General features: G+C 42.3%; 6 protein-coding genes across 6 annotated transcripts; 4 read left to right on the forward strand and 2 right to left on the reverse strand.

Moving 5' to 3' along the window:
* The first annotated feature begins 7,809 nt into the window (after positions 1 to 7,809).
* fabp4b (fatty acid binding protein 4b) lies at positions 7,810 to 8,644 on the forward strand. The gene is made up of 4 exons (XM_070834799.1): positions 7,810 to 7,895; positions 8,032 to 8,207; positions 8,290 to 8,391; positions 8,526 to 8,644. The coding sequence occupies exons 1-4, from the start codon at positions 7,823 to 7,825 to the stop codon at positions 8,577 to 8,579; spliced, it is 405 nt and encodes a 134-aa protein (XP_070690900.1). The 5' UTR covers positions 7,810 to 7,822; the 3' UTR covers positions 8,580 to 8,644.
* A 1,820-nt stretch (positions 8,645 to 10,464) lies between these two features.
* On the forward strand, positions 10,465 to 13,515 carry LOC139205312 (protein FAM8A1-like). Its single transcript, XM_070835481.1, has 5 exons — positions 10,465 to 10,942; positions 11,293 to 11,413; positions 11,549 to 11,672; positions 11,831 to 11,970; positions 12,085 to 13,515. Exons 1-5 carry the CDS (start codon positions 10,465 to 10,467, stop codon positions 12,227 to 12,229), a joined length of 1,008 nt encoding a protein of 335 aa, XP_070691582.1. The 3' UTR covers positions 12,230 to 13,515.
* A 9,803-nt stretch (positions 13,516 to 23,318) lies between these two features.
* LOC139205201 (ataxin-1-like) lies at positions 23,319 to 32,377 on the forward strand. The gene is made up of 3 exons (XM_070835349.1): positions 23,319 to 23,664; positions 27,299 to 29,352; positions 30,451 to 32,377. Exons 2-3 carry the CDS (start codon positions 27,544 to 27,546, stop codon positions 31,135 to 31,137), a joined length of 2,496 nt encoding a protein of 831 aa, XP_070691450.1. The 5' UTR covers positions 23,319 to 23,664; positions 27,299 to 27,543; the 3' UTR covers positions 31,138 to 32,377.
* A 5,746-nt stretch (positions 32,378 to 38,123) lies between these two features.
* Positions 38,124 to 77,928, reverse strand: itga8 (integrin, alpha 8). Its single transcript, XM_070834776.1, has 30 exons — positions 77,735 to 77,928; positions 77,212 to 77,342; positions 74,299 to 74,399; positions 72,545 to 72,668; positions 71,251 to 71,312; positions 70,715 to 70,760; positions 68,639 to 68,764; positions 66,902 to 66,946; positions 65,418 to 65,461; positions 63,894 to 63,950; positions 63,688 to 63,740; positions 63,397 to 63,602; positions 60,715 to 60,912; positions 56,179 to 56,224; positions 55,953 to 56,060; positions 51,650 to 51,705; positions 51,039 to 51,196; positions 50,689 to 50,820; positions 50,098 to 50,165; positions 49,351 to 49,498; positions 48,476 to 48,568; positions 45,805 to 45,884; positions 45,266 to 45,346; positions 44,208 to 44,313; positions 43,032 to 43,190; positions 40,744 to 40,860; positions 40,521 to 40,634; positions 39,896 to 39,997; positions 39,660 to 39,782; positions 38,124 to 39,558 (listed from the first exon to the last, which is right to left on the reverse strand). The coding sequence occupies exons 1-30, from the start codon at positions 77,926 to 77,928 to the stop codon at positions 39,469 to 39,471; spliced, it is 3,168 nt and encodes a 1,055-aa protein (XP_070690877.1). The 3' UTR covers positions 38,124 to 39,468.
* Positions 77,929 to 80,418: 2,490 nt separating this feature from the next.
* mindy3 (MINDY lysine 48 deubiquitinase 3) lies at positions 80,419 to 101,341 on the reverse strand. Its single transcript, XM_070835175.1, has 16 exons — positions 101,251 to 101,341; positions 100,481 to 100,795; positions 99,989 to 100,068; positions 99,223 to 99,283; positions 98,905 to 99,129; positions 98,312 to 98,363; positions 97,482 to 97,596; positions 97,157 to 97,230; positions 96,919 to 96,998; positions 96,618 to 96,688; positions 95,582 to 95,662; positions 87,487 to 87,559; positions 85,336 to 85,408; positions 83,214 to 83,301; positions 82,266 to 82,337; positions 80,419 to 81,397 (listed from the first exon to the last, which is right to left on the reverse strand). Exons 2-16 carry the CDS (start codon positions 100,572 to 100,574, stop codon positions 81,248 to 81,250), a joined length of 1,389 nt encoding a protein of 462 aa, XP_070691276.1. The 5' UTR covers positions 100,575 to 100,795; positions 101,251 to 101,341; the 3' UTR covers positions 80,419 to 81,247.
* Positions 101,342 to 101,753: 412 nt separating this feature from the next.
* On the forward strand, positions 101,754 to 123,956 carry LOC139205166 (uncharacterized). Its single transcript, XM_070835305.1, has 11 exons — positions 101,754 to 101,909; positions 102,054 to 102,166; positions 102,264 to 102,408; positions 102,530 to 102,684; positions 104,153 to 104,265; positions 104,371 to 104,494; positions 105,695 to 105,787; positions 106,508 to 106,576; positions 112,820 to 112,873; positions 116,112 to 116,264; positions 122,301 to 123,956. Exons 1-11 carry the CDS (start codon positions 101,843 to 101,845, stop codon positions 122,472 to 122,474), a joined length of 1,260 nt encoding a protein of 419 aa, XP_070691406.1. The 5' UTR covers positions 101,754 to 101,842; the 3' UTR covers positions 122,475 to 123,956.
* The last annotated feature ends 9,307 nt before the right edge of the window (positions 123,957 to 133,263 follow it).

A 133,263-nucleotide genomic window follows, 5' to 3' on the forward strand; every position in this document is an offset into this window, starting at 1 on the left:
CTCCATGACTCTCTGCTGATGGGCAGCTTGAGTATATTTGGGATCACTTCAGTATTGTTTGTGATGCTATTATGGTAATAGGCCTCTACAGTGCCACCAGCTCCACAGGACAGGCAGGTTCATGTGGTCTCCATTAAGCAGACACAAACCACTCTCCTTATACTGGACTGTCAAGGTCCTTCACATTAGCGCTGACATTCCTGTCGCCCATTAAACATAATTAGGATTTTTCCTCCAAAAACCTTGACTTTTCACCTGTGACATCACAACATTTTCATCAGCCTCTACTGTGGCTGACTTTGATAATTTTTGGTTGTAAAATTTCCCACCCTTTTTGAGTGTGTTTGCTCATTTATCTGTGACTGCCATGTTTCTCTAAATGATCCTTACATTTAATAACTTGAGGAACATGCCAGTCTGTCTGTTGACCATGAGGCTAACTCTGCACCAATTTGAAGAAACTACTCTCAAACCAGTGCCAGGAGGCTAAGAGGTATAAGCAAGCATTTGTTTGAAACTGGCGTGTGCCCAGCTGCCTTCCTCAATCTTCCCTTAGGTTTCCCTTGGTGACTCTTTGTGTGCAAGAGTGCGGCCTGAGTGTGTGCTGGTGTGTCTGCATGTGTTTATGTGTGTGTGACAGAGAGTGTGCAAGTGTGTTTAGGAGGTGCTGTTTCCCACAGCCCTGATCTAATTCCGTGGTAACTCAATCTCCGTGTGAGCGCTTCCCGGCGAGTGTTCTCCCACCCGTCGACAGTCTCTCTCTGGCTGGCTGAGTGGCTGAGTGTGTCTGACAGAGGCCGGCTCAGTCCCATTGGACCCCCCCACCTCCTCCCCGCCTCCGTCCTACCCTCCCTCCCATCAGGATTGATTTACTATGTCAACCGTTGGGGCTGTCGGCAGCAGCGACGTTCGCAGCCGTGCCTGCATCCTGTGTGCACACCATCCTGACATCTTATACCTGTCATTCAACAACTGCTGCAGTGAAGTTTGCATTTGTGTGTGTGTGTTCAGGGGGGTGCATGCGGGGGATGTGTGTGTGAGATCATGCCTGGTCCATGATTTCTTCAAATAGAGTAGAGGTGCATGTAAAAAGGTAATTAGCTACATATATGCATGAGCTATGACACATTATGTAAGGCAGAGAAAATGCCACCCATGCTGGTCCTAAATAGCTTGTCTGACGGAGGGAAATGTCTCCCAGACAACTTCCATACAACAATGTTATCCTATGGGCCACAGTTTCCTGCTTGTCCCCCCTGGTTCCAGTCAGCACCCAGGCGCTATATTGGGCAGGAGCCAGACCAGGCCTGAGACCCATTCCCACTGTTTGACCATAATGCACCCGCCTTCTCATTCTTTACTTTCCTGCCTTTGTTGGCATCCATTCTCCTTGTGCTTTTTGGACAGGTAAAACCAGGGAGGATATGCTGACTTCCTTGTTTCTTTGTTTAGCAGGAGCCTTTTTTAAAATCTTTTTTTACTGGGAACAGCTCCTCAGGTCATAACACTGACACCATGATCTCAGCACTGGCTGCCAATTACAGGGCTCAGAGTCAATTACAGGGCATGAACAGCATTTAGGAGAGATTTGAACAATACTTTGAACTCTGATATGGATAACCTGGCTTGAAAAAAAATGTGGATGAGTCACTCTTGAATGAATGAAAAAATGGCGCACACTCCTTTACAATGGCTCTCAACAATTATATTGTTCATATGGTTTGCTGCCCATTACCAGCTAGCTTGTGCAAGTCCACAATAGAGGGAAGGCAGATCACAAGACCGGGTCCCAAATAAGCGCAACAGGAGACAGCACGTGATTTCCACACAGAGCGCAAGCTACTTTTAAGGCCACACATTGTGTTGCCACAGGAAAAACATTGTTTGCATATCAATGGAGTGTGTGTGTGTGTGTGTGTGTGTGTGTGTGTGTGTGTGTGTGAAGGTGGGGGGGTGCTCTAATTGAAATGTATCTCCCGGTTTACATCACGTAAAAGGAACCTCTCAGGCACAAGCCATATGAATTATTTGTTGAATCAAACAGTAGAAAGTCTGTGAGTGTGTGTGTGTGCACATGCCAAAGGAAGTCTATGTTGTGAGTAGGTCTGTTTCTGAAGGTCAGCTATCATGTTATGAGTCACATACCTCAAACACCCACACCAAGTTTTTTCTGAGGGGGGGGTTCTTGTGCAGTTTTACATTTGCCTGATGCAATGTGGAGTAAAATCTCATTAGCAGTGATTATAAAAACTGATACTTTTAGACAGAACATAGAAACAGAGAAAAGAGTCAATTTATGGTGTGTCACAAGTTCATCAAAAAAAAAAGCTGTTTTTTTTTTTTTTGCGAGCCGGCTCCTTTCCCAGTGGATGCTCTGTGCCAGCTGTCTGCGCTGCAGTAAAGTACTGCTTTCCCAAGCTCCGACCTGTGGGAAAATCTGTTGTGGCCAGTAATTGATTCCGCCCTGCCAGCCCCATTACTCTCCACTGCAGTCAAACTGCCAGTGATCTGCAGAAAGCCAGTTAGCACAGCCCTTTACTCTTTCTTTCTCTCTCTCTTCCACTTACACAAACATGCACCAGAATCCCACCAAGTCCCACTGTTAATTCTACCGTTACTTCTGTCTGTCTTTATATTATTTTTACTCTATAATCCACATGCTTTGTCCAAGTTTTCAGTTTTTTCTCCTTTATTTCCCATCTATCATATGTCCATATAAGTTATAGTGTCCTGGTGATTATGTAGAATGTGACCTTTAATGTGCTCGCTAGATTAAAATCTTTGACATGCTGACAACAATGAAAGTAAGTTCTTTTTATATCAATCGATCTTTCCTTTGCGGTATCTAATTGTACAAAAACCATCTAGTCCACTCCACAGTCATGGAGACAGTGTGAGGTAATGATGATTTGACTGGTTAGGAAAGAGAGCACTTGCCAGTTTGCCAAGAAAACGCTACAGATGTTTATGATCTGTGTTATCAACTCGAAAGAGGTGAATGTGTTGGTTATTTGGCTGCAGAGCTGCACAGCAGAACCCCCCCAGAAAACCCCCCTCCGTCAAAATTTGTCATGAAATATTAAATGCAGTCATCTGCTGAGATGGTTGAGTTAATTGTCACAGCCTAACACTTACCACATGTCTAAATAAAGGTAAGTGCTCCCCCCTTCCAATTAATCTTCAATTAGGGGTTCTGCTGTGTGCCTGTGCTTTTGTGTCTCCTGGCCTCGGCTCAGCAGGTGGGGTATGATGGGACTGTGTGTGTGTTTGTGTGTGTGAGGAGTTATATGAGGATTATCAGACTCTGGGTGGACACAGGACAGGGATAAGAGGATGTTTTCCGACACATATTCACATGATGACTGTCATGGTGTCTCACAACTATCACTTCTTGTCACAATGATTACATGGTAGCACTTTGAACACAGCTTTAGCAGAAAGGCACACATTATACTGACCCGTAGAAAATAATTGTTCCATGTGAGATGCAAAGGGACATGAGAGGCCTCAAGTGATTTATCAGGGATTCTCATGACTCTGGCAGGCTTTATATAACTACCAGCTGAAGGGGGGCACTTTCCCATGTTGTAAGGGGTCAGGAGGCCACCCTGTAAGAGCTGCGGCAGTTGTTTTTCACACAAGAATTCCAGCCCACTGTTGGGGGGATCTAAGAGAGCATAAAAGAGGGCCAGAGAACTGTACAGTATGTATCACTTTAGCTCCTGGTCAACCCTCCGCCCACTGTCCTCTGCGCCCGGTGGCTGTGCCCCATGGGTAGCTCTCCCCACACCTCTCCCTGTATTGACAGAACAAGCAGTGTCTCTGTGAGAGGCAGTCACCCCCCCACCCCCGTCATCCCTCTCCAGCCCCACCGTCGGTGTGCGGCAAACCAGAAGCCTGAGGCGCAGGGAGCGTGTGGGATGAAGGGATGAGAGAGAAGATCAAAGCAGGAAGCATGAAAAAGCTCAAAGCACACAAGCAAGAGGCACCTCTCTGACCCACACACACACACACAAACACACACACACTCTTCATCCTGGCTGAGCAGAACGATGGGCGCCCGCACTAGCCTCTGGTTCCCCTTCATCCAGCAGTCGTGTAAAAAGGCAAAGAGGGGAGGGCACGTCGTTCAGGTCGTGTGAGCCTCTCAGCAGATGGCTGGGACCTGCTGGGAACCAGACCTGAAGTGACGCCGATGGCGTGCACCCAATTCTGGTTGGTCCCTCTCATGAATCAAAAATGCACATTTCTTCCTAGCATTAATTTTTTTATTTTAGATTCAGAGCTATTTTATTTTTCATTAAGTGCAACAGGCTTCTAAAGGTCATTTGTTTACTCCTGGATTGTTCTGGATTTACTGCATGGCTTTTTGTTGGCATTCTGAAGGCAATTTGTGGGTTCCTGGAGAGACCAGCTTCCTGAAAATGATTAAATTATCTTTGGGGTTTGGTTCAAAAAGTAAACAGATCACGGATATGTCTAAACTACACTACATGACAGGCTATGCTAAAAACCTTTCACAGATCTCTGCATGGAGGAAAAGTGTCCCCTTCCTCGGGCAAAGGCTCACTCAGCATAGAAAAAACTGTTTATGCTTAGAAGGAGGGAATACAATAAAATATCCTTGAACAAGATGGGGAAGTGAGACGGACTCACAGGATCTAGAAATAGGTGTTATTTAAATGCATTGTGTCCTCTCTGTGTATTGTTCTTCATGAAGCAGCACTCCTCTACCAGATTCTCACTGGCTGCAAAGAGCTGCAGCAAAGTTCACCGTCAACATGATCAGCTGTGACCGCAGTTTTACCTGCCGGCATATAAAGCTGTATTTCAGGTTTATAACAAGCCCAGTCAGTCTTGCTAACTCCCCCTTGGCCTTGTGGATCCTCTCTCCATTATTCATGAGTCCTCAGGTTGGACCCTGGGAACAAGCTGAGCGAGGCCCTGTGTCAATACGAAACACTGGCCGCCACAATGGGCTCTGCCTCCAACTACACTGTTGACAGACACCAACACAAAGGAGCTGAAAGGGGTCCCCCTCCGTTCTCACACACACTGAAGAATGAGTCAGTGTGCTGCCGCTCAGAGCTGTGTTTGTACAGTATATACAGCTTTTGTCCACGGCCACTGTTCTCCCATCAATGGGGGCTGAAGTGTTGATGAAAACCAGGAGGAAAGGCCTTCTCTGCGGCTGCCAGCGAGAGTTCATGTTCATTAGATGGGCTCTGCGCCTGCTGGATGGCACCTGTATGTGCGCAGAAAACCCCGGGTGACAGAACAACAAGTAATCGGCTTATTGGATTGATAAACAGCACTGTGATATATCACAATCCAGCCTCTTTGACTATCACATCGTTACTGGCTGTCATTGAAGTGAAGGAATAATTCATGCATTTAGACCATGAGATCAAATATTGCAGCCATGTAAGAGTCTTATTAAGCTAATTTCTGTGTGACATGCATTGATCCCAGGTTCTCTGGTATCACACTGACAGCTCATTTTGCATAATGCATCAAGCACACATCTGCTGTGATGAAAGGGTAAATCCACCTCAAAAGGGTTGTCATGTATGTTACATCCACACTCTGAGCCGGTTAAGTTTATAGTAATAAAAATGAAAATCTCTCTATCTTTAAAACTGGGTCCAAATTCGGGTGGCGCACAGAACCTGCATTTCAGACAAAATGCTTTCTTGTGTGATGTCATTGCAGAGGGAAGAAAAATGTGCTCTCAGCCAGGGGACATTTCACAGCATCCATATTCACTGTTAGCAGCTCCATTATTTGCTTGTCATATAACAAAAATAGCCATTCCTGTTTGAACTATTTTCGGTTTATGATAGAATAAAACAGCTCTTAAAGACGTTAGATGCCATCATCTCCCACCCAAAGGCTTTTTTATTGCAGTTGTCAGTAAAAAGAACTGCATGCTCATTTAAGGTTCACATCCTGCTTACAGGACACTGCATTGAGGCTGGTAACACACAGTGAGAAGATATTTGTACCATTTCATCCTCAAACCTCACTACTTCCTTTTGTTTGTAGGTTATTCAACCATTTTATAACTTGCAGCAGTGACTAATCAGTTTCGAGGAATTTCTTGAAGCACCAAATGCTGTCTGAAAGACTTTTTAGACTAAAATGTGAAAGTGTTGCATGCTGGGAGGCAGTTAGAGGAGGATGTAACAACTCAATCCATTTTGATCCACTGAGGGGATATGTCACAGGGTGCTCATCTGATCCGAGTCTGATTTGCTCTGAGCATCTCCAATCGCTTCTGTCTGTGATGAGCTCTTACACCAACTCAGCAAACAACCCAAATGGAAAAAAAAAAGATGTCTAGCCTTTTAATCCTTCATTTTATTGTTTGATGAACATCACTTTCTGCATTTTGCACTGCACTGGCTTTCACAGAGAGAGTGTAGATTAAATACATAAATGAATGAGATCTCATTTATGTTTAAGCTTTGTTAATCTTTGAGCCTGAATGAGAAAATAAACGTGATCAGTTTTTATTTGTGTTTTTGGATTTCTTTTTATTTCAAAGTAACTTTAGGTTGTGTGTGCTTTAGAGGCCCTACTGTAATTAATTACTGCAACCACTGGGGGGCAGCACAGGGCAGTCTGACATTTGGGCACAAATCCACTGACATACACACATATAGTTTTATGCACTGCCAATCAAAAGACTAGTGAACACTTTCAATTTTGCAAATCTTCTTAAATATCAAGCAATTCAACTGTAAGTGCATTGTACATGCTCCAATAAAGTTGTAAAATACAGGCTGTATAAGGAATGAACATTAATTTTTTATTATTTTTTTTTTTTTTAAAAAAAGCATGTTTTACTTAAATTTGGACATCCACTTCAACACTTATATATTATACAGTCAGAGTACTAAAAATACTTAAGTTATAAACACAATCCCTGGGAGGTATTTCATTTGCTCTTCACAGTCGCCATCTACTGGTCAAAATCAGCACCACCGCTCACTCAGAGAGGGAGGGATGCTGTTTGGAGGCACCTGGAGATGTGATGTGAGAAGTTTGAAGTTTTACACAGATAAGCAGGAATTTATTTTCAATAAAGACTGGCATGAAGTTGCAACTGTGGGGAAATGGGCTGTAACTGCATTTGAATGAAACTAACTCATAATAGGTACATTTCACTAACAAAAAGAAAAAGTCTTCCTGCAATATAAATGTCTTTTTAATAGGATTTAATTTATATTTGCATCTATTTACAATATAGAGGAGTGGATTGCAATGTGCATTAGGCTATGGGTTGTCTGGTAAATCCATTTCATATTTTAATTTCTTATTGTTTTTTTTATTATTATTTGTGGAGTTCAGTGTTACTTGTGCAATTTTGTTTGAAATAAAACGTGATTATTAAAGAGATTATGTTTACTTGTACAATAAAGCGTAATGTAGCCGATTTGGCTGCTGAAGATTAATTATTAAGGGGGGGGGGGGAAATGTGGACTTTGTCAGCATCTTTCCTGCTGCAGGAGCGACCTGCAGCCCCACGCCAAATCCTATCAGGTGAGATCACGGCGGCACTCTTAGTGTCTGAACTCCCCGTTTCACCAAACTCACCATCGGCGTCTGATTTATGGACACGCCCCCTAATCCGCCCGTTGCCGTGGTAACGTCAGCTCCCGCGCCCTGATTGGTCGGCCTAAATCAGGCACATGTTTGACCAGGCTTCAAATATGTAGTTTTTCCAGAGAGTCAGTCTCTCTGCGCTTCACCGCTGCAACAGGAGACCCTGAAATTTATCTCGTGTTCGTGCAGCAGCCTGAGCTTCACCTCCGCCACCATGGTTGAGCAGTTTGTTGGAAACTGGACTCTGATTGCCAGCGAGAACTTTGATGAGTACATGAAGGCAATCGGTAAGTTTATATCTGACTGAATGCGTTGGTTTTATGGTTGAGAGCTTCAGCAAAACGGTAAACTGCAACCAAGCAGCTCTGCAGCGTCCTGTAACATAACTAACACCCTGTTCGTTTAATCCTCCTCATGCTGAAGGTGTGGGCTTCGCCACCCGGCAAATGGGCAACATGGCGAAGCCTAACCTGGTGATCAGCGTAGAAGATGGAGGGGTCGTGTCCATGAAGTCTGAGAGCACTTTCAAGACCACAGAGATCAAGTTCAAGCTCAATGAGGAATTCGAGGAGGCCACTGCAGACGGCCGAAAGACAAAGGTGGGTCATCTTTTGTTGTTGCCACAAACTGAGCACACGCAGCGTTTTGCGGCGCCTCTGACAACCTGACGTGACTTTTCAGACCACCATCACACTGGAGAATGGCAAGCTTGTGCAGCAACAGACGTGGGAGGGAAAGACCACGACACTAGAGCGGGAGCTCCAAGATGGAAAACTAACAGCTGTGAGTAATTGAAGTGTGGCTGGTGCTTCACATGCAATCTTGTATATGCATATATTGACTGTGTGCATTATAAAGGGGCTTCTCCTTGGACTCTGTGATAAAATACTTCTAACTTTTGATCATTGTCTCGACAGAAATGCATCATGGATGACGTTGTGGCACTGAGGACTTATGAGAAAGCAGCTTAATCCCATGAACCTGGACTGCTGTTCCATTTCAAAGACACCAAATGCACTGAGCTATTGCCAATAAAGTCTGAACTGTGATACTTCAGTTTGTTATCATTGTGCATGAATATAACAAGGGGTTCTCTGTTGGATACATACTGTGGGTTGAAATGCCTTTTACTCCTGAAATATTCCATAAAGTGAAATTTTTCGTAATGGCAGGAAAATTTAAACTTTCACACCTGTTTAGGCAGCTGATCAACTTTTCCCTAAATGACTCAACTTTCAAAGTAAAGCACCTGAGGTCATAAAGTAGACAACTTTGCAGCCTTTTCTCAGCAAAAAGTACACTGGTTCTTGGTTTCTTACTAGTTGCATGCTCACAATTCTGTATTGAATTAAACCACGATGCCTAAAACCACCTGTAGCAAGTAATGCTTCCAATCTTTAAGATATTAGACTTGGCTGGGGATTTTACAGGGGCCTTTTGTTTAAAGAAAAGCAAGTCCTAATATCAGAGCAGCCCTCTTGTGACAAGGATGTGGGTGACTGGGAGGTGGGCAGGCCAAATCCCTGCTTGGGGTTGAAGCAGTGACCTCATTTGTGCCAGGCCTCTGGTTTTGGACATGGTGTTCAAGCAAGTGCACATAATTTGTTTTAATTAGGGTTCTTTGGGGCAGTAGGTTGAAGCCCAAATTCTACAAAAGATTTTCCAGCTTTAGTGAGTGATTGTGACCACGGGTGGTGCTCGGCCAACAAGGACTAATGAAAAGCTGATTCGATGTCTTGAGTACTACATGCACACAAAGACATTGTTTTAGACATTTTCCATATGTCCTGGCAACATGGTGTCTGAGGTTTTTTTTGTCAAAATGTCTAAAGAAAATTTCTTTTAATTTGAAATTGTTTAATGAAAAATTAGTCCTTTAAAAAAAAAAAAAAAAAAAAGATTACAAATGCACATAACAGGGAGGTTGTGGAGGGCAGTCAGTTCCCTAAACTCTCTTTAGATTACTGAATACCCCATTGTTAAGGCTTAAACTTACTTGAGGTTGTGTGTCAGTACAGGCTTTAAGAGCCAGACTTCCTTTGAAATGGTTTTATCCCTTTAACCACAACCACATCATGAGCTGGCGAGTTCTTAGAAACTGTTAGTTCAACTTAGCCGCTTTGTTGAAAGGACTTGGGCTGTGGTGTGTACAAACATGCTGTCTTAACTCTTTCATTGTTGTCATATTAAGAATGTATTGATTATAACTAATTACTCATCTGATCTACAATACATAATGATAATAATAATGAGAACAAGAATAGTAATAATGATAATAGTAATAGAAAATAATAAATTGCCTCACCAGGACCTCAGTTGATGTCAGCCAACCATGAAAAGCTGTCACCAGTATATGCAATAAATTATCAAAATGTTCAAAACTAGGCTACAATATTCTTAAAGGCACTAATTAATGATGTTATGATCGCAGCAGGAGGTGGCCTTATCCAAACAAATCCAGGAAATCCGAAAGTTACAGTTCAGTTTTACTGCATTACTTGCTCATATGAATTATTACATAATGTGAACTTGAAGACCCCATATGTCATAATCTCACTGCAGCCTCTATCTGGTAGAAATGCTGCCCCCCTGCGGCCGATTCTGGTAATAGCAGGTAATGATTGGACAGTACCATTGTACCCTAATGAGGGGGGGGGTCTCAGTTTTAAATTGACAACAGTTTCCAGTGAGAGTTTTTAGTCTTTAGTAAATAACTGTTTAAGTGGTATTAAGTCAATATGCTTCTCAACAATGATGTGTTAGATTATAATGCTATTTTTTAAAGTTATCTTGTCTTCGCCCCCAGATGAAATGATCCGGAATGATGTCATACGTGACGCGCCGTCATCATCAAACATGGCCGACAAAGAAAACACAAACATGGAAGTCGATAAGAAAAAGAACAAACCTTATGCTAACAAAGTTGAGCCACTCGTTGACGAGGTTGCCCAAAGACTTGGCAACCAGAACAATGTCGACGGGAAGAAGAACGCCGGTGACAGCCGCGCCACAGCGGAGTACTGCGAGCAGCTGCAGGCGTGGATGTGGCAGTACTACACTGGATATGTGAACTGGCAGAGCTGGCTGGCCGCGTCAGCCATGTCCTATCCTTGTTATTTACAGTCAGTCAGCGGGACGTCGACGGCATCTCTTGATATCACCTCCCAGAGCTGGTATAACAGCCCGTTTGGTCTTCCGTTGTCGCCTTATCCACCTGCGACCGCCTCCGCAAGCAGCCGGGCAGGTGAGGCAGCTGGCGGGGCTGCAGTGTCCGGACAGCCGCAGCAGCAGCAACAGCAGCAGCAGCAGGAGAATGGAAATGCACAGAGACCAGGTAAAATAGGCGCCAGGTTGTCAAAATGTAACGTTACAGACAGCATTAACATTAAGTTAACTTGTGAGATGCAGTAACTGGTTGTGCAAGAGGTTGAGAGTGGCAGCAGTGGCTGTCTCACGAGATGCCAGCTGAGATGCGATTGGATCAGTAGTGGCAGATCCAGAGGCGGTTTTCTGTAACACATTTAACATCTCCAAATGCTCTTGTGGCTTAAAGAGAGCAGCTCCAAGCCTCCCAGAAGAGCAGGGACTGTTGACAATGCATTTGAAATAACATGCTCAGTGATCACATGTGGGTGTAATGTTTGGCCATGTGCTGCACTGAACTTGTGTGCCACTTTTCACCAGGTCGGGAGTACAGCATTCCTTCACCTCTTCAGAGACTCCTGGCTGAGATGGTGGATTTCTTCATACTGTTTTTCATCAAAGCAACCATCATCATTAGTATTATGCACCTGAGTGGAATCAAGTGAGTGTTTTGATTGATTTCTGTATGCAGTTGTGGTGAAATGATGGCTAGGGTGGCCAGGGTGTTTTCATCCTGTAAGAAAACAAAAAACACAAACTTGCTTTAATCATAAAAATATTTTCCTTTGTATTTCAGGGATGTCTCCAAGTTCGCCATGCATTTTATAGTGGAGGAAATAGATGAGGACACGTCGATGGAGGAGCTGCAGAAAATGATGCTTGTTGCACTTGTGTACCGGATATTAGTGTGTTTTTACGAGGTGAGCAATTGCAGAAAAAATTTCTGCACACTCTTATTACCGAAGTAGTGTGAGACAAAACAAGTGGTCTCAACCTAGGCTGCTTATTGTTTCTCTGCAAATTTTGGGCAACCTCCCATGCAGTTTATGTGACTGCTCCTGCTCCATTCTCCCTACAGATTGTGTGCATTTGGGGAGCAGGAGGCGCCACTCCAGGGAAGTTTCTAATTGGACTCAGAGTTGTTACGTGTGACTCATCAGTTCTGGTTCAGCCTAACAGGGTGCTTGTAGTGCCAGCAACTAATGTCTCTCTGTCTGCGTAAGTAGTTGATTTTTAAGGTTTTCTCTTAGCGGTTTCATATCGAAAGCAATCCAGTTTATCTCTCCTGTTTGTATTGTAACCCACCATGTCTGTCTCTCTCTCTCTCTATAGATCAACTGTCCGAGCCTTGAACAAGAACTTTTCAATTGCCTTCTTTTTCCCGGCCTTCATCACACTTCTGTTCTTCCAGCACAACAGGACTGTGTATGATATGGTAGCTGGTACAATTGTTGTCAAGCGCTCCAGGGTGAGATGACGCAGAAGAGCACAGAAGAGAGTCTTAAGCAAATCCTGAGCAGGCACTGTGGGATGTTTTTGTAAAAAAAAAAAAAAAAAAAAAAAAAAAATGCCTGCAGAACTCAGACATCGTCCTTTTGAAGGTATCGCCCGAACACGCAGAAGCATTAACACGGTTAAAGAGAGAGTTTGATACACATCAGTATGAACTTTTAACTTGGGTTTGGTTTGTCTCAGACACTTACTGTATTTCTGCATGTATGTCTACATGCTGCTTTCAGAGTCTATTCCTGTGCCAAATCAATGCCTCCCTTGACAACAGGAAAAATGATGGTATATGCTACCTTTTCATTAACACAAGTTATGCCTCTTTTTAAAAAACTCTTCCAGATTAAGGGCGAATGTCTTGTATCATTCAGTATTTAAGTCACTAGTCATGCATTCATGAGATTATACCTTCAGTGTCTCTTTGTATTGAAAAACTGTCTTAAGAGTTGCTCAGGCTTTTAATGTTTGAGCTGTTGACCTTCATCACTGCAGGTTTGATGCATCATCCTCAGCTTGGTCACCTGCTTAAATACTTTGGTTCTAAGGCACATTTAAATATATTCAAGGGAAACGTAAACCTGACCACAGTTGCTCTTCCTTTACTCCGACAGCATGTGTGTGACTGAAAAGTTAACATATGACATATTTGATGTGATTGACTGTTTTTTGCATTTCAGAAGATTAAATGAAACCACTAATTCCCTGCATGTTTGAGATGCCCGTCTTTTAGCAGTTTGTCTGCTATATGATAATTCCTACAATGTTTTGATGCAAAGTGGCCACATTGTGTTTGTTCACTTAAGCTTCATTAACTCATCAACATGCCATTATATTTTCCTCATGTAATGGGTGCATATATCAGTTTATGTTGTGATTATTTATAATTTTATTTTATAAATCTCCATCAGTGTTTTTGTAGAATCAATGCAAAGGACCATTGAAGCTCCTCAGAAAGCTCGTAGTGGCGACTGTGATGGTATTTTCATTTCTTCATCACACATTTGTATTTTTTCTGATGTTTAATATGCCCTATTATCTAGCAATTTAAGATTCTGTCCAAATTGCTCTAGTTTTTTTTGTAACACTGCGTTTTTATTTATATGGAGTATTCACTGAATTGATGTTTCAAATATTTACCACTCTAAATATGAGATATCATAGATTAAACGGATTATAGGATAAAGGTACTGTAGTTCCACAGTAAAAACTTGTGAATATATTCCACACTAATTTCTTTTAAACGAGATGATGGCTAGGTGTTTTCCACAATAAATTATCCATGTAACATGATTGTTATACCTAAATATAGCATTTTTTAAACATGTTTTGGTCTGTTGTGAGAAAGAGGTTGTGGTCGTGAATTACTGAACACTGTGATCATATTCTTCTTAGTTACAGGAGTTTGGCACCACCTAGTGTATATTTATTGGTCGTACAGATGTCACTGCTCGTGTTGATGCATCATAGAGAATAAGCCCACCGCACTGATACCTGCATATAACATTTTGAACAAATATCTATCTGTCTCTGTGTGTGTGATCCTCATTTATCACCACAGATAGTCAATCACTCCATCTGAAAGTGAAATCACTCTGCTAAATCGAGGGACAGCCTGAATCTGCTTGTTTTATGACATTTCTGCCATTCTTTGAGTTTGCTGGCATGTCCCGAATACTTGGAGGGGTCTGTTGAAGCTCCAATTGTTGGCAAGTGTTGATGTGGTGATTGTGTTAGGCCTCCTAAGTGGCAGCTTCAGCTGACAGCCACAGATGGTACTCCCAGATTATAGAGCGACCCCCCCCCCACCCCCCACCCCCCATGCTGCTGCCATGCACCATGCCATTACTGTAGGCAGCAGAATAATACCACTCTTGGTCGTGAAGGGCTGCACAGAGGACCTGAGAAGTGTGGGCAGACACTACCCACCATCATTACTGCACTGTACGCTGATGAGTGAGTGGAGCTCTATTTTGAGTTGAGGCATGTTTATAATCTATTTTTGTATCGACATGCTCTGGCTCATATCCACAGAGAATGTGCAGGAGGAAGATTTCATAAAAAGCTCAAGGGAACACTTATTACTACAATTTATGGCTGACATCTGTGAGAAACTACCCAAATGTTGCAATAAACCTCACAGCCCCTGCAGTGAATTAACAAATAGCAATCAGTTATTATTAACAGCACTAATAATTTATGTAAATCACATTAAAGATCATCCTTGTGTCTATAAATAGGACTCCTAATAAGGCACTAATGATAGCAGTGGTAGAAGTGATTCCTGCCACGGCACCTGACTGTAAAAATAAATGTAAGGTACATTTTTTTTTTAATGAGCTGTCCATCAGGTGGCTTACTTTGTTCTCATTTATATATCATGTTAAACCACGACAGCAAACTCAGACATTAAAGGAGTGAGGAGAGGTGAAAGAATCCTCTAAAAAACATTACTCTAATTCACATTTTTCCCCCCATTTTCTGTATCTGTTTGATGCCATGCTTGACAAATTTAGTTCCTGTCTGCCACATGGCATGCCATACGGTCTCGAGTTGGTGAAGTGTCCAGCCTGAGTTCCTGCCACCCTTTCTGGCTCCTTTAACAAGGGAGTCATCTACAGGCAGCATGGAGGCCTCACAGCTTTCTCTGACAGCCATGTGTCTGTTTCTGAACAGAGCCGTGTACAGGCCACATGGATGAGGTAAACAGTCTGGGCTCAACTGGACCAAAATACTTTTTATGAATGATACAGTTGTTAAAGCCGTTATCGGTTCATTAGAAGTTTCAAAATGGCAGCAGGCTCCAGGTGTTGTTGCTGGTTTCGTGGAAAGGTGCTGTGGACTGATGTGCTGCTGACTGTTGTTGTTTCCACTGTGTTTGTGCCTGTTGGTATTCGTCTCAAGTGGAGGCAGTAATTACTGGATGGCTGGGCTCTGCCTGAGTGGAGAGTGCTGCTGATGAAGAGGAGACCTGTTGACGACGGAGGGACATGTGCGCCTGAGATACAACGCATCCAGGATGAGGGTAACACACATTCACATGTCAACATAAACATTGTGCATTTTTATTATTCCTCATTTTCTTCCCATTTACATGCATGGACCACTGAACATTGACTTTCGTGGCAAAGGAACTGAACAAAAATTATTAACCTCATGTTCACATGAGACAGTGGTGATCAGATCTGTTCAGCTGGAGTGTTTGGGACCCACTATTCTATTCTTATTGTGAAATCTGGTGGATACTGTGAAAACTATTGTTCCAATTACATGTTAAAGTAAAATATTGCACAATTATTTTATTTTATTTTTTTTACGCACCTTAAGATTTTTTCATCAAACCAGTTGCACCAATTCAATACTGTTATATTACTTTTGGGGAAGGGGCTGTCACAGTGTTCATTGGCAATTTTAATATTTCTATTGTTTTATTAAAAAGAAGTGAATAAATAAGTTCCGCTGCTCTCCTCACCGAAAAAACCTTCATATAGTCCCTAAACCAAATTAAACAGACTTGACGTGAGCATCATGTCAGCACTGTATGATTTGGATGTACTGCTGTTTACAACGGCAATAAATTATGAATGAACTCATTTCTAGGAAAGTGAACAAACAAGAGTGAGTATGATATGAATAAACCCGTTTTCCAGAATAGTACACTGCCTGTCCTGGAGTTCATTTTCCTGGTTTAAAAATAGATGCGAGTACAAACTCAGAATGAGTGATGTAGATGCATGAAGAGACACTGTGAGTGTGTATGTGTGTTGAGGGGGAGCAGTACAGCGTTCATACCATCATTTTCTATTACATAACATTAGGTTCCTGGGTGTTTGTGTTTTTGAATACAGTACATTTCTGCTTAAGGCTGCAAAAAGCTTGAGTTGTCAAGACAACCATGGAGGCTGCACTGACTGCTGCAGAGAAATTCAGATTTTTTTGTCTGTTTCTTAGATAATGTTGCTTTAAGGTGACACCGTGTCTGATTTACACATGCTCTACACATATATTTAAAGAGAAACTGAGGGGCAGAAATTGGCCCAAAATAAGTTTGTGCCATGGTATTATCAGCTCGACCACATTAGACTTGAGTCACTTCAGTCTCCATCATGTCAAGAGACACTGTGCCATGTTTCCACTTTACTAATTTGGACTGAGGAGGTGCCGAATGCATTTGCTTGACAGCCGCTGCATTATTTACAAAATAATCAACACAACACACTCAATACCCTCACAGAAGACAGAGAACCAAACAAAGAGACAGTAAGACAGGAGTGTAAGCAATATATATTCGCCTGATATAATGATATACGTATAATGATATAAATATGTAAAAAGATATTTATTTTCATCATCATTGCTGAAACGTAGTCGCACATATGTAGTCAGCAGCAGCACATACATGGTCAAACTTGGTGACATTTGTTGTATTATATTTAAAAAACATTATGTCATAGAAATGTGTTCAAAATCAGCATGTAGAATCTGCCAGAACAAGAAAAGCTTAATGTAAAGCTAATTTACCAGCTTTTTCCCATTTCTTGTGATGTGTAAGTTATTGAGTTTGTTATAGCTAAATGTGATCATAATGGAGAGAAAGAACATCAGCTGAGTCCAACTAAAAGCTAACTTGACTAGTTTAGCAGAGTAGCAGCGGTTGCAGTTTCTGACTAAAGGAATTAACGTGATTTCACATTCAATCACATACTGAACTGTAACTGTTTCCTCAATGAAAGATCAATTTATTAAATTAACTCATTAGTTCAAAAGGATTATTGGAGTTGAAAAGGACATACCATAATTAGATTGTCCAGTCATGGGTGCAGTATCTAAATATTTTTTTAATGTGAAGTCTGTGACAGTAATTAATCATTAGCCTAAAATGGCATAAAATTAAGGTTTTACAACTTACACAGTTGGCTAAAAGCCTTCACACTCTCACTTCTCTCCGCCACTAAGATATAATGGTTGTCTGTCAGCGGCAATTTATTTTATAAAATGTACGAAATACTATATTAAATACTAACAAAACGTGTAATAACAAGTAACAAAATAATTATTTTCCAAACAGCTGGTGAAATATGACCTATGCTTGTATGAAATTTGTAAATCTTTCACATTGGCGTCTGAAGGAAATGTTTGAATATTGTAAGATTACACAGAATCTCAGCTTTATGAGCTTCAATATTAATCTTCTCATTCATTATTATTGAACTCTGTATATTGTTACTTTATGATTTCTAAAACTGCAAAGACAATATCCATGCATGGATTGATGAAAGATAGAAAAAAATTACACGCTGTCTTCAGGGAGAAGCCACATTGAGATAAACATTTTTGCATTAGATCAGTGAGCAGCATCCATCCCTCACTGACCTGCAGCCAAAGAAATTCATTTACTGCCCTCTGTTGTGTGAATTAGGAACTGAACCAACACCTCAATGGGAGGAGCGGACAGCCTCCGTCTGAGGTCACTGAGGTCACTTCACTGATGGTTGTAGTTCCTCGCCTGAATATCCTGATCAGGAATTTAGAAACACGGAGCCCTGATACTTGTAACAAGCTCTCTATAATGACAAATATGATATGAAATGTAACAGATATTATCATTAAGAAAGTTTTCTTTGCACATTTGTCTTGCCTGTTGAACCACCCACCAAATCTCTGTTGGACATCTTTAGAGACTGATTAATAAGGAACAACAGCTTTCTGACTGTAAATTGTGCTCAATCTATTTCTATTTATTTTTGTACACGATTTGGCGTCTTTCTGATTCATTTGGTTCGTGTGTTTTAACAAACTCTACTGAGTTCCCTCGGTGGCTGTGTTCCTCCTCCACAAATCACCCCCACCCAATCCTTTAGTTGCCTAAACTATGTTCTGGAGATGTGCGTAAGCAGTGGCTTGCTATTTTCGGCTGAATGAAAAGAGTCTTGGCACTTGGGCTCAGGATGAAATCTGTTTTGTTCAGCTGAATTTGGCTTTCACCACATGCACAGTATCTACATGTAACACAGTTAATGGGTTCAGTTTGATGGAGTCTTACAGTAAAACCACAACCATCTGACTGAAGAGTGATTTGTTTCCTGTTTTTCACATGATGTCCTTAGTAACATAAACACAAACTGTAGCACACATATAAAGAGTCCATTTGTACATAAGCTACCCGTGGAAAATGTTAATAGTAATAGGAATAATTTTTGATGTAACAGGTTGGTGAAATGGTTGATGGACTCCCTCACATCAAGCAGACACTGCGTCAACCATGAATCACATTGTATTTGTTTTGTAAACGGGAAACATTCAGACACTTATGAATGAAGATCCCTTGACCTTGTAATAACCTTAAGATTAAATGGGACACTAATTTCTTGAGCATATCTTAAAAAGAAAAGGGGCAGCATATGTTGGTTTCCAGAGCTTCAAGTTGTTGCTTACACGTCATTCATTTCATCTTTACACATTTAATCCAAGGACTCTGTTCAAGGTCACTTTGAACTCTCAGCCAGCGCTCAACAATTGCTCTATTGTAATTGAAGCTGGAATTCAATAACTCTCACAGATTTGAAGTCCAAAGTGTGCTATACCTGCTGATTAAAATAAAGTGAAACTCCACAGACGTAATATTCACACGCCTCTCACAACTGCATGCATCCAAATAGAGGGATGAGGTGGGTCACTATCACCTGCCTGGTGGATTTGCTGTCCCTTTGCTCTTTTCATTAACTGCTGAATTCACTGACTTTCAATAGGCTCTTTCAGCGTGTCATGCTACACCACCATTGAGCTACAGCCACGTTGCCACCCATCTTTCTTAATGGGGACTGGAGACTGTGGAGCTGCCCTGTTGCCATGGCAGCAAGCGCTTTCACATTCTCCCCACATAGCGTGCAGCGTGCATGTTGTTCCTTCCAAACTGGAGCGCGCCACAGCAGAGACAGGTCTGCTCTCAGACAGGACCGAGCCAGGGTTATTTACCTCCTGCTCTGATACCAGATGCCCTCTTAATCCAACCACCCACACTCCACTTTCCATTCTCTTTATTACTAATGCATAGTGTTTCCCATTGGCTGCTCTCACATGTTGAACTTTGCTCCAATACTTACTACTTATTCTAACACTTACATGTGCGTGTGTGTGTGTGTGTGTGTGTGTGTGTGTAAATATATATACGTACATATATGTATATTCGCAGGGGTTTATTACTAGAGAGGGCCCTCAAAAATAATGAAATTATAAATTCATCATCATCTGCAATTTTGAAATGTTATGTCATTGGCATTATATTGCTGCTGGTTAACTAAATAGTTTGACAGACTTTTTCTAAATTTGTATTTAAGTCCACTCTTCAAACATGCCTATTTTGCTGATGCTAATTAACACTAAGGACGTCAAATGAACTTAAAGACAATTAAGTCAATCTTCCTTCAGAGAAAAGAAAGACAGGGTGAGGGAAAACAAGGGGAAACACACAGTTGGTGTGTAGCATGGCTAGCAGGCTAATATTGTAATTGTTAGCTTGCAGATAAATTGATAGATTGATCCTTGATAATCGTTTGGTGTATAAAATGTAAAAATATTATGAAAAAACACTGCACTATCCAAGCTGACGTCACGCTGAATAATAGCAGTAGCAGTTTGCTTTCTAAAAATACATTTTTGACAAAACATATAGATTTATTATTCATGTGCATATACATTTGCAGCAATTTATACTTTTAATTTTTATATTTTAAGTCTACTTAGCAATACTATTGGTGAATCTTTTCTCACGTATAAGCAGGTTCAGTAAAGAATCAGCGCTTCCTCCACCGCTATTTTAATGTAGCTTACGTGACCCTCAGCAGCCCTCAGCTGAGGTGTGGCCCCAGCCGTGCACTACATTTGCTAATTGTTCAGAACATTAACGCAATGCGAGTTCATTGATACAAAGCAATAGCGCACCATTGGGAAATGGTTTGCATCATCCGTGCTTTCTTGTCCTGTGAGTATGAGGATCAGTGTTACATGTCTGGACATGTCTGCTGCATTAGAAGAGCTTCACTTTGCCCCGGTGAGTGTGCGGTGAGGATGCACAGCAGAGTGTAGTAAATGATGCCTGGATAATTATTTGCGGGACGCCGGAGTGTTTCAAGGTAATTTGATTCATCACTTCAGATCTGTGAGGACGCTGTGGTGGTGGTGTTTTGCTTGGCAGTAAAGGTCACGCAGTTCTACAACTTGCAGCAACTGGAGCCCACTTGAGTTTTGACCGTGTTTTCTGCTGAAGGCTACAGTGTGCGAGTGTGTGAGTGAGTGAGGGAGAGCGAGAGGAGAGGAAGTGTGTGGACACATCTGTGTGTTTAGAAAGGGAGGGTTGTAAGCATGGTGCAGTGTTGAGATGGTGAGTGACAGTGCTACTGCAGCAAGTACTATTTCCACGACTTTTAGTACTTTACTAATATCATTCCCTTTTACATTGCTACTACTCTTAGTCAGAAGCTCATCAGCATTCAGTAGTTAATGTTTGTAAGATGACATAGATCTTATGGTTTGGGGCACACCCTGTCATTATGTGTGCACCACATAGAGGAATGTGACACTTGTAGCGTGGCCTAAAGTGGAGTGTGCTCTGAGTGAAACAGCACAAGCAACTAGGCCAGCAAAACCCCTCTGTCAGGTTGGACCACAACAATCAGCATCCAGTAGTATTCAATAGAATGTAAAACACTCTTAATCTGTGTCAAGGACTGTCTGCTAATGACGTAGATGACTGGCCACAAAGTACGACATCATTTATTTCTGATTTACAGTGTAAGTTTTTGTCCTGTGTACCAGTACAGTGTGTACTGATACACACATGGGGTGGGACAGGTGAATGAGGATGTGGCTTTACACGGAGTGCAGATCATTGTTGATATGTGCAGTAATGGTGATGCTTTCTTAATAAATACAGTGGAATTGAAAGCCAGAAGTGTGCATCTACCATGTGTAGAACTGCTGTAGAGAAAGATTTTATGTCTTGTCACAGTGTAACTGTCATTAGCATTTAAGGACTCAAACGTAAGACTTAATTTAGAGCCACTGCTCAATGTCAAAATTGAAAACATGACAAGATGAGCTGTGGGTCATTTCATAACATGGAACTCAGCAGATTTCTTCTGAAAGTAAACCAACTTTAAACAACTTACTCTGAGTAGATCAAATCACAAAACCACATGCAAACATCTTTCTATAAAAAGCTTTACACTCATTTTTGACATTTGTGCAGCTCTCAAGGATGGTCATGCTCAATTTAGAATACCTGTTACAGTATAAAGTTCCCAGATTGTTGCCCTCTTATTCCCTAAATTCATCTTGTTCCCTTGTACCTACATTTGTATAACAGTATGTGCTCTACTGGTTCACAGTTGATACAAATCATCACTGTGGAAATTGGAAAGCGTTATGCTGTACGTTACAGGGTGTAATCTAGACTTTTCCTGTGCAGAAATGCAGGGAAAGTCTTTGATCGAGCTACAAACAGCAGGGCAGATTCGACGGTTCTGTCTCCATGCAGTCTCACTCTTGATCTACTCTACAGTGAACACTTGGCTCAGTGCGATTCCAGCTGCATTTCTGAATTCTCACAGGAAAGCTTATTTCAGCTCACTTGGCTGACATTAATTCTGACCTTCAGTTTACAGTGAGCCATTTCATGGCAAGGAAACCACAACCTCTTGTAGATACCCTAAATGTTGCACAATGGGGTCTTGTCATGTTTCTCTCCATCCGTTGCTATGGGGACTGTGTGGTTCCTGAGGTTTACATTGGCTTTGAAGGAATTTGAGTCACAGTAGGACGATGAGGCTGCAACATCTTGGCATGGATGATATACAGTTTGTATGATTTTTTTTAATCTCAGGTTCAACAGCTGGGGAAACATCTTAACTTCAGTAATTCAGTGTGTGTGTGTGTGTGTGTGTGTGTGTGAGAGTGTGAGTCAAATAGTTGAGTACTTTGATAAGGTGATCTGATTGGTTATGATTCAAGGAACAATAAAGTACAAATCCTCTATATGCAATTCAGTCGCTACTACACAGAATTCCCTTTAGCTATAGGCCTACACATTACACCTCTTGCTGTAGCATGCAGCCGTGAGAAAGTTTAGGAACCCTCCACCCAAGAGCTTTCGTTGGTGTAATACTATTCACTGGGCTTGTTGCACTGGCAGCATTGTGTGGTTTGTTGCATCCCCTGTGTTTTCCCCAGTCTGCAGTCTAGGTGGAGGGGATACCCCGCTTGTCCCGCCTGCAGAGGAGCAGATAGCTGGCTGGCCTGGTGGTGAAGTGCCTGTCTGCAGTCTGGCTCTCTCTGCCGTGTGCTGTACTGGATAAGAAGGAGGCCTTCGGGTGAGGAGGGCCCCGGTGCCAAGTGGCTGGGCGGCGGTGTGTTTATCAGCACTGCCTGCCTGCACCACGGGAAATATCTCTGGGGAAGAGATGGGGAGGCCAGGGGAGGCCGGGGGGGGGGGGGGTAGGTCAGTCAGAGTGACTTTGCAGCTGAATAGAGGCTGAGACTCTAATTGTAAGGCAGCTCACAGGACAGATTAGGAAGAGATTTGTGTCTACAGGGAAAATACATATGAAAATGAACACAAATGAAGCAGTGCATTAAAACGGCTTTGACGTGCTGACACACTGAACAATTTAATCCTCTGCTGGTTTGTGTTTGTGCATATGTGTTGGTGTCTTTGCATGTACATGCCAATATGAATATGCCACAGTTATTCACATTCATGCAGTATATCTGTCTGAGCAAAGCCTTCTGAATCTCCAACTCTCTCTCTCACTCTCTCTCCCTCCCTCACCCTCCGTCTGTTGCGCCCTCCCCCTCCTTCCCTCTCTGTGCGAGCGTAGTCTGGGCGCTAAGCCAAGTAGAGTGTGTTTTTTTGAATGAATACCTGATGCGGCTGATGAGGCTGGCTGGGGGAGGAGCTGTGTCAGTGGAGTACTGAGAGAGAGAAAGAAAGAGGAGGGAGGTGGAGAGGGAAAGGGAGAGAGGCAGAAACAGAGAGCGAGAGAGAAGCAGCCAGGCAGAGAGGGAGCTGGCGGTCTGGTGGCCTTGCATAACACACGTTGGAGCAGCCTTGAACGCAGGACTTGGTGTTTGCTTCTGCCGTGGGGAACTTCCTTTACCGTCAGCCCGTTGCAGGGGCGGTGTAGCCTGCAAACCGGAGAGCCCGGAGAGGAAGGCAGAGCTGGAGCAGCTACAGCACAGACTCCAGGAGAGGAGAGCAGCACAAAGGAGAGATTCAGGAAGAGGAGTCCTAGGAAACACGTCTCCAACACACATACGCACGGCGACACACACACACACACACATACGCACACACACTGAGAGGCAGGAAGAATCCTTGGATATGCTCTGCAAGCAGTGGCTGTGGAGAGACTGGTGAGCTATTCTTAGTACTCTAACCAGAGGAGGGGAGGAGGAGGGGTAAGGTGTGTGTGTGTGTATGTGTGTGTGTGTGTGTGTGTGTGTGTGGGGGGGGGGGGGTTGTCTCTTTTTTTCTTGATTTGTGGCACAGTAGTATTTCTGCCCTGCTACTACACTCATGCGCTCTCACTGTCATTCTAAAGCCCCCAGAGGCTATAGTCAGAGCATTTGTCCAGAGCCACAGCATTGACCCTGTTTGGTTGCAGAGGTGCTTGCTGAGGGGGACGCCGGCGTACACATCTCTGCTTCTGTGCTGTGTGATCGGTGTGTGTCGAGCAGTGATGCAGAACTCTGGAATCATTGTGAAGACAAACAGCCTGAACCCACTGCCTGCTCTTACTGTCTGCTTTAGTCTGCCACACGGTCGGTCCGCCTCTTAAAGGCACAGGCACCACTGTTGTGCAGAGAAGGGGCAGTAAAATGGCTCTTTTGGGTATTAGAGAAAGCAGTACACTATATTGATCAGCTATGTGGGTAGACGCAGCTATGTTTGTATGGGTCCTGAGAGGAGGTCCTATTTATGTGCAGCGAATCACACATACATGCACGTACATATTGTCTTCCACAGTACCTCCCCCTCTGTTTCATGTCTGAGCTCAGATTGATAATGATGTTTTTGTTTTCTATATATAGCCATTTGCTTTACAGGGTATTCACTTTGTATTTATGATTGGTCTAGCAGGTGAAACATGTATAGCAATATTGCCAACAGGTTTATCACCCCAGGATCATTGCATTTAGCTTTTTGTATGAATCTCTTGCATCTCTCTCTGCTGGGGGGCCTCTCACCTGGAGACAACAGAGTGGAGGTTGAATGAAAACATCTCGTCTGAGCTCCTGTGCGTGCAGTGACGGCCGCCACACACCGCCACACAAACCAATTTCTCTGGTTGGTGCAGCTTTTTACGTGGGAGCATGAAAGAGGATCACATGCAAGACTGGCTCTATCACTCTGTCTGAGCTGAAAAGCATCAGTGTGATGAGCAGAACAGAGAGTGGCCTGTGCCCCCCTCTCTGTCTATTATCATCCCTCCATACATGTCTCAAAGGTGACAGTCCCGGGCCAGGGGACTGACTCAGAACTTCTGTGCTGTCTGGCTCGGCGTGAGAGTCATGTCTTGTAAGCTCGCCTTTGTTCTCCATAGTATCACATAGGCAGTATGTTTGTCGGTGTCACTGTAATTATAGGCTGATGCTGGAAAATCTAGAGAGGCTTGTGGCTGCAGAGCTGTGTGTGTGTGAGACCATGTGCAGAAATTACTGTGTACAGGTCATATGAGGAAAGGAAAGACACCTTTAAGAGCATCCCGTTGTATCTGTCGTCTGTTGACAGTCATGGTGTGTTTTTGTGGCATTTGGAAATCAGTGCATCGTGGCTTTGTCTTCCACTACTGCTGTAGTCGTAGGAGCCACTTGTGCTTCAGATGTGATGTCATTACAGTGTTGACACGGTGTTGCTGAGGTGGGGTTGTTGCCACTGAGCGATGCTGCACAGTGTAGCTCAGGCTGTAGCGGCGGCTGTGTTGCTGATTGGGGATCTCTCAGCGAGGCGGGGGCTATGGCGCTCTGATGCTGCAGGCGCTGCTCAATGTGGGTCAGGAGAGGCACCACTCTGTCTTCTCCCCATTCCCCATTCTCTCTTCCTCTTTCTCATCCCTAATCTTCTTTCTTCTCTCATTCTCCCCTCTTGCTCCTTTTCCTCCTTCTATACAGTCCTATCTGTCATCTTACATTGCCTCTCAGTCTCTCCTCCCCCTCACTCTCCTTTTTCTGTTTCTGTTTCTCTCCAGCTCTGCTGCTTTCCTCCTTTGTTACGTCTGGTGGATCTACCAGGCTGCATGGTTAGATGAATTGTACCGAGGTTTTGCTGCTTTTGGATGCAGTGACCTTGTCAGAGCCAGCATTAGAGGTAGATGCATCTAAATAGGAACTGACCAAGGTCGCCTTCCGTGTTTTTCCCCCCTCTGTCTTTATGTAACATGTCTGTGGCCGCCTGCTGTAGCGAACCTCCCCTGTCATATGAAAATACAATTTAGCACTGTCAAATAACCCGGCTCCTCTGAATGGAATGTAGGGGATGTGTGAGTGTGTGTCATACACTCCATCTCTGTGGTGTCTCTGGCTAATGAACAACCCGGAGTACTGTGCATTGACCCACAGATAAGCCTGCAGGAAAGAACAGTCAATCTGAAAAAAAAAAAAAAAAAACAACTGTGAAAAAAATGAGCACATGCGAAGCAAAAGGCTGCATATTGTTGAATTAATAGATGCACTGCATTCTGTCTGTTTTTGTGTGTGTGCATGTAATAGATCTACAGTATGGGGGACTGCATGTTGGGGTCGCCCTGCAGCCAAAACATTCATAATAGTTAGCTGCTGCTGTGGCTTGTTGACATAGTTAGGCACATTTCACTAACCCACCTTCCACCATGAGCTCCAGTAACCTCCCATTTCTAGTGTGTTTCAGTTCTCATTTAACCCAGCTCTCAGTCTGCCTCTCATTAAACAAACTTAAGAGGCTGCTCATTTATTGTTTGCCGTCCACTTTGTATTTCCTTGAACTTTTGAAACACCACTCAAACGAGGTGAAGCGGAAACCATTGTTAAAATATTCTGAAGCACTTCAGTGAAAGCAACAAAGGCCCATTTGTGCTTCTACCTGAATGTTCCATAATCAAATTTCAAGTCATATTGTTTTCGCTTCATTTTTCTGATGTGCCCACTGACCCAGAGTTCCTGTCTGGAGGTGGATGTTATATTTACAGTAGCCCCACTGACTCAACAAAAGGCCGGAGAGTGTTAAAACAAAGACAAAAGCACAAGCTCCTCTGAGGCTGTTGCTCTTTGCTGTTATCCTCTCACTCTGCTCTGCTTTCTTACCCTAGAGCCTGGAGCAAGATAACAGCCAACAGCAACACACGTACAGGACACATGAGCACGCACACACACACACACACACCCAGACACACTGACACAACAGTACAGGAAACTCCTGCACGGTGCTGAAAACATGAAAGAGCCTTTTCTACGTTATGTAAATGGTGACACACAACATTGTACTGTTCTTTTCTGTATGCCATACATCATTAGTCATGGAAAGGCTGGTTGTGTTTTGACAAACTACTACATGTAGATTCCAGAGGGGCATCCTTAGAGGTTGATCATGGAAACATGTACACAGAATGGACTACATGTTGTGTTCAAGTGCATGAGACAAATATGAATCAGATGCAGTGGTTATACCAGGTACCACCTTGTGGCCAAACAAAGAACAACACCCTCACAAACATGAAAGCAGGGACATTTTTAAGAGTGAAGTATTTTGGTGTTTGCTGTTTTGCATTTACAGCCCTGCAGGAACATTTTGTGAATATAGATCATAAACACAGGCTGTGCCTATTGAGCTGCTTCTGCAATGCAATTAGACTAATGAGACTGAATAGAATTTAAAGTCAAGTCAAGTAAAGTCAAATTTATTTATATAGCCCAAATTCAGAAGTTATCCTAGAGGGCTTTGAAATCTGTACAGCATATGGTTTGGACTTTTGTATTACCTAAATATCTGATTTGTGCTTCTCTCTGCCAACAGATTTCTGCCGACATTGTGGAGGAGGTGGGTCGGTCAGAGATGATTCCTCATGAAGTCTATGGAGCTCATTGTGTGAGCTGGAGTGACTGCATCTTTTCTGGTCTGAGACCTGGAGCTGTCTACCAGTGAACACAAAGAGACCCAGAGCCACATCTCGGCACATAACCATCGAGCGGAGGAGAGAAAGAAAGACAGACCCAGAACTTTGAGGTTCTACCTGGGAATATTAAAAACACGTTGACACAATGAAATCCAACCAGGAGCGCAGTAATGGATGTTTGCCTCCTAAGAAGCGTGAGATCTTGGCTCTGGAACATAGACCATTGGCAGTAGCCACAGCAACACCTCCAGCTGCAGTGGTTACTGACAGTCCCCACACAGAGAACCTAGCATGGCTGGCAAGTGTGGCCAGTGAACGCTGCAAATCCAGGGACGCAGAGAGCCCGAGGTGTCCCACCTCCTCTACTTCCTCCTCTTCTCCTTCCACCTCTATCCCTTCTTCAGCCACTCCTCTGTCTGCGGTGCCACTGGCCTCTCTGCCTGCAGTATACCCTACAGCCATTCCCCAGCAGGCTGGCACCATCCAGTTTGCTCAGCTGGGACCCAACGTTCAGTTCATCAGCTCTGGGCCATATGCCGGCTACATCTCCTCTCACATCATCAATGCAAGCTCTACACCTAACAGCTCTGCCATAGGACAACGTCACCAGCTGGATGGTTACACCACTGCCCTCATCTCCCCCAGCACCAAAGGGGAGCAGCAGTTTCAAATAGGCCTCTCTCCCACAGAACTGGCTCCTGTGTCACTTCCAAGCTCTCCCCAAGTCACCAGCCAGTACATTCATCTGGACAGCAGAACACCTCTGACTGTCAGCGGAAACGCTGTCACTTCACCCACAACCCACCTCCAGCTTCACCCTCACACAGCCGTCCTCCCTCAAACGCTTACCTTGGCCCCCTCCCAGCTGGTGGTTCAGTATGCCGATGGTTCAGTGGGAAAGAAATCAGAGGGGCATGTTAAGGGTGTGCTGAATGGGGAATTGGAGGTGGTCAAACACACAAAAACTCCCAGTCAGGCAGCGAACCATCATCAGGTCCAAAGCTATGAGGCCAGACATATCCTCCTGCCTGCAGACTATGGCCAAAACCCTGCAGGACTCCAGACCTCCCTGGTGCTGGTGACTCAGCCTAACCATGGAGCTGAACGTGAAGCTGGCTCAAGTAAGATCTCCTTAGTCCAGACTGAGAAAGGAGGCATCTGTTTGGGTAAACCTGTGTCCAGATCTTCCTCTTTCTCTTCTGTCTCTTCCTCCGAGGTAGTTAAGTCTGTTACTCCTCATACAGTCATCCAGACCACTCTAGGGTCAGAGGAGCTGCCAGCTAGTCTCTATTCCTCCACACAGCCACCCATCATTGGCTATATCACCAGTGCAAATCAGCATGCTGTCAGCTACCATGCGACGCTGCCTCAGCACCTGGTCATCCCCGGCGGCCAGTCCCTCCTCATCCCAGTCAGTGGCACCAATAATGGCACAGAAATTGAGGTTAGTCGTACTGTCAGTGCCCTGACTGCTACCACTACACCTCAAATATCCACCGCCATGCCACATGCCTATCTGGCTACAGCTCTCTCCAAGTGTGAGGCACTTGGACCAGATGGAAATCAACCACCCCCTGCCGTTGCACAGGCGCCAGCGCTGCCGGTCCTGCCCCCAAACCCGGCTCCTGCAGTGGTGGCCGCTCCCTCCCCGACTCCTGCTCCTGTCCCCGCTCATGTCCCCGCCCCTGCCCCTGTTTCCATCCAAGCCTCCCCCTCCATCTCCTCTTCCTCTTCCCCTGTGGCGCTTCCTCCATTCTTCATGCGAGGATCCATCATCCAGCTGGCTGATGGAGAGCTGAAGCGCGTGGAGGACCTCAAGACAGAGGACTTCATCCAGAGTGCTGAGATTAGCAGTGAGCTTAAGATAGACTCCAGCACTGTGGAGCGTATTGACAGTGGGCAAAGTCCTAATGCTGTGGTCATACAGTTTTCTGTGGGAGAGCTCAAAGCCCAGGTAAGTTATAGAAATGCACACATAAATAGTCACCAGAAGTTTATATTCTATCTGAAATTAATGAAATTGTTGGGAAGATATATTAAAGGATCCAGAAGTGATTAGCACAGTTGAGCTCCCTTCGTGCTCACTATGGTCAACAATTAAGCCCTCAGCTGCAAAGTAAGCCATGACATCCATCTCTGACGCAGAACTGAGATAATTGAGAACACTCGTCTTCCTTTGTGCCATTATTTTCCAATCTACCATTGTTCTCCAGCTGCATTAACACAGCTCCCTTTAGTGTATCAGATGCAAAAATAACATTTGATTCTGCAGACCTTCGTTTTTGAAAAACCAAAAGCCATTAGCTAGAAACGACACCAGCAATGTTACAGACCATATGTCTGTAAAGAGTTGCAGAGCTCAACTGATACTGGATTTTTAAGGCCGATAACAATATTGATATTTTTGAGTTTAAACATTTTTTCTTTTACATTAATACATTTTTGATAAAGATCTGTTTGATTTGGTTATTAAAGAATTGCACTGAGTGGGATGATTGACTGTCAGGTTTATTATTTATTTAAAAAAATGTCAGTGTTCTCTGATGGACAAATTATCGTAAACATAACTTTGGCATTTCTGTTTTTCAGTATTTATTGAGAGACTGGTAGTGATATATCTGTGATAAGCAAAAAAGTGTAGTAGCCATGCCATATATTGACCAGGCTCTAAACTTAAGTGCACCAGCAGACATTTTGACTTGTCAAAGCAGGAAAAACACAGATGTACATAATAGCATTAACAATGGGTCCATTCCATCACGTTTCCCACTGAGTTATGTGACAATGTGACAGTGAGCAAACATGCATAACAGTAGGACTCTGAAACTGCAGCAGCTAAATGGAATTCAACCATCATTCATTTTATTATTTATACCTGTGCTTTCTTACTGTGAAACTGAGACTTGTCACGCATGAGATGATGCATAATCCCATACAGTTTTGCATATGGTGGCTTTTAACACTTGCGTGTCTTTTAAAAATCCTCTGCAAAATATTAGTTTGTATCTAGATAAAAGCTAACTGTGTCTGTTTTGCATGTGCTCATCTCCAGGTGTGTGTGGAGGTGCTGGTGGAGTATCCCTTCTTTGTATTTGGCCAGGGCTGGTCATCCTGCTGCCCAGACCGGACCACCCAGCTGTTTGAGCTGTCCTGTGCTAAGCTGTGTGTGGGTGATGTATGCGTGTCGCTGACCCTGCGCAGCTTGAGGAACTGTTCAGTAACAGACAGCCAGGCTTTGGGGACCAAGATGAAGACTGGCCACCTCTCTGACTCCTGTCACAATGCGGATGCCGCTGTAAGAAACAGTATGAGTCCAAACTCTGCAGGCAGTAACAGTGGCCTCCTCATGAAGGCTTCCAATGCAGACAGGCTGGAGAGGGAGCAGGTCACTGGACCAGGACCAGGACCAGGACTAGAGCTACCACCAGGATTGGGACTGGTTCCAGGACAAGGGGAGGGGATGTACGGAGCCGGACCAATGCTGGCGGACGTTAGACAGGAATCAGTGAAAACAGACATGCCTGCTCTTACCAAAATACAATGTGGTGAAACAGAGAGACCCACAGTCCGCAAGAGGCGCTGGTCAGCTCCAGAGCGAGACCAGACTGAGAGAGTGGAGGAGGAGCCTCCTCTGACTCTGCCCAAGCCCTCCTTCATCCCTCAGGAGGTTAAAATCAGCATAGAGGGCCACTCCAGTACCGGAAGTGAAAGGTGCTTGAATAAAAGAGTAGACTGTTGAGAGAACTTTTGAAGAATTTTAATTACCTGTGGTTTGCTTTGTGTTTACCCCTTTCTCTTTTCGCTCTATCCAGACTACTGTAATATAGGAGTTTACTATGTATTTACATGCTTTCTTTTCTTTCACACAAGTCTGATATCTACGATGAAGTACAGTAGAGCACCTTCATAAGTGGTATCACTCACACGAGATCAGTGCAATCAATGCTGAAAGCAAAAATGAATGCAGTGTGAATGTTGAGTATGAATGGCAGTCAGACACCTGAGAGACATTTGACTTGCGTGTCACATATCATAAGCTGGATCTCCTTTGTCATGTGGCTTAAACCTGTTGGATTCAGACCAGGCAGACCATTCCTCTTATTACATGAACAAGCACAGACCCAGATGTCAGCGTGTACATAGTTATTTTGACTCTCATCCTGTTTGTTTCGTTGTTTATTTAGTTTGTGGTGACATTTATGAGCGATTGGAGTCAAGGAGAGACCCTTTGGTGTGACAATGCTCAATCATCATGGCTGTGAACTCTGCTGCCTTGTGTGTCTGATGAGGTTTTACTATATTACTATTTTTTAAAATGTTCATACCATTACAGTTGTGTGCGCTGCCGCAGGTGGCCTTGTGCCACTTGTCTCCATGTGTCTCTATGTGCCTGTGTGTTTTTCTGTGTGACTGTCAGACGGAGCACTTAGACATTAAGGTGTGTTTGGGTGGCTGTTGCTGTGAGCTCAGTTGTCAGTACAACCTGCAAATATCAAGACTGAAAAGGTCTGAATGTAAATCACTGAATTCGTCCTCAGTTCCATCTCACAAAGTCACTCATGTGTTGTTTGCTACACCGTTGATGAATATGCAGAGATTTTGATACCATTGCCTTTGCAATATGTGGGTGACAGCAGCTGCACATGGGTGCATTCCCCTGAAGTTCCCCAGTCAAACTTACCTTGCAAAGTGTCACTGTCTTTACCCTGTTTGCTATAAGCAGCATTTTCAAATCTGACAAAAATCATATATGGATTTATGTATGGACATAGTTGGCTAGCTTGGCTAACTGCAGTAACTATTATAGTTTTTGGCCACTAGGGGGTATGCAGCAAATTGTAAACACAACATATCATTGACTTTAAGATTCGATATTAGCAAACAATTGTGTGTTTACACATCCACTTAACACAGAGCTTCATTAACATTCATTTGGGGTCATGTTTCATGCCCACTTTAGCTCTGTTTTGGTCTCAACCAACTCCTGAGGGAAACAGTTTGCCCTTTAGTTGCAAAATTCTCCGTCATATTCACCAGCTACTTGCTTGTCTACCATTTGGTGCTGGGCAGATAGTTTTTAATGAGATAATCAGAACTTTTTCACGGAAAGCAACTTCCTTCTGTGGTTGAAATCGACCCTGATGTGAGCGGTGAGAGAAAGTCGCAGGCCATAAAAACAAAACAATGAGTTGAGTGAAAAACTAAATAGCTCTGTAGAGCTGAGAGGAACTGCACAGTTGGATAAAAATTCTCTCCCATTCACATTACACATAACCATCTGACCCATTGTCAGTATAAAATATTGATTAAAGCAACTTTAAATACAAACACATCATAAGATCAAAGATAAAAAAAAAACATGGCATAATTTTACACATTGATGGAACAATGGTACCATCCCATTCTATTGACCAATCCTATTGCTTTCTATAAGAAACTATGGCCTTAGATATATGTATCTAGTTCACAGCAGCACATGGTTTTTAGGGTTTTACCATTAAAACCTATTTTCCTCAATGACGGTATGCCTTTCTTACGTCCATACCCGTCACATCAGAGTACAGCTGTTTTGAGTAAAACAGCTTCCTTTCTCTTAGATTAGTGTACTTGTCACTTATTTATTAGAGTAGAGCCAAAATAAATACCCTACAGTTCATACTCAGGAACAGTGTGTATCTATGTGTGTGAGTGTAAACCGTGTGTGTGTGTGAGTGTAAACCGTGTGTGTGTGTGTGTGTCAGCCTGAGACAGTATGTGCATGTCCACAGTCACGTGTATGTGTGCGTTCTGAGAAGCAGCACTTTGATGAAGCATCAAGCGGCAGTGTGGTGGTGTCCCTGTCCCTCAGCTGTTAGATACAATGAGAATAATCAACTGACTGTTTTTCATAGCTTCATGTGCTACAGGTTTAACATTGAGAGAAAACATTATATACCGGGGCAGGGAATGTAAACACACATCGGGCAGACTTTCTCAACTTTATTTTTGATGACAGATAGAGCTACTATACAGAGAAAGAAAGAGAGAGTTGTAGAGTTAACTAGCCAGCTAGTGTTGATCATGTACAGTAAATTGTATCCTAGAGAGTGTACAGTGTGTGTATAGATATTCTAACCCTTATGTAGCCTACGTACTGTATGTGCCACAGCGCCTCCTTCTTCAATCATTCCATTAACTCACCAATAACAAGTGGTCCTGCTATCGTTTTCATCAGTTCAGGTATTGATCTAATGTCCATGAATGTGCTACAGTTCTTTAGGAGCATTCACATAATTTGGCCTCCTCAGAATTTAATTTGACTTGCACACTGTATGTGTGAATATGAACTGCAGTTTATCATTACAGCCATTAACCTTTTATTAACTCCTGAGAGGTGTTATGTGTGAATCCAGTAACCAGACTGTTCTCTTCTGTTTGTGTTTGACTGCTCAGGCTAAACACTGCCCAGTGACTGTTCTCCTCCAAAATGATGTGGTCTTAGATTCTTTACTGTTACAAAGTAGAAGTACTGTCTCATCAGTTTGTCTTTGTAGCCATTTTCTCTCCCTGAGCCTGGCCCGTGTTTGTATTTTTTCTTTAAGGTATTATTTTTGAAATGCCTACCTGAAATGACGTCATGACACAGACAAGGTGTAGGACTGATTAAAGGATTAAAGATTAAGATTAAAGGTTAAAGGAATCATCTAACATTTTTGGGAAAGACAGTTTAATTCTGAGAGTTAAGTGAGAAGATTGGTACCACTTTTATGGTAAATATGAGGCCACAGCCAGCCAGAGCACTATTGATCTTCTCACCCAAAGCTCAGCAAGAAAGTGAATAAGCACATTTCCCCAAATGTTGAAATATTCCTTTAAATGCCCTGTCCACCCACACACACAGGCTAATTATTCTGGCAAGTTAGATCTCAGCTCAGTTTGAAGCTTGGAGGAGCTATGCTGCCCCAACGGGTGTAACAAGTACTTATCGATCAATTGCAGTCTGTACAAGCTTCCACAATCCTGAGAAGAGGTCTAATTTGGCAAAATAAGTGCACGGGTGTGTCAGGGCTTTAAATTCAAAGGTTCAGTAAAAATAAGATACCAATAACCAATTTTTGCCAACAAATGCGCTTAAGCAGGGCCCCTTAAAGTATGTAATTTTCAGAGCCTTTCTAAATAGGGTTGAATACGGTGTATAAGCGCTGCCTTGTGGTGATTTATGGAATTGCACTTTGTCATAATGGGTGGGGGGTGTTTTAGTCTAATACACAGAAGTAATGTACAGCATGTCTGAGAGAAATTGTACACTAACAGTACAGCATCTCAGCGATTTGTAAATAGCCAAAGTCTTCCATTATAATATTGGTAGGACCTTGTTGCCGGTGGTGAGGATGAACACTGATCCCCATGTACAGACCTTTGAGGTGAAGTTTAATTTCAAAAATACATCATCATTTATTTGACAGAGATACAGAAATACGGGATATTGCTTCACCTAAGACATTTTTGTTTTGCACCAGCTCAGAAAACCAGGAAATTATGGGAGTAAAAGACTTTAAAAAAGGATTTTGTAATTCGGGTCTGTTTGTTGAATAAATCTCAGCTAAGATCCAGTATGTCCTACGTACAGTATGTAGTAAGTATCAATAATGTTCCCTTATTTTGATGGTGTTGAGGTTTGCTAGTCAGAAACTGTTAAATCTTTACTTCAAATGTTTGATTTTACATTTGATCAAATATATTCAAAGAAATAAAGAGTCTAAAGAAAAAAGCAGCACGTCTCCTTTTGTGAGAATGACGAAGGCAGAGAAAGTGTGTTTTGGCAGTACTTTGTATGTGAATATGTGGTTTGTCAGCTGTGCGACTGTGATAAATGTTTCCACTTGAGATATGCCTGATAATATCTTCACTTCTGCTCTCCTGCTTTGACATTTCCCACAAGAAACTTTCATATTCTGAATGCCAGCCACGAGAAGACTGATCCAAGGACTATTTAAAAGTAACCAATGCTGTTTTTTCTTTTGTACTTTTGCAAGATAATGTGTGTATATTTCATATATATCATTTAAATCAGTTACGAAAAGAACACCATAGGCACTACTAGGCACTAAGTAATGTAAGATGAAACTGAGCATTTGAATTATAATGAGAGGTCTAACAGAAGCAGTGTGTCCAAATCTGAAATATCAAAAGCCACATCCAGGTGTGTATCAATTTATCCTGCATCAGCAAAAATCTCCACACTTCAGGCTTCAGGTTAGACAGCATATCCCTTATCCAGTGGGAGACTGAGGGCGAGGCAGCCTCCTTCAACCTCAAAAGTATCAGGCAGTGTGCCAAGAAGGTAGTAAAAGCAACAACTTTACGGCCCCCTGCAGGTAACAGCATCCCTTTAGGAATAATTCCAAACAATGACATAAGAGAGTTTGGATGAGTTTTAAATGATTATAGAGAGAGCTAAGAAACTAGCCTTCCAAGTTAGGACAAATGCAGAACATGTGAATCTGCAGACTTGCATCTATCACATATAGTTTTGTGGAAATGTCTTAGCTAGTTTAGATTTGGAAAGATGCACCTGATGTATTGTGTTTACACTCATACTCTTTCCACAATCTTAGCCCAAATTCCCTCATCAATTGTTGTTTGAAGGGCTTGTTCCCATGCTAATTCTAGCCAAGGAAGGGCAATCTAATTTGGAGATTAGCCCAAGAATTACTGAAAGTGCAGCCTCATCTGATGGATAAATTAACAATATTATGTCAATCTTTTTTTATCAGAAAGTTTATCGTAAAAATGTGGGATAGCACCTAACATAATGCCTGATCTGTAAATAAATAAAAAACCGAAAGTGAGAATATAAAATTTCTTTGACAATTGTTCAAAAGGGGCAAATTTATTTTCTACAAATCGATCTTTGAAGCATTTCAGGCCCCTCTCGTACCACACATTGAATGCTGTGTCCTGTGGTGAGGGTAGAAGGTAACAGTTGAATGCCACGGGCCTAGAAAGTCACATATCTTATGTAGCCTAAAAAATTGTGAGTGATGACAGGTTTAGTATTAGACACATTTAATAATAAAGGTACTGAGGTGCTGATTAGAACTGATAGAGGAACAGAGCCACAGAAATCTGTCTCCATCTTTATAGCCTGTTCCCTTTCATCCAAAATTTATAATTTTATAAAAATGTTGTGACTATCGAGTTCAGTAAGTATCAGAAAGATGGTTCTGATTAGCAGCATATTGTTTACATAATGTTGAACTGCATTAGTCACACAGTATTTATGAAGTACATGATAAAAGGTCATGGCCTGATTGTGTTCAGTGCGTCTGCCCGTTGTGCCTTGCATTATATTGAGAACATGCACACAGGCCTCCAGCTGAAGAGTAGATTACATGTAAATCACTTGCTTTGTGTTTCAAAATGACCTCTAGCTTCACTGCTAATGAAGAGAAACACAATTTGCAGTTTAATAACTCATACATGACAAATGGTGTTTGGATTCTTGCAATTATGCAAATTATCAGCAACAGCCTGATCTACATGGACTCATGCACATTTCACGCCCCCCCCAAAAAAAGCTCCATGTCGCTGTGTACTACACCACTTTCTCCTCTGCTGACCGTTTACACCCTGTTGGAATAGAAGTCTTATATTTATATTCTTTAGTTATGGCCACATCAGCTCCACAAACAAGACACACAGGTTTACCTCAGGTAAAACTCTGTCCCCCACCTGCTTTGAAAGTCTCTGTTTTCAAAGTCCACTTTTCGTTTAGCCATTTATTTTTTTTTTGGGGGGGGGTAGCTTAATGGCGCGTTTCCACTAGTACCTCCTCCGAGTAGAGCTGAGCAGGTTCTAGTGGAAACGCGCCATAAGTGTCGCTATAACAGCGCTGAAGATGCATTGATCTGCTGATCGGTGTGTCAGTATACCTGCGGGAGGAGGGGCTGCTGCACGGGTCCTGACTAGCGCGGCAGCTGTTCAGTGCATTGTGGGATCTGTAGTATTAGAGGTGGGAGTGCTGTTTACCGACGGGCCATTCTTAATAGTCACATGAAATTAGCTCGCGGGCCGGATGTGGCCAGCGGGCCTTGAGTTTGACATATGTGCTTTGGGTCATATGTGCAGTGTGGGTTATTCTGTCTCTCTCAGGCCAACTTCTCTGGATTATCTGTATGTTTTGTTCCAGTCACATCATTCCATGATCACATAATCTTGTAGCAGGAGCACACTGAAGTAATTTAGACTTGTGCTTTCTTGTAAAGGGCAGTGACATCACAGCAGAGTTTTGCTCAAGTTGTCACCACAAGAGGTCCTTGTCCAACCTCAAACATCCTCTTTGGGTTTCACTGTGCTGCTTCTCGAGAGACCAGTCAGCCAGGTTTATTTCTATAATGCACCACCTGGGGGAGCAAGAGTCCTTCCTCTAAGGCACGAAGATGTTACTAAATAGGACTGATGAGAAGAGATGTTGGAGGAAGAGGATGATTACAATTAAATCATGTACATATAAGTCAGTCTATATTTGAGTTCAAGTACATCAAAAATGTTAAATTAGATCAAACTAAACTTAATAAAAACAAAAGTGTAGCACTAAAGAAATATATATGTTGATATTTCAAATAATTCACATTAGTGTGGACACAAAGCTACTGGAAGTAAGTTCTGCAGCACACAAGAAAATACGATCATTACAACTTTGAAATATTTTATTTTTTAAATCTTTTATGTTTCTGTGCCGTCTTTGCAGCAAACGCATCGATGGGTTCAGTTACCTAATATACAGAAAAGGATGAGAATGAATAAACAAACAACACTTTATTGTGAAAAAATGTCACACTTGGTAAAAAACACCCAAATACGACTCAAAAATGACACTTAAAAGTTAGTTTTAAACTCAGGGTGCTATTGGTGCCCTGACTGCTTTGTTCTGCCTGCCTGTGCATGATACACTAATATCAGATAAACTAATGACAACATTAAACACACGGTTAAATGCCGTACAGCACGTGCAGTAATGTTCACAGTCCCAGACTGTCTACAACGTGTTTGTGATATGGACTGTTTATCTTTGCAGCTAGGTTTTGAAGTCTTATCAATTGCCACGCTAGAAGAAAATTTAACATAACAGACACACGCAAACCTTGAACTAGCAGGGCAGGGCTTTGGCTGTCGAGATCGAGTCTGTTTCCTCAAAGTTAAAACTCTAAAGTCATTCTGTCAAGACAGTAATAAGTTAGTCATTTGTCTACTCACTTTCTCCATTTTCAAAACTCGTGTTGTGGGGCTTTACTGTAAATCAGTCCAGACAGATGCTTCTGTTGTTCAGCAATACTAATATCTAATATACCAATCAATTATTTACATACATAAACAATGGAAACATTAAGCTCTAATAAAATAATGCCAGTGTAAACAAGCTTCAGTATCACGCAACGCTCAAATATTGCACATACATTCATAAATATACATATCAAGTTTGTGCCTTTGTGTTAACGTGTGTGGCTGCATCTGCACGTGTGTGTGATAGAAAACCAGGATAAATTAAATCAGCTGGGGACAGATGAATGAAAGGATGACATGAGAGGCACCTAATAAACACACACACATATAGGTGCAGTACTTACATACACACACACACACACACACACACACACACACGCACTCACTGTCACTCTTACAAAAGCACTTGTGCATAGATCTCATGTCTCTTTGTGCCTCACGTACACAGACACACAAAAATGTTCCATTCAGACGCATTTAAAGCATTGTCATCAAAGTCCCTCCTGTTTTGTTCTGGTGCTTCATCACAATTGATAAATAATGGACATGTGTGTGTCATTGAGCTATTAAGTGTGTTTTGGTCCCACTCTGTCTGGTTTGAACCTTGTTCTTTGGTCCCAGTCTGTGTGGCGCTGCAGTCTTCAGGCTGTCCCTTCAGTCAGTTTCATTAGCAGAGCAGCAGAAGACCTCCAGCCAAGGAATGTTGGGTCCAACTACTACAGATCTCAGATCTGATTTAAGTTACTCAGAAGGTGCACATCCCTCCCAAATCACAGACTCCAATCAGGAGCTGTCACGCATCATCTTAGGCGTCCCCTGTTTGATCAGAAGTCAGCTGCTCTTGGTCGGAGACATTGTCGTCAGCTGGTGGCCGCGCCCGGTCGAAGAAACCACACTGAGGGAATATCGTTAACCCATTAGTGTAATACTGGATTATTAAACTACCAGAAAGAGTACAGGGGATGGTGGATGATCTGTGTATGTGCTTGTGTGTACCTTCCACATAGCTAACGTTAGCATGGCCAGCACCAGCAGCCCCAGCAGTATGGCCAGGATGATGACCCAGAGTGGGACAGCAAACAAGACATCGGGAGTCCCCCATAACACCAGGGTCCCCATCTGCAGGACACAGACAGATATAGTTAAGTGTTTGTAAGTGCTGACACACGCTCAATTTTCTCCTATAGCCCCTGACACACAGTCACACACTTCTATTACTGCCTGCATCTTACCGAGGTGGTGTGTTGAGGCAGGATGGAGGGTTGAATGCGGTAAGGCATGGATATGACCATGAAGGACACAGTTGAATTGAGAATGTAGGGGTCATTACGCCGCTGCAAGACAAATAAATTACATAATTATCTGAAAGGTGCCATTTGACCAATCACATGTTAATGTTGGTTATTATGTTGGTTTCTCGCTTTTAAGCTGGCAAAGATGAAAAGTCCCTAAAGTTCTCAGAAAAAAGGATAATTTTAACATCAAGCAAAATCAATCCACAACTGCTGTTTCAAAGGTCAGGAATGAACTTCAAACCTTAGTTAGTTCAATTTAGTTGTGCAATGATAAGGAACGGAATAAACATCGGGACAAACCCTAAAAGAGTGATAAACTTATAATAATGTGAGTTAACAGAGTATCTCTCTACTGCCAGAGATAGTAAGCAGAGACAGATCCAAAGCAAGCATAGGCTTAGTGACCACAAACAGAGCATCTAAATAGGACGACACAAAAAATCACGACAACGAGGAGACGACAGAATATGTGGTCAGGTGAGTTGGGATTGGCTCCAGCCCCCGGCGACCCCTGAGGATAAGCGGTATAGATAATGGATGGATGGGAGGTCAACACACTGACCTGCAGGAAAGTGTGCGCCCAGAGTCTCGAACGGATCTTGACCACTGCGCTTTGCCCACGATCCAACCGACCAACTATGCACATGATCTTCAGACAGGAGATATTGGTGCAGTTCTGCAGAAAAACAGAGAAGAAGCAGAGAGCGGAGATTGAAGACCTGTGAATCACTTCTGTACATTTGGTTTAGTTTGTTTTCTTGAGAGAGTGTTTATGTGAGGCTCACCAAGGTTTTGCCGCTATAACTCTGAGCTGCAGTGACGGCTCGTTTGTGGCGGTGAGGAGGAGCACTGGTGTTCCTCAAGAAACCCAACAACTCAGGTGTGTCCTGGACAGAGGAAATCTGAGACAGACAATGAGAGAGAGGTGAATAAGAATTTGATCATTAAAGTATGCACGTCATTAGACTTGTCTCATGCATTTCAGCCAGTTTAACTTCTATATTTCCAATAATATTTACAATCAGACCATAGATTTGACCTTCAAAAATAAAATATATCTTTTTGCAAATGAAAGATGATGAAGAACAAAACAGGAAAGTTGCTTGATCTTTCACAGTCCAGAGTTTTGATGGCATAGTTGCACATCAGCCACTACAATGATCATCTCATACACTGCGACCCAGTGCACGATGAAACCAAGATGGTCGACAGACAGCCAGAAACACCAAGTTGCTCATTTTCTTCTGTTCAAACCTTCTATAAAAAGAAACCCTTGTAGGTAAGAAAAATATGGTGACATCAAGTAAAATCTAAGGAGTCATGCAATTGCTAATTTTTTTATTGATTTTATATTGGGAGGAAATTATGATTAATCATATGTCCACTGAATTGTACATCATGCATCACTAGCTATATTTCAACTACTGGACATGTAAATATATCTTTATAAAATAAGGGTAGAAAGGTTTAGGTAGGCCTAAAAATGAATAAAACACACAAAACACACAAAAATCCTGACTGAGGTTATCATAATTCATGCATGAAAGGGTTAAAAATTCCCTCCACAGCATGTGTTTAGGTCTTTTGAGGACAGTTATTAGTAAGAACATGCTGATTATTGTCTGTATTGCACATGGACTCTGATGCATCCCAGACAGCCAGTGAGAAATGGGCATGAAGACAGGCAAAGAATGCTTGCAATGTAAGATTGTAAAGCCAGTTTAGGAGATGTACTGAAATAACACAAAATAACCAGCTGTGGAAGCAAGTGTGACATTCAGCGATCATATCAAAATGTGTTTTGTTGAAAGGAGGATTTGAAGAGATTTTATTTCCTGATTGCAGCTAACACATTCAAGCTGACAGCAGCACAATACGAACTGAGATACACAGGACATGACTTGCTTATTCCTCTTAGCTGCTTTTCTTCCTGCAGCTCAATAGATAGCAGCTTTGTCACTTCAGACTCACTGGCTGAAAAAGGTCACAGATGACATAAACAGGATTTTGGACGGAGGTTTGAGCTGTTTAAATGTGTTACTGTAAGATAAATGTAACCATTCTCATATTCTCTGATCCAACAAGAAACCTGAGTGGCAGAGAGGCAAAAGGTTTTTTAACTATACAAATGGCAGCGATGGTGGGTGGGAAGCTGGTGGGGGATCACATCCTTGTTTCAGCAGTAGTGGCTTCAGCTGGGCAGAAGCTATTGATTCTTTTTCAGCTTGTTTCAGATTTATTGAGTAACAATTCACAGTAGCTATGACATGGTGAAACATAACAACTAATGTCTGTCACACGTTACCCGTTTCCCGAACTGTATTTATTTACTATGGTAAATATAGGGGGGGGGCACCTAATATGTGGGACATCTAGTCAGTGGAAGAAATCTGAAGATAGCACGAAGCTCCAAGCATGTATGCTGTTGAAATAACACTCCTCACTGTCAGGTCTGCTGAACCAGTGTGTCAGTCTAGTCTACACAGAGGGACTGAAAGTGACAGGGACACTGGTACCCATTAGGACATCCAGTCAGGAACAAAATGGGAGAAAAAGAAATCTGACCTCTAGCTACAGGCCTGTATCTGACTCATTTTGTTTTCCTATATGATTACAGCTTGTTGCGTTTCTGACATAATTATGTACTTTTTGAAATTACTGCATGTTTTCTTTTTGAATTACTCTACAGATGATATCATAGATATTGGAAACTATTCCAACTCTTATTTCTGCTAATAAGCATAATACTCCATCCGCATTGTTTTGAGCCAACTGGCAAAGACCATGGAAAGCAGCCAATACAACGGGTACAATTATCTTTTAAATAAGTACAAACGGTGGAGAAATGGATGGTTAATAACCCTCTAGCAATACAATAAAAAGTCTGAAATTGCAGCCTGTCTGTTGGTTTGATAGAATGCAAGACAGTTAAATTGGTGGTTAGGGATACTATGAAGCATATTCAATCCCACTATAGACAATATGCCCATAATCATATATTTGGGTTTTAAAATGAGTTTTTGAATGTGTCTGGATGCATAAGTGCGTATATGTTCATCTATTGCTGCATTACCACAAGGCCAAGTGGGTTGAGGGTGGTGTTCGTCCGGCAGCTAATTGGTCCGTCAGTCTGGAGCTCCATGGCATACAGCAGGTTCTCGTCTCGGAAACGGGACGGCCAGCCAACCTGGAGCTCGGCCTCCTGAATACTGCTGGGACCAGAGTTATGAAGCTGGAAACAGAAAGAGGGAAAAACTTGTCAGTATTGCACTCTCTTCTTTCTTATTAAAAGGTCCCAAGTGACTGAGGCTATAATTAGGTTATCATAACTGTGGGATGATGACACAAGCCACCTGTGTTTTAGCGAAGATAATATGAGTCAATCACTGGGGATTGAAATACAAGCCAAGTAAAACCTACAGCATCACCTGGCTCATCATTCCAACATCAAAATTAGGATAAATGAATTATGAGCTTAAATGAACCATCAATTCAACAAATCCTCATTTTTTGTGCCCCGACGGGTATTCTCTCTCTCTCACACACACACACACACCCGTGGTCATTAACACTGAAGCCAAACAGGACATGATCCTGGCGCTGCAGGGCAGGAATTCTGTAAGAGCAAAAACTCTGTCCTCTCTAACTAGAAGCAGCTGCCAACTGGGAAAAGTACTGCAAATGAAAATCATTATCAGCTGTAGGACAGGCCAGACACTGCTGCACTCCGGTTCAATGAAAGAGCTGTCCCTTTAAAACAAAAAGAAATCACATGTACACCGCATGGACACACACATGCACATACCCCTATTGTAAACTGTCACCAGTCTGTCTGCCATCCTTGCTCCTTCTATCTATCTGCCTGTACCTCTGTTTGACCTTGTTTTTCCTCTTAATGATTGTTACTCATTACACTGAGTCTTAGGAGCAATCCTTCCTCCCTCCCTCTGTCCTCCCTCCTTTCCTTGACAACTATTCCCTTTTCTGCACCAGCCAGAGCTCAATTCTTTATAGAGCTTCTGTTTTTAATGTGCGTGTTACTGTTTACTCCACCTTACAAAGCCCTCCCCCTTCTAATCTACAACTTTTCACACCCATTTTTCTGCTGATTTCATCAAAACAACCTGCGCAGAGACATGTTTTGGGACCTGCAGCAACAAAAACCAAACAACCCAGCCTCCTGCTTCTTCACCTTCACCTTCCTCTTCACATGAGATTCAGCTGTCCGAGTGTATTTTGATGCATTTACCTCATAGATGTGTGTTACTTGTGGTCCCACGTCGTCCTCTTTGGAAGGCTTCTCTTTGGGTTCCCAGCGTGGGAATGGCAGCACCACCTGAGAGGGATGAGACACCCTGAGGAGAGGAGAAACAGCTCGGTGACACTGATGCATGTACACATTAATGGGTTTGGAAGTCCACCTAAATGTAATACTCACTGACCACATGAACGTTTTTTGGTGCTTTATTTGAGAGTCGACAGAAAACAGATTAGGGATGACGTGCAGCAAAGAGGCCAGGCCAGATCAAAACCCGGGCTGCTGCGGTAAGAACTCATCAGTGTGGTATGTGTACCGGGTGCGCTACCAGGGCTCCCCCCAACCCATGAATGTTGACTATTGGTCAGTGTGATTATTCACCAAAGTGACAACTGAGGCCTCGTATTAGCTTCAGTTGAACTTAAGAATATATTTTTTTGCAAGAGACAAACAAGCACTGTGAATTTTAGCCCCCAATTTTTACAGTGAGACAGGAACTTTTAGTAGGGTGAAGAGGAATGACCAATACATTTATCAGCTTACTGTGCGTAACAACAAGACATACTTCAAAAATATGAAACTGTCCTTTATAAGCTATGCTGTCATACAGAAAGCAGGACAGTTTCACAGAAGAACACAGGACCTTGTATGTCCTCATCCCAGTCAGGTCCTCGTCTGTTTATATGTACAACTGACCACACCCAAACAATGCCATGCGAGGCTCCAAGCTTTCGTGTGTGTGTGTGCTTGTATGTTTATCAGTGGGCAAATGTGCATCCATGAACATGTCAAAGCATCCCATGTGCACATGATTAGTTCAAATTTATTTCTAGAAATGTGTTTTCATGCTCTTTTCCATCCAGATATAAACAGGCTCCACAAATTTAAACAACACAAAAGGGGCAAAAATATTCTGCAAACACCCAAACATTTAGGCAGAAACCAGATCAACTGAGTCTCTGCAAACCAGACACGACAACAACAAAGAATTTTGTTGCTGTTTCTCAAAGAGGAGGGCACATTCTCACATGCAATGATGCTTTACTCACCCACGTAAGTCGAGTTGAGCTTTGGCAACGATGGACAGATTCAAACCGACTAAGTTGCTGTCTGAGTTATCTTTGTTGGAGCTGTGGAGAGAACATTGACTTTGCTCGTCATTCTATACCTAGTTGGAGACATTTCACAGGAGAATGATACGAATGAAAGCAAGGGCCCAGAAAAGCTCACAATAAAATTATACTTTTATGTTCAGCTGACTGAGAAGATTTTCTCTGTGGCTTTCTCAGCAGGCTTGGCCAACATTTAACCGTCTGTGTCTCATGATGTGATGTATGGAAATTAATACAATGAAGCAAACAGTGAGCATGTTGTGTAGAGCTTGTCTCGTCTCTGGAATTACTCTGGGCCATCTGTCTTCTTCTGTCTCTGCGGTTGGTTTCATCAAACCACAAACAGTGATGGGATCAGGATAGACACAGGGCTTATTTACATGGCTCAGAAGAAAGACAAACAGCTCTTTGTATGTGTGTACATCTCTGTGTGTGGGAGGTTGAGGGGTATGCGTGAGAGTTGGTGGGTGTGTCACCTGTGGATCTGTAGCTCAAAGCTGATCTTAGGTCCAGCATCTTCCAGCCTTTGGACAGAAAACCTCAAACCAACAGACAGCTGGGCAAGAGTGTGGAGATGGGCAAAAAAGAGAGAGGATGCATAAAAACATGTGACAGTTGAGAGGGAAGAAAGACAGGAATAAGCTGCGTCTGTACATCAAAGGTCACATGATGTTTAAAGTGACAGTAAAATCCCTGCTAACTACATCATCCACATACTGTAAGCAGAAGATCAGCTGTGTGTGTGTGTGTGTGTGTGTGTTTGCTGACAACAGAAGAAATCTAAAATCTGAGAAAATCCAGACTACACCCACAGACACACACTTAAAAGCTACAGTTAAGGTTCTTGTCTGTCCCCAGTTTAAAGCCCCTGCCCTCTAGGCTAACTCAAAACACGTGCAGGATTTAGTTTATCATCAACTGTACGATGACAGTGTGTGTGTATGCATGAGTGTGTGAGCTCAACTGAACAACAGGTCAAACACATGGTCCAGAGAGAAAAATGACAGCATGCAGACCCTGGGGGGAGTTAGGGCGGGGTGCAGGACTACAAAGTCAGACGGGCCATTTTTATAGGACACATTAAAGAGACTGGAGGAGAAGAGCCAGACAGGAAAGATCTAAAGAGACAGACACCAATTGAGTACGAGTTGCTCAGAGAGAAGACGTCACTATCAGCTATGATGCTCCCTATCACAGACAGGAGGAGGAGGAGGAGGAGGAGGAGGAGATCATCCTAACAAAAGCCTTAAGAGGTCAACTGTGTCTCTTAAAATCTAAAAAGATCTGCTGCTTAAGTGTCTCACTCCAGCTTAAAAGGTGGCTGTTAAATGTTTGTAGTTTCATCCTTTGGTGAGACCAACAGCTGTGGTCAGCCTAAATTTATGTCGGTTAGAATAGATTATACATTTTCACGGTGGAGAAAAATAATCAAAACACCAACTGAAACATTTTCAAAGCACTTTTGCAATGTTGTCACATTCTCTGCTGTCCATCTGTAGCTCAGTGTACTCCAAATTATCATTTTGCCACAATATGGCTAAATAGACTGCTTCTGTGTTGGGTTATTGCCCTCCTTGATGCAACAAAGTTTTGCCACAAGCCATTTAGCCACACTTTGGCAAAACGACGCTCCCTTGGAACAATGCTGAGAGCAGTGGTTTATGCTGAAGCAGTGGTTAGAGAGGTTTCTAACAGCATTATAATACCGTTTGTCAGCCATATGAAGTTGTCACCACCGATATCCATTAGAGCAAATAAGAATTCAACTGACCACTGAGGCTGTGCTTAAAGAGAGATGAGACTACAAACTTTTAACAGTTAACTACAGGGCTTCGAGCCTCCAGGGGCTGTTTGATACTCAAAACAGTTTTGATAAAGCACAGTTAAATGTCGGGCTGTTTTATATGACTGAAATTATTCACAGTATTAACAAGAATATTTTTTCCAATATCTAAATAAATTCGGTCATTTTGACTTGACAAAGATGCAACAGAGATCAAAATGTGCCAATTCAGAGAAATGTGTGGTTTGGAGTCAATGTGCAGACATTACTCTTTGCATTGATGCTGATTCCCAGTAGCCTTTCACCTGCATTTGATGCACATGTAACTGTGCTCTTCATAAACGTTAACAACTCATTTTGTGCTTTCAGTTATATTTTTGCTTGGACTCAGGAATTCTTTGGCAAAATATGCTGAATTCTGCTCAATGCCACCATAACTCATTGAACTAAAATAAAGATAAAAAGACAAAGGACATGTTTAAGAGATGCAGGCAGGCAGATGGACACAAATACTGAAGCCAAAACCAGCTTTCCTTCAGGCATGTACCTCCTACTCTGATGACCCTGTTCACTGAGGCCCCACAGCTGTGTCATGTGACACAAGGAATGAACTCCAATGACGAGAACTGTTTAGTTGCACAATATAACCAGAGTTTGTATGGGGTATATGGAGGTATGTTCTGCATAAGCTCATGGATTCCTGAGCATCCAACGGGGCAAGGGGAGAGTTAAATATGGGAAACATCTGGACTGTTGGGGAGCACACACACGCACGCAGACACACACACACACACACGCACCTCGTCCCCTCCACATGCCTTGATTTGCTCTCCTCCCCCAACAGTGAAACATGACCACATAATTGATTTATCAGTATGCCGTTCGTCACCCTCAGAGCTCAAACACACCTCTGCGCCGGCCTTGACACCTTTAGAAAAACCCTGAATTCACAAAAATACACACAGCTGAACGCATGCACACACTGAAGCACATGTTACATGTTTTGTGGCACATAGACATACACCATCGTGGTAGGATTTCATGTAGGAAGGGACCACTCTTTACTTTACAAAGCCTTGGCTTCCTGCATGTGTCAGCCATCCAAGAGCTAAATGGATTATTATTACACACTGCACACACACTTAAGCACACACACTTGCACACTGAGTGTGAAGCATAGTCAAGAGAGTCAAAGTGTGCGGAATGAGGGTCAAGGTGATGATCAGCAATCATCGGAAACCATCGATCAGTGTGAATTAAGCCCGAGGAGAAACAGATATAAGGCTTCCAGCGTGGATATTTGAAAAGGATGTTTTATTGGAACGTGTGAGTGTGTGTTTGTGCTTTCGAGTGTAAAAACTCACCTCTGTCCCAGCCACCATTGGATTCCCGAGGTCGCATGCCACCATTCTGGACTCGTTGACCATCTTGTACTCGCAGTTTAGCTGAGACAGGGACTAGAGAGAAGAGAAAAAAGAAAAAGAGAGAGAGGACAGTGAGAGAGATGATAAGGCAAAAGTGGTTGGAAGTGACAAATAGGGAGCTTTTCTTTTCTTTCCTCTCATGAGAGTTATCAGAGGAAAGAAAAGAACAACGGAGGGAAGTATAACACCATCAAACAGGGAAGGGAGTGAGGGAAGGAGGGAGTGAGGGAGGGAGGGAGGGATGGAAGGGGGAAGGCAGGAGAGGAGAAGTGATGAATGCTCTGACAGTAACAACCTCATCAATCAAACAGCCCCATTACACACTCATTAGCGCCCATGAGCCTGCAAACACACACACACACACACACACACACTCACTCACACACACACACACACACACACACACACACACACACACACACACACACACACACACACTCACACACACACACACACACACACACACAGCAGTTGACCCAATCCATTTCCGTGGTCACTAATGCAGCTTGTAAATCATAATTGGGGCTTTTGGACTGTTGCCAGTAAAGCATAGCCTGCTGATAGCCTCGCCTTGATCATGTCAAACAAGCACACCACAAAGACACAACAGGATGTGATGTCGCACTGTAACTGCAGCCTCTAATCGCTCACTTCCTTGTTTCATTTGATCACTTGGCACATGCTGCAGTCACGATGAGACAACTGCCTCAATCCTACATGTCTATTTTTAGTATGCATCCTAGTGAACCTGAAAATCAAGATAACTGATTTTAGTCGAATTTGTGTGCAGTGTGTGTAAGTGTCTGTTTATTTACCCCCACGTCGCGCTTTACACCAATATAGTCAGCTTCTGGTGGTATCAGTGTGTGGAGCTCCGTCTCATAGGCTCCCTCTCCTCGGTTCACCGCAGTGATGGTCAGCGTGACCAGATTGTCATCTCCAATCACCAGCTCTGAGCGGTCCCTGTGAGTGATTCGAAAAAGAGAACGATGTACAGAGAAAAGAAAGCTTTTCAGTCATGTAGAACACACGGGAAAGGAAGCACTTTGCAGCAATTACACACACAAAAAACTCCTGTCCTGTGTTTTTTGTGAAATTTAGTTTCTAATTTTATGGAGAGAAATCTTGGTTCATGTGCAAAATGCTCTGCTGTGTGGAATGCAATACCCCTGACCCCAACAATTACCACAACAATGTGTGTGTGTGTGTGTGTGTGTGTGTGTGTGTGCACGTGTGTGTGTGTGTTTGTGTCAGTCAGTAGAGGGTGACAGGATGTTTGTATAGCGCTGCCATGGAGATATCATGCAGCTGGAAACACTACAGAGAGTAGGCAAATTCACATATACACACGCACACACACCCTCTCACACACACCCACACACCACATGGTAAATGGAACTATAATGTGAGCAGCTTCAGTGTAAACTTTGCTCTTTGTGTGAGGAATAACAGACATACTTTCTTTGGTTTAGCAGTGTGTGTGCATGTGTGTCAGTGTTTGGCCGTGTGAAGTGTGAGTGTTTACAGGTTGAGGTCAGAGGGCGTGGCCATGTCAGTCTTACATGCTGGCAGAGAGCTGGAGGTCCGGGATACAAATATTGTCGTCGCCGCAGTCCAGGAGAATGTAGGCCTGAGAGGAAGAGGGGCACAGAGGGGTGGTCATGAGGAAGGTTTTAAGGTGGACATCAACACGAAACCAAAAATAGAAATAAATGGGGCAAACCAGGATGCAGGTGCTGCACACACACAGACACATAACATGCAAACTAGAGTTGTTCTATCCAGCTCTTGGGCAGCAGAACATGTTTTGGGTTTGGTTTGGGCTGTTTTGTTGCACCCAGCTTCAGACTGAGGTTGGGTTTAACAGGAGAAAAGAAACCTCAGGAAGAGCAACAGAGGTGGGATCCCTTGTCCAGTACAGACAAATGATGCAATATATGCACAATATTATGCTTATACTGTACATACAGTGTATGTATAATCAGAATCAGAATCAGAATCAGAATTACTTTAATAATCCCCAGGGGGAAATTGCTTTTCGTTACACACAGCTCCAAAAGAATAAGAATAAACTTCAAACACAAAGTAAAATATAAATATATAAAAGTATGAATAAAAAAAAAAAAAAAAAAAGATGTATTAAGCATACTAACATGCTCTTGAAGGAAGGTGCTGCTGTAATGGTTGAGGACAGGTGGGAGGTTTTGGCCATGAGCGGGTGGAGCCAAGCTGTAGTTCAGAGCCAGTGAGATAGGGGTCAGTTTGTCCCTGAACTCATCGTCCTCCTAAAAGAGAAAACAGAATGAGGTGAGAAAAAAGCAGTAAGTCAACTGTATTCGGTTAAAAATAGTGGATGGATCCGTTGTACAACTGAATCCTCTGTAAGATAGACAGTGTATATACACACACACACACACACACACACACACACACACACACATATATATATACACACATATAAGGCAATGACAGATTTGCTTTTGGATGTGTGTGATTTGCTCACTTTAAGGTAAATGGTGTAGCTCAGACATGCACGAGGGCGGTTGTGACCCAGTGTTAGGAGCCCTGTGCGCTGAGGCTGCTGGGTGTCCAGGAACAAAACTCTCTTAGCTCCGCCTCTGGTGCCTTTCAACCAATCCAGCTGCAGCTCTGCTCTCAGGTCTGCACAGAAGATAATGACGCAGAGGTGTAGGCGGATGGAGAAGTGAACAAAGCAATCCAGACACTCCACAAATGTTTGAATCAACACGGCCCAATCCCTCTCTGCGTGCGTGTGTGCTTGCGTGCGTGTGTGCCTGCACATTTATACACAACTTTCCATTAGTTATAGAAGTAAGAAGCCATTTGTAGGCGTTTTACTCTACAGAGCATCATTAGACAGTGGGAACAATGTACTTTACACCTCCACTGTCTGTGTCTGTCTACCCTATTCTTGTTTCCACCCTCCCTCCTGTGTTTGTTCTCTGCTCTGATCAGTGTGGCAGAGCAGCAGTTTCACAGCAGGAAACTCTAATGAGATGTACAAAGAAGCTGGCTCTGACTACTGTCCCACCCTCTGTGCTTCCCCCTTTTGCCTCCCGTTCTCATTTCACCACAGAGTGCACAGCTGCTTACCTACAGAGCTGGGGATCCCCACTCCGCTCACTGCTGCACACACATCCACCTTCAGACTGGAGGAAGAGAATATTAGGAAGATAAAGAGATAGACAGAGTAAGAAGATAGGCACTGTTAACTCACAGTACATGATCAACACATTATTAAGGCGCCCTAGATGTCTGTTCACCCACATCCACACTGACAAAGTGAACAAAATGCACGTGTTTGAAACATTTACCCATTCATGATAGCATGATAGGTTACTCTGACTAAATGTTGCTAATAAATACAATAAGATGATCAGTTTGTCATAAAATGGTTTATTAAATTAAACTTAAGAAAAATTTGAATTATTCCTAAATGAAATTTATAGATGTTTGTCTCAAAAGCTTGGAAAAGAAGGCAAAATGAGTATTCAATTATTCTTCACTGTGATTTCTTTTACAGGTTTGATTACGTCATGCTGTTTATTTGTAACTTTATTAGCAACTTAGTGACTTATTAGTAATACAGAGTTGTGAAAATGTGATTATGTAAATTGTGCGAATTGGTATTATTTATCTTTAGTCTTTCTGTATCATTATTTAAAAATGTGTGCAGTGCTTTCTGAATGTGGGTTATATTATTTCATGGGTCCTCAAAGCCAATGCAGGCAGTCATTATTTGTATGCAATATCAGCATGAGTTGTGTGGTAAATACGAACCATTAAATTAAGGGCTTTTCACAGCAGTGACTTATTTGGATGAAATCGTGACCGCACACTAAGCTCCACTGATATTATTCACTCATAGAATACATCTTCCTTCATATTTGTGCCATGCCAAATCATGAAATAACCAACTTTATCACTAACTCAGCAAGGCATTTATTCCTTCCTGCACTCCAGGGGGCAGTGGGAAACACCGCTGAGGGCCCTGTGGGCCCCTCTATTAGACACACAGACATGGGAGACTGGGAAACACTTTTGCATTTCCTCTATTTATGTGTGTTTGAATGTATGTGTAACTATTTGTGCATGCGCCTGTTATCACTTCCTTAATCAAGAACAGGAAAACGACTCCCACACAGGATGCTCTGCACTGTTAATATCCACTAATCTGAGGAAGCTTACAGATGTAATGCTCCAGATTATACACTTGAAGACTCAGCAATATGAGGCATGAGGTAAATGACTTCATGTGATTATTGTTTGTTTGGTTTCAGTCCATAAACTCTGACATCCAAAACGCAGATGTTGTAGTTGCTTGTGTGCTTGTTAATAATTAGGAACCCCATTAGATGACACAATGATGATGAGCTAGTTTTCCCGTGTTCTAAATGTGTGTGATGCAGATGTTTATGTGTGTGTGTGATATAAATTACAGGTTTCTGTTTTAAAAATTGCTCCCCTAAGTCATTTGACCTCTCCAGGTGGTTTCATGTATGTTTAATATGTGTTGCATATGTGTGTGTTTTGTGTTTTTGGTAGGGTGTGCTCAAGTGTGACCTTAATAAGTACCGTGTGTCAAACTAAAGTGCATATAGCGCGGAAATGACCCCCCATTTTACTGACAACAGTTCTGGCGCTTGGTTAGTCATTACTGTATGTAATTTTCCCCAAAATGCATCTGTGCACCACCACCCTACATACTGCTAGCCGACCCTCCCTGCTAACGTGCACACATATGTCTCTTTGCCCACTACCGGGAGTCCGCTTAATGAGTAAGAACGTACAATTTAAGAGTGGTCATTAAGCAGGTGACCCAATCTTTGTTCCTCCCATGTTGCTCCAGTTTGCGCGTCTCATTTATCACTTTTACATTTGAGTCACAAAGCTACAAAGTTCTTCACAAACTGTACAAGTGATCCATTGTTAATATAAGAAAATATTTTCAAGCCATTTCTCAAGTTGCGACTGTATTTCCTAATTCATGTAGCCCCATGCCCTAAAATAGCATAGTTAAGATGAAAATAGTTGTGCAGAAGACAGAATATTTTTTTATCCTGATGGTTAAAAGAGTCTTTGCAAATTATTCAGGACAGCGATCATTGTTGTTAAACAACCCTCTGGCTTTTTCAAACATCTCTGGGTAATGATTTTTCCAAAAATTTGATGCTTAACCCTGTGACACAAATGTAATGATAACACATGAGACGCACAAACTGCGGCTACCTCTTGTCTCTCCAGCTCTCGCTGCAGGGAAACAACTAAAAATGTCCAAACATGTTCATCCCTGTAAAACACAAGAGCCTCAGACATCCCTTAATTCTATGACCTGCTGTTTGACTCTCTGCGTGTGTGCGTGTCCCATATGATTCCATACCTCCGACCAAAATTTTATGGCGGTTTATTTAAATAAGCTGCGTTTTGTTTTGACAGAATTCCACAGTTTAGTGCTCTCTGTCAATCCGACCCAAAGCCTGTTCCTTTTTCACTCACTGCCAATAATCACACACCACTGCACACACACAGACAACCATCATGGCAACTAGCCGAGCTCACTTCTCCCGTCCAAATAGTCCTGCAGTGGTTCCAGCCCCAATAAGTCAGGATCAACAGTAGACTGTGGCGAAGCAGCTGGAGCCCTTAGACCCCCTTCCCCTCGACTTACCTCACCCCCAGTCTGTTCAAAGCCAGTCTGCTACCCACAGGAACAATAACATAATCAAAATAGAATTATGCTGTATCAAATTAATTGGATAGTCCCATAAATCTGACTTTCCAGGTTACATGAGTACACTTTTTTTCAGTGCACTTCTAAAGCACTACATTAGACATACAGAAAAACAGGCCGTGGCTGATGGCAGACATCTATAGCACAGGGGTGAAATATTTGTCACATCTGTCAGTGTGTGTGATTTGTGAATGTGTATACTTTGTACTGCATACCATTTTATGATACAGTATAAGCAGTGTGATTTCTGGTAGAGCTCTGAGTTTCAGAGAAGCAGTGAGCCTCATTAGTCTTGTTAGTTTAAGACTTTGATCCCTTCTGCTGTAATTCATCTGCGTGCACGCATACACACACACACACACACACGCACACACACACACGCACACACACACACGCGCACACACACAAACACACACACACACACACACACGCATACACACTGTCTCCCAATTCCAAACTACAAATGAATTATAACTAAGTATCTGGAGTGTTAACACTGGAAAAGTTTCTAAATTAAGGGTACTCAAAGATTTCACTTTTCATTTAACTTGAGTGTGATGTGGATGGTTGCTATTGTCCCACAATGCAATGCCTAACAGAAGTGGAGGAGATCACACAGCTGGAAAAAATTACAACAAGTTGTGGACTGTGGTGAAGAGCTAGAGGAACATTTTAAAAAACAAGAAGAACTAGCATTAATTCTTTGAGGAAACATTGTGTTGTTTAATTGTCAGTGGTGCTCCAAAGTCAGCATTTGTTAGTCGGTTCATGTTTTGTATCGTGGAGTGCATTTATTCATCTTACACTAAGTTTATAATGTTTGATATTAGTATTTTAGTTTTTCTTTTAAATTTCCTTTATCTAACCCTAAGTCTCACTGCGTTTAAAATCTATTATTCAATACACATTTAAGAATTGGTAAGAATAGTAAAGTTAAAATGGGTATTTAGAGTTTCCAAAACTTGAAAAATAAGGGAAAAACTAAAAAGGACTATTCTGCGCTCTTTGTGTGGCCTGTTCCAGGTCTCCACAGCGGAGAGGTAAAGTGGCCCTGGCCCTATCTGTTTGGTGACACCAAAGTTACTCAATATCTGCCTGGACCATTTTTTTCACATTTATTTTACAATTTACATGTTGGAATATTGTCATCATAACCTGTAATAAACTATGATGGCATGTACTGTGATTGATCTGTTCTGTACGAGCGACACCTTTAGTATATTTGTCCGTCCTGGGAGAGAGATCTCTCCTCTGTTGCCTTTTCTGAGGTTTCTTCCATTTTTCCCATTACAGGGGGTTTTTGTGGGAGTTTTTCCTGCTCTGAATCAAGGGTCTATGGATGCTGTGCAGATTGTAAATCCCCAAATTGCGGCAAATTGTGATTTTAGACTATCTAAACAAAATTGACGTGACTTGACTATTTTATATATCCTTTAAAATTGATTTGAATTTGTTGTAAAATTTAAACTTTCTTTGACCAACTCCGTTTCAACTCTGAAAACGCACATCTGTAGCACTTTGTGAGAACACAGGCCATTATTTATTTCTCACATATGTAGACACAGATAAGGATGAACCAGCCCAAGAAGAGTTTTTTTTTAGAGTTTTCTGTAAAGGGTTAGCATTAAGTATGGAATTAGGACTATTTAAGCATGTTCTTCTTACCAGGTAGCCATAATATCTGTGTGAGGCAGGTGACACTGTCGGTCATCAGGGTTCAGGATTCTGGGAGTCAAGATCATTGCAGCGTCCACAGACACTACAGCTCGAGACCTACACACACACACACACACACAATTGATATAAGACATAATAAAACTTGAAGGTCTCAGGGAGTTTCATAAATTCAAAAGCATTTCAAAGTGAGACAAAATGCATTGTTCATCTTTACCTGTAGACTGACACCTCGCCTACGCCAAACGCCCCCACAATCAGATCTACACAGAGAGAGAGAGAAAGAGAGAGAGACGGGAAATAGAGAGCTTCAAAGAATGCCACAGATGGGACTGATTTCAAGGTCTCCAGCAAGCTTCATCAAACACAGACCTCTCACATTTAATACACACACACACACACACACACACACACACACACACACACATTGTGACATTGCATTGATATCACCATGCTTTTCCTTTCTTATCCCTTCACACATGACCCGGTTCAGACTAAATTCATAAACACATGTGCTAATGTGCTTGTGCATGAATGTGTGTTCATATGTGTGTGCGTGTGTGTGTGTGTGTGTGTGTGTGTGTGTGTGTGTGTGTACCATGAGACAGGGACCCCATGCTGCATTCCAATGCCATTAGAAACTTCACATCGCTCCAATCACATTTCGCTAAACAACAACATTTCCCAACAGAGCCTGTGTAGTAACAGCTCCTAATCGTAAGCAGCAACAGATCTCATCTATATGTGATTTTTATTTGTTTTCATGGGTTTTGTGATGAACACACACTTTTAATTGGCTCTCAGAGTTTAAAATAGAGCTGGTATTTAATGGCTGCGGTTAGGGGACACATACCAATGAAAGCCGCACACACACACACACACACACACAGACGCAGACACATGCACACATACAAGTGCTGATTAAAACAATGTGAAACTGCAGAGAGGCACTTAATGGATACAAACCACGACTGCCAGATGCAGCAAAACTAAGTTGTGTGATCCTGAGAAAGACAGAATAACCTCACGCTGCTCTCATTGAGCAGCTGGGTCTACAACTAATGAATATTTTCATTATCAATTAATCTTTTATCATTTTTTTATGACTAACTGTTAACTTGTTTGGACCATAAAATGGCCAAAAACAGTACAAAGAATTCTATTATAATTTCTCAAACTCAAGATTTCAAAAACTAGAATTTATCCATTTATTTGAGTTATGTACTCTCGTGTAATAAGCAGGAGCCACTGAATGTTTGACATTTTTACTTGATTATCAACTATTTTTAATAACATTCAGGTTAAATTGTGGTAAGCTGGTGGAAGTGTAGTCTTATAGTCTTTACTTGTCATTTGCTGTGTCTTTCCTCTCCTGCATATTTAAGAAGAAAGGAACTAATTGAATCTGAGAGAGGAACATCTGTTTCTGCCTTTGGCTGCAGTCACTGAGTCCCCCTGAAACCACAACATTAAACATTTAGGCCCTGTCCCTCTTCCCCTGGGGTGTGCTATGTTGCTATGCGAGTGTGTGACTCTGTGTGTGTGTGTCGACACAGCCTGCAACGAGAAAGGACCTCAAGATGTGGGTTTTGTGGGGCAGCTGGAGAGGTACGGAAAAGGGGAAAAATGGTGCAGGAGGAGGAATGATAGAAAGAAAGGGAGAGAAGAGGATAGTGCACTTGGCCTTTAAACTGTGATCTGTTAAAGCCATCAGAGGTAAGGTGTGTTTTCAGCAGAGGGACTGCCTTACTCCCAGTCCAAATTCCTCTGTCCATCCCGCAGTTGGAGTTGTGTAACTCAGAAATCCAACTCCACTCCTGCCATAGGTGTGCGTTTTCACCACAGTGGTTGTCTGTATTCTTTAGTTTGCTCTCAAAAACCGCTGCATGACATGAGACTGATTTGAGGATAGGGCACCTTTGGGGTTAAGTGTGTGTGAGAGTGTGAGTGCGTGCATGGCTGCACCGAGGGCTAAATCAAATAACGGGCTACTTTCCTTTTCATGTCAATCCCATTTCCTTACACACAGGAAAGCTTGCTTGCCACTGTTGATTTGAGGTTAGTCTATGTGTGTGTGTGTGTGTGTGTGTGTGTGTGTGTGTGTGTGTGTGTGTGTGTGTGTGTGTGTGTGTCTAGACCTTCCAAACCACACCCACACACAAATGGACTGACACAACAGTGTGTACACTCCACTCACTGATGGCAGGTCTAGGTGCAGGTATAGTCTTGGTAACTGAGCTGCTTTAGCTGATGGTGTCTGTCCTGGGCTGTGAAAACACCACCACCAGCCAGAGTTTAGACAGACTGTCAAGCTGTCACTGGCTGTCTGCCCTGACTGCCTGTTTAGCTGCAGGGAATCGGCCTTGATGACGAAATGCCAAAGGTCAATGGCACTCAGTAGGAAAGGAGGCGGTTTTGAGAGAGAGAAATGGAGGATTTCTTCATTCTTGGATACACGTGTGGGAATTTAAGGCTGTTCAGTAACTTGCCAGCTATGATACATATTTCCAATATTACACTAACACTACATTCCTGTTGTAGAAAGTACATGTTTCACAGAGACAGCTGGAATTGACTGTCTCCAATTGAGGAGGATTTTCTAGGGATTGACTAATGTCGCAGGCTTTGTTTAAATGTACATATGGGGTATATAATCATAATGCTAAGGGGACAAGAAAAAAAAACACTCAAAGGTACAAAGGTACAAATTTGATCTACTTTTACTGATTGATTTCAAGCTGAAAGGAAGACAAGGTACATCCTGTATGAGCTGAGAACAGGGATGGTCACTAAATCTACGAGTAGACACGGAGCGCAGTAATAAATTTAACACCCACTTACCAACCAAATGGCCAGCCTAATGACCCCTCTGCACCACACACATCCAAATCATCGACCCTGACACATCTCTGTGTCTGTAACTCTCTAAGCAAGTTGGTGTGATTGACAAGTATAACACTGGCAGTTTTTGACCCTTGACCCTTTGGTTGAACCTGAAATACACCCTGAGGCAATTTGACCCCCGTCTTCTACACAGCTGACCCTAACCTTAACTCCAGCCTTAGCCTGAGCCATACTCTACTACTTGGCCTCCACTGCATCAGTGAAAAATCAGCTTGACGCTGCTTCTGTGTGTCATGCTCAAAACTAAAGATGTCCCTGAGCTTAATTTTGAGCAATAGACCTTAAGTGTGGGTGTCTTTTTTTACTGCTGTACTTCCTTCTTAGTCATCTTTTGCCTCTTTCTTTCATTAACCCTCCCACCGTAAGCTATCAAGTTAAAACACAAACATATGACATAATCTTTTTGGAAAAAAAAAAAAAGAAAGTCCATTAAAGCTAGAAGTGGACCTTAATCATTATCCTTTTTTCTCTCTGTGTTCCTGCAGTAGACTAATGACATTTAATGTCAATGGCAGCATATGGCGGCTGGAGCAGGCCTCCCAGACGCCTGTGCAGTCCTCTCATAACGCTGATCAAACATCTCTGGTTCCTTTGAAGAGTGTGACTTTACTACCGTGCTAACGACACTCCGTGTGTGTGTGTATTTCACTTCCGCCAGCCAGCTCTCTAATGACAGACGACGCAAGCACTGCAACGTTTGTGTGAGTGTGTTTATACGGTGTGTGTGTGTTGGCTGAAAGCTCTGCCACCCATGAGTTTCTAGTACACTTCTTCCTCCCAAAGGGCCTCCACCAGCCTAAGTTTCAACCTGTAACCCATGTGTGTATTTACTGTACTTTTCTTAATTCAGATTTGCAGTGGGTCTGTGTAGGGTCTAGCTTTGACCTGGAGCCTGGCATACGCTGAACACAAACTCTCTAGCCGCCAGTGAAACTGATCACAAGCCACACATGTGAACTTGTGTGCACTCATTTGTGTGTATTTCCCTTGATATCCTGTTTGTGGAATGAAGAAATCTGTTATTATAGCAGAATGAAAAGGAAAAAGGGGAAAGGGAGTGGAGGCAAAGAAAAGAAAAGGTAAAACTAAACAAATTCTCCTTTTCAGCCTAATCTGTGGAAACACAAAGCCAGAGTAACGCTGAGCGTAGAGCAGCTCTTAATTAGGGAGAAAATGAGGTAGTAAAACAGTGGTTTTACAGACCTGCTTTGTTTCAAACTGATTCTTTTCTGAAGAAAAAGTATATAAACAGCTTCACACACACATAAAAAATCCTCTACTTTTCAGGTCTCGTATGATTGCAGTGAGGTATCTAATGTATTTTGTAAAGTCAGAAGGTGGAGGTGTCTGGTAAACTAAGTAGGTGGCACATAAAGTAGGGAGCTGCCTGCATGTAAGTTGATTAAATGCTGCTTTGTCTGCTCACAGTTTTAGGGATTTGGGTTGAGGCTTGAATGTCTGGCAGGCTGAACATGCGGATAATGTATTATTATACTTCTTTCTTTCCCTCAATCTTATGTTTTCTCTCCTTCTTGAGTACTCTAAATCCCAAAAGAATGGATGCAGCAGCAGTTCATTGGCACTTATCCCTATACCCCCTTCCTCTGACTGATGACTTTACCAGAGAAGAGGAGGAAAGCGATGCAGGAGAACATGGGGATGGTAGTGGAGGAGTGCTTGGGGGGGAACCATGAAATGTGGAGGTCAAGAATCGAGGGAAAGGGAGAATGCAATGAGAGGAGCTAGATGGATGGAAAAGTGAAGGAATGTGAGTCTCAGAAAGAATTTTGATTATAACATGGGGAGCTGAGTAGAGGACTGACTTGACTTGTTGAGTGTAAGTATTTACCGGGATACTGATTGTTGTCCAGGTCTTGGCCTCCTCGCAGGGTGAATCCGTATCCAGGCAAGCTGCCGCTGGGGGTCCAGGCTGCTCTCAGCTCTTGGCTCAGCGTCAGGCCTTGCATGGTCACATCTCTGTTACCGTTAAAGATCAATACTCTGCCTCCACGTTCCTCGCCACCGAACGGACAGCCCACCGCCACGTCTGAGGGATGACACACACGCATGGTTTAGACATCAGGAGGGTTAAGGTCCCTCTGAGGCAGAAGCAGAAGAAAACATACAGGTAGAAGAAAGGGGGGAAGGAAAAAAACTTGACCTTCCTTTACCTGCACTGGGGACCATGACAGCATCATCATCTACTTGTTTTTGTGTCCATTTGTTTTACTCATATTCTTTCTGTCTTTCTTCTTCTGCCTGGACATTGTTTAGGTCAGTTCAACCTCCACTAATAAGTCTTGTGGGTGCGGTTTGCCTGTATTTGATTGACAGTGGTCTGGAGAAACAAACAAACTACCCAATAATTCTCGTCAGATTTTGATTCAAATATGTTGCCTTAATTGGTGCACAGAAGTATGCAACATCCCTTTTTTCCTACTAAACCCTGCCTTTTGGTGGTCTAACTTTGCCCTCATAAATTAATTTTATTTGGGACCCCACGGCTCATTGTCCATCAAAGATGATGGAGGAAGGAGGTTTTCAGGGCCTTTAAGAATTCCTTTACATTACATGCAGGCATGCAGCTTTATGAACAACGGGGCACCCACATACACAGACTTATATGAAAACAGAGATATAACAAGCACCTGTCCCAATATCAAAAGCCATACATTTACATTACCATTTGACATTAGCATACTGTTGATTGGTGTTCTTTTTAACCTCTTAATGTCCACACATTACACTGTCCTGCATTGAACAGTGTCCCTCAGTACTGTAACTGTCCAAACACCTCTAGACATCCTGTTTGTCTCCGGACCCCCCCCCCCTCTCTCAGCCTAAACAACTAGTTCCACATGAAGCAGATTGTGGGGTAGAGAGGATAAATGCAACCATGTGTGTACGCAAGTGTATATACGAGCCTGTGTGTGCGCATGTGTGTCTGCAAGTCTGTATGTCTATGTGTGGGCATGTGTAGATAAAGAAATAACTGTAAAAAAAAAAAGAAAAAAAATACCCAAAACATCTTACTTAAAAAAACCTTCAAATAATGTTAAAGTCACTCATGGACATTGCTCAACAGCATCCCACACAATGCAGACACTCACAGCAAAATGTGGAACACCCACTGTGATGACTGAGACCAAAACTATAGGAGATTGTTATTCACAGAAAGAAAGATGCTGACAGTCTGTGAGCGATGGTGACATAAAACCAGTGTTGGCTGATAAAAATTAAAAACAAAAAGAGCCACATGGCAAATTGAATTAGCTAAATTGTAGGGTTTCTACAGCTGACACTCAACAAAGCCATGAAGATGAGAGGATATGGGTATGGTTCTGCTTTATGAAGAATTTTGGAGAATGAGTGATGAGGTCTCTGCTATGTGAGGAAGAAGAGACTCGATGTCATGACAGACAGAAAAGGGATCTGTCAGTGATTATGCACGCATGATCACACAGGGGCACAGGTATATTTGAAGACAGATGTTTGACATTAGCAAAAAGAAGCTGCTGAAAACCCTGATCACAATGTTTCCATGGTGACTCCATAATGTAATGCTGAATAATGAAATCATGCACAGACACGGACTTGTACTCATTAGATTAAGCCCCTACAAATCTTCTCTCTGCAAGTCAGCTGGCAGAGAGGCTCCATGTCTGCTCAGACCACATCCCCACCCCTCAGAGACTATCACATCCACATCACAGCCTCAGTATTGATCCAATGATTATTGATCAGATTGTTAGAGTGTTTAAAGGGGTGGGACACACATTAACGCACTCTGTCCATGAATAAATAAAACATAAATCAGTGGGATCGATGTAACACGAGGGCCAAATAGGAATTAGTTCATTCATTTTTAAGGCAGCAATCAACAGGCCTTCAGGGCATTTGGGCTGCAGGCTGCATGGAGCATGTGTGCGTGTGTGTGTGTGTGTGTGTGTGTCTTTGTCCAATCAATGTGAGGATAAAACAAACACATTGAAGAGGAATGAACTCTGGGCTGCAGGACAGAGACTCCCAGATGATCTTATCTCAGTGCACATCTGGTGAGTTAAAAATAACTCCAACACACACATGCACACACGGCCTTAACCCTTATCATCACAGGAGGAAACAAGTTCACACAGACAACCTTTCATCGCCGCACTTCCTGATTGGCTAAAGAGCTTTAAGTTTTCTTAAGAAGCGGCATCTGATAGGATTTCCTCAGTCAGAGACAAAACAACCCAAGAGGCATGGGATGAACAGAAAAAGATTTGCCTGTCATCAGGTTTACCTGAAAACACTGGCCACAAATAGACAGACAAATCCCAGGGAAAGAGGTTCATGCAGACAAAGTATACAAAAGGATTTTGTGAAATTTTCTCATCTCCATATCTTTCTCCTTCTCTTTTCTCTTTGTTGTCTCTCTCAACTTGCATATTTTTGTTTCTCAGATGAATTTCATCTGGCTTAATTTCCTTTTTATTGTTCCTTTCCCTCTCCTCTGCCCTCATTTCTGTCTTTCATGCTCTCAGCATACCATTGTATCCATCCTGGTTGATGTCTCCCAGGGGTGCTATAGCTGTGCCGAAGCGCCCGAAGGTGTGCGTGCCAGTGAGGGCAACAGGTTGGGAGAAAGTGAGCGGGGCTATCTGTAGGTACAGATACACCCTCCCCACCTCTCTGGGTTTGCTCTCCAACTCTCTCTCCATGTAGAGGGGCGCCCCAACCAGCACATCGTCAGTCCTGGAACATAGGTTGTAGTTTCAGTGCTGAGAGAGAGACAGAGTGAGTGTATGTGTCTAGAGTGATAAGGAAATGTTGTACTTACCCATCTCCATTCAGGTCAGTGACTGCCACCGAATAGCCATAATAGGAGGCCATCTGAGGACCACAAACCCGATATGGTTACATGATTTTCATCTAATTTCATTTTCATCCATCTCCATCCAAACTGAATTCATTCAAAAATGGAGGAGGTTCATATGCAGCTCTGCAATATGACATACTGTGACTGGGGTGTGCTGATCCTCCTACCTGTTCCCCAGTAAAGTTCTGGATGAAGGTCAGATTTGTGGAGTTGATCATCACCACCTAAAACAAACAGAGGTATTGTCAGATATAATACAGCATGACTAATAAAGCACCAGACGTTGTCCTTGTAGCACTCCAGCATCAAATATGACCATGCAGTCTGACAAACAGGCACATGAAGAATGTAGGCAAAAAGTCAGAAACCGCATAAAAAAGCTTTTATTCTACTAAAACCCTTTTCTTTTCCCTGCCCTCCCCCACCACCATCCTCTTTGTGCCTTTACCATTTCCCCCATCATCTTTCTCTCCTTCCCCCCATCCTAACCCCGGTCGTGGGGAGAGACGGAGGGGGGAGGCTGAGAATTCCTTCATAAGACCTAAAATAACAACCACATGGAGACAGCCGGGGGCTACACACACACATGCACACACACATGCAGGAGGATACACGTTGACCCAATCACAGATGTCTCAAAGACGTACTAAACAGGGATAGACTTACGAACACAGACAGATGAGGATGTGTAAACACAAATATTGAATCTGAGCGCTCTGAGTTGTCAGATTGGTCACAGGAGAAACCTGACCGGGGTTGACAGCTACTCTAGAGCCTGACCTCTAACATGTCCTACCTGCATCCCTCATAACACTACTACCACTGTGAGCTACAAGCCCCCTCCTCTATGGTAGTCACAGTGCGCTGTTTGTACAGGAAGGAGCATTTTCAACACCAGCTACAATGTCAAGACATAAAACACACACTGTTGCAGTGTACACCGAGCATGCTGAACCCTGTGGTTGCACTGCAACTTAGGGCTAGGGGTCAGTTGTGTGTTGAGGAGGGTTAGTGGGGCTAGTTGGGGTCCCTGCCCTTCACATGCAGCGGAAGCTGTGTGTCATTAGGGAGGATTGACACAGTCAGCCCTGGGGACATGTTCCCATAAGAGAGCACAAGGCAAACCACACATTTTACGCACTGATGCACAAACAGTATTGCTTGTTGATATGTAGACACTTATGTTCGTGTATACAGTAAAAGTTGTAAACCTGTAAGAACCACTAAAAGCAGACAAATCTAAAAGCCTCTTGCACCTCTAGTCTCACACACAACATGGACTGCAAAACAACAAGAAAAGTCAAGTTTATACACACTTTACAGATGGGTGAAGGAAAAAACAATATAAGTTTCCGCATAAGCCACCAAAACAGCATTAAAGGTTCTTGGCACAGATTGTTTTGAAATCTACTAGAGACCATCCTACCAAAATAATATTCCCTAATGTGTTGTTTTGATAGTGGTGGTGGGGAGTGCTGTTAAACATGTCAGTCCAAAAGCTCTCTGGTCTCCCTGATCTGGAAATTCTGAAGGCCATAGCTTATGATTCTCTCATATGATTTTGAGACTCATCGAACTATTCACTGACCATTTGTGACTTGTAATGACACATCTAAATTCATTATGCTTCAAAATGAATTCATCCTAGTTTCTTTAATTTGTCACCTGTCTGCCAGTCAGTTCATACTTACATATCCAAAGTTCTGTGCTCCTCTCGGGACTCCAGCAATCAGCTCTAACAAAGAAACAGTTAAATTAGCATGTGTGTATGTATGAGAAAGACGTATAGAGAAAGAAATAGCTCAGCAGAGGTTTAATCTAAAGGCCTGAACCCTAAAATCCCCTACCCAGCCCACCCTGTCAGGAGGGCCAAGTGTTGCTGAGAACACACTGAGTGATTGGGCGCTCGGGCCCTGCTTGTGTATTGATTGATGAGTGTGGTGTCGTGGACTTATAGAGACAATCTGAAGGACCTACCCAGGGAGAAAAGACAGAGTCACCCCTTCCTGCCCTCCAGCTCTATCCAAAAGGCTCAACCACGAGCCTATAAACCAGGACTTCCCAGCTTCATCCTCACTCAGAACTTCCATTTACAACCAGTTCCTCACTCTGAAGACAGTTTGGGTAACAAGACCACAACAAGCTTCGAACCACAACACAACACATCAGCAGGCATGTGTAACCTCTTATGGCTCACTTTAAGACTCTTTGACATGTGTTGTGCCGAAGGGGGTTCAGGGCCTCTGCGGGGTTGGTATGAGGTTTGTAAAGGCAGGATTGTCCCATGAAGATCCCGCTAAATTGCGATTAGCAAACAGGGTCCAATAGACAGGAAATTAGGAACGGGAAGCTGAAGTGGCATTGGATGAGGAAGGTCTCATGTTAGTGACAGAGCAGCACAACAAGAGTGTGGTTTGAAAAATTATGTAGTATGACTGTGGTTGGACACATTTTGTTTTCTCCATATTTTCTTTAATAGCAGAGCCGCCCTTTTTGTTGAAATTGCTTGTTTGTCTCATTTGTGCCACTGACAATCTGATGACATGGGAATGAACATCAGCGGGAGCTGAAGCTCGCAGAGAAATGTGAATCAAAATGCTACAATTCTGGCAAGTCGTCAGAGCGTGCACATTAAGTGAAACCAAGATAAATAAAGTGATTTATACACTTTTATTCATTTTAATTGGCCTCTCAAACAAAAATGAACTCAAAGGCACTTTCACCCACCTGCATGTCCCTAATGAAATGATGCTGTGTGGCATGCCTGTCTCCATTTCCACCTAATATTTCAAGTCCACAAGAGATTCTGGGCCCTCTCTAAATCTGAAGTGGTCTGTGGAGTCTGCCGCTAATCATTCTAATCAGTCAAAATGGAGCAAAGGAAATCCCTTTATCAGTGCTTCCTGAAGTCCTGTCCCCTTAGGGTCGCGACCCAGACATACAGAGACAGTTCTCATTACTGCCTCTGAGTTCAAACCAAGACACTGTCACCCAGCTGTCCACTCCCTATCGCTCACCCTGTAACACCCCTCACAGTGGTCCTGCTATGCGGTCGTACAGCATAAAGAGCGTTGAGTGTTTCAGATGGTGTTGCAGGATGCCTGCTGATGTTGTTAGTGAGGGACTCATCTGGTTCTGAATGTGGTTAGCTGTAATGAATTGTTGGCTTTCTCACCTTGTACAGAGTCTCCAGTAAACTCTCCCACTGCCACAGAGTAACCTAGAGAGAAATCACATGGGAGAAACTAACTCTGTATGCCATGCTCTGTGTAAAGCGTATGTGATGTACAGTGGGGCAAAAAAGTATTTAGTCAGCCACCAATTGTGCAAGTTCTCCCACTTAAAAAGATGACAGAGGCCTGTAATTTTCATCATAGATACACTTCAACTATGAGAGACAGAATGGGGGGAAAGAATCCAGGAAATCACATTGTAGGATTTTTAATGAATTAATTGGTAAATTCCTCGGTAAAATAAGTATTTGGTCACCTACAAACAAGCAAGATTTCTGGCTCTCACAGACCTGTAACTTCTTCTTTAAGAGGCTCCTCTGTCCTCCACTCCTTACCTGTATTAATGGCACTTGTTTGAACTCGTTATCAGTATAAAAGACACCGGTCCACAACCTCAAACAGTCACACTCCAAACTCCACTATGGCCAAGACCAAAGAGCTGTCAAAGGACACCAGAAACAAAACTGTAGACCTGCACCAGGCTGGGAAGACTGAATCTGCAATAGGTAAGCAGCTTGGTGTGAAGAAATCAACTGTGGGAGCAATTATTAGAAAATGGAAGACATACAAAACCACTGATAATCTCCCTCGATCTGGGGCTCCACGCAAGATCTCACCCCGTGGGGTCAAAATGATCACAAGAACGGTGAGCAAGACCAAAGTAACAAAGGCTACCATCAGTAACACACTACGCCGCCAGGGACTCAAATCCTGCAATGCCAGACGTGTCCCCCTGCTTATGCCAGTACATGTCCAGGCCCGTCTGAAGTTTGCTAGAGAGCATTTGGATGATCCAGAGGAGGATTGGGAGAATGTCATATGGTCAGATGAAACCAAAATAGAACTTTTTGGTAAAAACTCAACTTGTCGTGTTTGGAGGAGAAAGAATGCTGAGTTGCATCCAAAGAACACCATACCTACTGTGAAGCATGGGGGTGGAAACATCATGCTTTGGGGCTGTTTTTCTGCAAAGGGACCAGGACGACTGATCCGTGTAAAGGAAAGAATGAATGGGGCCATGTATCGTGAGATTTTGAGTGAAAACCTCCTTCCATCAGCAAGGGCATTGAAGATGAAACGTGGCTGGGTCTTTCAGCATGACAATGATCCCAAACACACCGCCCGGGCAACGAAGGAGTGGCTTCGTAAGTAGCATTTCAAGGTCCTGGAGTGGCCTAGCCAGTCTCCAGATCTCAACCCCATAGAAAATCTTTGGAGGGAGTTGAAAGTCTGTGTTGCCCAGCGACCGCCCCAAAACATCACTGCTCTAGAGGAGATCTGCATGGAGGAATGGGCCAAAATACCAGCAACAGTGTGTGAAAACCTTGTGAAGACTTACAGAAAACATTTGACCTCTGTCATTGCCAACAAAGGGTATATAACAAAGTATTGAGATGAACTTTTGTTATTGACCAAATACTTATTTTCCACCATAATTTGCAAATAAATTCTTTAAAAATCAGACAATGTGATTTTCTGGATTTTTTTTTCTCATTCTGTCTCTCACAGTTGAAGTGTACCTATGATGAAAATTACAGGCCTCTCTCATCTTTTTAAGTGGGAGAACTTGCACAATTGGTGGCTGACTAAATACTTTTTTGCCCCACTGTATGTAATGTAACTTATTTTTACAATTCTAAAAAAACAGTGTGTGTGTTTGTCCTGTAAATGCGTGTTACCAAGGTAGCTGTCGTCGTGTGTGTCCTCAGCAGCTCTAGTGTGTTTCTCCCCTTGAACCCGTCTCAGCACTGCTTTCAAAGAGTAGCCGTTCAGTATCTCAGCTATCCCCGCTGTCATTACCTGACCTGCGCACACACACACACACACACACACACATGCAGACATGCATAGGATAAATGGATGGAGAAAAATAAAAACTCAGAATGAGGGAGTCACATCTGTTCATGGACAGCGGTTTTAGATCGGACCTCATGAAGGCCCTCTCCTATAGAAACCTACTGGAGCTGAACCGCCTGGTCCACATGAATGAAGCACCGAGCTAGCGACACATTGTAGTCTTCCCTAAGGAAAGCTAAAACACATCGTTGGCAAAGAGAAACCCCTTAAGAAAACGCCTGTCCTCTACGCAGCAAGGATTCTGAATTATAGGTGAGCAGACACAAACACACCCTTCCTCTGCTGTTGAACAAGAGGTCAAACAAACAAATGATTTTATCTATGGCTGCGCTCAACCTTCCATAAATCCTCCTTAATGTGTGTGTGTGTGTGTGTGAACTGACAGGGAGGAAAATGTGCCCTCTTAACCCTCCCTCCAACTCCTCTTCCACCCCCCCCTGCTTCTCTCTCACACTGCGCCATGAGTTTATCTCCCAGAATAACATATCACTATATCAACTCATTATTAAACCTCCATCTGATTAATGAGACACTGCATTACAAACTGTTAACACGCTGCATAAGTCACTGCTGCTAATTTGAAGTGTCCTTTACACCCTGAGATAACAAGATTGTATATAAAAGAGGTTTTTTATGACAACTCAGGCAGAAGGCTGAAGATAATCGTTGTATATTAAAGGCCATAAAATCCAGGCTGAGTGCTTTTATAAACATTCGGAGGAAGTGTTTTAACTGGAGGCAGCCAGCCTTGCCACGCTGAGGGCACAGAGAGAGTCCATTAGGCTGTCTGTAATGCTGTCTAGTGCGGTCTTGTATGCTGGAGCATTTATTATTTAACCATATGTAATAACAGCCACTATGCCAAACAATAACCCAAAATCATAAAGCCTTGTGTAGCAGTTTTCAAATATCCATCACTGGGCCACTTTCCTCTTTTTTTCTGTCCTCTCTCTAAAGACACATATTCTCTTGCTGGATCTTTCTTTTCTAGAGAAATGAAGTGTTGTGGAGTGACAGATAAGGTGTTACAAAGAAAGGAAAGAGAAATTAGTTTATACAAATGATCAATAACTGTCTTCTTGCTCTTACAAACAGCTGCAGAACACCTCTAAATTTGGATAACACATGCACACTCTCACACACCTGGAGATGGGGGAGTAGTGTCACACTTCAACAGTTGAACTCTGACACACTTTGGCTGTGTCTACACCCATTAAGACACTTCATCCCTCTGCTTAGACTAGCTCTGCATATTCAGCAAGCTAGCTGACCTCAGCGTCGCATTTATCAAGCAGAAGATCCATCTTTCCTCTTCTTCCTCTCTGTCTGATTCACTTCTCATGTTTCTCTCCCCCCTCCGCTGCAACATGTTTCTATCATCTCCTCAACAATCCTCTGTCACTTTTGCTATCCTCCCTGCTCTCTTTCTCTCTCAGTTTTTGAATTCTTCCCACTTTTCCTCTGTCCCTCTCAACCCTGTAGCCTGCCCTTGAGCCTCTTCCTTTCTCCACCAGGCTTTTCCAAGCCCCCTCTGTGCTTTATCACGGTGCAGAGGGGCTGTTCCTCCACACTTCATTACCCTCCGATCTGCTCATTACAGAGCCCAAACACCCACTTCCTGTTACACTGTTACAGACAGAAAGGCATAAAGTGAGGGAGAGAAAAAGTTAAGGAGAGTGGCTAAGAAAGAGAAAGAGACACACGTCCTTCCCTCTTCTCCTACACAAGGCTCCTGTTATGAAACTGCAGATTTGGCAAGTGTGCCCGTGTGCATCGGTGTGTGTGTGTGTGTGTATGTGAGCTGTTCTGACTGCTAAAGTCATCTTCATTCTCTTTTCACAATTGAACACCTTCCCGTCTATGAAATCACTGCAGATATATACTGTTGTTGCAGTTACCTTGCCAGTAATAGCTACCAGGTCCTCCCACCACCAGCGTTCCTTCCTGGAATAAACACAATTAGTTAGGGTTAGTCATGTGACAGAAATTTGTCAGTTGATTTGTGTGTGTGTGTGTGTGAGCGTGTGTGTTGTGTGAGACTAGAGAGGTATATGATGTGTGTAGCCATGTGTGAGCGCACATATGATTCCTGCTGCCATGCCTGTTGACATCCTGTGGAGAATGACAGCTTCCTGTACAGGAGGGTAGAGTTGGACTATGAGACAGAGGCTAAAGTTCAAATTGACTATACAGTGAAAGAATGTATGTGTGTGTGTGTGTTTGGTCTATTGTGTTCAGAGGCGATGGGTCACATTAAGACTGGAGGCTCCTCTGGGGACAAACATGCTCTCATCTTCCCAGTGTCCATAAATCTCTGAGGGGAGTCTCATGTTTGAAGAAACCTCTCTGCTTGCACTTTGAGAGGGGGCAAGATGTGTGTAGGGGGTTGTTATGGCGGTAGTGTGTGATTGTTGCTGCACGCAGCAATTTTTACCTTGGTAAAATCCACACTGAAGCCAGCCTGGCAGAACCCCTGTCCCTCTGGATCTGGATCATCTGAAAACCACACAAACAGAAAAAAAATCTTTCAAACCATCATGTTAACTGTTAAAAAAAAAAACATTTTCTGGAACAAAGCACTGAACTAACATTGCAGTGACCATTACGTCTATCAGATTAAACAATTTTACTACTACAAAATGAAGAAAAACGTATTACGGTTTACATAAAAATGCAGAACCACTGAGGTGTGTTTCTGTTTAAATTACTGCTTCAAACTGTGCATGAACACAAAAAAAAGTTTGGGCACATAATAAATTGTTCTCCATTTCAGAGGCACCCTGGGGTGAAGCTTAATGATGCCTAACTACACACGTGTGCATATAAACAAAGTGTGAATTATAGTAAATGTCTGAGTGGTCATAGATTCATGTTAAGATGAAGCAAAAAAAAAGCTGCTCGAGGAAGAAAATGCAGACTTAAGACACATGTTGAAGAAAAACTTCCTCTGCCCTGAGAACTCTGCAGATTTATTCCCCCCTTGAGAAGACTTGAGTTTACAATGTGATTATTCTAGTCTTGATTAGCCTGAACTGACATAAACAACAAAATAGCGACCTTTAACAACCTTCAACCAATTACTTGAGGGAGTCTAAGTATGAATCTCTGTGCATCCGAGTGCATGAGTGTGAACAGTGAGGGATTTTTATGCAGAGCGGATGCTGGAGTGGATGATAAGGGGTGTCTTTGATCTGCTGTTTATGATGCGCCACCTGATAGCCTCCATTTCTCCTTATCATACTCTGCTGGTGCCTCTTATCACTGTATGGGGTGAGAGGGGTCTCAGGGAGAAAGTCATAGAGACAGAAAAAAATGGAGATGAAGGGGCAGAGGCCTGAAAATCCCCTGAATCCCATCTACAGAGCTGATGACAGAGAGAAGAGGACCAGAGAGGGAAACATTTACTGCCGGAGAGACAGACTATCAGGTTGCTGTGGCAACTTTTAAAACACCAGGCATGTTAATCCACTGGGAAAGCCAACAAAAAAATCCTTCAGCTTGCTGCTTTGAGTCTGTTCAACCAAATTACAAAAATGCACATTTTCTGACATAGTTTTGGTTTCATTTGTGGACAAAGTATGTAAAGATAAAAAGAATTCTAAATGCTATAGATAATTTGTGCTCATACTGACAGCAGAGAGGAAGAAAAAGAGAACAAAGGGAGGGACGGAGGAAGGTAGTTAAAGGGAGATGGAGACAGTTGCAGACGGGGCTGGAGAGTGACTCACTGGTCCTGCAGGGTGAGTACTCTGCGTAGGCACTGAAGTTCTGGACGGCCACATAGCAGGTCCCCACAGGGTCCTTCTCCCCACTCAGCTTCACTGTCCGCCAGTGGTAGAGAGGAGCACATGCCTACACAACAAACAACACTCTGTTTCCCATTTAAAGAAACACCAACCTAAATGGTGGCAAAAAGTGTTTTGAAAAAAGGGCAACATTTGCGTGTAACTTACAGTGCTGTGAAAAAGTATTTGCCCCCTTACAGATTTCTTCTGTTTTTGCTTTATTGTCACACTTACATGTTTCAGATCATCAAACAAATTTTAATATCACACAAAGATAACCTGAGTAAACACAAAAAGCAGTTTTTAAATGATGATTTCATTTATTAAGGGAAAAAAGCTATCCAAATCAACCTGGTCCTATGTGAAAAAGTAATTGCCCCCCCTTGTTAAATCATGAATTAACTGTGATTAACCACATGTTTGAAAGCTGAGTTCAATTTCACTTGCCACACCCAGGCCTGATTACTGCCAGAGCTGTCACTTAAATCACTTAAATAGACAACATGAAGTAGGCTAAAAGATCTCAAAATGCAACACATCTTGCCCCGATCTAAAGCAATTCAAGAACAGACAAGAAACATAGCCATTGACATCTATCAGTCTGGAAGGGGTTAAAAAGCCATTTCTAAGTCTTTGGGACTCCAGCGAACAGTGAGAGCCATTATCCCCGAATGGAGAAAACATGGAAGAGTGATGAACCTTCCCAGGGGTGGCCGGCCTACCAAAATGACTCCAAGAGTGCATCGACGACTCATCCAGGAGGTCACAAAAGAACCCCAAACAACATCTAAAGCACTGCAGGCCTCACTTGCCTCAGTTAAGGTCAGTGTTCATGATTCAACAATAAGAAAGACACTGGGCAAAAATGGCCTCCATGGGAGAGTTCCAAGGAGAAAACCACTGCTGACCAAAAAGAACACAAAGGCACATCTCACATTTGCCAAAAAACATCTTGATGATCCCCCACACTTTTGGGAAAATATTCTGTGGACTGACGAGACAAAAGTGGAACTTTTTGGAAGGTGTGCGTCCCGTTACATCTGGCGTAAAACTAACACAGCATTTCGGAAAAAGAACATCATACCGACAGTCAAACATGGTGGTGGTAGTGTGATGGTCTGGGGCTGCTTTGCTGCTTCACTTGGGTTATGCAGCAGGACAATGATCCGAAGCACACCAGCAAGTCCACCTCCGAATAGCTCAAAAAAAACAAAATGAAGGTTTTGGAGTGACCCAGTCCAAGTCTGGACTTAAATTCGATTGAGATGCTGTGGCATGACCTTAAACAGGCCGTTTATGCTCAAAAACCCTCCAATGTGGCTGAATTAAGACAATTCTGCAAAGAAGAGTGGGCCAAAATTCCCCCACAGCGATGTGAAAGACTCATTGCCAGTTACTGCAAACGCTTGATTGCAGTTGTTGCCGCCAAGGGTGGCACAACCAGTTATTAGGTTTAGGGGGCAATTACTTTTTCACATAGGGCCAGGTTGGTTTGGATAGCTTTTGCCCCTTAATAAATGAAATCATCATTTAAAAACTGCTTTTTGTATTTACTCAGATTGTCTTTGAGTGATACTAAAATTTGTTTGATGATCTGAAACATGTAAGTGTGACAAAAAAGCAAAAACAGAAGAAATCTGTAAGGGGGCAAATGTCATGTGACACGTCTGATATTAACTGACTTCATGTCCACTCACCACCACTTTTCCTTTGTGTGTCCTGACTGATGCTCCAAACCACTGGTGCGACTTAAACTCCAGTGGCTCTCTGGTGCCATTTACCTTGATCATTCTGTTATCTGGAAAGAGACAGAGACAAGAAAGGCAGAGAGGAAGTGGAAAAAACATAAAAAAGAGAGACATTTCATAATGATGCCAGTAAAAGCTGATATTAACTGTGGTAATGTGGATCCAGGCCTGTAGCTCTGCCTGTGTGAATGGAAGGCATTTGTCCTTGATAAGCAAGAACAAACAGCAATGTCTTAAACTGGCCTATAACACACATCAAAACCCCATTTGCCCCCCAGAAACAGACATTTCTTTAGAGCCTTTCCTATAAAACGACAACACTTAAGGCACGCCTACATACACACATACATGGACAGACCCCACCACACACACAAGATCGCACATGCACATTATGAACTTTTCCCAGCCGGCTCACAATTAAGTGTCAGATTTGGTGTGAGCATATGTGAGCATGTGTGTCTTTGCTCTGTTAGATATTTTCCAGTGTTGTTTAAGACCAGCTGGGTCTCTTTAGAGCCATGCCGATCCCTCCCTATGAAACACCTTCCTTTAGTGCTTGCACACACATTTAAACAGGCACATACACTTACAAGAAGACAATAAATGCACAAAGGCAGGTGTAAATCTACTTCTGAATAAATGTATGGCCCCCATAATCATATACAGGATATATAGTAAATCCCACCGACACCCAAATTGTGTGTTTGCATGCTTTTATATGAATGATTCTAATATCTAATGAAAAACCACCACTATCTCAAACATGGGAGTCCATTATTCTCACTAGCGGCAGTATCATGGCCCTAAAAACCAAAGAAGCAGATTCATGACTGCAAGGAATTCCAGGACAGGTTTGGAAATTGTGGGTGAAGTTAGTGACTGAAGAATAGTCTACTAGACACACCCAACCCTGTTTAGCTGCTCTGAGGCCGCACCAGAGGGCTGGCTGTAGTGTGAAGCTCTCACATTCATGGATGTATGTTTTCTCTACATAAATAAAGAAGCTTAATTTACTTCTCTAAAGTAAGTTTATGATTCGTGTTCAGTATCTGTCATTTTTTGGTAGATTAGAAAGCAACAAATCAGCACGTAGAACCCAGACAGCAGGTTTCTCGACTCTAATCACGAACATGCAATCACTAATGTGTGCCTCTCACTATATCTACCTCAGTCTCAACCCTCCTGCTACATTGGCATCACTTGACATATCTGCGTAACATCACTGAAGCGATGCACACACACACATACACACACAGTTTCACACACATAGTTTAGGCACTCGTGAAGCTGACATATGGATATTAACACATACAGATGTTCACCACTCATGCTGATATTTTGTACAGTGTGGGTGCATGTGTATGTGCCTTTTTGTCTGGTTTATACCTGTAATAAAGGGACCGCTGTAATTCTAGAAATATCCACCGTGGCCACTGTCATCAATCACCTTGTGCATACCCACCCATTCTAGTGAATAGATACATACATGCACACGACTGCACACACATCTGTTCCTCTGTGTGTATTCTTATGCTCCCCAAACCTGAAATTCCTCCCAAAACACTTCACACTTAAACTAAACCCTTTCTGAAAAATAACCTGTAATTAACTTTGAGGAGAGCAAAGAAAATTGCCCTCACTTTAGAGGTTTACCCTCATCTGATCTGCATGGAGCCTCACTTTAGTTCAGGCAGGCCAATAAATATGTACTGGCATCAGCTGATCAGCGGCTTCATTCATGCTTCCATAACAGCAGCTCACTAATACATCAGTTGATGAGCAAGCAGCTGACTATCAACTTCGAACCATCTATCATCTAACCATGACAGTCCTCTGCTGAAATAGTCATGGCAGCATCAACTCCATCCACAACTATAACTTTCTCCCTACATGTTATGGTTAACTCTGCTATGATCGAATGTGCGTGCATGCGACTTTCTCTGAATCCTTAAAAGAGCAGGGCCACTTCCACGAAAGTTAACCATGCAATAGATCAGTTCCCTTTCCGTCTTTCTTTATGTTCTCCTTGCAGAGGGGTGGGGGGGGGGGAGGGGTAGACTGATGGAGAGCGAGAGAGAGAGACTAGGGAAGAGGAAAAGAGACAGGGATAAATTTTCAAGATCTAATAAAAAGCAGACCTCACTCAATCCCCCTTTCTTCCGAAGGGGAGATAAATTCCCATGTGCATACAGTTTACCCCCCCCCCTCTCTTCTCACTTGTTCTCTCTCTCTCTCTCTCTCTCTCTCTCTCTACCTCTTGCACACAGACTTACAATTCAGATGGGAAAGTGTGCATCAGAGACATTAGACGAACAAACAAAGGCTGATTGGACAGTTTTCCCTTGATGATAATATATTGAGAACCATAATCAACATGATGTAGGCATGCACCGACAGACCCGCCAGCCACCTTTTTTGTTAGATGAAGCTGATGGGACCCATGTGTCTTATCTCTCTTTTTCATGCAACAACACATGTGCCAACTCATATACACGCAAATACCAGACACACAGGTTACGAAACTCCAGTAGTTCCAAAAGAAGCAACATCCAGGGAGACCTGTGGCTTTAAAAGGATCTGCTTGGACTTCAGCAAAATGGACACTTGTTAAATTTCATTTCATAGGATATTCCTCATAAAACACTGACACTGCTGAGCATATGTCTCACAATCTGTCCAAATATAACATTATAAGTTATTCCGTTGCATGTCCTGCAACAACACACATTGTTTGGAAAAAAAAAAAAGAATCTATGGAACATAATGATATCCAGTGGGGCCCCTCGGGAGATCTGTCATGAATTTATTTTGATCCCTGACATTACAAAAAACGAAAATTGGAAAAGCTTTCAGGTTACTTACTGGAATTGTCAAAAGGTATCTGTCTGCAGCTGTTGGGGAGGCCAGGCCAGGGGCAGTAGTAGACGGCCCCTGCCTCCACAACGCCAGGCTGGGAGGTGTTCGCCTTGGGAGCCCCCACCAACACACTGATCCTGGTGAGGAAAAACAAAAAAAATGTACATGCAGGACATGCAGGAGAGCTGCAATGCATTATGTAAATCTGGACAGTCAATGCACAATTTAGCTCATTCATAAATCTTAGTTTCTATTCAGTCATAAATCTGTTTTGCTCTGTGCAGCGAAAATCTGAATTATTCCTACTTTTTCTGTCCCATTACAGTATGATATGCAGCATGTGCAACCTTTACTTTTTTTCCCACCTCACATCTGTTGAATTCCATTCTGTCCTTTGAGTCTATTGTAAAATAATGTACTGGCAGGTTAAACTTAATGCACAGGTACAGTTTAAGTGGATTTAGCCGATTAGATCATAACTCCTGCAGGACCCTGATGGGACAACTTCAGTCCTGATGTTGCCACTCACGTGTTGCTGTCGGCGGTGGCTTGGTAGAAGTCCACAGAGTAACCGAAATAACTTCCGTCGGGTCCCCTGTAAACCGTAGGATGCTCTGCGTAAAGGTTAAAACTCCAAACTCCACTTAGCGCCGGCCACAGCACCGACAGCACCCCGAGAATAAACATCCCAGCGGAGGAAACACAGTCCCACACACGCTCCATCATCCGCAAAGAACAGCCTGCTGAGCACTATTCCCAAAAACTGAGAGGGAAGTGGGAGAGAGAGAGAGAGAGGGGGAGAGAGAGAGAGAGAGAGAGAGAGAGAGAGAGAGAGATTCCTCCGTGCAGGTGATGTAGGTCTGTCCCGGGTTAAGTCCGCCAACTGGCTGTCAGTGGATCACTGCGCTCTGCTGCGCTCCCCCAAAACTGCCCCCTGACACCCTGAAACCACCAGGTCTGCCCAGAGTCTGAGTTTCAAGACTACACAGCCTCGCCCCCGCCCTCTGCACAAAACTTTACCCCCCTACACACACACACACACACACACACACACACATTACAAGACACTGACCACATCTGAGCGCGCCACGGGGCTGGTGCGTCACCGCTCCTTTTATGGCACAGACTTATTTTCTGTGGCGAATTTGGAGCTTCACCCTGAAACAGTAAATAATATTAAATTGAGATTTACAACCACCTTCTCAAATCAATCCAGAAATCCACGCAGTCGCAGGCGCACGCAGAGACTTGGCGCGCAAGCAAGCAAACGCAAGGATCAGTAACTGATGAATAAATAAAATAAACCACTTTATACTTTTTTTATTGGCCATTTCGGTCACACACGCCGTTAAAACAGGGCTGCATTTCCTTCCCCGGAGAATAATCTCATGTAATTATGTCAGTAATTATTATGGCGGCTTACAGCAGGAACCTCTTGAGCTGTGCAAGTTAAAGCAGTTTGGCCCTCTCACCGTTTCAATCAACACCAGGCGATTTCCCTCCCTAAACCTCATCGGTAACATGCTTCGCTCTTGCTGAAAATAATATCCTGCAATGAAAAGGAGTTTTAAAGATGTGTCAGGCCAGACCGGGCTTGTTTTTGTACATGTAGCTCAGCACATTTCTGAACATTTTTCTCATCAAAAGCTCATTCTCTGTGCGTATGCGGGAGAGTTGAATGTGGCGCTCACTGCTGTTTATCATTGTTCTAATTAAACCGAGCTTTATGGGCGCATTAGTGATCAGTGATTTAACTCCACAGCCAGACGCACAATGTAGTAAAACTGCGACACCACAGTCAGTGTGTCACTGGAGTGTGTTTTCTGTCAGGAGAGTTGACAAGAACCAGGTGAGAAGGTGAGGTAAAAAGTGTATGAGAGGAAACCAAACCTTGACCTAGCAGATGGAGAGGTTTGTAGCCTCCCCACCCTCGACCTGCCCTGCTCTCCTCCTTCCATCCATCAATTCATCCATCCCTTCAAGTAATCCTATATCCTTCCTTTATTGTTTCAGTTAATTAGTGCAAACTTTGTTACCTTGACACATCTCCTTTTTATGCAACGGTCAAGTGTGTGTGTGAGAAAGAGGGTGAAGGCAGAAGGTCTGTTTTTTCTCAGCTGTAAATCTAAGATGACCACAAGAAAAAAAAAACTATTTCTACAAAAAAATGAGCATGTAGGAGACAGATGTGTTCCCTTACTTTCTTCTCCCTGACGAAAAAAGGAAGATGGTGATGATGATGGAGTGAGGAGGCGGCGAGCAGCCATATTCCTGGTCTTATGCCCCAATTGGCTCTGTTAAAACGGCAGGTAACTAGAGTTTCAATGCAGCTCAGTTCCAGTGCGAGCGTGTTTGTGTGTGTACACTTTCATCTGTAACCGTTTTCCTCACTGTCTTACATCCAATAACATTCTCACAGATATCCCATTTCCAGGAATACAAGCTGCTCAGGTTAAGTCCTGTCAGTCTGCCATGTGTCCTGATCACAGATTTACTGCAGGTCAGTTTGGATTGATTACTGCACACATACAGTAGTGCTTTATGTTCTACACAGTGCCCACGTTCCCCTTCTCTCTTTACGAGCTCATAATGACACTGTTAAGCAGACGGTTGTGTCAGATTAGGCTCACAACCTTTCTCCATTAGACACACACCCAGCCAATATCCCAACACTCCTGTGCACAGATGCATACTGGAGCAAGGATATCTGCAGATACACAACCACAGAAATGCATGAAGAGAACTGAGCCAGGGCCGAGTACTTGAATGATGTGACTGTGTATTCATGTCACACCTGCCACTTGTCTTGAGTGGTGACTTAATAACACACAATAAAATTCTCACTGATACCACTGTGTGTTTCAGGATGCCTTATACAAAGCCAGTGTCTCATTTGTCTTCTTTGGGGATGTTTCGCTGACGACCAAACAGAAGCATGCAGTTTTCTCTCTTGGGAGTATTATTTTCTGTTTACAGAGAGGTGCTGAAGTCACCGCAAGTGTCCTGGAGATTTACTGAAATACTGATTTAGAGTCTCTGGGGATAAGAAGCATAAGTTGGTATGTGATTTAGCGCTCAAGGGATCCAGACAGCCCTTGGACATGCTGAACTCTGAGGTTGTCCGATGACAGAGTCAGGACGTGATATTTATGATTCAAAGACACAGAGATGAGGACAAACATCTATGATTTGAAGCTACCGAACCACACGTCATTTGACCAAAAAAGGGTGTTTATTCCAGAACCTTTGAGTGTGATAATAAATACATGAGCACTTGGCCAACATCCTGGTGTGGTGCATGAAGCACACACACACACTCACACACACACAAAGCACCTAAACCTGCGTCATCTTGGTGAAAACACTGACGAAACCCCCTGTTCACATGTCCAGCTCACTGTGTCTACGTTGGTCCCTTTATGCTGTAAACACTAAGCAGTATGTGTGTGACTGTGTGCATGCGTGTGTGTGTTCTCATATGTGGAAGGCTTTGGTAGGTTTTCCATCAAACAGTCGTATAGCTGGATTAACAGTAGTGTCTCACAGTCGACTGGCTGTACCTGTGGTGAGTCGCTGAACCAAACCAGTTTGTTCTCTAAACAGCGTCTAGCTGTCTACTGCTAAACTGTAGCAGAAGAGTCATCATAGAGCGGAGCTGTAAAAATAAACAGTCATTCAATTTGTTTTAAATAATCACATCATCAACATCCAGCGTGTCAATTACAAGCCATGGTGAACAGACAATAGCATGAACTGTAAAAGGTGAGTTTGTATTTTTGTGGAATGTGTGAGTGAGAATGACAGAATGGATCTCAGGCATTTATGTTTAGTCCATGAATGTGTTTATCTCAGTCTCTTGTGTGCATTTGTGTTTTTCCTCATTCGTCTGTGTTGTTTACGTGTATGTGTGTCAGTGGTTATAATCTGCTGACCTTCCACAGTCAACATGCAGAAGGGAAGCCGAAGATGGGTGAGTGTGTGTGTGTCAGGAGCAGTAGTGGTCCATCCACATACACAGACACACACGCAGACTCTGCCAGCACTAGTTCAGTGATGGGGAGCGTTCGGTGGTCCACAGCAGCTCGATGTAGGGCCACTTGGTCTGTAAGCAGCGCTTGACTGGAGTGTCGTCTGTCCGAACCATGGGGTCCTCAAAACCGAGCACCAAAGCGGTCCCCTCCACATACTCCACCTGAGAACACAGACGTGGGTCAATACACAGTGAACACACAGGCTTGACAGGCTTCAATTCCATTAATACCTCCTCAGACACTTCCTGTGAAGGGGTCAGGGGTGAGATGCAAGGGATGGATGCAAGTATTCAAGAAACACTCACAAGCACCTCCCCCCACACACACACATACACATACACATACACATACACACACACACACACACACACACACACACACACACACACACACACACACACACACACACACACAAGCACCCACACACATATACCAGCTGCAGGGGACTACTGTCAGCAGGTCTGTTATTCCCATCTGGTGTTATGGGAATGGAATTGCCATCACAACCTTATAGGCGCCTTGCTGCCACATGCATAAGTGTGTGTGTGTGTGTGTGTGTGTGTGTAGGCGTATACTTTAGTCTGAGCTCACATGTGGTGCCATTCCTGTATTTTAAGGTAGCAGTATGGAAAAAGGCTGCTTTACAGACTAGACAAAGTTGACAGATGAAGAAAGTGATATTCCTGAATAACAGGTTTTTGCACAGCCACAGCTACATCCACTGACAATCATCCATCAAACTAAGTCTGCTTAATAGGCCTGTGTCTGACCATTTGTCACAGCTAGGCTGCTGACAGTGGCCTCCATGTTGAAAACACTTGGAGAAATAGGAGGCTAAGCCAGGGATTTTTGGATGGATGGACAGGCTATTAGGCTCGCAATAGCTACTGTTTATTCTGGAGTGGCTGCCTGCCTCCAACTGTGTAAGTGTGTCTGTGTGTGCATGTGTGCGAATGATGACAGGAAAAGAAAAGAGCAGTAATAGGCAGAGAGAGAGAGAGAGAGAGAGAGAGAGAAAATATGTCTTACCCTCTCGTTGTGGTTGGACTGTTTAAGTCCATTGTAGTGGTAGATGGGAAATGAGTCTGGGATTCCTGAATCCTGAAACACAGGCGGGGAGCAGAGTGAAAAACATGTAATGTTGTCAGAGAGTCTCTGGGCAAACTGTTCTCACAGTGATGGAGGACACACAGAGGCAGAACATTTTTGAACCGAAATGTCAAACCAAGACATCTCTGCCTGCAACCAACGCTTAATGTTAAATCCCATGTGTTAAATTTAAATATGTATGTGTGTGTGTGTGTGTGTGTGTATCTGTGCATTAAAGCAAAGCCCCGCTCCAATTACCAGAAAACAGCCAACATTACGAAAATGTCCAAACAATGACATTGAGCCAAAACACTTCCCATGACTTTGGCTTAAAGGTGCAGAATGTTAATAGGGTGTGTTCTCTGTGAGCGTGTCCAGCATCTCGTGTTTATATGCCTATATATGAAACCTAACCCTCATCCCAATCCCACGTGTGTCTGAGTGTGTGTGTCCAGTTGGCTAATGGTAGTATAATTTCTTTGCGGCTCGGAGCCATTCCTCTGGTAAGTCCCTAAAGCCCTGATCACTTTAACACAGTTCCCCTCTATCTCTCCCTCTCTTGTCTTCTTCGCTTGCTCTGCTTTATAAAGGCGTCTTATTTCCCTTTCTGAGCTTCTCGGTAAATAACATCATATGATGGTGAGCATAAACACACACATTTGACGCCACAGGAATGCTTTTGGCATAAAAACCCTTTGATTTACTAAAACAGCACTCCACATATGCTTGGGAAATAGACATTAGTGTCACCCATATGTGCATATGTTAACTGTGGTATAGATTGTATGACTGGTGGAAGGTATTTGTCATACTGTGTGTGCATCTTTGAAGTGGAAGTCCAGCTCTGCACACACATACACACACTGCAAACACACACACAAACCACACCTGATCAGGGAAAAACTCCAACAGGAACGGGCCCAGAAGAATTATGCCCAAACTCTCTGGATCCAGCTTACTCTTCACCAGACTGACACTGAGAAGGCACAAAGAGAGAAACAAACGGATAAAGGAAAGAAGGTAAATAAGAAGTGAGCAGAAGAAAACAGATCCAGAAATCCAGAGAGAGGAAAAACAGAGAAAAATAACTTGCAGGTCAAAAAAAAGGTTGGAAGGAGCCATCAGGTCAGTGCTAAATAACAGACTGTGATACTTTGTGTATGAAAACCAAGTCAAATCTACAATCACCTCATCCCTCAGTGTGGACTTATGATGCATGTTTTGGTGAGTGCGTGCATGTTTTCATGAATACCGTGGTGTGACTAAATATACCTCCCTCCAGACATTCCTACGTCTTAGATCAGTGTTATCATTACTTTGTGATATAAAAATCTGGTCAGATTGCCCTTTTAAGGCAGTGAGGAGAGAAGCGAGGTTCATACCAAGAAACCGAGGGAGGGCGATGATGGTTTCTCCAGCTATTGATTTTTACAAGTACCATGTGCAGCAGGACAGCATACAGTGACGGTGACCCTGCTGAGGTGTCACTGAGCAACACTCTGAAACCCCAAAAGAAGTTAGATGTGCTGCTCTTTAGCCAACCTTCTGCTGCCTTTGTAAGAGGGAGAGAAAAAGAGAACATCTCCTCAGGGATCAATAAAATCTGTAATTTTTTAGAAAAAAATGTTTGTGGTTGTGTGATGGAGATCAGGGGAATTAGTTGTTTGTGGTGGGTTTGAACTGTATCCACTGTCTGACTGTATATGATTTAAAAACGGACTGGTCATGAGATGATGGTATGCTGAGCATGCCACAGTTATTGATTGTGACTGATCTATCTTCCTGTTGGGGACGTAATGCAGTCAGCTGATGTTTGTCTGGACTAGTTTATATTCACCATTTTTCTTCTTTAAGAATTACACGGGGCCAAATGATGGCAAGGGAATGGCAATCTATGAATATTTTTCACTTAATTCATCAATTTCAATATACCAGTTTGTTGAATTGTCTGAATGAAGCTTTCGATCTCTTATTATTGCTTGAAAATGTCATATAGTAACACTGGATTAGATATACTGGATGATTCATATGGGAATAAGGAAATATATCTTTGCATTCTAGTCATGTCAAATGTTCTACAACAGTTTGAAAATGCAGAAAAAAAACTTCAAGGCGTTTTTTCTTTTTAAGCTGATTTACATTTTTATATCATACATTTATGTTTACTTGCGTAAAAAACACAATAAAGAAGAATTTATTTTTTTTTAAGATCTTAAAACATTAGATAACTATTCAAAACATCACAAAACAAATGATCAAAACACTCTTTAATCTGTAATGTGACTTGTGCTGAGAAAGTTATCCACAAGGTTATTTTACCATGAATGGTAGCAGCTGACTGTCACAGGATATGTTGAAACACTAACTCAGTGGCAGCTTGAAAACTGTTTGCACTTATCTTTCATAAGTGATTAAAAAGTGTTCAATTTAGTGCTTCGAGTAACTCCTATTAATCACATTTTCCCAAGCACTAAAGGTTTTACTTTTTTCACACGGTGGAATCCCTGCAATAACTCTCTCATTGTGTGGTAAGGAATGAGACCCGCCTGTTTGCTGTGTTGTGTTGTGATGTATGCCCCATCTGGGGGTCTGCGGAGCAGATCAGTGGTCCAGTTACTTGGCCAGGGCCATGGCCGCAGCGTTAGAGCTTACTGTTCCGCAGACGAGAACGTGCTTCTGTTTGAAGCGGCACTTTAAAGCGTTTCCTCCCTCTCTCAGTCTTTCTTCCTGTTGTTAATGATCTCCCTCTAAGCCTCTGTTTCTTACTTTCTTTCGTTCCTTCTTTCTTCCTGAGCTTTTATAGTGGGCTCTCTCTGGTCTTACTTTATAGTGGCCTAGTAGTGAAACATGAGCACAAGGCTGCTGACCTGGCCTGGCTGTGACTTAGGAGTTAGAACTTTAGAAGCTCTACAGGTGCCACACACACACACACACACACACACACACACACATACACACACATACACACACATAATATACAAGCATAAAGCCTTGAACATGCAACACTTACTACTCTGGCTCTGAGACAAGGTCAAGGGCTTTCATCACATCCTCCAGCAGAGACTCTGGTATGAAGCCATTATCTGGAGAGAGAGAGATAGAGAGAGAGAGAGGGAGAGAGAGAGATGCATATAGTAACACTGAATACAGGTTTCAGCTGAAAATCAGGAAGACTTCAACTTTACCTACACACATATGGCACAAACACTATTTACATCATGGGTCCTGGCGAATGAACTCATCTGACACAACAAAAAAAAAAAAAAACAAGTGCACACACTCCTCACACTTTCTCTCTGACCTACATTCCATATGGCTGTGATGATTGCTTTACCTGAGAAGAGAAGCTTTAAACACTAACATGTGTTTTTGTCCGAAAGACTATTTGTGTGTTTCTAGGCGCTTACAGTTATGTCTCGTTTAAACATCGGCACGTGAGCCTGTGTGGTCCTGTTGTTTAGATACATACATAAACCCCAAGAGTATTGTGAAGGTGATTAGCTGACAAGCACTCTGCTTGTCCGCACTCAAGCAACTCAATCTCTCCTTTTCAATGCCAGATGTTCTATCAGAGTGGCAATTGACAGCGAGCAGATAGGGCACATACACACACTTCACAGGGACAATGACAAGCAACGAATATTAAAGAACAAGCTGAGATAGTGGGTTGTTGAGTGTGTGTGTGTGTTTGGTGAGTCACTGTAGTGCATGTGAATGGGCCTGGCGCCGTTTTTCCACATCACAGGGAGCTGTGCTGACTCTACATGTGACACAGACAGATTTATGGCCCTTTTACCAAGCACTCAACTGTGCTGCTGGCTGCAACATGTGTATATACTGTAGTGTGTGAATATACTGTATGTGTCATGTACAGTATATCCTCCTTTCTTGTGTGTATACATGTGCATTTACATCTGTGTATGCACCTACTGTAGCGCCTGCATGTGTGTTTGTGCGTGTCTTTGCACAAGTGTGGATGAGAGCAGACCATATGGCTTTCAGAATAACCTGGCAGAATATAGCAGAAGTGGATTTGAGAACATGGAAAGCAGCATTTTGTGCAACAGGAAAAGACAGATGAAGATTAAGGAAAAAAAAAAAAGATGACGGACGGTTAGGTTTACATAGTTGTTGTTGAAGTTAGCGGAGCAGACAAGCCTGCTCTCAGCTGGAACATCACTGTAACATTGCATTGTACCACACACAAAGACCTCTATAAATCAGCATTTTGGTCCTACAAGCCAGATAGTGAATAATGTTGTTTATGACAACAGAGGACAAAGAAGAGCACACTTAATTTCACAATAATAACACATAAACGTGATGGTACGTGCTATGACTGGTGAATTAGTTAGGTCCTCAGCAGAATGCTCTTGCGACATGGATAGCTCCGAAAGCGTCTGTTAACACCGTGCATGCTCATGTCTTGAGTGGGAATCCTCATCTCTCTCAACTCTTGCCTCCACAGCAGAAGAAAAACAATGCACAACAGATTTTAAGATGAAATGTTTCATTTAAATTTTTTTCTTGTCTCTAAGTTCTCATGACTCTAACATCCAACGCTATAATTTTGTGGGATATGACCCCTGCAGACTTCCGACTTTAGTTCATCTGACACGATGGTCTAGACTTCTCTGTGACTTTCTATTGTCATTGTATCACTCTCTGTGTCCTTCCCTTTTACCCCAGTCACCTGGAAGTGGCAAAAAATGTGGTTTTGGAAAAAGAGGAAAAGAGTGAAGGAGCGGTATGGTTGACTCAGCTGTAAGAGGACCTGATCTCACCAAACTAAACAAGATGAGAGATGGGAGGAGAGAAACAGACCCTCGGTCTGTCTGCAGAAGAAAATAATAAAGACAAGAAACAAGAAACAAGAGGCGAGGAGGGCAGTGAAGGTTAGAAATGCATCTGCTTAACCAGGAAGAAGGGAAGATAAAGACAACAGGGCCAGGATATAGTTTGCTCTGTTAATATGTGTATAGCTGTGTTAGAGTGAACGCTTGGATTAATTTAAGTACATTGTTGTGCCAGGGTTTTCATATAGCTGGTGTACTAATGAGCAAATAACGTGTAATGATCTAAAAAAAAAAAAAAGAGTGCATGGGGTGAAGGGCAGAGATGCGAATCATTGGCATCATAATGATAATGTGTTGTTCATTACCTTCAGGATCAAATGACTGGAAGACCCTCCTTGCCTGTTCTGATGGAGACTCTGGACCCACCAGGGACATCTCCTATAGCGAGAGAGCGGGGGAAAGAGAAACAGAAAGATAGGAAGAAATAAAAGAAAGAGAAAAATGGAAGAGCAAAAAGGTGAGAGATTATGCATGACAACACGAAGAAGTTTGACACAGAGATTTGTGACTTAAGTGAGGAGACGGGGAATACTGCAGTCAGACAGTGAGCAGAGAGCCAGAGCAGGGAGGAGAGGAAGAATTAGATCACATTATAGAAAAACATAGCTTTATCAGTGCTGAAACATTAAAACAGTGCAGTGTGAAGCGCCAGCTAGCTAGATCTACTCACAACATTAGAGCAGTGCAGCTTGAGGCACACTCACAACTAACAGACTTTGATTGTTGTTGTCAAGGTTTGCCGGCACTAATGTACAGCACATTACAGTGAAGAAATGCAGTCAACATACATTACCACCCACTGCAGAAGTGTGTGTGATTCACTGCTAATGTGCGCTATACATGTAAGTGTGTGTGACTATGCATGATCTAAAAGGGCCAGTGCAATCACCGGAATCCATTGGGTTATTAACTGATCTTCTGATAAAGTTAGACGGCTTGTTTTCACTCCAAACACACAATCAGGAAATCAAGTCTTACATATACAGCCCATGATTTATGACAAGCTCTGCAGAGTTTGTTTGTTGGTGAGGTTTAGAAAGTGCAGTGTTGGCAAGGGAGATCCGAAATGAGTGGGGGTGCGTATATGCGCGTACAAGAGGGTGATGCCCTTTTAACTGGCCTACAATGTACATGCCGATTAAATGAAAACCTCTTTTCTTTCCCAACACCAAGGGCCTCAGCGTGCTTCAAACAAAGTGCTTGTCAGATCATCTAACAGCGTAGAAAACCCCCTCCACTCACATTCATCCAACATGGGAATTGGTGCAACAGCATGAAAGACATTGAGGAGAAAGTGACGAGAGTGCACACGGTCACCCCCATTTATAAGATCCATTGCCTTGAAACAATAAAGGAATCCAAAAGCCACGAAGCTCTTGGAGAGGGAAGCAGTGTGACATAGCCAGGAGGAGGATATTAGGAGGATACAGAAGGATTGTTGTGCAGCGTTTACATCTTCAGATGTGGCTGGGCGACACAGTGAAATACCAAGTTTGTTTTAACCATGCTGAACCCTTAAAAAGGTCCTCTATTATGCAAATGCACTTTTTAACATCGTTTCAACATAAAAAAACAACTCTGAGAAAAGACAATACTCTCTCTGTTACTCTCTCCTGCTCTATCAGTGAATGTGGCCAAAAACACGGCATTTAGCTGCGACTCCCTTTAAGATGTCATAAGGGGATCTGTTGAACATGTGATCTCCAGCCCTTCAGCGGGCTGACTGTCCCGCACTCTCTGAAAAAACCTGAATCCACCTTGCTGTCCGCCATTGTTTTTCTGTCACTAATGCCAGCTCTCTGTAATACGAAGACATCGAAGGCGAGAGCAAAGCATGCAGATTGTCTGTTCTTCTAAAAAAGATTTTTTTTTAAAATGTGTTTTTTGAACATTAAACCATGCAAACCTGTTCTAGTAGGAACTCCACTTGAACACTTAAAAATGAGCAGAATATGGGACCTTTCACAGCCTTAACCCAGAAACTTGTGACAGATCTCACGGGATAGGAGCATCCTCTAATGTCCTCCCTTTTCTTATATTTTTAAGCATTATCTGATATAACAGTGTCTGATCTTGTCCAGAGCTTACAGTAAGTTAAACAGCTGGATAACCATCAGCTTCTGATAAGCAACATAGCAAGCAAACAATGATAAGGAGAGCAGGGACCTCGAAAACATCTTGAATGAGTGGCTTTTAGAGAAGTTTAAGAAAAAAAGCTCAGGAGATAGAAGGAATACTTTTCCAAGAGATCGAAATGAGATTGAAATCAGATACACACACACACACACACACACACACACACACACACACACACACACACACACACACACACACACACACACACACACACACACACACACACACACACACACACACACACACACTCTCATACAAAGTGTGTGGGTGAGAATCTTCTATACGAGTGAAGAAGGGAGTGTATTTATAACAACGAAGCTCTGGACAAACACACAATGTTTTTGGAGAGCAAATGAACCCTGCTCATCTCCTTTAGCTGGCCTTTATTAAAGCCTGAGCCTCAGATCTACCCAGGCTGCTTGAGTTTCATGGTCCACTTATTACTGTATTCAGTGCTTACTCAGGGAGAGACAGAAAGAGGGAGAGGGAGAGAGGGGTTCAGGGGGACACATCGAAAAGAGATGACTCCCAGCTGCTGGCTCTTCGGATGCAAAGAAAAACAGACGCGGACTGGCGAACACGCACTCACACACTGTTCTGTCACACAAGAGTATAGCAGGGTCCTGATGTGTTAACATTACAAGCTCCATAAATCTGACAGTAGATTTGTCATTAGCTAGATATGTCTATGTTTCACTTACAGGGGTGCATGAGGGTAATTTTGCTGTCCCAGGAGGAATAAAGTGCTAAAAACGTTCCTCAGCGGTTGACTGCAATCTAAAGACGAACTCACTAAATGTGAGACTAACAGTGAAGTATGTGCCTTGAAACATGAACTGTTTTGATAAACCTTAACTTGAACTTATACAATACAGTAAAGTATAACTGAACTAATAAAACACGTATCCCTTCTAAAAGTGATGAAAAAAGAAGCTGAATCGATCTTGGGCTGCTATACACAGTCCTGCTGTTGTAAATCCAATGTGCCTCGTGTGCCAAAGCTCAGTTAACACAGTTCATTGTCTTCCGTAGTGGGATGGACACAGTCTGCAGAAATCACCAGGTAATGCCACGGTTACAGGATGTCAGCACATCACCAAAACACAAACACTCGTAAGTGGTCAACAACGAAGGATACAACAAAACATACTATTACTGCTTGGACACACAAGCTAATATGAGGCTAATTAACACACAGAAAAGAATGTGAGCATAGGATCATGCAAATACACACAGACACACACAATGGCAGCAGAAATTATGTGACTGTGTGTGTGTGTGTGTGATGACAGGTTTGCCTGGCTGTCTTTGATCTGTGTTTTATTAGAGGCCTGAGGAAGATGCTGCTGAGTTGGAAAACATGCCATGGAGCTAACACACTCCACAGGGAAGGTGTGTGTAAGTGTGTATTTTTGTGTCTCAGCGTTTCTTTCCTCTCCATCCCACTGAGTAACCATGTGCGTGCGTGTGCGTCTGTATGTGTCTGCGTAAGAGAGAGAATCTATGCAATAATTAGGCCTGTCGCCTGTTTTTGTTTGCTTTTACTGGAAAACAAGCTGGTATTCTATTCTCTCAACGTGCGCAAATATTCATAGTCAAGCAGAGATACATTGCTATGAGACACACTTTTGCACTGATGCCAGGTCCTTTGTAACTGTGTCTTATGAAATCAAGGAGCACATTCCAGTCTCTGCAGTCCCACTTATTTGCACCACCTTAATGGAGCAACAACAAGCTACCCTATGTAGGAATACAGCAAGAACAACACATGCAGGCATGCACCACTCCAAGGACTTAAATATACACATAGTAATGCAGAGCATTTGCTCTGAGCAAAACATGAAATCAAACATGCACTGTTTAAGAGCCAACAATTTCAAATGTCCTGCTTTACACTCTCTTAGATAAAGCTTGGCTGATATTCATGTAACCTCTTTTCCATTTGCGTAATTTTGGGGAAGTTCTAATGACCAGTGCCCAAACCTCTAACCATCTGCACTTCTGTTGCCATCTCCTCACTAGACTTAGTGGCTCTCTTAGGTTGACAACCCATCCTGTGTAGGCCTTTTTGCTCTTGTTCATTCTCTTGCACAACTGTATCCCCTTTTTACCTGCCTTTTCCTGTGCTAAGTAGGTACTCAAGTTTTGGAGCATTTCCTCCCCTCCCACCCCTGACTTTTTCTTCCTTTCTTCCTTCCCCCTTTCATCCTTTATCTCCTCATGCAGGTAGGTACTTCAGGAAAGACAGGTAGGTATAGTACTTTACTAGAGTTACTCTTTCTTTCCCTCCGGTCCACCCAAAGAGCCATTGTGTGTTCTGAGAGGCTCTGAGTGGCCATAGAGTGCGTCTGAAGGGATCAGTTTCGAGACGACAAAGCAGAGGTCTTGGACAGTGTCTCCTGCCTTGTTCTTAGCAAGCAACGACAGCCTCACTACATGACAGGCTGAGAAGTAAACTGAGGGGGAGTCTGTGTGTGAGGGCTTGTTATGTACAGTGTCGGTGTGCTTGTATATGTGTCTGTTTTGTTCACCTTAACTAGCCTCTGTCCCATGTGACTACGAGTATGGAAAACTTATCTCTGTCGCTACATAACGAGTAATGCAGTATCTACCGTATGTTTGTATGTGTGTGTGTGTGTTTCAGGTGTGACAGGCAGGACAAAGAAGTGATTTATGGAGCTGTCTTGGATGAGAAAGAGTGTCTCACCAGAAAAAGGAGGGGACACCAGAGGATATTCATATAGTGCAATGATGGGTCCTATAACAGAGAACAACACACAGGGGAAAAGGAAGAATAATGCAGCACACACACACATACACAGACAGCTTTTCACTCTACTACAATGGCCTTTGGTCTGACCTGACACAGATTATTAATGACTGTTAATGTACACCGCTTTGTTATTGTGGGTTTGTGTGTGGCCTGCACCCACAGATCATACCAAGAACAGAAAGTAATCCTCTTTAACCAAAAACAAAAGTCTTCTGCTCTGTTGTATTTTAGTCCCGTTGCTGTTTTAGAATATTAAAAAAATATCATTATTGAATTATTGGCAGTTCATTATTGAATTTGAGAAAACTTCAAGTTTATGTAATATAATATTGTAAACTAAAGGTTCTTTTACTAGCTTTGCCACCTGAGCACATTAAACTCACTGAAGGAGGCTGTGGGATGCAGTCGAAAGCTCTAGTAAAAAGTAGCAAATCAAATTAAATTCAATTACACAAATATTTCAGAGATAACGTTATTATAATGATTTCAACATTATAGCCCAGTCCATTTGGCAATACCATCAATGTAAGAGGTTATACGACCTCACTAAAAGAAACTGACCTACATTACTGTGTCTGTACAAAGTTCCTGCTCTTTCCCAGTCCTTGAAGGACATTTTGCATGTGTGTGCAGACAGAAGCTAGAGTCTTAAGGGACACAGAGCACCACGGCGGCTGCTCGCTCTCCTAGTAAATCACTGACCCAGAACACGACTACTGTACACACACACACACACACACACACACACAAAACACACACGTAACTCCCTTGAGAGGCAGAGATACAGCCTGTGAACCTCATCACTCAGTGAGGAGAGTAAAGACTGATGAAAAATGTCACAGGAGGACCACCCCTCCCCACTTTCCCGAGTGACCACCACACCACTCTTTAAAGTGCATCCTTCCTTTCCACTTCCTTTCTTCCTCTTTCCTTCCCATGAGGGACTAATAATCTGAAGAGGTTGGCTGAGGTGCGCTGGGGAATCTGTTTCATGGGCAACCAACCCACTGTTCACTGCAGTGGATAGTTACTTCAAAGACAAGGGGGGGGGGGAACGGAAGAAAGAAAGAATCCTTTTTAGACATATGGCATGATATGTCTCGTACATCACCACCCATCCTTCTTCTACTTCCCTCTCTGTCTGTCCGTCTTCCTTTCTGTCCTTCCACTGGCGTCTCAGAAACTCCAAAAACAGATCCCATTACATGCCATTATACACACTCAGCCTTTTTCTCACATACACATACACACACACATTAATACAAGAGCGGACAAAGAGTGTTGGGGGTGTTGTGGGTAGGGATCAGAGATGGTGGAATGGCCTTTGTGTAGGTAGATTAGATAAAAACACTAATGCTATTAAGCTGATGGTCTGAAAGCCACAGTCACACACTGACAGCGACTCAGGGGAATACACACCCGTCCCCAATGGCAGACAGAAGGAGCCGCTGACACATCAGAGGCAGGTATCAGGTTTTCTGCTTTTGTAGGGATGGCTCTATGTCAGACCTAAAAGCTACATAACCAGGTAGCGTGTATTTTTGTATCACAAAGTCTCGGAAATCTCAGTGTGCTTCAAATTAGCTCTAAACATAGATTTCCTTTCAAAGATGACAGGGTCACATTTAGTGAGGTCTACCAGCAGAGCGCCTCTGCCCCAAGTCTTACCCCTTCAGCTTGGGGCTCGAGGTTATACAGCCGGCATAGTGTAGCGCCAGCCATGTACGTCAGTTCTTATGTATGCATGTGTGTGAGTGTGTTCAAGTGTGTTCCTAGTCTCCAGCGGGACAAATGAATCCAGATGGGAACTCTGGAATCACATTCCCTACAGGAAGCCATCCACCTGAAGCCACACACACACATACACACACACACACAACCCTAATGGTAATCAGGATTGGGTTCCCTGTGCTCTGGAATGTGTGTGAGAGTCTGACTCTATGCGTGTGTATATGTGAACATGTCACTGGTGCCAGGGGAGTTGTAGCAATCGGTAAGTCATCAGCGCATGCATGACGACTTTGGGTCATCACTGAGCTAACATATGATCCACTCGCCTAGCAGGCTTGAGCTTAATGTATGTAACTGAGCTTTTAATCAATGGTGTACTAAGGGTGTGGCGTTATGATGGAGATGATTGCCTTGGAGTTTTTTGTCTCTCTGGTGCCATTTTCACAGCAGCGGAGAGAATTGATTTGCAACAACCAAACCTGCCAGCTTAAGTACACAGTCTACAGCAATGTATTATGTTACATGTTCACTGATAGAAATGATAAACATGCTTGTCTGAGTGCAAACAGGGTGAGGGTCTCCACATGCACATATCTACACTAGCACTGTGATCTGATGATTCATATTTCTACCTAAGAGTCAGCATTTCTCTCAAAGTTACAACAGCAGGGTTGACCTCAATCAGGGTATGCATTCTGTAACTTGTGGCAAAGCACATATCTGAATTGCTGCTATAGAGGCATCTCGCCTCCATTTTGACCACATGAACCTAGCTCCAATTTTGTTTCCTGGACAATGATTCCTTTCACTTTAGCATGTATTTGTTTAGAGTTATTGACATGTATACACATTAGCCAAATTAACAAAGACTAACAATGATCAATTGTGCAAAACTACAGTTATGTGTGTGGTTGCCTACTAAAGCCAAGAAGTGACCCAGAAAAGCATTAAGGAGACCATCTTTACTCCTTTTGAAACAGGTGCCATGTCCTTGTATCTTTAATGTCCTCTTTCTAGCATTAATCTAAATGTCATGCGATCAAAAGTGTGCTGCGCCATTCCATGCTAAATTATTTCTCAAACCAACTTTGTCAACATTCAATCAACATTTCTTGAGATGCAGAGAAGCTCAAGCATGAGTACTCTAAAGGAACTGTTTGTGATTAAGTTCCTGAGTGTCGTTTCTGGGGCTCCTTAAGCACGACACAAAAATATGTTCTCATGAGCAATAGCCAGGCCAGAAAAGTGTGTGATCCACATTGTTGGAATTAACCTGACAGTGAAGGTAGACAGAAGTGTACTGTAAACGAAGGCTCCTGTTAGAGTCCAGATTCAGCAGTTCATCTGTATCATGGTCATATATTATGAACACCACATTGTTTAGTTGATCACAGATGGTTTAGAAAGAAAGAAAGAACATAAAAATTGTGTGCAAGTGTTGTGTGCATGTGTGTGGGTGTCTGCACAATTATTCTTTGGAAACTGCCCTTTTTTCCCCCTTAATGCTGGATAGGTGAAAAGCCAAGAAACAGCACTGGCCATATATGACTATCTCCAGTGCTCATTTTTCCCTCCCCTCTTTTCTGCCTCTCTTTTTTCCCCAACATTGATATCTGACCTGTACTATATTAAATCTGTTGAGCACATTCCTTATTTTGGTTTTTCTAACCTGCTGAGGGGACTGGCTTATATTACACACTGTGTGTATGAATAAGTGAAATATGTGTTTAGTTGCTCATGGATGAGAGTGTTGAACTTGCCTTGGTAAAAAACACAGAGAGGTGAGTTTCACTGCCAAGGATCCAAATAGGGAACTTTGGAGACTTGAGGAATGTCCCGACCTGAAACACACACACGGACAGTAAAAGGAATGCGTAACAAATGAGTGTCTATTTTCAGCATGAATCAGTAACTAATCAAAATTTAACAAATCTTTTTCAAGTGCATTAATATTTCAACAAATTACATGGCACAGTACATGAACAGCAAGCTACTTCGGTGGATTCTCGACAAATAGTACAATGTGGTGAAATATGTATTATTCATGTTCACATTCAACTCATTTTCACTTGGATCATCTCTTATTAGTCGCTTGCTCTTCTGAACTGCAGTGTCATATCCAGCTTGAACTTGATTTCCAACAATTAACAATCGACCAAACGTATGAACAGCATTTATAGAGCAGCTTATCTCTTATCATCTTGTTTGATAAGATGATGTCTTAAATCATTCCCATCAGTCTACTAGTTACTTTGGCAACCACCTACTTGCCATTAATTCATCATGTCTTTTCTTTGCCCATTTACAGAATTCATGACTCAACTCCAACTTTTTGGGTTTATATTGGCAGTGACAAATAAATGGCCAAGATTCCTGTTTTCCAAGATGACAATTATGTGCATGTCACATGTATTTACAAATCTTTTTTATGATCTATTTTCACTAAATGTATATTTTTAGTACATGTGTGCCAGAAAATAAAAGTGTGGTGAGAGAGGGGAGTTTACAGTTAGTCTGTTGGGACTGTTCCTTCCAAACACATATTTTCACACGGGAGCTCTCACTGTGGTTTGTGTTCATATTGAATATATCCAACATCACAGAGTCACAAGTAACAGTGAGAATTTATGTGTTTATTTGCACTTCTAGCACTCTCTCATGTTACTGTATACAGTGTGTGTTCACTTCAATTACTCGCGAGTCCTCACCAAAAAAATAAATAAAAATCCTCTGCATATTTGCCATGAACAACCATTGGACAATTTGCTTCTTGTAGGAACCTGTATGCGGGAGTACCTTGCAGTAGCGCAGTGATTCCATAAGCGTGAGGAAGCCAACTGATGCCTGTTTATGAATACCATGCAGTTCTACAAGACAGGGAGAAAAAAGAGCAACAAAATAAGAGTTTGTTAAATTATGTCAAACTGGCATTAATTTGTGCATTGCTGTGGGATGTAAGAATTATTGCCCTCTGGTGGATATGGGTTAAATCTAGTGCTGCAAAACTGAGTTCTGTGAGTGTGGTATGAGCGATTGTGTCTGTTGTGTGAATGTGGCGTGTTTGTGTGTATGTGCAGTGACTTCATTGAAGTCTTACTCATGCCAGAGCACTCCCTGTCTCCATCCCAGACATTTGACACAGCATGGCCAGTTACTAGGAGGTTCACCAGGCTCTGACTGAAAGAACAGATAAGAAAGAAGACATTAAGCATTCAGAAAGAACATACGATATATATTCTGTACCCACACAAGCGGCACAAGGACCATGCAATATTGTATAACTTCCTGTGTCAATGTAACAGATGAGGACAATTAATGAGGAGGTATTTATGTACCTGCCATGGCCATGCACAGGGTCTATGAGAGGCTCCATTGTGTCCTGGATCTCATTTCTTATATTCTCTATGCCCTGCACAGAGAAGACCAGCAGAGACAAGTCTGCATTTAGTTTTTGAAAATTTGAAAATTAATGCACAGGAAAAATGACTTAAAATCACAAAACATGATGATTAAAATCCCATTAAATCCCATCTTATTTTGGGTTTCAGATTTTAATAAAATCTTATTTAATGATCACATCATTCAATATGGTAGAAACAGCATTTAAATCAGTTGTTAATGTTTCTATCAATCTCTCTACTAGCCATTTCTTGTCTTTACCTTGGTGAGGATAACAGAGTAGAGGTAGAGCAAGACTCCACAGCACCCCCTCCAGGTGTGGTAGAGAGACAGCACCTCCTCTCTGAGACCTGACACTGACATCACAGTCCGCTTACTGCAGGAAGGGACCAAACACCAGGTTGATTTATGAAACAGTCAGAGGACAGAACATCTGTTGGACCTTAGGATCTATGAGATTGGTGTTTTAATTGAGTTCACCATGCCAGATTGGTAAAGATAACTTCATATGACATAAATCGATAAAATACATCAGAGGACAAAAAAGATGTGATATTGTCTATTTGTAGCCACTACCCTCTTTTGCTCCACCTTAGAAACCTTGCTAGTGGAGTTGTCTGTCTTAGTTAGCATGCACTACTTCACTGTGAGTCAGCACTGCTTTTTGCTGACTGTGTTCTCAGCCTCTGGCAAACGCAGTCTTGCATTCATTTAGTTTGTGCGTGTGACAGACAGTGTGTGTGTAAGAAAGGTAGTGAGAAGTAGTTTTTTTTTTTTATTGGGCAATCAATGGAAGTGCTGAGTCGGCAACTTGTGAGCAAAGTGAAATAGCTAATTCAATGTGAAGGCCAATTCTTGCAGACTAGATTTATCAAATACTACCCCTCCTGTCCTCTGTGCTATCTTATGAGAAATATGTAGTTCTCCATCCCAGCACTGCACATTGGGAATTGTAAAACACGGATTTGCAATATCTTTATCCCTCCAGAAACCCACAGCATTGCTTAATGCCAAGATGATCTGAGACGAGACAGTCAAGAGCATAAAGATGCAAGGTGTTAGCTGCAGTGAGAATATGAAGTGTCACTTACTGGAGAACACTGTGAAATCGCTCAAAGCCAAGGTCTTCAGCAGCCAAAGCAGCTAGGCACAAGAAAACAGATAGACACACACACACACACACTTTAACAGTGTATTTGTGTTTACACAGAGGAAAACAGTACAAGGTCACAAATATTAAAGGTGCACTAGAGTACATTCACAAAATCATCAACAGTCATGTGAGTCCACAATATAAAACACTGCACTTAGTTCTCCGGGGTATAAGTAGCACACAGTGAGTGTGTCCTTGGCTGTCAAATATGAATACAAGTAGTCTGCACTTATAACCCAGTTCTGAAATGGTGTTTAGGTGCAGTTTGTATTTAATGACTTTGGTCATTAGAGCTCCCTATAAGCAAGAGTGCAGGCCACTACTAAAACAAACCCTTCTTTGGATTCTTTGTTGACCACTTCAATATGTGAAGGACACATGCACTGTAGCATAAGAGCACAACACAGAAATACTTCACAATTTCTAAGCGACACATTAAAAGTAACCAATTTTGTGATTAATGGAAAAAATGAAGCTTGAGTGAATGAACCAGTATTCATATTTTGGGAACATGACAGACATAGGACTCACTGGGTTGCTGTTCCTGTGATGGCTGGCTGCTCTCTGGTTCTGGCATGTCCTGTGTTTGCGACTGAGACTGTGTTTGCGTGTTAGTATGTGTGGTAGTGTGTGTGCTAGTACGTGGGCTCTGTCCCTTGGCCCACGTCACCAGGCAGAACCCTGTGGAGGGGCTGGAGCAGGCAGACTCCAGGATTTCACTCAACGTTGAACACAGTGCTGTTTTCTGCTCCTCTTCTAACAAACACAAACAAAAATCATTCATTATTTAACCAGCCATAAAACAGGAAAAAACAATGACTATAAACTATGGTTTTGATGACGATCTACCTGTTATCTGTCTCCAGTTGGAACTTTCTCTGTTGAAGAGAATGTTCTTTAAGAGGAAAGCCTGCAAAGAAACACAAACTTTGTCAGAGTTGAAGGAAAACATTTAATTATGCAATAGGTTACATTTGCTATTGTATTGTATTGTATTGTAAGTATTGTTTGTCTAAATTACCAGTGTCCTGACAAAAAGAGCTACTGCTCAGAATGACGGGCCAACATGATGTGCGCACAAGTACAGTGCGTTAAAGAGTCAAAAAAACTACACCAGAGGACATGCCCATAATTATAAACTACCAGGATTTTTTTATAGGGTAAGGAGTGGTCCTCTAGAGGAAAATGAAATGAAATGAGATTAGATTCAAATGTTTTCTCTAAAATTAGCAAGACACTAGGAGAGCTACTAGTAGCTCTTCCTGAGTAGGTAGCATCAACTGTCAGAACACCACCCTCACAGTCTTAAAGAGCATTGCATTGCCAACGATGCATATACCTATAGACAGACTACAAACTTTGATGCACATTTCAAGTCAGTCTGCCACGTGTAAAAACTGGCTCACTGCAAAAGGCCCAAGTGAACTTGTGGATGATGTTCATTCTGGGACAGAGCACTGTTGCAGATCACATTGTCCCATTCGTAACGATACAGTTTTAAACACTTCTGCCTAGTGAGCATGTAGGACGGCTGTGGGGGTCAGTACTTCACCTGGACTATGCTGGACATTGAAACTGTGTAATAATACTGCAAGAAGGGCGAAGTGGATTATACCTGGACAGGTGCAATGACAGCACATGGCCCTCCTTCAAACTGCTCCAGTGCTGTATGCTCATTTTCACTAAAAACAAATCCTGTGATAAAAACAAAATAAAATCTCCCGTCAACAGAGCAACCTTAATTTTTTTCTTTTCACAGTAATAAGAAATAAGGTGTTTTTTAGACAGTTTTAGTCTGCAGACATCAGAAAACGACACACAAAAAATGTATGTACGCAAATCATATCAAAGTCCACAGAGTAAATTCAGGCTTAAGTCCAGAGCTGTAATGAGTATTGCAGTAATTATTCAATATGACAATATACAATATTCATACCAGCCCTTAACAAGATATTTCACCACTTATCTGCCCCTCTGCTAGGGAGGAAGACCTAACAGCGGAAATCACCTGTTGTAGTCTTCTGGTTAGATACATTTTAAGTGAAATATGATCTCTTTCTGCAAAATACTTTCAGTCATATCATCATACTGAGACAAAGCATCATACCTTGTGTCCATCTTCGGAAGATGGAGGCAGATACTCCTCCACTGGAGGGTCTACCCCAAACCAAATCCACCACCTCTTTATTCAAATCCGACATGACAAATTTTTACTGCTAGTGAATCCACAGGCACTCCGTCTTCAGTCGAACAGCCGTTGAGGCCAACTTGCTAGCTCTTTCCGAGGTTGATAGTCCACTTCTCTCGGCAAGTTGAGCCTGTGGCATTGGCCACAAGCTACCTGTGTGGCACGACACAGTCTGACTCCAGCGGCTGCCAGCAAACTGGCGGGTAGGAATGACATTAACGTAGCCACAGCAGCCTGCAAAGTAAAGGTACAGAAACATACGCCAAGGTTACTGTCTATAACCTTAAGAGTTTTTGTCACAGATAACTGAATTACATACTAGGGCGACATTGGCGCGACATACGCTATAAACTTATACTAACATCAGGCGAAAAGGCTAACAGTTGCGTTAACGTCAAATAGTCACAAAGGGTGGTTAGTAATGACAGTAATGTTACCTTATAATAGGGTTAGCTGTTTCTGTGGCGGCGTTGTTGCATTGTTGTGAAATAACCGTGTCAATGCTGAGGTTTTAAAAGCTGAATTGGCTTGGGAACGCTAATGTCAGCAGTTAGCATTAGCTTTACTACTAGCAGCTAATCTTTCATTGCTTTGTCATTCAATTGCTTCTCACGCTACAGCGATGTCGATAGTTATTGTATGAATTCACACGGGTTGGCATTAGTTAGATAACGTTAAAGCGTAATTACCTTAATACACAGTCGAGTAATAGGATTCCGTATTGATAATATATTTTGGTGGCAATTTCACTATCACCAACGGCTCTGTCATTCGTTTATTTACAACAGAATTGCAAAAAATATACTTCCGTTTAACGTGACTGCTCATTGGTTGAAATTCAGAAAGTTCCAGATGCGTCAAGGGGTACAGCTCGAACGTGTTATCTCATTGGTTTACAGGCTTGTCAATCATACTGAGCACCCGCCCACAATTAAGAAACCGTGTAATTCATTTAAAGCCCATATTAACTAATCAGCCCCTTGGAGAGACAAAAACTAATTGGTAACTTCAAGGTAGCTTCAGACTTAAAACATGCGTTTCAATAACAATGGCTATAATTTAGAGCGTGTAAAGCGTCCCCTTTCTGTGTTTTCAGAGCAAAAAAGGTTGTTTGTCCACTACCTCTCTCCGTAGCAGCCACCCAGGCTCCGCTCTGAGCATGCGTACTGCTTTCTTTCCCTTCAACTATACCTGCTGTCCACGCGTGTGTAAGATTCACAGTGGGAAAAGTCTCTTTTGAAGACGGAAATAGTGGAAATATAAGATTTGTTTTTCGTCACTATGGGAGGACAGGCCAAGGGCAAAAAGAAAAACAAGCCGAAGAAGAAAGACAACCGCCCAGACAGGGGTAATTTTGCTCAGTGGTTCAAAATATGCTGGGTATTTACAATGTGTATAACCTTAACTTCTCAGATGCTTTGATTTCAACTCTTGACTTTACAAGACCAAATGAGACAAAACTAACCCTGATTCTCCACTTATCTGATAACAGAAAATGCAGGATTTGTCGGATTGTCACCTCAAGATAGGATGAAAATAAGAATGCATGAAAAAGCCAAGAAGAAGTCAGCTGAGAAGTACTCCGTACTGCAACTACTAGAAAAGGTGACTAGATATCCTCAACAAAGCCATGACCCAGATCAGTCACCCATCTGACCACCCATTGCTTGCTTGTTTAACCGTGTGATCTTCTGTTGTACAGACAGAGGAATACATGGACAGTTTTGACTTTGAGATGGCTGGCCTTTTCTGTCAACGAGCCCTGGATGTGGACTCCAACAACCTGCAAGCTCTAGACATGCTTGGACACATCTACTCCGAACAAGGAGATACACAGAAAGCTAAGGGAATATCCTTTGTGCAGGTTGTGTGAATGTCAGTAATTGTCTCTATCACACACACACACACACACACTGTTACATTTCTGTACTGTTTGAGTGGTTGTAGCCTCCTTGACCAATTCTCTCTAAGTTCTTCTGCGTGCAGTGGAGCTGAGCCCCGATGTAGGCCACAGTAAGTACATGTACCTGGGACAAATTCACACAGGCCAGGACTCTGTGGACTACTACACTAAAGGAATACAAGTCCTGCTCTCTGCATTGGAAAAACAAGCACAGACCACAGTGAGTACAGTGCATCCTCATACACACTCACCTTCCCTTTATGGTTTCCACACTCTACATCAAGTAGGGATGAAATGCCATTGCCTCCAAGACTTCATGCCAGTGCAGTGTTATGTATCTTCACAAGAGGGTGCCGTTGGACAATGAAATTATCTATCTATCTATCTATCTATCTATCTATCTATCTATCTATCTATCTATCTATCTATCTATCTATCTATCTATCTATCTATCTATCTATCTAATACACGTTACTGTGTCATGACAGAGATCTATAGAGCAGTGTCAGTTCAGCTGAATGATATTAAATGAATGATATGGTAGTGGACATGCATAGTTATGGTGGTGCTTTGTCAGCCTTAGCGACACCCCTGTAGTGTTACCACCATTTATGATGCAGTACTTCATTTCTTAAAAAAAGAGGCCTAATCTCTCTCTCCTGATGAGTTTTGTTTATGTCTTCTAATCCTCACAATCCTCAGCCATCCGTCTCTGCCAGATACAAAATGTTCTCATCTTTTTCAAAGAGCCAAAGTATTTACTGATGGGGTTCAGCCATTGTTCGTCTTTTTTTTCTGAGTGAGTTTCATTGCATTAAGTATGTCATAGCCTGGGACAGATGCTGCCAAAGGACAGTTTACTTGAATTCTCAGAAGTTACAAACAATATCAGACTTGGGTCTTGAATTATCTGAACTTTGGTGTTCCATGTAATTAAAGTGTTTTATTAAAAACAAAAACGGATGGGGAAAAAAAGTAAGGCAAAGTAGAAAATATAATAGGATATAATAATAATGGCTCAGGTTTGGTTTCATTTTTGTCACTGTGTTTTGTTTTTTCCAGTTGAATTCACCAATTGTCCAACCTACATTATGGCATGCTAATTATTGATATCAGTTTAATTAACTGTTCTTACAGTATTTATAAGAAATAGGACAACAATGTTTTGCCTCGACAGCTTCTTTATTTTCATAACAAATGCTATAGATAACAGGGGAAAGAAATTAGCTCTTCTGTATGATTTAAATCTTCAAAGGCGCTTTCACAGCAGACATTTTAAGTTTTCAGAGAAGGAAAAGTAGAGGTGTTACTAACAATACTAACCGTCGCTCCATTCTATTTAAGTGTCTCAGTAAGCCATGACAGTGAGCCAGCATGCACAATACCATGAAACTGATGCAGCTAAATGGAATGCAGCCACCATTAATTGTATTATTTACATGTTTACGCTTGTCCCTCTGTCATATGTTAAAATGTCTTCCATTTGAATAAAAAAGGTTTATTCAAATGGACTTTCTCTGGAAATATAGGGGTGTTATTCAGGGCTTTCCTTCATTGTATGATATAAATTAATCTGCATTTTTCATGCATCACCATCTTTTGATTTATTATACTTGATAATAAATCAAAAGAAAAATAAATTGACTCTTGACACCTTTCAAGACATCTGCCTTCTGTTTTTTAAGCAGCAGGCTCAGGCTGGAGCTGCTGCCCCACCAGATGAAGACCCCGGCCTCCCCACAGCGAAGGATGTTTGTGTAGCCTATTGCTCCATCGCTGAGATCTACCTGTCAGACCTCTGGTATTGGAGCACACAGAGTACACTCTTAACACTTACACAGCATTTCATGTTACTGCTTTGGTAATGAGTTGAAATTTGTCTATCTGTGTGCGTGTTTGCGTGTAGCATGGAAGAAGGAGCTGCAGACAAGTGCAGAGAGCACATTGAGAGAGCTTTACAGTATCACTACAACAATCCTGAGGCTCTACAGCTCATGGCCAGTTACCTGTTCAGTACAGAGAAAAACCAGGTCAATCCACACACACACACACACCCACACACACTAAGGATGAGTTATCACCACATTAAAGCAGGAATCTGCTGAGTTAATTATTCTGAGCAAATTGAATTGTATGCCATTAATCAGCAGATGGACACGTACATTAACACACACACACACAGACAGGTCATGCCGATAGGAATGTTAATTACTGGGCAGATCATTGAGGTCATATAGTCATCTGATAAAGAGACAGCAGCCTATTGCACAGAGTTTGGAAAAGAAGCCACAAGAACTTTGCGGTATGAAGCATGTGACAATGAGTTGGGAAAAATATCTTAATAATTTCACTATTTGTATACATTTTTAAAAATGTTGCATGTTCAGTAAATATTTGAAGTATTTGCTGCTATAACGTCATTAAAGGCAAACAACATTTTTGGCCAAACCATTCTGTGAGAAACCACATCACATTCACATCACTAATGGATATTTTAGTTAAATAAAACACATGATTTTTATATTTCTATTTACAGCTCTCTTATGAAGCAGAATAATGTGCTATGAATGAAGCACTGATGTACAGCACAAGTAATAATGGCTTGCTTTTCATATCACATATTACACAATAATCCTCTTCTGGGAACAGTTCCATACAGAGGGTAAAAATATAGCGAAAACTGCTAACAGCAACATCTGTGGATCATCTCAAGTAACCAGTGCATTGTTTGTGTAAAGACACTTATTTTTTGAGTTGTTCCAATAATATGTAATGCTGTGAGCACCACAAATAAAACTGAATCCACATCCTTTGTATTAGCGAGATGCCAGCCTTGGATATCTCAGACCTTGAGCAAATAAACACAAAACTATCTTCAAAAAAAAATTCTTATGCTCTTACATCACCAAGCTGAGGACGAACAAGCAGCTCCGTATGACTTAAGTGGATCTGTAGTACTAGCTGTAATCTGTAGGGGTCAGGCTGGTTCTAGTCACACTTCATGGCATCCCACATCCAGCAACCTGGTACGCTGTACAAGATTGAAAAAAAACAAGAATAAAATTAACCTCAAACTAATCAAAAGTCATTGATATCTATAGAGTATTAAGGAACTAGTCTCTAGAAGTTAAATTTAGTCAGTTTGTGTTTCTTCTGTGCCGTTTTAGTCGTACCGTCATACATGTAGCCCACCTGTAAAGTCACATGCATATGCATTTTGTCGTCTTCAGGAAGGCAAAGAATATCTGTTAAAGAGTGTTGGATTGTGGCTGCCTGCCCAGAAACAGAGAGCAGCTTCTTCAGACACAGAGGAAGACATGCAGGTGAGCAGGAGCTCCTCTTGGTGTTTCTCTGACAGCAACCAGCCCTCATAGCATCCCAGTTTATTTACAGTGTGCTTTGCAGTGAGCACAAACATAAGGACAACAGTAGAGATAAAAAGTAAGAGATAATGAAACGAGGGATAATAAAAAATAAAAGATGGAACAAATACTTCACAAACCTGTGTGTGTGTGTGTGTGTGTGTGTGTGTGTGTGTGTGTGTGTGTGTGTGTGTGTGTGTGTGTGTGTGTGTGTGTGTGTGTGTGTGTGTGTGTGTGTGTGTGTGTGTGTGTGTGTGTGTGTGTGTGTGTGTGTGTGTGTGTGTGTAAAAGATAAATAAGCAAATTACTACAGGGAATTTGACAAAGAGAAAGGAACGGCTGTAATGTCAAAGTTAGGGTAAGATGGGTTCTAAGGGGCAACAAATAGATAGTACCTGAGTTTACATTCAGATATGGAGCAAATGTGAAATAAGAGGGATTGGGGTGATGATTTGAGACAAAAATCCCAGTGGCACCACCGTTATGACTCTTATCTTTGGGAGCAGGTTGATCTGAACTCAGCCTGCTGACACTTTCGCTGTGATTAACAGCCACATAGCTGTAGAATGTTTTGTACCTTGAAATTGGATCGTGTTATTATCAGACAAAGGAAGAACTATGTTTGTGGATGCTTGTGCAAACACTCACTGTAAAGGTGGCGGTGTCGCCCTTTTTCTCCAGAATGAGATCCCTCCGTACGAGTCTCGCATCACCACCGCCAAACTACTGATGGAGTCCGAGGAATATGAGGTAAAATGTTGAGTGTTGTGCTCGTACACTGCGCTGTTGTTGGTCTGTAAATGTTTCGTGGCGGGAGGGCAGCCTGGCATTTGTATGTGTGTGTGCATGCGTTTGTGTGATTTCCTTTCTAGTGAATAGCGCTGAAGGTAGGAAGGCCATGCCTGGTCTTTGTCCCCCGAAGAGTTCAGTGTCAATAATTGAAGAGTGGTATTTACACAGTAGGGACAGGGGTAAGGGGGCCCACAGGTGAGGAGGGATATGAAGGACAAAAAAAAAGTAAGGAAGCTCTAGCCTGATGAATTGCTGCCATGTCTGTGATACAGCGCACTTCAATATCTCTCATCAATTTCAAATATTAATGGCCTTGATTTTAGTGGCTCACTGCCGTCAGTTCACTACTAAAACCCAGGGTAGTCATTAATGCTTGAAATCATTTTCTGTGATTACTTCCACACCAACAGTGGTTCAGCTCTTTTCTGTTGTGATGCAATGATTAATTTGTAGTCACTCTTGTTGAGTGGTTTATGGTTATCACTGACATGAAATGAGAACAGTGTACTTTTTTTTTTACCCTCCCTCGTTCCCAAACGGCTCAGCCGCGGTCATATCTTTGTGTGTGTGTGTGTGTGTGAGTGTGTGTGAGAGTGTGTGTGAGAGTGTGAGAGTGTGTGTGTGTGAGTGTGTGAGCACATGGGGAAGATGAGCTGTCAGGTGTATCAGTAAAATGACAACGTCTCGGTCCACAGTTTCTGACATGTCGTTTGTCTTCATCCTCCTGTTGGTGTCGTCAAGCCGGAAACACAAACTGCACACATTCTGAGTGCTTTATAACATGAATTTTTTGCTGTGCACACATGCATATACACATCCATTCATAACTTTGGTCATATTTGCTTTTAGCCATGAGCTATGTGGGAGTTTCTGATGGAATTTAAGCTCAAGAGTGGAAAGTACAGTAGAAGCAAGCTATTTAATTGGAACATTGTCTCTTCTCTTTCCTTCCTAACCTCCTCTGTCACATACACACTCACTCATTGTGTGCTCACTATCTCTCCCTGTGGACTATAAATCTATTCACAACTCTAAACTCTGTATAAAGTTGTGTGCTTTTAGTCAGTAGAGTTGTCAGTTTGAAGGCTACCTTCATAGCAGAGAGCCAGAATGTGACAATTTGTCTGTATGTTTATGCCTCTGCGGCGGTGATAGCTGTGGCCAGACGTGTTATGTTTTCAGGTTTGCAATCAGTCTGTCTGTCCCATTCTCGCGAACATGACAACAGGAACGCCTTGAGGGAATTTCTTCAAATTTGGCCCAAGTGTTCACTTTGACTCAAGGAGGATTTTGGTGGCCAAAGGTCATGGTTGCTGAAACCTCACAAAACACATTTTTGGCCATAACTCAACTATTCATGAGCTAATTTTGACAAATGTCTAATAGGATAAAATGATGAAGTGATAACATTTAAGGCCAAAGGTCATCTTCACAGTGACATCATAATATTCTGCAAAAACCCTTTAGTGGCCATTTTTCAACTCCATAACTCAGGAACAGAGGGGGAGACTGTGACCATATTTCACATTTGAATTTTCACATTTCACATGAATTGGTGACGCTAATCTTGGGTGTCCTCCTTGAAAATGTGGTGATTGTATATATCCTTCCCAAAGAAGGTTTCAGTGTTGTAAGTCCAGTCCAGTCCAGTTCTTTACTGATTTGGACTCCAACGTACTTGTATGACTCCTTGTCACTTGTTCTCAATTGGTGTCAGCCAGGACAGGGGGCCACCTGTTCCTCTGATAGTCCACCACAAGCTCTTTGGTTTTGCTGATATTGAGCTTCAGGTGATTGTCGTTGCACCATGTGATGAAGCTCTCCATCGGTCACCTGTACTCCTCTGTAAAAATAGTCTCTAAGTGAAGTGTCAACATGGCTGTCCCTGGAACTGGACGTCAGTATACTGATACCTTTCGTCATGCCAAAAATGCACTGAATACCCTTTATTAAATTTCTTCAAAGTCTTCACTCCATGTATTACACAAGTCTGGACAGACGTGGATCTAAACTTGAATTGGGTGGCTCAGGCATACAGCCGTGAGGCGGTAATTCTGGTTTCCCTATTGAATATTTTGTTTGGTCCAATCTGAGCCAAGGCTTTGAAAATCTGATTAATATATTTGCCAAAGAAACATACCAAAGCAATTTTGTGCTTTCTGTAGCTGCACAGAGTATACAGTTATTTCTGGTAAATAATAGCTATAAATAATGCAAGTGGTACAAGATTGCTCTTTGCCAAAAAGCACTTGTCTGTCTCTGTTGGAGATTAAGCTTTTTGTCTCATGAATACAGTTTGGCATTGTGCATTCAATTCATTATGTGGTTTGGAGTAAATTAGGCATTTGAAAAAATAAACTTACTTTGATTACTTTGGCCATATTGTCTGGGTATAACATAATCTTGCTGGATATTGGGGAAAAGTCACTGTAATACATGGTGGGAGCAGATTAAATCACAAAAAAATGGCAGAAAGGTTTTTTTTTTACCCCGCAGCTATCAATGGTAGGTAGACAGCATCTCATCATTTAACGATCACTTCGCTAGGTGACAGTCATAACAAAAACCTCGCGCATTAAACATATGACCTTTGCTATCTGAAGTAGCACCTCTGTCCTTATTCCTTGAAGGTGTCCTAGGGTTTATTTAATTAAAACAAATTAATATCTTATGACATTAATATAGGTGGTCACAAATTCAGTGCCAGTGGGCAGCCTCTGTAAAAGTAATGATAAGCCCAAGTGTGCCATGACTTTCGAGACGAGAAAATCTTTTTTAAAAGGAAGCCGCTTTCAGTTTATAAGCTAAGTGCACATCAAAAGCTCAACATGAAAGTATGGCTGAGAAAGTTCATGACCCTTAAGTTACCAATAATATATGGTCAAGAGCATGAATATCATGATGTGACCTCAACTGATGATGTGTTGCATACTGTATTCCGCATAATTGTCTGAAGCTCTTTTTTTTTTTTTAAACTGAGCAATGGAAAAAAACCATTCTCGAAAACATTCATGACTGCTCCTCATCCTTTCAGTCTACATTTTCAGCAAGACGTGGATCTGTGCCACTTAATTTGGAAGGGGAAAAAAGTCCCCTTTTTGATTGTTTTTTTTTTTTTTTTTTGGGAGAAACACTTGCATGCCAAATTTGTTTTTGATTTCAGTAGCTGTATGGGAAATTGAGTAGAAGCACATGATGAGTGCTTGAAAGCAGCGGGAGTGAGCCAACTGTGTAGGTATCGATGTCCAGCAGCTTAATGTTTTGTTTTAAACATTTCTGAGCCAGTTTCAGTAGTGCTGAAACAACTAATCAATTAATAGATTGGTTAATGGATAGAAGATTAATTAACAACGGTTTCTAAAGTTGATTAGTCGTTTTTAGTCATTTATCACTAGAAAATGTTTGATGGCTCCAGCCTCTAATGTAGGCAAATTTGCTGCTTTTTATTGTTTTATATATCATCATAGATTTAGTATCATTGGGTTTTGGGTTGTTGGCTGGAGAAAAGAAGCTATTTGATGGTGCTGCTGTGGGCAATACCATCAAATAGACTAAACCTGTCCTGAAATGATCGGTTGATTTATCAATTAGTCAATCACCAACAATTTTGATAATCTGTTCTATGTTGTTGTTCGGTTCTATCTTCTATGAGGATTTGCTGCTTTTGTCTGCTTTATATAAGTGAAATTAGAATCTCTTTGGTTTTGTGCCTGTTGGTTGGACTAAACAATGAATTTGAGGACTTTTTTTTCATCTTAAATATGCTCTGTAGTAACAGTGGAGCCCTCAGAGAACTCGCTGTTTCCTCATCGTCAAGCTGAAACAACCATACACACGTATTACCATCATCATCACCTATCACCACCACTAATTCACTTGCCATACAGCAGACAGACAGACAGGCAAACAGACTGACTCCCTCCCCTGACAGTCATTAAGGTGTCTGTTCTGCGTAGTTGTCACAGCAGCTGATGGTTAGTTACTTGTCGTTGTCACTCTTGCCTGCTTTCATGTTATTCATTGGACATTTCTGTTCTTATGCTTAGCTTGCGATGGAGTGCAGCCTGTACCTTTCCAGTGTTGCGAGTACAGTTAGCACTGACATGCCCAGGATTTATTTACTTAAGTGTAGCCGTCTCTGTTTGTGTGTACGTGTGTATGTGACTGTTTGCATGGGTTTCTGTGTGTTAGAGATACGGCTTGCCCTCGCTTGTAAAGTGATTTGTCTTTCTCCTGTCTGTGCTGTGTGCTTCGGTAAAATGATTCTGTTAAACAAAATTGCCTGAAGATTACACACAAACACAAACACTCACACACAGCACACACACACAATGGCCATTATAAATGAGTTCCTCCCTAGAGTGCTGCTTCTTTTTTTTTTTCTGTAACGGGTCTTGAAATAAAGAGGACAGCATGTACGTAGTGTCTTTGGCTTGTGTGTTTGTGTGCCTTTGTGGTACACTGTTGTTGGTCATGGACCAGTTTTGGATTGTTTATTAAGATACTTTATTTGTACCATTCCTCCAATTTTCTCACTTTTTCCTTCGTTGTATATCCTCTCTTCCCCTTATTTTCATAGGAATATTAATCTTGTTGTTGTTTAGAGGGTGAAGCAGCTTTAGAATCTCTGAATCTTTAATCACTCGCCCCTGGGTTGACCAGTGTAGTTAGGAAAGAGTACAGTTGGAGACGATATAATGGTTCATTGCGCACTTATCTTGGCTCCCAGATATATCTTGTTCTATTTTTGTTGCTCCAAAACTGCCTGTTCTATCAGTTGTTTAATACCCAGACAGATCTTTACTCCTATCTCTCATATCTAGTGCTTGGCTTGAATTACTGTGTGTGTGTGTGTGTCTGTCTGTCTGTGTGTGTCTGTGTGTGTCTGTGTGTGTCTGTGTGAATCTGTGTGTGTCTGTGTGAGTCTGTGTGTGTGTCACACTGCTGTGATATGAATGAAAGTCAAGTAGATAATTCTGACGCTGGGCATGAATCCATTCATCATCAGCTGGGATTAGGTGTTTTTGTTTGTGTATTTTTAATCAGTCATTAATTAATTAAGGACAATGAGGTTTTCAGCTGATAATTGGTCTAGCAATCAATCAACTGACTCCCTGGCATGCACATCTGCACACTCATTACGAGATATTCTCAATTAACCTAACTGTCTCTCAGTCTACCCAGACAACTGACCTCTTTATCGCCTCCGGAAGCATATAGGCTTAATGAAAAGAAAGAGAACTCCAAAGTGCAGGAGGGCAAAAAATTAGGAAGCTCTGCAGCTAATAAGACTGCCTTAACAAGAGACAAGTGCTGCATGTTGTTTTCGCTGTTGTGTGTAGCTTTGTTGTAGTGTGTGACTATCATGTGGTGTGTGCGTACGTGCACAGGTAAGTGCGTGTCTTTTATTCTTGCCCTTCACCACGGGTGATTGGCTAACAGTCGCCTCCAACCTGAAGTTGACAAAAATCAATATATCATCACCTAGGGCCTCACACACACACACACACACACACACACACACACACACACACACAACCACAGAAGTTGTAAGGAGAGACACAGAGCAAAACAAACACACAACCTACTTTAGTCAAGTTCTGCTTTCTGTAATAGAAACTTCCCACAGACACGGACAATGACGTACTATGGCAAAGGTCACCTAACATTAAACTCCTTTGAGACCTCAAACCAGCGCTCAGGAGGGGAGATTATGCTTCCTATGGAATTAAATGCTATATTAAGAATATATTGATTGTTAATGTCAGTGAATGGATTAAAAGGGCTATCGAACAGAGTAGCAAGTGACTATTGACTGTGCGATAAGCACTGGTGAGTGTGTCTATTGACAGCCATGTCTGTTGTCTTGTTGGTATCGACGATGCAGTGTATGGGACATTGGCCTCATAGACTCTTATCAGACCCTCTGATCACTCTGATTGATCGCACTGGCTTAGAGCTGCACAGCACTGTATGCAGCAACAGCAACATGTTTGTTTGTGGCTCAAGGCTGTATCAGAGAGGAGGCTGTGAGCACAGGTGAATTTCTTAAATTACAAAGGTAAAAAAAAATTCTTTTTTTTTTTAAAGACATTTCTGGTATGACTATTTTCTGATGTTTTCCTTTATAAATATAATTTCAAATCTCATTTCAAACTCTTTACCCCCTGTTTTTTTCTTTTCTCTATCTCTCTGCATTAGACGGCCGTGGATGTGTTGGAGGGTCTTCTGGAGGAGGATGATGAAGTCGTGCAGGTAAGCAGTGAAGTGATGGACCAGCTGTTTTTGTCTTGTAAAAAAATGTGGTGGTCAGTTGAAGTGGCATGGGTTTATTTTGCATTCTTCATTTCTGGGTTTCAGAATGTGGAGACGTCTTGTGCATCTGAAAATCTGATGTGGAAAAGGGATTAAGAATAAGAGACCCCAACTAGCCAGCTACATCAATGAAAAAAAAAATTGCAACAGAAAAATGGTGTGTGGATGAGATTGACGCAGCTTTATGTAGACTTAATAACAACAAATAACAATTCTTCACATATATAACGCCTACATAGTTCTTCAGTCATCTTGGAATTGGCCAGAAAACAAATATCCCTCCCAACAAGAAATCAACATGAACACAATGTCAGACTAAATGAACAATGTGAAACTAATATGGCACTTCAGTCACATTATCAGGCTAATCTGTTCCAAGTATTTGAGGATTGTTAAACAAACTGTGGCCTGGGGGAGTCTGTGTTTACCTGTGTGTTACTTGCCAATACACAGGATTATGGGATGTTTTTTCATGTGTCCCCATGTAGGAAGTCTTATTATTGTGATACAGTAGCCACCGCTACATCAGACCAACTTGTAGGCAAATCTTTCGTCACCCCAGTGAGAAGGAGAAAGCCTCAACCTGGGCACTTAGTCGCTCCTGCTGAGCCACTGTTTATATGTGTGCACACCCATACTTTTGTACTACTTGCTCTCGGCACTTGCATGCTCACACAGAGTATGACTGAGAGCTTGAATGCTTATTAGAGAGTGGCGTAAATGGCAGTATTTTCTGTGCTTTAGTAGGAAGTATGTGTTGTGTCAGTGTGCTCCAAATCCCCACTGTCAGTTGCTGAGGCAGTGAAGGTGTGCCGCTGAGTGTCAGATAGAAGAACATAGCAGCATCTCTGTCTCTCTCTCTCTCTCTGTCTGTCTGCCCCTCTCTCTCTCTCCAACTCCCCCTCAGGCTCAGCCTCCCACACACACACACCCCTCAGATGACAGATTGAGAGCAGTCATCAGGGGGCTGAACTTTTAAACTCGCTCCAGAGACGCACAGCTGTGACACTTGATTTGAGCGGGCCTACAGCCAATCACATGCATACAGTCACCAGTTGTAATGGTCAGAAAGTGTTTTGTCAGATCTTATCACAGTTATGCTACAAGAGTCATATTAGTGATGTCAGAAGTGTATGACAGACACATTCGACTACAGTACGCTCTCTCCCTCCTTCTCTCTTCCCGTCTTTGTCTTACCCTTTGTCTTATTTCCTCTCTTATGTGCAGGATAAGTTGTTAGCTCTCGCCTCCGTCTCGTTGCTCTTGTGTATCTCAAAGTTGGAACCTCACTCTTAAAACGTTAAGTCTGCACAAACAACTGAGCTAGTTCCTTGCAAATCTTGTTTCAAAGGTACTCCATTCATTCATGGTGCTTTTGTTCTTCCTTCAGCAGCACCATATGGGAACTAAGATGTGCATTCACTTTGAAATGACAATAGTCCCAGTGATTTGATTGACAGACGCAGCGTTTATTTTATTATGTGTGCTTCTGTCTGGGGTTGTGGAAGGGTAGAGTGGATTCTCTGAAGTTTTAATTAGCTAACTTTCTCATGTTTTAATTTTGAGTGCAGATGCACAAGCCATCTCTAGCACATGCACAAATATTCTACAGGGGACCATCTGTAAGGAATTTCCTAGACTTGCTCTTGCTGTTTAGAAGACATGCAGTGGTTCTCATTTGTAAGGAAGTTAAGATTTCGGATATACACATGTATAGATGAGAACATATTTTTTCAGCATTTACACAAAAAGTTTCAGCGCTGAAAATGTCATAGTGCTGGTTCTGCAACATTACCACATTTATCCAGTGCTGCTGCAGTTCTGATAAGTACGGCTGTAGGGGGTAGCCTCCCACTCAGCATGCTGAGCGGCAATTCTGAATTCAGTGTGGCATGCCTTGATGTGTTTGTTAGCTAAATGGTTGATTTGGCAAAGGTGCAGGTCCCTACTGCCTCTGCCCTCAATGAATAATGAATAAAGCTAATATTTGTATCTTGGTGCTTGAATAACAGTAGGTGGGTGATCTTTGGCCTCAGATGAGAGGCGCGCACACACCTCCAAGTTCACTAAGAGTTGAACACGATTGTATTTAGAGGTGGAAGAGCAAGCATAGCACACTGTATGTGATTACGTAGGAGAAAAACATGTGATTATGGAAAAGAAAGAAAACAAGCAGATTTTGGTGAGTTTCAACACTAACTTACAGCTAAAAATATGCCTCTTCTCACTGTGTCACTGAGCAACAGGATTATTTCAAAATAAAAACGTTCATCAGGTGCCATGTTGAGGTCAGTCAGCCAGTTAAGAGGCTTTTAACGTCTAACTCTACATGGTGCTCCCTTTAATTGAGTGATGCTCACACATCCACTGGCAGAATCTTGCTAAGAAGAGGCTAAATTATTACTAAATATTTGCAAATACATTGAGCTGGGAAAACTGCTTTGTGTTATGCATGAAATTTAATAGTTTTGACAAATACACTCATTTGCCAGAAATTACACCTAGCGAAAACAATGTAGTCTAATACAACAGCAGTGCCATAAAACCCGCCTTCATGAAGGTTGTAATTTTCCGTTTTTGCTGAAACTGTTTAAGAGAGGTGGTTTGTGGTGCTGTTGAACTGTTCTGCATTATACAGAGAAGCGTTTCCATTTGGTCTAATATGAAAACCACAGTATTGCAATCAGAATGGAATATTCACATTTTTCCCCCCATATTTTGTATATGAACACAAACACACACACACACACACACACTTTACGTCACTGGCAATTTTTAGCCTTCTAGGGTGAAAACTGTGGATGAAAACTGACAGATGTTAACCTGGCCGAGTCACTTGTTTAGATACATTTTGAAGCCACAGTAAGAGCACATGTGCATTTACACTCATGCAGCATTTGCAAATGAGAACAGTATACTGTGTGTCAGCATTAGAGCAGGCTGACAGTTATTATGTGAGTGATGGATTACCTGTGTGTATCTGTGCGATGCCGTGTTGTTTGTGTGAGACCTGTTTGTAACACAAGGATGTGGGATTTCATGCAGACATGCTTGGTGAGGGTTACAAATCTGTTTCCCTTGTCACAGCTCACTTACTGCAACAAAGAGCACTTTCTCTCTGTCTGAATCTCTGCGCTTAACGCCCCCAAACCTGCCCCTCTTTCTCTGTGCCTCCCAGGTGTGGTATCTCTCCGGCTGGGTGTGCTACCTCCAGCTGGAAAAAGCAAAGGAGCAACAAGAAAGAGAGGGAAGAGAAGTGACAGAGGAGGAGAAGGAGGAGAGGAAGGCATTGACGGAAGCGTCCAGATCATACCTGACCAATGCTAAGAAGGTAATTCAGGTCAAGATAAGTCATAAAGTCTTCCAAACCTTTTGAGGATGTAGATACTTGTGTTTGTGACTCAAGTAATGTACTTAAGTACAAATTTTACATACTTGTACTTATGTATTGCCATTGCAGGACATTTTATACTTGTACTCCGAAACATTCACAAGAAAGTATTGTATTTTTTATTTCACCACATTTATGTGACAGCTGTAGTAACCTGTAATACACTATAAAACATTTACAGGGGCCATTTCTAGACATTGAGAACTTTTACTTCTGATACTTTAAGTACATTTTCCTGATAAAATTTACTTACTTTTACTTAAGTAAAGGATCTTCCACCACTGTGCATGGGAGCTGTCGGTACAGATAGTTACATCCAGTACACTGTCACAATAGGTGAGACTCCTAAGAACCAGTTCTTGTCAGAGAAGGAGTACATGCAGTTCTGTGAGAGGATACATGAGAGGATCCCAACTAAGCTCCATTGTTGCCACAGAAATGTCTTTTAGTACGAGGGGTTTAAATATACCCCTGTCTCTCTCCCATTCCCCCTCACACACACGCACATATGCATACACACTCCGAGTGATGTGGCTCATTCATTCTGTCATTCTGTCAGGAAGCAATGCCACTATGAAGCCGTGATTCATGTTAGTCTAAAATCCAATAGGCTTGTAAATCAGACAGCTCAGACTGAGGGATGGCAGGCCCCATCTACGATTTTTTTTTCTCTTTTTACTATCCTCTTCTTTTCATCTCCCCACCCAACTATAGACCCTCGTTCCTCCTCTCCCGCCCCATCGTGTTCCTCTACAGATGAGTAGGGGCAGCAGAGTGGCGATATATTGATGTCTGTCTCTCTGGCCAGCAGGGTAGTGACAGGCCTGTCTAACTAGCGTCCACTGGGGATGTCCACAACTGAGACAGGAGCAAGGTGGGCTTTGAGCTGCCAAGAAAGGGAGAGGGAGAATGGAAGAAACTGTGGGGAGGAAAATAAAGGGACATATAGATTACAGACATCGCCTTTGTGGTTAGTTGATAAAGATAAAAATCACTGAGAAATAGGGAGAGTCAAGTTCTTAGCTATTTTTGCACAGAGAGAAAGAATGCAAAGGAGTGAAAAGGTGAAAAACTGGTGAAAGCATTGGGTGAGGCGTCAGAGCGTGACAAGTAAACAGCATGGCTGTTTCTTTGTTGTGTGATTGAAGCAACAGGCACTGAATAATGTGAAAGGTAAATACACGAAGACCTTGAAAAGGTGAGGTAGCACATGGAGAGAAAATAGTCCCCTTAATTGCCCAGCTCGGCACTTTTGCTCATCTGTGTGTGCATCTGTACCTTGCGTAGTTTAGATTCTCCCTTGTTTATATCGGAGCTTTGTGTCTGAGCGTCACTGTGAGTGTTAATTATTAACGATGAGTCAGTCTGCTAGTTAAAATGGGCTCCAACATGGAAATGAGGCCTCAAAGCCCAACGGCTTGTTTTGGCGCCAGTCCACTTCTCTGCATACTTTATGACTTTGCTAAGCGTGTGTGTGTGTATATGGTGTAAGACAGTGAGAGAACGCATGCGGGTATGCGTAGGCGCACCTTATGTGGATGCACATATTTAATTATGGTTGTGTGTGCCAACTTGCATATCTAATTGTTTGTTAAGAAATGTCTTCATTATTCATCTCTTCTTTGATCGATACGCATGCACACACACAAGCACACGCACACACACACACACACACACACACACACACACACTGCATTCAGCTGAGTTGCTTTAAAAAGAAATGATAAGGAAGAATGGATGGGTTGAGAGGACAAGAAAGAAGTGTAGGAGAGAGGCAAGAGGGTGAACAGGAGTGGGAGAATGAAAGGGGAGGTGAGGAAGGAAACAAATTGGATGTAGGGTGTGTGTGTGTGTGTGTGTGTGTGTGTGTGTGTGTGTGTGTGTGTGTGTGTGTGTGTGTGTGTGTGTGTGTGTGTGTGTGTGTGTGTGTGTGTGTGTGTGTGTGTGTGTGTGAGAGAGGGAGTGTGTGTGAGAGGGAGTGAGTGAGTGAGAGAGGCAGAGTGTGTGTGGCTGTGTGGGTGCAGGGGGTGTACATGGTGAATAGTGGCGAGGGTAAAATCAATAGTAAACCGGACGTGAAATGGAATTTGAGTCTCAGCCAGATAGGGTGCGATTGAGGAAGGATCTGCAGTGTATGCACAGAGGACAATGTTTTATGTGTGTGCGTATGTACGTGTGCGTGAGTGTGCACAAAGGCAGCTAGGGCAAACGGAGGTCAAAAGCTTTACTATTTGATGTGGCTGAAAGGGTATCTCATGAGCACAGATTGTGGATATGGTTGGACCAAGGTGTGCTTGTCATGTAATTTTAATGCCTTTCCCTACCAAGGATGTGACTGGAGGACTGAAGTATTAGGTTATGTGTGTGCGTCTGTGTATGTATGTGTATGAGTTTGCGGTCAGCTCTCTTGAGACTTCCAGCGACATACCCTGTTCACACTCAAGGAGGTCTAATCCCAGTCAGTGTCGCACCCTTTCCAGTGAGGGAGTATGTGTTTGACAGAGTAAGACAGAACAGTTAAGAGGAAGAAAACGTGTAATTATCCCTCGCTTACTAATTAAGTGATGTACTGTGGGAGTACTCTGTTTGGTCTAAATAAGGGATGGGTAGAGCAGGATTGAGAATACAGAGGGAAGTTCAGAGGAGGGCAGGAGTTTGGCACTATTCTGCCAAAATGGTAGACGTGTGTGCCTTCGAGCAAGTGTAAGATGTGAAAGTAATGTATAAAAAAGAGGTATGTATCCCTTCGACAGGAAGGTCATTTTGTGAGAGTGTATGAGTGCAAGTGAAAGGAAGCCAAAGACAAAGTGCACATGGGAAAAAATGTTTAGGAGACGAACTGGGAGAATGAAGGCATTTGGAAATGAAACGAAATGAAAGGGGAAGTTAAACATGGGTGTGGGACAGAAGGTGAACAATGATGGAATGATTAGGCTTTCAGCACATAATCAGTCTTTATTCTGTCATATGGTTTATATAAAAAGGTTTCTACCAAGAATTGAGGGGAAAAGAATCAATTTTGGTATGGAGGCTACATTAGTGCTTATTATTTAACATTTGTCCATTACATGTTGGACAAAAGACAAGCACTTACAAATAGTATATGCTGGACCATGTTATAGATGTATCCACAGAAATTAGGTAAATGTAAAATGAATGAACTTGAATTAGAGGCATGCTTCAGATTTTTTAAGGTCAGTACTTCTATCTATCGTGTTCTATCTTGTGTTGTCACTATTTGGTCTGTGCTGCTTTAAACCATGCAGAAAGCTCTGCAGGCTGCAGTATAATGACCATAAACTGGGTGAGACCTCATTCAGCTTTAGAAGCACTTGTGCACCCAGAGTGCACATAATTCTGTTTTGTATTAAATTCTTTAGGCCTTTTCAATTCTGTTACCAAGGATTGGAGCTGTTGCTGCCATTATCATGCAGTCAAACTTGCCAACTGTTCTCTGTAAAAGTTTCTTCAATATGACTGCTGCCATGTTGATTCATGCCACATTGTGTCACTATATGTGTGGGAACTTAGAGCTCAGAGAAGAAGCACAGCTTTGAAATTGGCATTCATGTTTAGGAGATTGTCAGCTCTTAGGTGAACAAACTTTAACAATAAGCTTTGCAAGCAGTAAGACATTTTTAAATGGTTTGATTTCAAAGTAGAAAAATGCTGTAGTAATTCAATTTTCATCAGGGTATATCACTGGTGCATTAGTATTGATTACAATTGATTTACAATGTTCACCGTCTGAGTTTAGTATGTGAACATGCTAACATTTGCTAATTACAGCAAAACACAAAGAAGAAGAAAGAAAGTCCTTTTGGTTTAGTTTAGGGAACACAGTCAAATTCAGTTTTGATACGGAAAACCTGATGAGGATATTTCACTCTAAAATCAGCAGCATTCATGTTCGTATTTCTGTCAATTTCAGTATTTCAGTCTGGACCAAAGTAGTGGACCAAATGGCCAACCAGCCACGGCGCTGCTATGGCTAAAAAGAGTAACAGGTAGACAATGAGAACAGATGTGTCCACACCGCCACGTGTGTGAGTGTATGATTCGTTGTGTGTGCTTGTGAGTTGTTATGTCGGTGGTCAAGTCTGCTTTGGGCTGTGACTTGGGGCTTTAAAGTAGAGCAAAGTGGACCATGAAAAAGTTATACAATTACGTACATGCACACACACACACTCTCCCTCCCTCTCTAGGCAGCTCTCTGGGCCGTGAAAGTGAGAAGAGAAAACATAGGCTGGTGCAAATGAGAAATGCCGCCTGTGTTTTTTGCGACGGTGGTGCTGATCTAAGCAGCGTTCGGTGCAGAAAGTGTAAAGAATAGCTCCTGTTTGTTTAGCTAGCTGAAAGCGTCGCAATGTATAATCGCGTTGTGTCCAGAAGACTCACTATGGTATTGATTTTTAGGAAACTTCAGTATTGTATACTATACAGTATTTTTTTGCACGTTCACTGTATTTCTTATGCAACTCATATGAAAGACACCCTCTACCTCTCACCCAAGGCTGTAATTTGCAATTATTCTATGTATAGAGTCGCATGCATTGTGAAGCAGACCCAACTTTTATTCAGAATGCTCATTGTGGATAAACATCTCCAGGCATTTCACAGTGACACTGGCAGAATGAAAACCAGTGTGTTTTTTTTTCCTGTAATGTGTGTGTGTGTGTGTGTGTGTGCGTGTGTGTGCGTGTGTGTGCGTGTGTGTGTGGTGCTCTAAGGAGACTGAGAGGGTCCGCTCTCCCCTGGTATCAGACCCTGTGCCTGGACCTGGGTCATGCTCCACCTCCCTTGAGCTCCATTCTGCAGAGACAGGATCCACTTAAATATATACACACAAACGTACACACACACTACACATTCTTACACTCCAAATGAGTTCCCATGGGACTGCATGTCTCCTGTCAGGACCTGCTGTTGCTTAGAGACTGGTCCTGGGGCAAAGCAGTCACACAGACTCTTCTTCACTCTCCTGGCCTCATTACACTTTTAGTAAGAATGATGGCACTCAGCTGCTTATTGTCCGTGAGCTCAAGTGACTGCGCGTGCGTGTGTGTGTGTGAGTGAGTGTGTGATTGGAAGGCTAAATAGAATAATATTCCTAGATCATATAAAGCATTCCCCACTCACCCTCATTTTCTCTCTAGTTTTGTTTCTGGAAAGAAAAATCGCTGTATCTGTTCCTCTCACTCCGTATATGCACCCGCAGAAACACAGTGTTATGCTTGCTGTCCTTAGTGGTAGCGCCAGTAGTTTTATCACCCAGCTCCACTTTGAGTTCAGTAATTGCACACAAGCACAGTATTTTACAGAGATAAATCTGCTGCCTGCTTTGAGAACAGGACTTTTTTATCTTGCTCTTTCACGGCATATTTCACTGAGATAACAACTTTGATTATGTGTGTATGTGCACATGCACGCCACATAACCATATGTGCTTCAGGATACATTTCTGCACGCGTGCACATGTGCATGCATGTATGTTGCAACAGCAAGAGGAAGATAAATGGTCTTTTTGTCGCGTGTGCGGCTGAACGGTGTATCAAATGTGCTGATTTTCCAAATGAAAGACAAAAACTGTTTACCAGCATTTTGCGAGCCGTGACTGCCTTGCTGACTGAATGCAGCTGCTATTGGATATTTCAGGCAGCCCAACCAGCACTTGGAGACTTAAAACCTCAGGGCTGCTCACTTCCCTCAACTCCAAGCTGCTGCTTACAGATGCCGTAGTGATGCACTGTTATCTTCAGTGACACAACGGACGAGCTTCTGCCGAGAGCTTTTCACTCACCATATCTTATTTCTTATACTGCCTGCACAGTATAATTTTGCACTTCATGTTAGGTCTCAACATTTCTGCTGTATAACCTACTTTCTATTTAAAATTTTCATTTTCCTACTTACTTGCCCATTACACACTTGCATCATCCTTTTATTGTCCTTTTTTTTTCTCCTCCTCTTCCCCAGCTGTACAGTAAGCTGCGCTGTGATGACCAGCTGATGTTGGAGCATGTGGAGCAGCTGCTTGGCGAGCTTGGAGGAGAGATGGAGGGAGAGGAGGGAGACCCAGTCTTGGATGACGATTATGAACCCTGTAGTGATGAGGAGGAGGACGAAGCCGAGGCACCCATGGAACACTGACCACAGCCTCTTACTTCTCATCATGCTTCCCTCTAGTTTAAATGTCCTGGTGTGCTCTCTAAGGTGCCTTCTTATCCTTATCTTTTATTTGTTTATGAAATAGGTTTTTGCCCATCAGCTGAGATGCACAAAAACAGTGCCATTAAAAGCTGCAGTCTGCTCAATCTCTTTCAGTCAGTTGTTTAATGCTTTTGGTGAAATAAATGCATACTTAAGTAATGCATCCCTTAATCTCCTTGACAGCTCTCACCAACTTTGAATGCTTTTACCGTTTCCCCACACACCTACACATGGTTTCTACAAGCAAACATACATAGCACATGTGTACACGTACAGACAAAAACGCAAAAGGGCTGCACATTAATTACTTCAGCTCTTCCTCAGTACAGCAGCAGCAGCAATGTTCCCCTCCAACTGGAGTGAAGTGAAATATCTCATCTGGGTGTTAGCATTATTAGAAAACTGTGCCTGCCAACAAACAGCTATTGCTATCTTTACAAGTAAATGCCTTAATGTTCCAAGTTTATGTGCAGTTCTTGAATTTTTATGCTATTCGGTTTATTCTCCCACTTTGGATTTTTTTCCCTTTTTTGTTAAAAAAGGGAATTTAACAAGACAAGACACAATAGAGAGAATTTGACATTAACTTTTGCAGCATGCATTTTTTTTTCTCTCCTCTCGACTTTTCAAAGTGTCTGGTACAGAGCCTTTTAGAGGGGAGAAACTCTGACTCTTTCCTTTATTTTTTTTATACTAGTTTTCACATTACAGACATTTTTTCTCAGACAGGGTTATGTATTGTAATGCCATGGCGCAATAATGAATCAATCCCTTTGACTTTGATTTTTTCTTAAATTGAGTATGACAGGGTGTGGAGGTCGAGTTTGTGTATCTGAGTGGTAGACAGCTACACACGGCAGCTGATTTCTGTAGACATGTAATATTTTTTGTAGACGGCACAAAATAATCACTATGTAAGCTATTCACAGCATGATGAAGTGCTGGTTCAGGCCAGAAATGTCACACTGAAAATTTTAAAACCTACATTGTGACGGTATTGGATAAATTTTTCCAATATTACAACCCCTAATATGTTAAAATCTTACAAATACATACAGTCCATCAATCTGTCTTGTGTTTTTTGCTTTTTTTGTTCATAAACTTACATTTTCTCCCCAGATACCTTTTTAGTAGGGGGACTACTCTGTGATGTGAATGCTGTAACTCACATCCACTTAAGAGTATTTCTCCATGCACCATGCCTGTTAACAAACACAACACACCACAGGCATTCACTGCTGCGCGGCCCCTTTGAAGAATTTCATAACCGGTAAATAGGACCGTTATCTGAGATCCTGCTCCTGATAGCACCCCTGCTGCAAGCTGAGAGACCTGTTCGGGAATACAGGAGTTCAGATACCATGATCTGATTGTGCGTGGTTGTGTTTAAGGAGCATAAAATAAAGCTCAGGAGAAAAGTTACCGACATGGTATTCTCTGTGTGTGTGTACATATATGCTGCATATATTGATAGCTTAATGTGATATGATGTGTTGTTATTTGTGGAATGGGCTTTGCTCAGAAATATTCATGTCTCTGATGTTTAGTCTATGATAATTCACCAGGAGTACAGGCCTAGAGGACTGACTACCTGGAGCGATACTGTCATCTAGCATTTGGCTTTATAATTAAAATGGGCTCGTGTGTGTGTGTGTGTGTGTGTGTGTGTGTGTGTTACCGTGTGTGTGTTACCGTGTGTGTCCGTGTTACCGTGTGTGTCCATGCAGCTCATCTGCAGTGCTGTGTGATTAATGACTCCAGGGGTGAGTGAACATCGGCGGTCAGCCCTTTCTGGTTATTCTGAGCTGACCTAGTGTGAGTGGGCCATAGTGGACACAAAGCCTCAGGCGATCCAAAATCCTTGGCCATTCTCTCACCTGTACGTCAGCCTCAGCACTGCGGGAATATTTCCACTTGCTGAAAGAGGGGAGTGCAGTTTCTACACAAGGACACACTTTCAATCACCGGGAAAGGACACTCACTGTTTACTCGCATTCTGTCCTGCTCTATGCTGAAAATCGCTCTCTGAAAGGCTCAAATGGCTCTCAGAGAGGCCAAAGCACAGAAATAACCAGACTTGTATAAATATATTGCCATGCCACAGATTTACAGGGTTTGATCTTTCACAATCTAATGCTTAAAATATCTGTGAATTAACACATCTATACATAAGCAAAAAATCATTACATTGTTTGCATAGTTAATGCCCGAGGTGCATTCATACATTAAGCAGATTTGTCTTTTTCACCTGTATGTCAAGCTATCTTTGGAGACCCTGGCAGCATGTGTCCCGTCTCCAGGGAAACCAACCCATAATTAGTATTTGTGTGTGCGTGTGTGTGCCTGTATGTGTTTTTTAATAATCGACGGTAATGAGATGAGCGGAGGGGAGAATAATCCTGGATTAACAGCTTAAAAATGCATGTGTCGTCATAACAACACCCTGATTGGGACTTAATCATTGAAATACAGACACACAAACACTCAGTAACTACACGCACACACATCAACACAGCATCCACCAATTGTCCTTGCATCAGATAGCTGAGTGTTACTAGCTGTGTGTGCATGTGCTGTTTATCCTGTGTTGGTGTGTGTGTACCGTTGACTTAATTAGAGAGTTAAGCGGGGTGCTCCTCTGAAGGGATTAAGGGGTAAATTATCAGAATCTGGAGACTTAAAGCTGAAACCGGTTAAACGGAAACAGGAGGAGGAAGATCAGGGCCCAGAGGAGAAAGGAGTTTGAGAGGCAGTTCTGCTGTTTATAGGCTACACACAATTCACATGTTCATTTATGTAAATTGTCCTCTTGAAGTCACGCTCAAGCACTCAAATTTCTTTCAAGGTGTAGAAAAAATTCTTTCAACCTCTCAAAGCCACTATTTGAGTGTTTGTGAATCACAGAAACCCTGTGTTTGGATGCAGGAGAGGTTTTATGGACATTATATGATACCAAGAGACAGAAATTTAGACAAGCAGAATAAAGAAGTCCAAGGGCAAAATCTACTCACCTCGCTTGCTATGACAGTTAGGGAATAGCGTGTCACTTATCTATAGCACCTCCATTACGATGTGGCTGTGCATTCAAACTGTGAATTAACAACATCATGGGAGTGATGGTTATCTGACCCAAGGGTTTTCCTGACAGCCATGAAGCCATGAATCAACTGACCTTTATAGTCTGCAGTGAAAACATTTCCTGTGTAAGGAATATAGGATTTCCTGGGTAATGGATTCAGTGCATTTGACCTGGGACATGCTCTACAGCTGATGGATTGACACAAAGGGTTAATACTCATATCTTTGTTGTGCTTGATATGATCATTAAAGGGCAATATGGTTTGACTTAAGAATGGTCTTATTTGAAAAATGTGTGTTTTCCCCTCAAATCAATATGGCAAGAGGTCAGTGTCCATTATATGATTCATATGATTATTTCTGTGAAAGGTTTCTGTGAGAACTGTTGTTTCTCCCTTCATTGTATTCTGCAGAAACCCATTATATCTCATAATTAACTCTCAGAAATGTCCTCTTCATCATTGATCTGTGGTTTTGGTCAATAAGGCTATTTTAAACTATCTTGCTGCCTCTATTGTCTGGGGATTGAATGTGCTCTCGCATCTCTGCATGCACAGTTTGTGTGTGTTGTTTGTGTTTTGTGTGTGCACGCATAGTAATCTTTGGTGGGAACATCTGTCTCTCAGAGATAACATAACCGAGGAATTAGCCATGCTGTCTTACAACAGAGCATCACATCTCACTATTACAGCCTCCTAAATTATACCCTATTACACCTCTATGTGTGTGTGTGTGTGTGTGTGTGTGTGTGTGCAGATGAGTGTAAGCAATGTGCTGACGTGTCATGTCCTTGGGCGACAGTGCCAAGTTTAAGAGTATCACAGAGCCCACTACCTCCTCTAAGCTTTAAATCCGTCATAGAACAGAATTCACATAGTTTTAGTTTCTACATAATACACGTCCTACAAAAACAACTCTCTCCTCAGCATGAGAGCCAAGCAAACAGGGAGTGAATATAATAACACAAAAAATAGGATAAAGGTGTTTTTTTTCTCATTCAGAAGTGCACACAGTAGTATATGATTTTGATTTCAAAGCTCTTGATAGCTTGAAACCACTTAGCTTCCCATATATAACCTGCAGCTAAAATGGCATCACTGGTGGCTCTTTGAAATGTACCTTTTAATGGGTGATCAAAAACTATAAAAGTTAAAGTGATGTATCAGCAATCAAAAATTATAAGAAATCTAGAAAGCTATATCATCAAAATCAGGACAACCGCGTATTTCACTGATAATAGATTTTTTGTTAAGTTTTTAATGCATTCTAGTCAAAGCAGCTGGATACTTTTGAGTTTATTTTCATTTCTAACTTGTAAAAGTCATTTAGTGGCTCAGTAGAATAGTTAAAATATTATCCTTGCTGTTAGTATAACCACTGTTCCAGAGAGGCACAGAGATTCAGTAAAAAGATGTAAATTGGAGAGGAACAGCCTGCTAGTGTATGTCACACTGTGCCACGACTCAAGAAAACTTTTAATGAATGTCACTGCGAGAGAAAAGGTATGGGAAGGGCTTTCTCTCTGTAATAATTCTGCCAAGCACATTGTGCTGTGAAAGTCTTTGCTGTACAACAGCATTCGAACATGTGAAAGATGTAGAGTCTGAATAAGGGGAATTGAGAGGATGAAGTGTAATGGTGCCTTTTCTTCTGCACAGTCAGAGAACAGCCGGGGGAGCTGAACGCAGCCCCACTGACCTGGTTGAATCAAAGAGAAGGGTAGGAGGCGAGACCACAAAAACGGAAAGAAAGGGAGAGAGCAAGAGATGGGAAGTGTCTCATTTATACAGCATTACAATTTGGGTCAATGGATCGCTTCAGTAGCCGTGAGGGGCTCTCTTTCCTCAATGCAATCTATACCCACAACCTAACAATCAAATGTGGTGCCAATAGAGGTGATCTTGCCCGAGCAGTGAGAGCTCTGTGGCTGCTGGTGTATTTGACTGAGTGCCAGTTTTAGTTTTTATACCTCATTAATTCACAGAAGCGATTGACTGAGGAAACTGCTTCTTCTCGATCATAAATCAACCGACACTGGTGCGTGTGCGCACAGACACACACATGCTCATTCACACGCGCACACAACAGCAAAACACGAACACACCAGGGGGAGAATCTTGGGGCTTAGGTAATGATTTAATCAGTCACTGACAGAAAGTATAGTGATATTGTGATTACTAATTTCCACATGACCCCTGTGTGGATAACTGTGTGTGTGTGTGACTTACAATTTTGTGTTATAATAAAGTAAAGGTCATATTCATGGATACATTTGTTTTAGAAAAAAAGCATTCTTTGTGTTTTTTGTTCATGTTCTGTTGCTTAAACATAGCACAGTTTTGGTAATAAAAATAGCTGCAGTAATAATTAAATCAGAGTGAGTGAGAGAGTGTTTGCTTTAACTTAGCATGATGAGGTAATATTGATTATACGGTGTAATGGCTATTGAACAATGACCTCTCACTGTTCATATGAAGTGGACGTAGCCACAATGACGTCTTGTCACTGGCCTGTGGAATACTATTGTGAAGCCTTGTATTTGGCATTTTGGCCGTCGTCATCGTGGTTGTTTTGAGCCAGTAGTGATGCGTAATTTTTTTCCCACTGGCACGATTTTACGATGATTGGTTAGTCAAAAAGTAGCCTGTCCACAATAATAATTTACTTTAAATAGGACTCTAATTTGCAAAATGGACATCACACTATAGTGGAGAGGACATGAGACCACAGACTGTGTATAAAGTCCACCTCTGATTGGTTTGTTACAAGTCAGTCCCGCCTTAAAGCATACCCTGCTTTATGGTCTATTTTACTCTAAATGGGAACATGATTTACTAAATAAACATGCTGTATTGATGAAGGCTTGAAATTAGTGACTGAGACCATAAACTCATTAGGAAAATGTTTGCTGAGGTAATAAATCAATTGAGAAATGGGGTAATTTTCTCATAAACTTCCATTCATTTGGACTTCTTTTTGGAGCCTGTATTGTTGCCCCTGCTGGCCATTAGAAAGAATGCAAGACAGAAGACAGTTTTCATTGGCTTTACTTTTCAGACCCTTTTCAGAAGTTACGTCCACTTCTTTTGTACAGTCTTGAGGGCTAGTAGAGGTGCAGTGTGGATCATATCGCCCTGGGCTTACGCCAAGTGTGGGTTAACAATGTGTTTGTGCAAGGGGGGTAAGCTAGCCCAGGGTTAGTCTTAGCTTACCGCCCCTAGAAGCTATCTCATCCTACCACACACAGATAGGGTCTGAAATTAACACCTAAAAAATATAGTGCCTTTAGAGAGGTAACCCAAAAGTATTCAGTTTGAGACTTAATGCAAAACTTGGCCAACAAAAACAAAACCAAGTGATGCCTCTTGTGACAAATAAACGAACTTGGCAAAGCTCCAGGAGCACATCCATAATGTTTACCGGTGTGCTGCAGTCGGCTCCCTATGGTGGACGGCCTGGGAGCTGGGCGGTTTGTTAGAAGATTTACAGACTTTTTGGTTTGTTGGCAGGGGCTGACTAACAGCTATAATTTCTAGGACAGACTGTAGCCCCCAACCCTCTTTTGATTTGCGACACAACCAAATAAACAGTAGAGCATTATACCAAATTCTGTATGAACTGTATATACTGTATATCATCATATCGTACAGCCCTAGGGAGAGTGATAGACAACCAAAGTAAAACAAGAGTGAACTTTTGACAGACATTAACTCAATGGAGAGAGCTCCAGAACTTGAAAGGGTTTCAAATCGACATTCAGCTGGCAGTCTGTCTACCTGATCTGTAAGTAGCACAATCATAGTTAATAATAAAACCAGATGTTTTACTGTCTTCATCATAGTACTGAGACTGGGGTTCTTAGTTCAAATTGGCCTTGTAAAAAGTTGTGTCTTGCTTTAGGCAGCAGCCAGGCTGCTTACTGCTGTCTTTGACAGGAGCAAACAATAATACCTCTTGGAAATGCTGGGTCACAAGTTAAAAAAGTTAAATTGTCTATTTCCAATGCAAAGCAATTTTTTCTCTTCTCTAAATAGACTATGTTCATAGTAAAAAAGAAAAAATTAACATACACTGCAAGGTGTACACTGGACACAAGACATTAATCCTTAGTCCCTGAAAGAATGTCAGTATTGGGACCCAGATCTCTTCATTATAAAGTCCCAGTCTCTGTAGATGCAATAGTTTGCCATTTCTGTCAGCCACAACATAGATATATACAGCATCTTGTGTGAGTGAAATTAATGTTAATGATCTGTTAGGAAAGATGGAGGAGAAACTGAAGTGGGTTGATTTTTGTATCACCCCCCCGATTATCGATATTGGAAGGCTCAGAAGTTGCAGCATATTTGAGAATCTCTAAATTAAACTCTGGGATAAGAACAGAGCAGTAGGTTGTGTATGCGTGTGTGTGTGTGTGTGACAGAGGGAGCAGTGGAGATAGAGAGGTTTGATGCTGTAACAGCTGCTAATTATTGCTGCTCTATATTTCACACAGTCTGTTTGATCTCCCGTCCTGTGGAGAGAGATAGGGATTCTCTGTCTCTGTTTCTAAAAAACTCACTCACACACACACACACACACAAGCTCAGGGGTCAGGAGGAGGAGAAAGAGGAATTGTGCTCTAATTACAGAATCTCTGCAGGGGTTGACTTATATTTCTAGCCAACACCTCAGGACCGGCAGTGTACATTTTGTGTCTTGTTTTTGTGTGTGTATTTATGTCACCCCTTGCTGTAGCCCCCCCTGTGTGCTGGGCTGTGTTCACTGATATCACGGAGGGCAAATCAATCCAATCTCTCAAAGCACTCTGGGTAGTCCAAGTCCATAGACCATCTGGATGCCGCTCTGTTCTCCTCTGTGTTCTGCTCCCTCAGTGCCAGCCACTGCATTGATCAACTGTTTGGCACACAGCTTAAATACTAATCTGTGTCTTCACCAATCACCAGGCATGGATGCATAGCAACGGTTACTAGCCGCCATAACCTTTGGCAAGACAAGAGAAAGAAACTCATCGATGTTTCATTAATGATGCAAAAAGGTGTCTTGTTTTACCTCACATGTATGATATTCAAGCACAACTTGCACTTCAAAGCAGTATGGTGCAGATAGTTTCTTGACTGGATATGTTTTAGCTTTGGGCATCGCCAGTACAGTGAACCAAAGGTCAAACTGGACATTTTAATAAAATCTGGTCAAAGAAATGTGCTTCTTTGGACAAAGCAGTGTATCAGTTTGGCAAAAAAAAGGTTAATAGTTCACAATTACAATAAAATACAATATATAAAGACAAGCATCTAACTCTGTGATTGACACAATTAAACACTTTCACACTGATCCTTCGTTTTATTAAATAAATTTCTGCACATGGTTGGTACATTTATCAAATGTCACCATTATCACTTTTACTTTTTCATTGCTTTTTCTTCAGACCCTCAAGGAAGCTGGTTTTTATAACCTGGGATTCTGCACCTTGACAAAAGGAGAAACTTGGTATGACTCTAAGTGGGCATCCACACAGGAACCGAGACTTGAACAGTGCGTTAGCGTTCAGTCCTGAGTCCTTCCTCTATAAACGGCGTCCTGCCTCTGTGAGCAGCATGACATCGGCTGCTAACCTGCCTTCACCAGGCTGACTGACAGCAGAAAGTTACTGAACCAAAATGGTTTTCTTGTCAGCCCCATGGCAAGGATTCAACAGTGTTTCTATCTAGCCTGTTGATTTATTGGTATTATTTTCCCACCCAGCGAGAGTGAGGAGTCTGCCGGTGAAGTTTGTGAAACATACAGCTCACCGGGAGCCCTGATCAGTCAATGGAGACACGGTTAATAAGTTCAAGACGCATAAACAGTGGGATATTTGTGTGATCGTACCAGCTGTCTGTGCAGAAAATGCTCAAAGTGGATGGAATCAGTGTAGATTGATTCATTTGATAAAACAAGAAGCATATCTGTCCCGTAAGAGATGCAACTGACAGGTTGGGAGATGATTAGAAGTGTAGGATATGAGAATATTAAAACTCTTACACAAAATTGTGGATATTTTTGTTTTAGTATATTTCTTAACTTTTCTGATATGTGCTGTGTTGTGTTGTGAAATAATATATAATTTTACCTCCTCTAACATCTAAAACTTATTCCAATAAAACAGCCTGATAAGGAAAAATCCCTTTGTAATTGACATGCTCACAATAGACATGCACCCTGTGACAAGGGGTCACAAGTAGAAACTGACTTCAAGTTATGAGTAGGGCTGACCACCAAATAGTCACTATTCTGTCTAAGGAAACTGACTGAACACCAGCCTCACAGTTGATTAGTTGCAGTGCCGTAAAAATGTGGTTATGACACAAAGAATCATTCCAGTCGGGCTCTATTGGGGTGCTGAATGTCTGATTTTACACAGAATTGCTTGAGAAGTTAATACTGCCAGTATTACCTCCGGAGTATCCATGTCTGTACCAGATGACATCCCCTGACTACCACAGTGTCAAAAGGAAAAATAACACAGAGCAAGTATTCTACCCTGTGCCGACATTTTTATTCCTTATCAAAGCAACCAAAGTCTCAGCTGAACAACTTTGCGCCTCCAAAGCGTTCTCAAGCGCTCACAACGGTGCGTTTTTCTCAGGAGCGCCTAGTGTTTTCACCTGGGAAAAAAAACGCTTTGCTGGGGGGCGACAGACTGTCTGCCTGTGTGTCTGCCTGTCGATCTTCGCTCCGTTCAGTATTCTGGACAGCACCACAGCCTGCACCTAAACCTCCCTTTACTCTTTTCTCCGATGAGGAAAAATGGAAGGCAGTGCAGCAAATGAGAATATTAATTGGTTGAGCAAGAAACAAAGAAACAAAACACAGGATGACATAACATGATGATCAGGCAAGTTTGGACCCACTGCTCTAAGATCATTTAAAAGACCCGTAGGAATTCTGGGCCACACTTTGAGAAGTGGTAAACCACACAATATTAATTCTTTATGTGGAATGTGTTGCAACATCTTGCACGATCAACATGAATCTGACAGAATGAGAAAAAGCACTAAAGCCAATTTAATTTCACCCAAGTTTTAATCTAACAGATCAAATTTATGAATTGCTGTCTCGATTTGTTAAATGCTGTGTGGGGGAAAAAAATGATCTCAGAACACATATGAATATGAAAGGCTGTTGAAATGTTTGTATCACTGAAGCCATTGAGTGTGGAATAAGCATTTTACTACTGGTCAAGGTTAAAGTCACCTTTTATTTTATCGTTTTCAGTGATTCTAATATTATCACTCACTGTCAGAATATTTACACTATAGAGACAAAGCAGGTCTTTACATGTGTCAGATATGGAAATTTGTTGTCGTCCTTCCTACTGTGTATGTGTGTGTGTGTCAGTCCAGAATTACCTCTATCTTACACACATGAACACACAAATACAGTATACACCAAGGTTAAAATGGCTGTGCTATGCCCACCGGGCCCTGGAACGTAATTTATGTTTGTTGAAAGTCACACTCTAACTCAGATAACCTGTATGAAATGGAGATAAGGGGAGAGTATTATCACTCTCTCTTGCCCCTCTGTCCCTGGCATGAAGGATACTTCAAAAGGCAGTTGGTCTGTCTGTGGTTCAGAGGGAAAGAGGGAGGATGACACACACCCAGCT

This window comes from Pempheris klunzingeri, chromosome 8 (genome assembly GCF_042242105.1).
Source record: "Pempheris klunzingeri isolate RE-2024b chromosome 8, fPemKlu1.hap1, whole genome shotgun sequence".
NCBI lineage: Eukaryota > Metazoa > Chordata > Actinopteri > Acropomatiformes > Pempheridae > Pempheris > Pempheris klunzingeri.

What these genes read in the sequence shown, in the direction of transcription:
- fabp4b (XM_070834799.1), top strand. Translation starts at nt 7,823, where the DNA reads ATGGTTGAGCAGTTTGTTGGAAACTGGACTCTGATTGCCAGCGAGAAC. An exon ending in CAGACGGCCGAAAGACAAAG is followed by an intron (nt 8,208 to 8,289) that starts GTGGGTCATCTT and finishes GTGACTTTTCAG; the next exon opens with ACCACCATCACACTGGAGAA. An exon ending in AAGATGGAAAACTAACAGCT is followed by an intron (nt 8,392 to 8,525) that starts GTGAGTAATTGA and finishes TTGTCTCGACAG; the next exon opens with AAATGCATCATGGATGACGT.
- LOC139205312 (XM_070835481.1), top strand. Translation starts at nt 10,465, where the DNA reads ATGGCCGACAAAGAAAACACAAACATGGAAGTCGATAAGAAAAAGAAC. An exon ending in TGGAAATGCACAGAGACCAG is followed by an intron (nt 10,943 to 11,292) that starts GTAAAATAGGCG and finishes ACTTTTCACCAG; the next exon opens with GTCGGGAGTACAGCATTCCT. An exon ending in ACTAATGTCTCTCTGTCTGC is followed by an intron (nt 11,971 to 12,084) that starts GTAAGTAGTTGA and finishes CTCTCTCTATAG; the next exon opens with ATCAACTGTCCGAGCCTTGA.
- LOC139205201 (XM_070835349.1), top strand. Translation starts at nt 27,544, where the DNA reads ATGAAATCCAACCAGGAGCGCAGTAATGGATGTTTGCCTCCTAAGAAG. An exon ending in TGGGAGAGCTCAAAGCCCAG is followed by an intron (nt 29,353 to 30,450) that starts GTAAGTTATAGA and finishes GCTCATCTCCAG; the next exon opens with GTGTGTGTGGAGGTGCTGGT.
- itga8 (XM_070834776.1), bottom strand. Translation starts at nt 77,928, where the DNA reads ATGGAGCGTGTGTGGGACTGTGTTTCCTCCGCTGGGATGTTTATTCTC. An exon ending in GATACCTTTTGACAATTCCA is followed by an intron (nt 74,400 to 77,211) that starts GTAAGTAACCTG and finishes GTCTCTTTCCAG; the next exon opens with ATAACAGAATGATCAAGGTA. An exon ending in ACTGACCTGAATGGAGATGG is followed by an intron (nt 63,603 to 63,687) that starts GTAAGTACAACA and finishes CCTATGTTCCAG; the next exon opens with GACTGACGATGTGCTGGTTG.
- mindy3 (XM_070835175.1), bottom strand. Translation starts at nt 100,574, where the DNA reads ATGTCGGATTTGAATAAAGAGGTGGTGGATTTGGTTTGGGGTAGACCC. An exon ending in ATCACAGGAACAGCAACCCA is followed by an intron (nt 98,364 to 98,904) that starts GTGAGTCCTATG and finishes TCTTGTGCCTAG; the next exon opens with CTGCTTTGGCTGCTGAAGAC. An exon ending in ACTCTGTTATCCTCACCAAG is followed by an intron (nt 97,231 to 97,481) that starts GTAAAGACAAGA and finishes TTCTCTGTGCAG; the next exon opens with GGCATAGAGAATATAAGAAA.
- LOC139205166 (XM_070835305.1), top strand. Translation starts at nt 101,843, where the DNA reads ATGGGAGGACAGGCCAAGGGCAAAAAGAAAAACAAGCCGAAGAAGAAA. An exon ending in AGATACACAGAAAGCTAAGG is followed by an intron (nt 102,409 to 102,529) that starts GAATATCCTTTG and finishes CCAATTCTCTCT; the next exon opens with AAGTTCTTCTGCGTGCAGTG. An exon ending in ACACAGAGGAAGACATGCAG is followed by an intron (nt 105,788 to 106,507) that starts GTGAGCAGGAGC and finishes CTTTTTCTCCAG; the next exon opens with AATGAGATCCCTCCGTACGA.